Source organism: Triticum aestivum, chromosome 5B (genome assembly GCF_018294505.1).
Source record: "Triticum aestivum cultivar Chinese Spring chromosome 5B, IWGSC CS RefSeq v2.1, whole genome shotgun sequence".
NCBI lineage: Eukaryota > Viridiplantae > Streptophyta > Magnoliopsida > Poales > Poaceae > Triticum > Triticum aestivum.
The window spans coordinates 536,632,652-536,776,830 of NC_057807.1; the positions used below are offsets into that span (position 1 = coordinate 536,632,652).

At 44.6% G+C, this 144,179-nt stretch overlaps 5 protein-coding genes and 3 pseudogenes across 5 annotated transcripts in view; 1 reads left to right on the forward strand and 7 right to left on the reverse strand.

The window, feature by feature from the left end:
- Nucleotides 1-18,217: 18,217 nt before the first annotated feature.
- LOC123116813 (G-type lectin S-receptor-like serine/threonine-protein kinase At1g11300) lies at nucleotides 18,218-44,025 on the reverse strand (annotated as a pseudogene).
- A 1,859-nt stretch (nucleotides 44,026-45,884) lies between these two features.
- On the reverse strand, nucleotides 45,885-59,551 carry LOC123113019 (putative G-type lectin S-receptor-like serine/threonine-protein kinase At1g61610). Its single transcript, XM_044534122.1, has 8 exons — nucleotides 58,791-59,551; nucleotides 48,515-58,668; nucleotides 48,310-48,411; nucleotides 47,466-47,656; nucleotides 47,158-47,365; nucleotides 46,844-47,081; nucleotides 46,612-46,762; nucleotides 45,885-46,521 (listed from the first exon to the last, which is right to left on the reverse strand). The coding sequence occupies exons 2-8, from the start codon at nucleotides 49,845-49,847 to the stop codon at nucleotides 46,198-46,200; spliced, it is 2,547 nt and encodes an 848-aa protein (XP_044390057.1). The 5' UTR covers nucleotides 49,848-58,668; nucleotides 58,791-59,551; the 3' UTR covers nucleotides 45,885-46,197.
- Nucleotides 59,552-60,921: 1,370 nt separating this feature from the next.
- On the reverse strand, nucleotides 60,922-65,681 carry LOC123116814 (G-type lectin S-receptor-like serine/threonine-protein kinase B120). Its single transcript, XM_044537712.1, has 7 exons — nucleotides 63,530-65,681; nucleotides 63,121-63,222; nucleotides 62,307-62,500; nucleotides 62,007-62,214; nucleotides 61,694-61,931; nucleotides 61,457-61,607; nucleotides 60,922-61,334 (listed from the first exon to the last, which is right to left on the reverse strand). Exons 1-7 carry the CDS (start codon nucleotides 64,974-64,976, stop codon nucleotides 61,035-61,037), a joined length of 2,640 nt encoding a protein of 879 aa, XP_044393647.1. The 5' UTR covers nucleotides 64,977-65,681; the 3' UTR covers nucleotides 60,922-61,034.
- Nucleotides 65,682-67,681: 2,000 nt separating this feature from the next.
- Nucleotides 67,682-71,800, forward strand: LOC123114981 (receptor-like protein EIX1; annotated as a pseudogene).
- A 4,201-nt stretch (nucleotides 71,801-76,001) lies between these two features.
- On the reverse strand, nucleotides 76,002-79,809 carry LOC123116815 (receptor-like serine/threonine-protein kinase SD1-8). Its single transcript, XM_044537713.1, has 7 exons — nucleotides 78,422-79,809; nucleotides 78,183-78,284; nucleotides 77,351-77,544; nucleotides 77,052-77,259; nucleotides 76,738-76,975; nucleotides 76,506-76,656; nucleotides 76,002-76,389 (listed from the first exon to the last, which is right to left on the reverse strand). Exons 1-7 carry the CDS (start codon nucleotides 79,752-79,754, stop codon nucleotides 76,090-76,092), a joined length of 2,526 nt encoding a protein of 841 aa, XP_044393648.1. The 5' UTR covers nucleotides 79,755-79,809; the 3' UTR covers nucleotides 76,002-76,089.
- A 2,331-nt stretch (nucleotides 79,810-82,140) lies between these two features.
- On the reverse strand, nucleotides 82,141-93,693 carry LOC123116816 (G-type lectin S-receptor-like serine/threonine-protein kinase At1g11300; annotated as a pseudogene).
- Nucleotides 93,694-131,798: 38,105 nt separating this feature from the next.
- LOC123116817 (receptor-like serine/threonine-protein kinase SD1-7) lies at nucleotides 131,799-135,626 on the reverse strand. The gene is made up of 7 exons (XM_044537714.1): nucleotides 134,282-135,626; nucleotides 133,903-134,004; nucleotides 133,084-133,307; nucleotides 132,744-132,951; nucleotides 132,445-132,682; nucleotides 132,212-132,362; nucleotides 131,799-132,098 (listed from the first exon to the last, which is right to left on the reverse strand). Exons 1-7 carry the CDS (start codon nucleotides 135,624-135,626, stop codon nucleotides 131,799-131,801), a joined length of 2,568 nt encoding a protein of 855 aa, XP_044393649.1.
- Nucleotides 135,627-139,298: 3,672 nt separating this feature from the next.
- The window catches only part of LOC123116818 (receptor-like serine/threonine-protein kinase SD1-8), a 5,632-nt gene continuing 751 nt past the window's right edge, over nucleotides 139,299-144,179 (reverse strand). Inside the window, exons 1-7 of the mRNA XM_044537715.1 lie at nucleotides 141,765-144,179; nucleotides 141,352-141,453; nucleotides 140,617-140,810; nucleotides 140,306-140,513; nucleotides 139,994-140,231; nucleotides 139,756-139,906; nucleotides 139,299-139,657 (exon numbers count right to left, since the gene is read on the reverse strand). The exon at nucleotides 141,765-144,179 is cut by the window's right edge and continues 751 nt beyond it. Of these exons, the coding sequence (XP_044393650.1) occupies nucleotides 139,352-139,657; nucleotides 139,756-139,906; nucleotides 139,994-140,231; nucleotides 140,306-140,513; nucleotides 140,617-140,810; nucleotides 141,352-141,453; nucleotides 141,765-143,100 (2,535 nt within the window). The 5' untranslated portion in view covers nucleotides 143,101-144,179 and the 3' untranslated portion in view covers nucleotides 139,299-139,351. The remainder of the gene's footprint in view (nucleotides 139,658-139,755; nucleotides 139,907-139,993; nucleotides 140,232-140,305; nucleotides 140,514-140,616; nucleotides 140,811-141,351; nucleotides 141,454-141,764) is intronic.

Here is a 144,179-nt window from a genome sequence, read left to right on the forward strand (position 1 = left end):
TGGATGACGGGTGGCTGGGCGGGCTCATATTTAAGCAGTTTTCATTGCTGGCCACAAAAGCTTCATCTAGAGACTGAAATCATAAAAGTTATGTGCATAAAGACGAAGATAAAATCACTCTAAGCAAGATGAGAACGAAAAATTGAAAAGCTCACCGTACCTATTAAACTAAGGACAGGAATGGCCTTTATTGAACTAACATACTGTACCTAAGAGACTGAGAATCAGGGACAAACTTTATTAAACTAAATAATTGATAAAATTGGGCATTTAGAATTCCTCCTAGATATTTTGAGAAGCAGAGGTCAGATATGTTTCGAGCCCAGTAAAAATATGCATGCTTTCACATGTTTCAGACATATTTAATCTCTTCTATGTGTATGCATACACAGAAAGAAGAATGTCTAAAAATATAGGCATGCATGGAAAGACAAGGACCAGACTCTTGCCTGAATGTCTAAATGAACACACAAGAATGTTGCGATGGTCAGATCGCCCACCTCGTGTCATTGCTGCTGGCACCATCGGCGTTGATGTACATGTACTCCACGACTGCGCTGCTGCCTCTGGTAATCAGCACAAGAACCCGTCACAGTGGATGCTCACAGGAGCTATTGGCATCAAATTAGGAATCATTGTATATAGTTTTTCAAACTATAAGCTTATAAAAAAAGCAAATACATCAAGACCAACAAAACAGCCAACAGTTGCAACCATAGCCTAAGTTAGAGAAAGAACAACCTAGCCGGAGTATACCTGCAAGCCAATGGAAGCCATGATGAACAAGGGCTTACCACCCCATCTCCCCTGCAGTTCCACCCCAGTGTGATGGGAGCGCTGCCCCCGCTGCTTCTTGCCCCGGTCACCGGCCACGCTACTCCTTCGGCCCACCATTGGCCTCACCATCGGCCTCCCCTGCTCCTCCACCCCCACCGTCAAGACCCAGCTGCGATGCTACTCCTAAATTTTCCCGCGCCACCCCTCTTCTCCTGCGGATGTGACCCTTCTCTTCGAGGAGAAGCCGGCATGCGGGAGGATCCGGCAGGATCCGGTAGAAGGAGAGGAGGAGAGGCGACACTGGGCAGAGGAGAAGGAGGAGAAGGGGCGCGGCAGCGGTAGTCGTGAGCAGGAGAGGAGGAGAGACGAGGCATGGGGTCTGGAGATCGAGGATGGGAGGGGATTGGCAGCTAGGTTTTCACCCGATTCCACCACGCACAGAACATACGGGACCCTGAGGTTTCTTCTCAATGTAGCTGTAAAACGGGCTCGCGAGGAAATGAGCCCCACATGTCATTCACTCAAGCATGAAAGATCAATGTCCTAAAAAACTAACCGCGGGATTTTTGACAGCACTGTAAAATCGGGCCAGCGAGGCAGATCGTGCGGCCAAAACGCATGCGCGTCGTGAATGCCCCTGGAATGGCGGGTACTCTAGCAGCTTTTATATGTTAGACTAGATCGGGTTCGCGCCGTGGCGTGAGGGTGCCGGTCAGAACGTTTAGACAAAACATGTAACAATTTGTCGGTAAGAGCCCAGGAATAGCATGTTTAGACAACCAATTGTGTTAGAAGTAAAACATAATGGGACTGAAGATGAACATCAGGTTATAAGATAGAATCAAGCTCGGTTCTTTCATACGACTAGACGTAAAACACAGGACCATACATTACTTTTTACGACAGAGAGATAGGAATTAAAATCTGAAATATATACATGCCTTGTTCAGAACAAAGTGAAAATAGCAACATACCACCAAGTGGTACCTTTCACTACAAAGACAACAACGGGAATCTAAAGGCAGATATCGAGGTTGGAACAAGCAAACCATCAAACAATTGTAACGACAAATTAAAAGTAACCGTCACAGGAGACTTACTGCCCAGACATGTCTTGTGATGGTAAATTGTAGGGGCAGCTTTAGAGCTTGCAACATGACGGCAAAAAATGTGGGAATAGGGAATCACCATTAGATAGTCATCATCCTGTAGAGGAAAGTCAAGGATAAAATAATTGTTTTACAAAAGGATATGCAGACAAGAGTACTGCTGCTGTAAAACTACTTAAACTACTCCATAGAATTAACAGAATTAAGATGATCTCCTGGAGTAGTTCAAGCAATACTGGAGTAGTTCAAGATACTGAATCTTGGTGCAGCACTAAGCATGAGATACAATACTCCACAAAATTAACACAATCAAGAAAGTATAAAAGCAAGTTAACAATCTAACAAGGCAAGTTTCAGTACTGCACCAAGTCAAAATCTACTGCAATCTTTAAGCTACTGAATATTCCAAAACAGCGAAGTGAAGTTCCATTTTAAGCTACTGCAATCTTTCTCTTAAATCTACTCATGCATCTGTGGAACTTAGCAGTATTCGTTTAAGAATGGAGTAAATTAACTTGGCAGTATGCAAACTTTGAGTAAAGTTGACTTGGCATTATATTGAAATTCCACTACAGTCTTTAAACTACTGTAACCAGTCGGAAATCTACTGGAAACCCCCCAAAAAGTTCATCTTTTGTACTGAGTACCTTGCGGATGGCGTCGCAGCCGGCGAGGACCTCCTCGATCTGCGTGCACTTCCTCGCCGGCTTATTCTTGTCATCCTCGCTGGCTTCCTCGAGCTTGGTCTTGGCCTTGCCGGTGGCACCGGGCTTGGACTTGGGCTCCCACTTCCACTTGTGATCAAAGCTGACGTCGCTCGGGGGATACTTGAGAGCCCGGTCCCACCGTGCGGCTTCTCCTCAGCCGTCCACTTCACCTTGCAGCCCCCCGAGGAGGCGGTGGCATAGGTGTACTTGCGGCGAGCCGGCTGTGCGCCTTGGTGCGAAAGTGCCGGTCCAAACGTTGTAATTAAGCAGGTAATGGTGAAGTTAGTAGGAAGGTTTGAGAAACTATTTACATCTAAAAAATCAAAGTAACCATCCATGATAGATGAGTTTACCATATCACAAACAGCAAAAAAAAACCCAATGCAAGGTAAGCAAGGCATAGTCAATCACGAGATAATTGATTTGCATGGTCACGACAAAAGCAGTAAGAGAATTGGCAGTGAACTGGACACTAAAACTGAACATTTTTGTGATATTCTAAAAACCAATGGCTTCCTCTTCAGCCCCCTCTGGAACCTATAACAACACCAAAGCATAGCACTTTCTTTCAGACAGACGCCTTCGCCTACTTCAAAAGATAGCATAGAAAAACCATATAAATTAGGGATTGGTACATAGCAGGACACTTCTGCTATGCCATAAAGAAACATATAAATTAGTGATCCATATAAATTAGGTGGTAAATGAGTAAGAGTTGTATCCCTCTGTTCAAAAGATAGCATGATACACCAAAAGCAAATCATAGCAGTAGTCCAAGATAACTTATTCATATGGTTCTTCAATGGCATACAATGGTGCAAACCATATAAATTAGGCGTCAAATGAGTAAGAATAGTAGACCTTTGTTCAAATGCAAACGATTAAGAAGAAGGATTTAGCAAGTGGAGCAGGGCATAAAGTTCGGTACAAAGCAAAAGCATTTAGCCTGATTATTAAGAGCAACAGAGCATATAGTTCTGTGCTAAAGAGTTTCAGAAGCAAGCATAGTGGCAGTGAGGTCAATATCGAGTAAGCAAACCACATACATGGCCAACCCAAAATGGTCCAAGTACCCTATTTTCCATACATCTTAGATAGCAAACCACATAAAGCTTGATGCACTATTATCTTTGACTCAGTCAGACCCAAAATAAAGCATTGATTACATCTTAGATAGTAACTTGGGCATTGATCACATCTTAGATAATAGCTTTGGTAAACAGCCTGTTTTTTTAAAAGCAATAGTGTAGGCTGGTTTTTTAAATCTTCCGGCCATTGATTAGATGCAATAGTATAGACTGGTTTTCTAAATCACCTCTGTTCCATATTAAGTGTCGCTAATTTAGTACTAAATCAACACCACTTAAGATGGAATGGAGGGAGTAGCTTTTATCACATCTTCACCAATTTCCTGGTGCCATTCTTATTCTATAGCACCAAGTCAAATGTTGATCATTATTTGTATAATATGCCCATCCATATTAGAAGGGCTAAATTCTACTAATTCAGTTAGGCTCTAACCATCCAAATTTTACTAATCAGTGTTATTGACTTTCTTATGTCGTGTCCTGTGCTCCTAAAAGACGACATGCAATCAGAGATGAGGATTGTGCATGTCAGGGCAACAATTTCACCATACGGGGCTACATCCATGTGCCAACTAAGTTATGCACTTCTTCACTTTCACCTAGACTACAGAAAAAATGGGCAGATCCACCTGACACTATCGCTATTAGAATTAAAAGAACGTTTCTCTGGTACCGTTGTTCTGCATGCCAAGTTTAGCAAAACTTATTTGTCTAATGGATACATAATAACATGTCTGTTTATCTAAATAATGCCATATGAATAACCGACGGTTTTAAAATCGACTTTGTATTTTAATTCATACAACATACAGTCAATCAGGCAACATCCTAAATTTATTTTGCACATAGGAAGATAAGAAGAGGAAAGAGGGAACGGAGAAATCAAAATTCAAGGAACAAAGAACCAGAAAGCAGCCACAGTAGCCTAAGAAAAAAATCCTCCTTTCAGCAAGAAGAAACAGAAGAAGGAACATGAGATCCACTTCCCATAAATTTCCGGACCTCTTGGATTCTTTTTTTCTTGGCTTATTAAAATAGAGTATACTAATTCAGAAAGATCTGTATAACAGATAGTATTACACAATGCAACGGGCAAACCTTTCCTAAAAATTAGACATGCACAAACATGGGGCTCGAAAGAAACTGCAAGATTTGGGATTTGTGTGCAAACCCAAAAAAGGAAACTTGAGACCCACAACAAGATTTTCTTTTTATGTATATGCAAGGCTCGTCCTATCTATTAGTTTCTTCTTCTGAATCCCCAACTATCAAGTGCTTTCCCTGAATAAAAAACACTATAGTGTTCTATGAATCATATTGTGTGATACTAATCAATCAATTAGCTAGAATTAACAATATAAAGAGCCATTGCCCTTTTAGCAAGGTAAATACCATCCCTATGACTATGGAAAATAGCATGCACCAAAGTGAACATCCATGATGAGAATTGTACACGTACTCCCTTCGTTCCGATTTACTCGTCGTGGTTTTAGTTCAAATTTGAACTAAAACCACGACGAGTAAATCGGAAATGAGGGAGTACTAAAGAAGGCACTGACTTCCTAATAAAGAAAACAAATTGCTAATACATAAATCAAAAAACTAATCCGACCTCGATCACTAATTACAACTGCAGCACACATTTCTACCTAGAGATATCTTTGTTTTGCATATACTCCCTCTGTCCCAACATAAGTGACTCAACTTTGGGACGGAGGGAATATAAATCAATTCATAGCCTTTCTAGAACAACTTTAGAGTAATCAGCACCCTTGGTAATATATAAAACAGGTACTTCATCACTTGTGACTTATTACTCCACTCCACATTTATATGGCCCTGAAACATTCTAAGTAAAATGTCATGTTATAAGGTACTACCGATTTGTTGTTGAGATAATGGCCATTTTTATAAATTGTTCGACCATCATCACCACGTCGGTATAAGGCAAACCCATGTTCATCAATGATAGTTGAATCTCTTAACTATTTTGGAAAATATTTTGAGCAACAACATTTTTTCATGCAAATGCATTTATCATCCATCTCACTACACTGACCATGCATCATGAATTCAGAAACTGAAACATATCCTAGAGGATCACCTAGTGGATTAGGTATCTCAAAGGAAATAAATGACTCGATACTTTCAACCCTGACCTCACCTTTGTCTCATTTATGCCGGACGAGTATATGCCTGTGTGGCAAGCCTCATTTTTTGGAACTCAGCGGTATACAACACTACAGAAAACATGTTGAAGTTCAGTTAGCTAGAACACCAACCGAAAGAAACATAACAACATAGAATAAAAAGAAACTGTGCATTTGATTTAAACTAAACAGAACATAGTACCAGCCTTAATTGGGCCAAAAGCTCGCCCATACTTGATCTAATTTAAGCTTCATATGATATATCCCAACAACAATATCCACCCGATCAGAAGGCCTCTGCCCTGCCTCCAATGCATCCTTAATCTCATGCCATTTCGGGTCAAGTAAAAGTGGTAAATATTTCTAGTGCACCATGCACCCGTCACAAAACAAACCCATCCTGGAAGTAACGACAACCACCGTTGTGACATCCAACCATCAAAGTGGGATCATCACTTAATGCAAAACACATATTAGGGCTATGGGGATCAAAATCAACTCCATTGATTCATACTTAATCTCAAGTTGTTTCTGAAATAGAATAAACATGTTCTCCTGAACACCCTTGGTAATAAACACCTTGCAATTTGTGCGGCAGAGTGGAAAACACCCTTAAATCATAACATGCCTCTTATATCATTTTCGAGATCGATTCCCCCCCTAATATATCTGTGAAAGTGAGCATCATATGTGCAATGAGAAGAGCTGGAGTTGCAATTGAGGAAAATAAAACAATTTTTGTGGCACCATAAAAATGCAGTGACCTGACCTCTCCGACATCGAATGCGGGCGTGTGGCACTCATCAAATGTTTGATTTACTCCCTAAAGGCCCCTTGCCTCCTCCACGGTGCTCGGCGGAGCGAGCAAATATGGCACTGCAGATTTTCAAGTTACCATGGCCATGAGAAAGAGACATACATATGTGGTTGAATAATACAAAATAACAAACAGCATTGCCATTTGGACTGAGCCGACGTACTGCTGCTACTCCTCACCATGATATGCACAAGGCAGTCAGCCCTGGCATGCATGCTAATAAAAGGAAAAGAAACAGTAACATCATTGCCCCCCATTTATAAGTTGCTTCCTCTAAATTCCTATCTATCAGATGAAAATAACTTGAAAGAATACCAGGCACATGAACCTTACATGTAACACAAAACACGAGCATGCAACAATTTTTTAAGATAAAGGGTGAAAACAGATGTGCATCAATTAGCAGGTCATTTAAGTTAAAGTAACCATTAGCCAAACAATGAAGTTCGCTATATGGAAACCATTTAACTTTAGACATTGCTACCTTTCAACTGGAAAACACCACATCTGTGTATGCAGTTGCATGGCACTAACAAAACTTCCAGTACTATAAGAAAAGATCTGGCTATTTTAATTACCTCCATGGTTATTGAACAAGAGCAAGATTGACTTGATTTGCACACAAGCACTTATAGTTGCACAGGGGAATGAGAGGAGAGGAGAGGAGGGCACACCTCGGTCGAGTCCTTGTCAGGAGCGGTGGTCAAAGAAGCTGCAGGGGGCCGAGGCACCAGATCTACGACCAGCAGTCCGCCGGCCATGACGGTCCTCGTCGGCATCAGCGAGGGAGTAGGGGAGGAGGAGGCCGACCCCTCACGCCGCGTCCCATACGCCACCGCCTTTGCCTCGCCTCACCATTCCTCCTTCCATCCCGTGGGAGCCAGAGCCGGGGCCAGGTGTTAGGGTTTGGGAGGCGCCAGATCGGAGGGGTGGAAGGAGGAGACCGTGAGGGGAGGAAGTCGGGCGGTGGGGGGGAGAAGGAGAGGGAGGCGCTACTGGGGACAGAGTGGTGGTATGTTTTTTGCGCTTGTAACAGAGCGGTGGGCCTGTACAAGACCGTACAAGACAATTAAGAAGGAAATGAAGGCGGGGTGAAATAACTTGGCTAATATAGAACTTGTGGCAGAGGGTTACCATCAACATCATTGCTGGCATCAACTTGAGTTATATAGTTAGCATTAACATCAACACCAACATCTAATTCCTCTTGTTGAAGAAGGATTACTCCAGTAGACTCCAATCATCTTCACATGGTTGATGCTAATGAGTCCATCCCTGCTCTTATCACCTATATAAAACAAAGACCACCAGTTACAAAAATCACATTATACAATCCATGAAACATAGGAGGGATCTCAGGGGCAGGAGGAGAAGGGGGATCTCACCTTGGCTCCGAGACTGTTGGGTGCCATCATGGAGGTGCTCTGAACCAGGAAATACCAATGATAACCACAAAGGACTGGAAATAACCACTTCCATGTAACTGAGAACCGTAAAGAAAGATACAAAAAGGTAAGGTGGATTGAACATTTTCTCACAAAGCGTATAGAATTAATTCCCTGGACAAAACAATACCATCACACCAGATAAACCAACATAAGATCATTTTGACTAACGGAACCATAAACACATTAGGCATAGAACCGCAATTATCTTCCTAACCAACCATATGGGCTATCCAATCCCTACGATAAATAAATGAGCAAGGATCAATCAAAACAAACCAGCACCGCTCAGATTTGTAGCATTAGTTGAACCAGTGATTAAGGAGCGAGAATGTGTCCCTTATGAAAAAATAGCATTAGTTGAACCAGTGATTAAGGAGCGAGAATTTGTACTCATATTTAATATGTGTGGTATTCAAAACTACTAAACTCTAGTGTCAAAAGAGATGTGATGCTGATGCATATACCTTTTCAGGACCTTAACCTTGTTTGGATAAATGCTCAGGTTTAACATCATATTTCAGGATCCTGAAGCATTCCAATCACCCTCCCCCTGTTGTTGCGTCTTCATTCTTCAGCAGGCCCGAGCTGCTGCCAGGCCAATCACATCTGAACAATAGTAACTGAAACTGGAAATGGTACCAACGAATCTGAGACGCAACAAAAATGACCCAAAGCATGCCGAAATCTTAACCAGATTAAATCAAGGACCAACAAAAAACAATAAAAGATCAAGAACAATGCAATAAAGGTATGAGAGAGACGAAATCTTTACATAAGATGGCTATAAACACTGGAGCATAAATAAGCAACACCTTTAAACACAAATAAAAAAGGTTCAGGGTTCATTGCATGGTGGGCTCAGATTCACCTTTCCTCGATCATATAACCTACCCCCGTCATCTCTTTTCACCAGATCAATCTGTTTATACAGTGGAGCTGTCCTGGTTATCACTCAAAAAGAATGACCATCCAAGGACAGAACAATAAGTATCACATGATCAAAAAGGATTCTAGAGACAAGAGGGAGGATCCAACTTGATATCCACAGGTGCCTCGATTGCTCAAAAGCACACTTATTTTAGCCATGGTCAATCATCATCGCCCTAGCAAGAATGGCCTCGAACCAGAGGGTTGTCCGACCATGTGAAACAATGAAAATGCCCTCGGCCGCCACCCAGTTTTACACGCGGTGGCAAGCCTAGAGTGTAACTATTCATTGCCACACTCGTGCGCGCTCGATCCGACGGCCCAGCTCCTCCCACCGCTCGATCAAACGACCGGACTCGCCTCAAGCAAACCGATCCGACGGCCAAGAGTCACTGATCTCTGAGGAGGCTTGTAGGAGGTTTCATCTCTTATTTCTGGATGCTCTAGAAAGCTCCACAGGGCTAGCAGCTCCAGTGGCATCACCTATCAGCCCATTCAAGTGGTGGTAGATCAGCTATCCCAGACAACACCAAATTACACACTACAAATGCAGATGTGGCTATGAGCAAGAGATCATTTGGCAGTTTGCAAATAGGAAATCAGCACTGCCACTGATCAACTTAGCAAATCCATGAGCATAGCTATAGGATCAGGGCATCCACGTGTAAACCAGAGCATCACGGGAGCTCCTATGATAACAACTATAACATGAACAGCCTGCAAACCCTATGCATGAGTAGGGCATAGAGCATCAACCAACCAGCACCACATCAACACAGCCACAACCATGTCCCAACAGTAGCCAAAGCAGAGGAACGGGCGGAAGATGGAGTTCACCGAGGGAGGTTGTAGCCGAGGCAGTACTCATTGGGCACCGGGGTTCCGCCTGAACGTCGGCCAACCGGCGAGGAACCGCTTCCTACACCGTACACCCACGCCCCTGCGTCGGAGCTGCTACTTGCACCATCCACATCCTGAAGCCATAACGGGGCACCAGCATATAATGTAGGCCAATATGAAAAGAAGATTCATCTCATAATTAAATACAACAAGACACATGAAGTAAACCGAATTGTAAGAGCAAGCTGTGCACAATTGACAGATGGTTGTGCACAGCTTGCTCTTACAATTAGTTCCTCTGGCATGGTCCCTATAGAAACACAGAACTACTCTATTACTGAGGTAAATTTTGGCTCCAAAACTTTCAGTTTCAGCAATTACACAAACAGTAAGCTTCCCGGTTTACCTGTTCAGCAATTGCACAAGCTAATTAAGAATGAAAATCAGCAAATTATGATTAAATCAATTGTAGGCCAAAATTTGGAAGTTAAAAGAAATCAAGTTGGTGAAATACTGCCGGCACGCTAAAGGTGAAAAGAGTCCAAATCTGGCATAGAAAGAACTTGAATGATACTTTTCTAACTCGAGTGATTTTTGTGATCATATATGCACAGTAACCCAAGTGTAGCAATCACCACATCCCAAACAAAACTTCCTACTACATCAATCAAACGGGGCACACCAAAGCACCAAAGCATCACCAAGGGTACTCCTAATTAGCATATGACATCAAGACTAAACCTCTCCTTGACAACGAAGGCCTACTTTGAGAAAAAAATGTTTCTAGATGTAATGCTCCCCTGAACAGCAAACTAACAAAATAAGATAGCTCCAAAAAGCCCCTTCCTTGGAACCTAGCTAGAGTAGTAAACGAATAATAAGCCATAGCTCCTTTACAAAAACCTAGCCTTCCTGCATGCAAAAAGGAACAAACCCAGCAGGGTTCCTACCAACGTCCAGCCAAGAAATAAAAGGCATATGTCCACACCCCACTAAAAACATGCACAAATTCTTTTGGCCCCTACCAGAATCAAGACAAAAAAGAAAAGAGTACAACACCCTAAAGTGACACGGTGGTGGGCTCCTGAGAATTCATAATATATGGATAAAATGCAAGAAGAGATATGAGAATAATGTCTAGGCAATGGGGGCTCTGCAGGGTTGCACCTCTGCCCCTCGAGATCCAGTTCTCGAGCGGATGAACACACACACACACACAGAGTAAATGGGAGGAGGCTCGTCCCCGCTCCTCGCCTCTGCTGCTACAAAAGAAGAGAGTGATTAGAAAGAGGAGGAGGAGGAGGAGGAGGAAGGAGGGGCAAGGGATGAACTGACCATATGTAGAGAGGAGGTGCAGCCCCATGGCCACCGGTGACGAACACCCGAAACCCTAACCACGGGCAAGGTCGCATGTGAGTGATGGTGGCCGTGAGCGGCGAATCCGGCGGGAGGAGAGGACGCAACGGAGCTCGGCGAGCTCAGCGCTGTGCTGCGCGGTGGCGGAGATATCGGGGCTCGCTGCTGTTTGGCGCCTTGGCCTGCTACTGCTGCTCCCCCCGCCGCCGCCGTCATGCTCCTCGTCTTCCCTCCTCTGCTGCTCGTCGTTGTTGTGGGGGGGGGGGCTCTGCTACGGCGGATCTGGCCACCGACAGCGCCGTTTGAGGCGGTGGGTGGCGGCGGCGGTGGCGATGTGGGTGGCAGGAGAGGAGGCGCGGGGGAGGGGAGGGGAGGGGAGAGGAGGCGGGGAGGAGGCGACGGCAAGCCAGGAGCTGGGCGCGGGGGAGGCGCGGGGCGGAGGCGCGAGCGAGGGAGGGGGGAGGCGGCTGCAGGAGCGAGCGAGGGAGGAGGCGGCTAGGTCTCTGGACAAGAGCGCCCCCCTTTTATACCCCCAATACACGAAATGACCAAAATACCCCGGTGGGGGCACGGTATTTACATTTTGCTGCCATTACTATTCATTCCAGCAGTGTTCATCTCAGATCCAACGGCCCAGGTTCCTCCCGATCTTGATCCAACAGACGAAAAGACATCAAGGGAACCAATCCAACGGCTGAAAGTCACTGAGCTCTGAGGAGGCTGTGTGAGGCCTTCTTCTCTTATTTCTGGATATGTACCAAAAAAACATAGCACACAAGCTCTTGTTAGGCATATACTTCATATATCAAGAGTTTCCTCACCAAAACACCCAACAAGTCAAAGCAGGTTTCTATGTTGCAATTTGGCAAGTAGAATTACTTCATTACTAAATTCTATTGTGACTTGTTGAGATTCTGCACTTGGTCTCTTCACTGCAACTTCTTGACCACCTAGTATTCCGTATAAAAATATAATGGTAATCTCATATTTGAGTTTATTAAATGAACAAATTATTTCGCCTGATTTCAAGCCTACCCAATCATGTATGTTTCGGAGAAATAGCAGGTTGCAAAGGCAGTTTCTTCTAATATAACAACATGAATTGTTGACGATGGGATGGTTTTTATCCGACATACACATGTCATCCAATCTAATCTTTTTGTGCTCCCCATTTTATGTTCTTGCCTGCTCACTACTAGGAAAAGGGTTATAAATGATATGGCCACTAATAGCGCACCAGACCTGTGGTGCGCCATTACTATATTCTAATGGCGCACCTGGTGTGTGGTGCACCACTAGAAGTTTTGAAAAAAATAAAAATAAAAAAATTTGTTACTAATGGCGCACCGTGGGACAGTGCGCCATTACTAGTTGACAAAGTAATGGCGCACCACACCCACCGTGCGCCATTAGTAGTTTTGAAAAAAAAAGTAAAAAATAAATAAATAAAATTGTTAGTAATGGCGCACCTGTGGACAGTGCGCCATTACTAGTGCACTGTCCACTGGTGCGCCATTACTAAGTTTTTTAAAAAAATTCAAAAAAATTCATTTTAAAAAAAAAATCAAAACTAGTAATGGTGCATCGTGGGTGTGGTGCGCCATTACTAGTTTAACTAGTAATGGTGCACCACCCCACGGTGCGCAATTACTAACTTGGCCCAAAAATTCCACCGAATGCACCCCCCCCCCCCCCCCCGCCCCCCGTGGACCCCCTCCCCCCGCCCCCAGTGGACCGCCTTTTCAGTTTTAAAAAAAATAAAAGAAAATGATAAAAATGTCAAAAAAATAAAAAAAATAAGTTTCCCATGTGATATGTGGTCTAGTTATTGGGAAAATTTACAAATATGAATTTCGACTTTATTTGCAAAATATCTCTGGAAATTTGTAAAATGGGCATAACTTTTGCATACGAACTCGGATGAAAAAGTTTTTTATATGAAAAATCATCTACTCGAAAAGTTACATCTAAATTTAACTGGGGGAACCCCGTTAAACATTTTCAAAATCCCCAAAAACCTAACAGAAAAAAAGTTACGGGGCTTTCAAGATCTAGATGCAAAACAATTTTAAAAAAAAATCAAACTTACTAGTGGCGCATCTTGGATGTGGTGCGCCACTAGTAACAGAAAAAAAATTGGTTTTGAATGTTTTTTTTCTGAATTTTTTTCAAAAAATGATATGTAATATGACCGGAAAGTTTGAAATATTTTTCAAAATTTCATCATTGTCATGAACATGAACGAAGTCCTAGATATCAACAAGGTATAATAGGATTGATATGCTAGATATATCAACAAGTGCATGTGAAGTGAGCTGTTGCTGGGGTTGGATAGAACTCTGAAGTTAAGCGTGCTTGGGCTGGAGTAGTGTGAGGATGGGTGACCTTTTGGGAAGTTTGACCACGGAGTGTGATTTGACCTAAGATTAAGCATATTGACTCGAGATTAAGCCATAGTGACCTGAGATTAAGAAAACAACGAAAAAAAATTGAAAAAGAAAATTAAAAAACAATTTTTGAAAAAAAAATTGAAAAAAAATTGTTATTAATGGCGCACTTCTATGTGGTGCGCCATTAGTATCCCATTAGTATACCAGATACTAATGGCGCACCGTGGGCTATTCTAATGGTGCACCAGCGGTGCGCCATTAGTATCTGGTATACTAATGGCGCATCACAGGTGCATCATTAAAAAAAGTGACCTGAGATTAAGAAAAAAACGAAAAAAATTGAAAAAGAAAATGAAAAAACAATTTTTGAAAAAAAAATTGAAAAAAAATTGTTACTAATGGCGCACTTCTATGTGGTGCGACATTAGTATACCATATACTAATGGCGCACCGTGGGCTATTCTAATGGCGCACCAGCAGTGCGCCATTAGTATACCAGATACTAATGGCGCACCACAGGTGCGCACCACAGGTGCGCCATTAAAAAAAATTAATGGCGTGGTGCTAGTGGCGCACCTGTAGTGCGTCATTAGTAGCGAAAGCAGGTGTGCCAGTAGCAGCCCTTTTTGTAGTAGTGGCTCCAACATTGTTATAGTTATTTCCCCTCAAATTAGTATACAATAGACATTTTTTCATAAAGGGTGGATTTTAATGACACAAAATGAAGCATCAAGGGGATACAAACACAATAAGCGCACATCCAACGTTTTCATGATTAGGATGCTCACAATCAACACTAACATACACAAACAAAATCACGACGGAAAAGAGCAAAGTCATGAGGAAAAAGGAAAGGAAAAAAAACTCTGAAGAGGTCAAAACAACGATCGACGAATTAGAACAACAACCGTCCTTACCAACCATCTTTTGAAATCATAAAGACAACAAGAAATGTTCTCAAGTAACAACACCTCTAGAAAGAGAGTGACTATCAAGCATTATTGTCGCTGGATCCAACCACCAAAGGTAAAATCCTGGTTTTTCACCTTGAAGATAAGGTTCGAGCAAATCCGACCAATGCCTTCAACAAGGAAATGATGAAAAAACAACGTCATTGCCATGTATAACCAATTAGATTCAGACCTTGGGTTTTCACCCCGGTGCTCTAGATCGGTTACTCGAGAAGCACCACCAAAACCAAAGTCATCATGTGTTGTCGCCGCCCCTTTCTGCAATCCCAGCAGCTACATGTGTAGCATGGTCCTAATATGAGGTGCCACGCAAGTGACCATGCCCGTGTAAGAAGACAATCAAACTGTGTAAGTTCCAGTTTCCACCAAAGCTCTGAAACAACGAAGGTCGTCGTCGCACATGCGACAAACAATTGCAACGAAGGAAGGTCATTGGCACCACCAAAATTCCAATTGGAGACACTCGGACAGTCCCACATTGTCCTCATGCTCCACTGTCCCCATCTGTGGTGGAAAAATTGGTCGACAAGACATACTTTTCATTGCAGTCCGATCTGAAGGTCCAAGACTCCGCCTGATCGGAGGACCACCTAGGAAAACGACACCATCCTACGCCTAAGCGGAGGACCGTCTCATTGAGATGCAGAAGGTTGCCTCTGCCGCCCGCGTACCTACAAATGGGATTGCGGCCACTGGCGCCTCAACACTGAATATCGTCGGCTCGGTCAAAAACACCATGCTACTGCTGCACAGCCATACCCTCTACTTCAAGTCATCGCTTATAGATAGCATTCCGCTGCCAAAGGCTACCGGAGCAGAGATCTCTCCGCTGTCGCCTTCATCAACCAGTGCCGGGATTTAGCAGCGAGGGGAAGGGAGGACGGAGAGATAGAAGATTGTGGCTGTGGGGACGATAAGATAGAAAAAGTTCCATTTGAACCCTATAAATTGTTGCACGTCTGTCACCATGGCAATGATTGGCAATTGATTGAGGATGGGAAGTTGCAACTACTATGATTGTCAAGACGAAACATACCTTTGAATTCCAAGGAATATGCATATGAGTACCAGAACAATGCCTCCTAAAATTCGCAACCAATCCTCGTTGCATTGCCCTTTGTCCTTTTACCTTTTTTAATTGGGAGTACTTGCATCAAGCCTTGTGGTTTACATTCAAAAAATGTTTTGATGACTGAGACCTACTTGTTTTTGTAATAATGGCAAATTGCTTCAGAGTATAGTTGAGACTTGAGACAACATGGAGTGTATCGGAGTTGACATTGTGGCTGTCTACGTCTGAGTTGGGATGCCACAGTAACTATTGACTAGGCTGGCTAGTGACTGAAACGTTAAGCTATGCATGGAGTAGTCAGACCTAGATACAATTTATGAGTAAACGGCAATGTGTGCTTCCGCTGTAAATGTCGCTATGCGTAGTTTGGTACTCCCTCCATCCAAAAACAGTGTCGCTGATTTAGGACTAAAGTTGTATCAAATCAACACTTATTTTGGACGGAGGAGTATTTATCTTCCTCATCTAGTGACAGCTTGTACAAGGTTAACAGCAAGAGTAGTTACGAAAATAAAGTTGTCGGCTCAATTTGAGTAGTGATTGGATGGAAATCAAGCCCAAGTTGTCAGCCAGTGTGATTACTTCCGGTTTACACAAAAAAGCTGCCTAAGAAATCGTGTGATTCATATCAGTCAACGTGCTTGTCATGTTTACACATGATGATGCACCCTAATTCCTTCCGACGATCTCCCTCCCCTCCCGTGACGCTCCCGCGAGCGTCGGGGGGGGGGGGGGGGGGACCCTAGCTCCATCCCGCGGCCTTCCTCCTCGCGCCTCCCTCCCCTCGCCGCCGCCCCGAAGTGCTGGTGGGCTAAGCCCTGCCAGCGCGGGCGGCGGCGGGGTGTTCCTCCTTCCCCCGCCCGGGAGGACGGTCGCGGGTTGTTCCTCCTTCCCCCGCCCGGGAGGACGGTCGCGGGGTGTTCCTCGGGGCACGGCGGCGCGGCAGCAGCAGCAGGCGGCGGAGACGTGGGCTGTGGGTGGCGGCGTGAAGGGGCTGAGGCGTGGTGGGGCGCGGTGGGCTCCGGCGGTGTTGACCCTGTCGGTGTGCGGCCAGATCTGGGCCCAGGCGGCACGGACCGGGAGCAGCGTGGGCTGCGGGCGTCCGCCTTTGCCGTGGCCATGGCTGGTAGGGGCGGAGGCGCAGCGGCGGTGGCAGGTGGGCGGGCTGCTGGGTTTCCAGGTGTCCCGCCGGCTGGACGGCGACGGTGGCGCGGTTGGACTCCCCGGTGAGCTTCCTCGGGGGTGGGCGGCGGTCCTGGTGGGCACTCCTTGCCGGTGGTTGGGGTTGTGTTGGTGGCCTTGCATGGCTCTGCGCTGGTCGCCGAGGCGGGACGGCACTGGGGTGTGTCCAGGAGGAGGGATTGGGCTGGAGGGATGGGCGGCGCCAACGTGCTCGGGCCCCCATCACCGGCACAGGGGTGTGCCGGTCTGGATGCGTCTGCTCCCCCACCTCCCCCTTTCCCCAGCCGCGTGTGGGCGGCTGTAGCACCGGCGATCTTCAAGGCGGGATATATTATGCGACTCGTTGGTCTGGTGTGTCCCCTTGGTCCAAAGTTGATCCTTTTGGATGATCTTGGGGGTGTTTGAATGTTGGGCGGCGGCCATGGCGGCGGGAGGCGTGGCGTTCGTGGACGGAACCTACGTATCGGGTGTGGGCGGGCAACCATGGCCTCGCGGGGGGCTTGGTTGCGGCTGGTTGGCAGAGCGAGGGTATGTCGGAGGGGTGCGAGCGCCGGAGTTCATCACTTGCGCAGTCCTTGTACTGGCCGACGGCAGCGGCGGCCGTGGTGGTCGTATCCTTCATGAAGGCGTCGTGGCGGTGCTCCTACCCCTCGCATGTGACTCCGGGTGAAAACTTGATCTACGGATCGGACGGTGGCGGCTATCCGTGGGCGTCCCCTTCTAGGAGGCACTGTCTTGGAGTCCCTGCTCTGTCATGACCATATCCCCCCTCCTCGTTTCTTCATGGAGGTCTCTGTCCTCTTCAAGCGGTTATCCTTTGTCATTTTTAGTTAGCTTGGTTGGCCGTGGTATTGGGGGACGGTGCTCAACACCTTTGTATCATGTCTTGGGTGTGTGTGTTGTGCGCGGTGGTGGTGTGTGTTGTATCGGTCTGTCCGGATGTTGTGATGATGTTGGCTTTATAATATAAATGGGGGAAACCCTTTTTTTGTAATTCCTTCCGACCATCATGCCCTTTTCTTACAAGTAAACACAAAAGCATTGCAAGAAGAGCAGATAAGAACACCACCACCTAATCACTCGTATCCAATAAAGCCATAAAGGTCACCTTCATCGAAGTATTTTTCTTCAAAGTCCCTTCTCATTTAAGCAGTATCTTAATATATATATTTTGTAACAAAAGACTGTCATGCAGACTAAAAAGGGAAGACAGAACATAATAAAAGATAACGACTACTAGGGAACACATGAAACATCACTATTTTCTTTTCTTTTTTACAGAATGTCATCACTATTTTGTTGAGCCATACATTTTATAGTAGTGTTAAATTCACATATTTTTCCTTCGAGAGGAGTTCGATGAGTCTAAAAATAGGATTTATTTCATCGCCCCTCTATCTCAGTAAGAGTAAAACTGTTCACGGAACTTTGACTACCATTTCTGATTTGATCCATTTCAGCACTTCATCGCGCAAAGTAGGCGGAGAGATTGGGGGATGTAAGTGTGGTGCTTCCATTCTCTAGGCCAAACACCACAGATGACATGAGAGGCCTATCATCAGGGTTTTCCTGGACGCACAATAGCGCTACATGGACGCAAAGCAAAACTTCATCTGGTGAAGTATCTATGATGGATGAGCTAGGCAGCTCCTCAGTCTTTTCTTCCTTCCACATATTCCATGACTGAAATAATCAAGAACATCATATCAATATTAAATTTTTGCATCAAAAATGCTTCAGATATTTGATGCACTTCTGGAAATGAAAGTTAAAGGAAGTCGTGTGTACTCATGTAAACTGTCAGGCTAGGGAATCCCATGGTTTGACTAATGGAGTTTCTCCTTATACCAGTTATAACCTCTAGTAGTAACATGCCGAAACTGTACACGTCAGACTTGGTAGAGAAGACTCCTTCCATTGCATACTCAGGAGCCATGTAGCCACTATTTGATCATTTCAATTGTCAGAATGAATTTCTTGAAAAATTAATATGAGTCTTTTACTGGGTACTCACTATGTTCCAACAATGCGTTGGGTATTTGCATTTTCCTCGTTATCACCAAAGATCCTCACCATACCAAAATCAGCTATCTTGGGTTTCAAATTTGCATCGAGCAAAACATTTCCAGCTTTGAGATCTCTATGAATTACGGTGGACCTCGAGTCTTCATGAAGATATAGAAGTCCCCTTGCAATCCCTTTGATTATACGGAATCTTGTCGGCCAGTCCAACATCATTTTTCTTGACTCATCTAAGAGAAGAAACAAATGTAATAAAAATGTTTTGAGTTGAATTAGAAATGATGGTTTGTTATTAGAATATGTACCAAAAAGGGTAGCATCTAAGCTCTTATTTGGTAGATACTCGTATATCAAGAGTTTTTCATCTCCCTCGCTGCAACATCCAAGAAGTCGAACCAAGTTTCTATGTTGCAACTTGGCAATTAGAATTACTTCATTCCTAAATTCTTTTGTTCCTTGTCGAGAATCTCTACTTATCCTCTTGATTGCAACTTCTTGACCACCTAACATTCCCTAGAGAAATATAATGGGAAACTAAGATTTAAATTTGCTATATGAAAAAAATTAGCTCTCATGACTAGAATGAATATTAGGAAAGAGCATAGATTTACCTTGTATACTTTACCAAAACCTCCCTTTCCAGTCATGCAGGTTTCAGAGAAATCTTGGGTTGTGAGGGCAATTTCTTCTAGTTTTTACGAATGGAAATTCTTGATCATAGGGAGGGTTTTCTTCTTCACATTCATCAAACATAGCCATACCATCCAATCTTATCTTATTTTGACTTCTCCATTTTTTGTTCTTTCCTGCTCCCATAATGTTAAAAGTCACTTCCCCTCTAATTAGCACAAGACAATAATATAAGAAATAATATAGTTATATTTTACCTCCTATAACAATTGATGTATGCGGGTGACTAGTGGCCGCTCCGCTCCGCTCTCCTAGCCTCCGCTCCGCTTCGCTGCGCTCCCCCGCCAGTGGACACTCCGGCCCCGTCGGCCACTAAATTCTCCGTGTCGGGGATCACTCCGACCACGGCGGACACTTCCCGCCGGAGATCGCTTTGATCCCATCGGCCACATCTGCAAATGGCCCTCTCAGATCTCAACTTCTCTCTTGGGAAAGCTTTCGAGGAGTACATCAAGAAGCAATGCAATGCTGGCGTCAACACCCAAGTATTGCCAGGATCAACAAAGTTCTTCCTCCTGGTGGAATTCAAGCGCTCGTTGATCAAGCTAAATCCAGAATCGGTGGGCCTCATTATTCAAGCCTGTTTCGGTGGTTCTGCCAATCTTTTTAATGTATCTCATCTGCGCAATTGGTCATATAAGTTCTGTGTCTCTTCTCCGGAAGTGGGTTTAGAAATAATTCGAGGAGGCAACTTGTCCACCGATCTTTACTCTATGAATTTTCTTCTTTGGGGAGAGGGGGATGATGATCTCAAAGATCTTTACCGGCATTATCATGAGGCGGCATCTAAGGATTGGACCGTGGTGTCCAATACAAAATCTCGTCGATCATATGCTCAAGCTGTTCAACAGCCCCAATTCTTTTCTTCGCAAACCACGCCTAATTCGCATGATCAAGTCATGTAGCAATCAAGGGGCCCATTAACTTCAGTTTTAACTTCGCCCAATAACACTGCGCTGGGTAGGGCGGGATCGACGCGTTTTGAATCTTTGGGCCTTCTGACCAATAATGCAGTGGGCCTTTTCTGTGTTCGTTTCCTCATGACGGGTCACTCTAGGCCCAAATGCCAGAACAAAAATCCGATGTAAGGCCTGCAAGAGATGGGGGCATATCGCAGTCAACTATAGATTCCGGCCCGAAATCGCCGTTCCGCCTTCATCTTCTGACACGACGAATCCACCTATTCTGGTGAATAATCTGGAAATAGGTAACAGTGGTAGGTGGGACCCAGTGGTCAGTGACTCTATCGTTCCGTCTTCCCGTAATGCCGGCCCTGCTGAAAATTTACTACCCTCTGCTCGGGACTCTGTTGACGCTCATTTCCCAATTCTTTCTCTCCGCCCTCCTCAGTCTCATCAATCGCTCCATCCAACCAGGGTCTCCTCATTGCTACATCCCACCAGTTCTACTCCGGCGAGGTCTTCAGCAATGGAGAATTTTCCATTCGATCCGATGCCTTTCCTGCTCCCTGGCACTCAAGCAATTGAGGTGGAAGGGAGGCCAGCTCGCGCTCGGGTCATCCATGGCGACATGCAGCTGTCCAACGAGAACCTAGCCATCGCCACTCTGGTACCAATGCCCCAAGGTGAAGTAGCTTTTGTCAATGTTAGAGAGGTTCTCGGTGATTTCTTGGCTTTGCAAAGGGTCGTTTTCTCTTCTATCTCCAAATGTCATTTTGGTCAGGCGTTTGATAGATGCAACAGTAAAGCAGATAGGGATTCCTTGGTCAATAGGAGCCCGCATCCGTTTGATGACATCCACATCATTTTCCAAAAGCATGATCAAGGTATGAACTGGAGGAAGTTTAACCTGGCCAGAGACTGCTGGCTACTATTAGTTGGTTTCCCTACGGATCTGCGCTGTATGACTAAGCTCAATAACGCTGTCTCTAGTTTTGGGAAGTTGTTGTCTTGGGACAGAGTAAAAACCACTGATGCCGCCATGGCAGTTAAAGTCAGAATCGATGCTCTGTCTGATGTTCCTGTCAGTTTGGCGGTCACCGGGGACAGGCATTTCGAAGGTGAATCTTGGACTTGCCCAATCATTATTTTTCAGGAAGAGTTGTTGGGCGGTAGCTCCCCAGATGAGCAGCCCATTCCGATAGATTGCAACCCGCACCCAAGACCTCCTGAGCAGCACCACCATCCGAATCAGCACAACCTCTTCTTTGGACCTGTACCGCAGCATGAAAACAATGAGCAGCCTGGGAATGATCAAGATGTTCGGAATGGAGATGCACAGAATGCAGATGATCTGGATTGGGGCCACTGGGCAATGCCTCCTCTCCAAGATAATGTACCAGTGCAGAATCAACTCTTTGCTGCTGAGCAAGCTCTTGAGATGGATCACAGTGGCCTCACCCTCTCTCTGGGCATTGACTCCAACAGTGTTGAAACTGCAAATTCAGTTCAAGGTGCTGTCAATCTTTTGTTGTTTGGAAATCTCCTAGTTCCACATGATCCGCCAGTCTTGATGCTAGAGATTCAGCTTCCAGATCTCAATATGCCACTTGAGGTGGAATTGCAGCAACCTGAAATCCTTGTTGCAGTGCTGCAGGCTGACCTGGATGAGATGATGGTGCAGCAACTGCCAGACGCCCATGATGCTGCAGTGTTTGTACCACCGGATGTGCATGCTAATGATACCACTGCCTTACTGATATCGCAGGATCAGCCACCTCCAGGGATGCCAGAATTGCCAAACCAGGCCGATATGCTACCTAACAACACTCTGCTTCCACATCATATGTTGCCGGACCCTTTTGCTGCTCAAGAGGACAACTTTCAGCAACAGATAGTTGGTGCTGCTGCTGAGCCTGAGGAAGCTGCTCTGGATACAATTCAAGAGCCTGTTATTTCTGCCACAGTCAACCAAACTGTAAACACTGCAGCTTCAGAGCTACCCAGCCCAGATTCAGGTAGTTCTAATCCTCCTCCTGGCTTCCCTTTGCCCATTTTTAAAGATCAAATTCATGTGGGTGCTTGTCAACTTTTGCCTGATGCAGCAGACCCAGTCATGCAAAAGATGTTTCTGTCCCAAGCACAGGAAGAGCTGCACAATGCCTGCACTGGTCATGAAGAAGCAGAGCTTTGGAAGAAGCATTTTGCTCCTGAAGGGTAGCCTAAGGATGTGATTCAGGTACCTAATGAGTGGGCAAATTTTATTGCTCTTGCACTACTTACTCTAGATAAGTTTGAGTGGGTTAAACAGTTGCTTTCTTCTCAGTTATGGAAAATTATTTCAGAATATTCAGATAGCTCCAATCTGAAACCTTTTGTCATACCTGAGAAATGTGAATCTGTCCTGCAGAACATTAGCCAGAATCAGAATGATAAAGAGGTGCTCCCAACTATTGTGGCCACCACTCGACCTTCCAAGCCCTCATCAGTGGGAATGTCTTCCAGCACCACTGCCATCCAAGTGTACAAAAAGAGGAAGGAAAAAGCTCCTCTTATTGAAACCCAGGTGAGAAGAAGTTGTAGAATTCAGCAATTGAATCATGGTTACAGAAAGAAAACATGCATGGATAGAAACTGCTTGCCTTGCAATGTTAATCCTCCTTCATTACCCAGCAAAGTGGTTAAAAATCTCTCTGTTGCTTTCTGCAAGATTCCTGAGAAAGACTGCTCTGATGAGGCCCTGCACCAAGCCAAGAAGAAGAAAGGGAGCAAGGACAAAGCGGTGAAAGAGAAGAACAAGAAGAGCCCACGGAAGGGGGGACTGCCCAGCCCTGCCTAAGGATTTCTTAGGAGCTCTGTCTAGTTTCATTTTGAGCTATGGATGTATTGGTTATGTCATATCTAATGATCCTGTGTAAACCCATATTTTGGGGTAAGGTTGAGCTGGCACTTTTAGTTCTGTTGCAGACTGAGATCTCTAAGTTATGCAAAGCTATGCAAATTTGTCATATCCAGTTATTTCTGCATTTCTATCATGAATAAGCAGTGGAAAATCTTAAACTAGAATATTGGAGGCATCAATGATAAAGATAAGTGGTTGGCTATTCGAAACAAAATCGATGAGACAGACTGTGACTTGATTTGCATCCAAGAAACAAAGAGGGAAACATTTGACAGCAGATCTCTTAAGCAATTTTACCCAAAACGTTTGAACAAGTTTGATTACCAGCCATCTGTAGGTGCATCAGGAGGGTTACTAGTGGTCTGGAATGATACTCTTTTCACAGGAGAGACTATCTCCAAAAACTCCTTCTCTATTTCCATTCGGTTCAACTCTAAGCTCTCCTCTGATACCTGGACTTTATCAAATATCTATGGCCCTTGTCTTTCTTCTGACAGGGTTATTTTTATGGACTGGTTTTCTAATATTCACATTCTTGATGATTGTAATTGGTTGATGCTGGGGGACTTCAATTATATTAGGTATCCTTCAAACAGAAGTAGAGAAGGGGGTAATCTCAATGATATGCTCTTATTCAATGAAGCAATCAGCAAATTGGGCCTTCTAGAAATTCCTTTGAAAGGGAGAGAACCCCTTTACTTGAGAAACTTGATTGGGTTTTTTCTTCTGAAACTTGGACTTCAAACTTCCCTAACACCATGATGTTGCCCCTCTAAAAGCCTATTTCTGATCATGTCCCGTGCATCATTAATATTGGCACCAGGATTCCAAAGTCAAAGATTTTCAGGTTTGAAAATTATTGGATGCAGATTGATAGTTTCAAAGACACTGTAAAAAAATATTTGGCAACAAGATGTTAATGAACCTGATAGTGCAAAGAGAATCACTGCTAAGTTTAAGAGTATGAGAAAGGGACTAAAGATTTGGGCCAAAGAGCTCTCACAGTTGTCTAAACTTATTCAAGCTTGAAATGACCTCATTCTTCTTTATGACACTTTTGAAGATTTTAGATCTTTATCCACTATTGAATGGAATGGCAGAGAAATTGTCAAAAAGCATCTTCTTAACTTGTTGGAAATGCAAAGAGCATACTGGAAGCAAAGAGCAACAGTTAGATGGATCTTGCAAGGGGAGGCTAACACTAAATATCTGAAAGTAAAAGCTACCATTAATTATAGAAGAAACTACATTGCTAGTTTGCAGGATGAAGCTGGTAACATGCAAGATGATCATCAGACTAAAGCTGCAATTCTGTGGAAAGCTTTCAAGCAGAGGCTCAATGCTTCTGTGCCCACTTTTGATCTTCTGAACCTTGAGTCCCTTGTCCCAAAGATGCCTGAACTAATTGAGCTTGACAAGCCTTTCACAAAGGAGGAGACTGATGCAGTGGTTAAAGATCTCCCTTCTGATAAAGCACAAGGGCCAGATGGCTTCAATACTGATTTTATCAAGCATTGTTGGGACATCATTGCTCCATATTTCTACAAGCTGATTGAAGACTTTTACAATGGCAAATTAAACTTGCAGAGTATCAACTCTTCTTTCATTACTCTATTGCCAAAAAAAGATGCTCCTATCAATGCTAATGATTTCAGACCAATCTCTTTGCTTAACTGTTCCATAAAAATCATTACAAAACTTCTTGCCAACAGACTGTAGGCTGTCATCCTAACGCTGGTTCATCAAAATCAATATGGGTTCCTTAAGAAGAGATCAATACAAGATTGTCTGGCCTGGTCATATGAGTTCATTCACCAATGTCATCAATCTGGACAAGAATTGATTATCCTAAAATTAGATTTTGAAAAAGCTTTTGATATGATTGAGCATGAAGCTATCAGGAAAATTCTCATTTCTAGAGGCTTTGGACCTAAGTGGATTATGTGGATGGATATGATTTTCTCTTCTGGATTTTCTTCTGTGCTACTGGATGGGGTGCCTGGAAAGCAGTTTCTCTGTAAAAGAGGAGTTAGGCAAGGGGATCCTCTCTCACCTCTGCTATTTGTCATAGCTGCTGATCTGCTTCAAACAATCTTAAATGAAGCTATGAGGAATGGTCTGATCTCTGCTCCTATACACACTAATGCTGATCAGGATTTTACTGTAATCCAGTATGCAGATGATACATGCCTTGTCATGCAAGCCAATGCTGCTCAGCTGCATCATCTCAAAAACCTGCTCATGTATTTCAGTACCTTCACTGGCTTGAGAGTCAATTATGAAAAATCAGTGATTGTTTCTATTAACACTATAAATGATAAGATGTTGGAATTGGCTAATATTATGGGTTGCAAAGTTGGATCTCTTCCTTTCACATACTTGGGTTTACCTCTCTGTCTGTCCAAGCCAAAGATTGAGGATTTTATGCCCATCATGCAAAGAATTGAAAAAAGGCTGGCTGGTTGTTCCTCCCTGTTATCTTATGGAGATAAATTGGTTCTGGTAAAGTCTGTGTTCTACAGCCTTCCCATTTTCTTCATGTGTACACTTGCACTTCCAGTTGGTGTCATGGAGCAAATTAAGAAATATCTCAAACATTTCTTTTGGAGGAAATATGGAATGGAAGACAGGGGCACTGCCTTGATTTCCTGGGACAAAGTTTGCCAACAAAAAGAAAAAGGAGGACTTGGGGTATTGGATATTGCCAGTCACAACAAATCTTTACTTATGAAGCATGTCCACAAGTTCTTAAATCAACAGAATATTCCTTGGGTAAAATTGATTTGGGAGGCTTATTATCCTGACAGAATGCTTCACAAAAACCCACAAGGATCCTTTTGGTGGAAAAGTATTCTCAAGCTAGTGCCTGAGTTTAGACAAGCTGCTGTCCCCAAGCTAGGCTCTGGCAACACTATAATATTTTGGTTTGACAACTGGAATCTGGGCATCTTGAAAGACAGGTTCCCTCAGTTGTTCTCTTTCAGTAGGCAAGAGCAGATTTCTGTTAAGAAAATCAAAAGTTTGGAGGATGCATCTGAACACTTCTTTACTCCACTATCAACCCAGGCCCATCAACAATTCCAAGAGCTATCGGCCCTCATGCAGGCTACCCAATTGAATAATTCTCTGGACACCTGGTGCCTACCATGGAACAAGCATAAGAATGATTTTTCGGCTATCAAAATGTACTGTCACATACAAGGAGCAGAAGTAGCCTCTCCACTCTTAAAGAGGATCTGGAAAAGTGCTGCCATGCTAAGATATAAGATCTTTCTATGGTTACTGCTACATGATAGAGTAAATGTCAGAAATCTTCTTGCCAGGAAGCAATTTCATCTGCCAAACTACGACCGTGAACTATGTAACTGTTCTTGCGAAGAAACCAGCCTCCATCTCATCTGGGACTGTCATTTTGCTCTGCAATGTTGGGATTCAATTGTTCCTTCCAAATTCAGAGGTATTAATGCTTTCGATGAGATCAACTTGCTGTCAATCCATCAGCACAAGCAGTTTGCAATGAGCATCATCACCATGGGTTGCTGGCACATTTGGATGCAGAGAAACTCCAAAATTTTCAAAGCGCAAAACCCATCGGCTCAAGGATGGAGAAAGCTACTCAAAGACGATCTAAAGTTGATGATTCTGAGAACCAAAGAAAAACACAGGGAAGCTTTTAGTGGATGGATTGCAGATAATCTAAATTAATTGATCATGGACATTCCTAGAGCTGGTATTGGTTAGATGGCTCCTTTTGTTTTTTCTTTACTTGTTTGTAAATAACTTTGTTTTACTTTGAATGAAAATTACCGTAGAACAATTGTTCTACGGTCTTCGGTTAAAAAAAACAATTGACGTATGCATAGTTTTCCATAATTTGCAAACTCATGGAATTAGAGGAAAAATAATCCAAGAGGCGCATCTAAATAGTCCCCCCACCCACCCACTCTCTTTGAACAAAGACCAGACACAACCATAGAGTCAACAGCTGCGTCACTAGATGTTGCTCTTGTTTTTAAGCACTTTGACAAGCAATATCTCCCTTTATTAGAAAAAAGGAGGTTGAAACCCCCAGCCCGAATATGGAAAGCGGCAAGACAACAATGTGGTTTCTCTAACATGTGCAATCCATATTATCTAACACTAGATTACATCTTGTTTGTTAGATCAATACAAATAGTAGCTGGACCCACTAGTAGAAAAGGGGGCATTTGTCCCGGTTCCTAAGTGCCTTTAGTCCCGGTTCTTGAACCGGGACTAAAGGGTCGTTACTAATGCCTCCCCCCTTTAGTCCCAGTTCTAACAAAACCGGGACAGATGTGCCTCCACGTGGCCGGTGCGCTGAGCCCAGGCAGGAGGGCCTTTGGTCCCAGTTGGTGGCACCAACCGGGACCAAAAGGCATCCACGCGTCAGCATTTCAGTGGCCGTGGTTTTTGTTTTTTGTTTTTGAAGGGGGGGGGGGGTTGGGGGTTTTGGGGGGTTAATTTAGGTGTTTAATATATTGTGTTAGTTAGCTAATTAATAGAGATAAGTGTCCTCTCTTATGTCCGTGCTTGGTCGATGCTACGTACTGTACATAGAGAGGCCCTCGACACGCTAGCTAGTAAGAAAATGAAGGGAACCATTAAGTACAGAAGTTCGTCATGCATACCGAGAGAAGTGATCGATCGACCTCTCCTTCTCCGAGAGATTGGTCGAACAACAAGTTTTCGTATTATCTATCTGACGCTACTGGCTACATACATATACAATATGTAAAATCTCTTACAATCCTCTAGCATTTGAAATCAATTTCCACATGATATTCTTCGGCTTTATTGATGACGTGGTCAAGAAAGAATCCCGCCAATTCCTCTTGAATTGCTTTCATGTGATCTTGTTCTAGGAGTTCATCCCGCATCTACCACATCTAATTTGAAGAAGGGGGTTAATACATATATGAATGAAACTCAACAGAAATGATGATGTAATAAAATGAAATTGTGAATATTATTTCTTACGCACTTCATATTGTCTTTTAGAGTAGCCCCGCTTATTTTTCAAAGTCGCGTTGTAGATGAACTCGCACACGTAGTATCCACAGAAATCATTTCCTTGTTCTTGCCACAAGCACTTTACGAGAAATAGAAGTCAATCAAACTAATAATGAAGCATTATAAATGGCATTGATGAAAGTACAGCTATAGAATCAACGGGAGATGCACACAACTAGCTAGCTAGTAGTACTTACTTTCGGGTATGTATATCGCAGCTCCTTTGGCAGTCCCGGAACTTCTGCAGTGAACTGTTTCCAAACCCTGCAAGAAAAAGAAAATAATTATTATTACTTGAGATACTAGGAAATGAACAAAAAGTTGCCGATTTGGTGCGATAAATGATCGATTGAACTTACTTGTTGAGCATTTTAGTCTCCGCATAGGTTTGGGGATCTTTTCGTCTCGAATCTAAGACGTTTACTACTCCCCGCTCAAGCTTAATCTCCAGAAGAACATAGTGGAATCTGCGCACGCATGCATAACTCATCAATTACATTACTATAACGTCGCTCGAGTAATAAGGGAAACCGAATATGCACACAATAGTAACACTCACTTGAAGTTGTAAGAAAAGAGTATTAAATTTTTGTTTTGATTTTTGATCAACGATTGTAGCAAGTACCCCTCGGCCTCTTCGGCATCCTTTTCAACCAGAAATTCATCTATGATATTTGTGTTAATGAACCCAATATCATACATTTCTTGTTTTTTGCACTCAACGATCTTCAATCTGCATAATATAGTGAGGATAATTAATTATAAATACATGCAATGAAAGAGCCGAGCTATATATAGAGACTTAATGACAGAAATAGTACTTACAGACAGTAGCAAAAGACCGTTAGTTTATCGAGGGCCTTTTCATTGAAGAACGCGAAGAACTCATCAAATGGAACAGTCAACAGATCAGTTTCGATGAGGTCGTGCTCCTCTTTAATATGCAGATACAAAGCATTCGTCCCCTCAGACTCTCTGCAGGTTTTCATGTACCAATCATGGAATCTTCGCATCATAGTTGTTAGAGATTTTTCAAATTTGACGAGAGGCTTCCCGTACTCGTATCTGTGTTCGTCCACCTCCAAGAAATCTGGAAGTTGATCGTCAGGCACGTAATCTCCAAGATTGCCATAACCGGCCACCGTCCCCGGAGCATTAGCGACGATGTCGCCGCTAGACACATTGAGCGGGGGGCACGATTGATGTGCTTGTTCGCCGAGCTGGGCAATTTTTTCCCAGCTGCTCGTTCTTTTAACCTTTTATCACTGACAGTACTTCCCGACCGCTGGGTTTCGAGATATGTCTGTTCAGTAATGCGCTCATAGTTGGTTCTCGGTGGAGACTTTGGTGGTTTCCTCAAGGCATCGATAGTGCGCTTTGCTTTCACCGGATCTACCTTCTCCTCCGGAGGTGGATGTATCTTTGCTTTCACACCTTCAAACAAGTCCTTCACGTGGGCCCGCACGATCGTCGCGTTTTCCTCCTCAGTCCTCTCGTACGGTAACTTCTCTAGAGGCTTGAGAGGTGGACCGTATCTGTATTGCCTCCCGCCTCTGCTGGCTGTACTGCTAGACACCGGAGCAGACGGAGCGGCTGTGGCGCCTGTCTTCTTTCATGCTTGCTTACGAGGCGGAGGAGACGGACTACGACGTGCCGGAGCAGCCGGGGCGGCGGCGGGTCTCTTCCGCCCTTGCTGGCGACGCGAAGAAGGAGGAGGCTGCTGGCTACTCGGGCGCGCCAGTGCAGGCGGAGAAGGAGGCGGAGTGCCACCACGCGCCGGAGAAGGAGGAGGCTGCTGGCTGCTCGGGCACGCCGGCGCAGGCGGAGAAGGAGGAGGAGTGCCACCACGCGCCGGAGAAGGAGGAGGCTGCTGGCTGCTCGGGCGCGCCGGCGCAGGCCGAGAAGGAGGCGGAGTGCCGCCACGCGTCGGAGAAGGAGGCCTAGTGCCCTGATCGACACTCACCGGAGGAGGAGGCGGTGGAGGAGGCGGAGTTCCCTGACTCGCCGGAGGAGGAGGAGGAGGTGGAGTGCCCTGACTCGCCGGAGGAGGAGGAGGACGCGGAGGCGTCCAGTTCGGAAGGTTGATGAGCTCCTTCCGCCATAGGCATGGAGTCTTCAAAGCAGAACCCAGCCTAGTCTCCCCTTCACCGGTAGGGAAGTCAAGCTGGAGGTCCTCAAATCCCTCCATTATTTCATCCACCATCACCCTGGCATATCCTTCTGGAATCGGCCGGCAGTGAAAAGTTGCGCCGTGTTCAGTAGGATAAACAGAGCCAATAGCCGCCTTGACCTTCAAATTCATCCGTCGCGTCATAAAGTGGCAATTTTGAGCCCTCGTGATAGCATCCACGGGATAGCTGGCAGGAGCCGTCAAGACATGCTCCGGCTGAAGCAGCTCGATGGAAGCCACACTGCTTCTCCGCTGAGATGGCGGGGTAGCTTCGGGGGAAGCTTCGGCAGGTCGTTTGTTGCGATTTGCTTCTCGTTCCTCTAGCCCCATTACCCTTTCTTGCAGCGCCTGCAGTTGGCTCTGCTCCAGTTTCTTCCTCCTCTCGTGGGTTTTGTAACCCCCTGCATCCGGAAAACCAACCTTCCACGGAATGGAGCATGGCGTTCCTCGTGCCCGTCCAGGGTGCTCAGGGTTCCCGAGGGCCATTATGAGCTCGTCCTTCTCCCTGTCTGGAACGAACGTCCCTTGCTGTGCTGCATGGATATACTGCTGAAGCCTTGTGACTGGTGTTTTCAGTTGCTCGTCCGTCCAACGGCACTTCCCTGATACAGGGTCCAAGGTTCCGCCAGCCCCGAAGAACCAAGTCCAGCAAGGGTCTGGCCATCTCATTGTCTCCAGTTTGATCCCTTTATCAAGCAGATCATTCTCAGCCTTGGATCACTTAGGCCGGGCTTGCAGGTAGCCACCTGACCCGGTGCGATGGTGAAACTTCTTCTTCGCAGCATTTTGCTTGCTTGTCGCCGACATCTTCTTACTCTTTTCCGACGTCGTGTAGGCCACAAATGCAGACCAGTGATCTCTGATCTTCTCATATTTGCCGATGAATTCTGGTGTCTCTTCTTTGGCGACAAACTTTTTTAGCTCCTTCCTCCACCTCCTGAATAGGCCTGCCATCTTCTTAAGAGCACAAGACTTGATTAATTGCTCTTTAACTGGCTTCTTCGGATCCTCCTCTGGCGGTAGGGTGAAATTTGCCTTCAGCTCAGTCCAAAGATCATTTTTCTGCATATCATTGACATAAGACACCTGGGGGTCTTCCTTCTTAGGCTTATACCATTGGTGGATGCTGATCGGGATCTTGTCCCTAACAAGAACCCCGCACTGAGCAACAAATGTGTTCTTTGTCCGGATGGGTTCAATCGGTTCGCCGTCGCGCGTGATTGCTGTGATCTCAAACTTTTCATCCGAGCTCAAATTTTTCTTTGGGCCTCGTCTCCTTACCGAAGTTGTGCTTGATCCGGAGGGCTAGAAAAAGGAAGAAAGACGAGAGTTAATTAATATGTGTACATATACCAAAACAATGAATGCATCAATTAACTAGTCAGCACGGGCTTAACTAATATATATATATATATATATATACCTGGCCGGACTCGGTTCGGTCATCGGAGCAGTCAGCACGGTCTCCTTCTTGTACCTCCATTGGGTCATCACCGGAGCCATCATGAACATAGCCCTCTTCTTGTACCGGCATTAATGGGCCGGAGCCATCATGAACATAGCCCTCTTCTTCACCCAATCCTTCCTGACCAACGACGTCGTTGAAAAATGACGCAACGACATCAGTTCCTTCTGCGATTATCTCCCCCAACATCGCTTCTGTTGCTTCGTCTCGGTAGTGCTCCATAGTTTCTGCAAAAATTTACAACATGTCAATTATTATTCAAACATAGTAAAATGGATATATATTAGTGGCAAACATAGAACTAGCTAGCTAATCACAATAAGGAATCATGTTAGTGGCCTCGACACTGCTTCTCTAGGGTTTGGCGTGGCCTAGACAACGCTTCAATGGTTTGGGGTGGCCTCGACACAACGCTTCAAGGGTTTGGGGTGGCCTCGACGACAACGCTCTTTTAACTTGGAAAATTGGGTGGCCTCAAGAGAGTTTGTCGGGTAGGGGCGCAGCGGGAGGGGGTAGGAGACCAACATCGTTTTTTCTCTAGGGTTTGGGTGTCCTCGAGAGTTTTGGTCGACCGAGAGGGCCGAGGGGGGGTATATCAACGACGACAGAGGAGAAGATCAAAGAAAAAAAAGAAAAAAAGAGGAGAAGAAGAAAGGAATAGAGGAGAAGAAGAAAAAATAGAATATTCTATTTTTTCTTCTTCTCCTCTATTCCTTTCTTCTTCTCCTCTTCTTTTTCTTATTTTTTCCTCTTCTTATTTATTTCTCCTCTTCTTCCTCTCCTCTTCTTCTCCTTTCTTCCTCTTCTTATTTTCCTTTTTCCTCTCCTTCTTTTTCTTCTTCTTCTTCCTTCTTCCTTCTTCTTCTTTTCTTCCTTTTCCTTATTTTAGTTTTTCCTCTACACTAACCTAAAATGCACTAACCGAAAATCGATATCTACTAACAACCTAAATAAAAAATTAATACATATATTAAAAAACATATATAAACAAAAAAATGCTATGAACATTATATTCATACATAGATAGCCACATCCATTCATCATATAGCTACCACATGCATATATACATTATATATATGAAAAAAAATGCATATATACACATATACACACAAGAAAATACACATATATACACATACAAACACATATATACACATAAATACACATATACACAAAAAATGCATATATACACATATACACAAAAAAATGCAGGGCAGGGGCAGCGGCGCGGCGGCCGCGTAGGACAGGGCAGCACGAGGCGGCCGCGTAGGACAGGGCGGCACGCGGCGGCCGCGCAGGCAGGTGGCCGCGCAGGGCAGGGGCGGAGGCGCGGCGGCCGCGCAGGGGCGCGGGACGGGAGGGGCGCGGAGCATGTGCTCACAGGGGGCGGCGGCGAAGGCGAAGGCGAGAAGCCTGACGGCGTCGGTGGCGGCGGCGACGGCGAAGGCGAGCAGCCTGACGGCGTTGGTGGCGGCGGCGACAGCGAAGGCGAGTAGCCTGACGGCGTCGGTGGCGGTAGCGATGGCAAGGTGGAGCAGGGGCGGCGGGCGGCGACGGCGACGAGGAGGAGCAGGGGGCGTCGGGGGAGAAGTGGGGGATTTGGTCAAAAACTGCTAAGTGTTGTATATATATCAAGAGCATTGGTCCCGGTTCGTCGCACCAACCGGGACTAATACACCCTTTAGTCCCGGTTCGTGCCACCAACCGGGACCAAAGGCCTCTTTTCAGCAGCCCAAAAGGCGGGAAGCGGTAGCCTTTGGTCCCGTTTGGTGCCACGAACCGGGACTAAAGGGCGAGCATTGGTACCGGTTGGTGCCACGAACCGGGACCAATGCACCCCTTTAGTCCCGGTTGGTTCCACCAACCGGGACCAAAGGCCCCTGCGCTGCTCGCGTCGCGGCCAAAATTTAGTCCCACCTCGCTAGTTGAGAGGGGCTTGGAGTGGTTTATAAGCCCTGCTGCGGCTACCCTCTCGAGCTCCTCTCAAATGCAGGCTTACGGACCTAATCCCACACTATGCTGCTGTGGGCCTATTGGGCCTACTGCGGGCCTGAATCCTGGCCCAGGTTGGGTTTCTAGTCGTATTCAGGCCGTGGTGGCCCAATAGGTGGCATTTTTTTTATTTTTTTCCCAGTTTTTTTGTTTTGTTTTTTGCATTATTTATTTTCTTTTGTTTTTTGCTTTATTTTTTAATTCTTTTTACTTTTAGGTCAGAAAAATTATAAACTTTCTGTTAGTGCCATTAGTTTTAGAAAAATTATTTTGTTTTTTTGTTTTCTTTCTTGCTTTATTTATTTTATTTTGTTTCTACTTACAACAAAATACTTATTGTTGCTATTTTTATTTATTTTATTAAAGTTTATGTTGAATTATTTTTGTTTTAAGTCACAAAAATTATAAACTTTCTGTTAGTGCCATTAGTTTTCAAATTTGAATAGTTAAAATTTGAATTCTTTGAAATTTGTGTGAATCACAAGTTTGTGATTAACTTTACTAAAAAAATGAACATAGATGCGCCTATAGAGAAAAAAGGTCCAGATGAACCGGGACCAATGGCCCACGTGGCTGCCCTCTTGAGAGTGTTCTTGGTGAGAACATAGTTGACAAGGAGCGAACCGGGATTAATGGTATTACGAGGGCCGAACCATAAGACATTAAAGCATTTCAAATGAACTATGAAAAAGTTGAAAGTTGGCATGGTATCATAATTTCACGCACATAGCATGTGCATGTACAAAACGGACAATGGTATCATACTCGTCTGTTACAAAGTTAGCATGGTATCATCATAATAGTTGCGGGAGAAAGTCTTCACTTTTTCTTCGCTTGTGTCATTTTCTTATTGCGCCGTAACCATGGATAATCTTCATCGTTTATCAGGATGTTGGGGTCAGCCTTGACTTTGAAGGGAGGAATTTCATGAAACTTTTCATAATCTTCAGACATGTCTGTCTTGCCCTCCACTCCCACGATGTCCCTTTTTCCTGAAAGAACTATGTGGCGCTTTGGCTCATCGTATGATGTATTCGCTTCCTTATATTTTCTTTTTCTCGGTCTAGTAGACATGTCCTTCACATAGATAACCTGTGCCATATCATTGGCTAGGACGAACGGTTCGTCAGTGTACCCAAGATTTTTCAGATCCACTGTTGTCATTCCGTACTGTGGGTCTACCTGTACTCCGCCTCCTAACAGATTGACCCATTTGCACTTAAACAAAGGAACCTTAAAATCATGTCCGTAGTTAAGTTCCCATATTTCCACTATGTAACCATAATATGTGCCATTTCCCCTCTCGGTTGTTGCATCAAAGCGGACACTGCTGTTTTGGTTGGTGCTCTTTTTATCTTGGTCAATCCTGTAAAATGTATTCCCATTTATCTCGTATCCTTTCCAAATCGTAACAGTCGAAGATGGTCCTCTGGACAACAAGTACAACTCATCACAAACAGTGTTGCCACCTCTGAGACGTGTTTCCAACCAACTGCTGAAAGTCCTGATGTGCTCACATGTAATCCAGTCGTCGCACTGCTCCGAGTGTTTGGAGCGCAGATTGTTCTTGTGTTCATCGACATATGGGGTCACCAAGGTAGAGTTCTGTAGAACTGTGTAGCATGCTTGAGACCAAGAATATCCGTCCCTGCATATTATTGAGTCCCTTTCAAGTGTGCCTTTTCCAGTCAGTCTCCCCTCATACCGCGATTTAGGGAGACCTATCTTCTTCAGGCCATGAATGAAGTCAACACAAGACCCGATGACATCCTCTGTTTGATGGCCCGTGGAGATGCTTCCTTCTGGCCTAGCACGGTTACGGACATATTTCTTTAGGACTCCCATGAACCTCTCAAAGGGGTACATATTGTGTAGAAATACGGGGCCCAGAATGACAATCTCGTCGACTAGATGAACTAGGACATGCGTCATGATATTGAAGAAGGATCACCTTCTGAGAGATTGCATTCAGGAATGCACATAGCTTCACAATGGCTAATCGAACGTTTTCCGGTAGAAGCCCCCTCAATGCAACCGGAAGCAGTTGTGTCATAATCACGTGGCAGTCATGAGACTTTAGGTTTTGGAACTTTTTCTCTGGCATATTTATTATTCCCTTTATATTCGACGAGAAGCCAGTCGGGACCTTCATACTAAGCAGGCATTCAAAGAAGGTTTCCTTCTCTTCTTTGGTAAGAGCATAGCTGGCAGGACCTTCATACTGCTTTGGAGGCATGCCGTCTTTTTCGTGCAAACATTGCAGGTCCTCCCGTGCCTCAGCTGTATCTTTTGTCTTTCCATACACGCCCAAGAAGCCTAGCAGGTTCACGCAAAGGTTCTTCGTCACGTGCATCACGTCAATTGAAGAGCGGACATCTAGGTCTTTCCAGTAGGGTAGGTCCCAAAATATAGATATCTTCTTCCACATGGGTGCGTGTCCCCGAGCGTCATTCGGAACAGCTAGTGCGTCGGGACCCTTTCCAAAGGTTACGTGTAAATCATTAACCATAGCAAGTACGTGATCACCGGTACGCATGGAGGGCTTCTTCCGGTGATCTGCCTCGCCTTTGAAATGCTTTCCTTTCTTTCGACATTGATGGTTGGTCGGAAGAAATCGATGATGGCCTAGGTACACATTCTTCCTGCAGCTTCCCAGGTATATACTTTCGGTGTCAAGTAAACAGTGCGTGCATGTGTGGTATCCCTTGTTTGTCTGTCCTGAAAGGTTACTGAGAGCGGGCCAATCGTTGATGGTCACGAATAGCAACGCCTTTAGGTCAAATTCCTCCTGTTTGTGCTCATCCCACGTACGTACACCGTTTCCATTCCACAGCTGTAAAAATTCTTCAACTAATGGCCTTAGGTACTGATACGTCTCCAACGTATCTATAATTTTTTATTGCTCCATGCTACTTCATCTACTGTTTTAGGAAATATTGGGCTTTATTATCCACTTTTATATTATTTTTGGGACTAACCTATTAACCGGAGGCCCAGCCCAGATTTGTTGTTTTATGCCTATTTCAGTGTTTCAAGGAAAAGGAATATTAGACGGAGTCAAAACGGAACGAAATCAACTAGAGAAGTTATTTTTGGAAGGAAAGCCACCCAGGGAACTTGGAGTGCACGTCAGGGGAGATACGGGCTGCCCACGAGGGTGGGGGGCGCCCCCCCTGGGCGCGCCCCCCTGCCTCGTGGGACCCCCGTAGCTCCCCCGACGTACCCCTTGCACCCATATATACCTACGTATCGCAAAACTTCCAGAACAGAACCTAGATCGGGAGTTCCGCCGCCGCAAGCCTCTGTAGCCACCAAAAACCAATCGGGACCCTGTTCCGGCACCCTGCCGGAGAGGGATCCCATCACCGGAGGCCATCTTCATCATCCCGGCGCTATCCATGACAAGAAGGGCGTAGTTCACCCTCGGCGCTGAGGGTATGTACCAGTAGCTATGTGTTTGATCTCTCTCTCTCGTGTTCTCTCTCGTGTTCCTTCTATGGCACGATTTTGATGTATCCCGAGCTTTGCTATTGTAGTTGGATCTTATGATGTTTCTCCCCCTCTACTCTCTTGTGATGAATTGAGCTTCCCCTTTGAAGTTATCTTATCGGATTGAGTCTTTATGAGAACACTAGATGTATGTCTTGCCGTGATTATCTGTGGTGACAATGGAATATCATGTGCCACTTGATGTATGTTTTGGTGACCAACTTGCGGGTTCCACCCATGAACCTATGCATAGGGGTTGGCACACGTTCTTGACTCTCCGGTAGTAGCTTTGGGGCACTCTTTGAAGTACATTTATGTTGGTTGGATGAATCTGAGATTGTGTGATGCATATCGTATAATCATGCCCATGGATACTTGAGGTGACAATGGAGTATCTAGGTGACATTAGGGTTTTGGTTGATTTGTGTCTTAAGGTGTTATTCTAGTATGAACTCTATGATGGATTGAGCGGAAAGAATAGCTTTATGTTATTTTACTATGAACTCTTGAATAGATAGAACAGAAAGTATAACTTTGAGGTGGTTTCGTACCCTACCATAATCTCTACGTTTGTTCTCCACTATTATTGCCTTTGGAGTGACTCTTTGTTGCATGTTGAGGGCTTGTCATATGTTCTATCTATGTTATTATTGTTGAGAGAACTTGCACTAGTGAAAGTATGAACCCTAGGCCTTGTTTCCTATCATTGCAATACCGTTTACGCTCACTTTTATCGCTTGTTACCTTGTTGTTTTTATTATTTCAGATTGCAAAAACCTTTATCTACTATCTATTTTGCACTTGTATCTTCATCTCTTCGCCGAACTAGTGCACATATACAATTTACCATTGTATTGGATGTGTTGGGGACACAAGAGACTCTTTGTTATTTGGTTGCAGGGTTGTTTGAGAGAGACCATCTTCATCCTACGCCTCCTACGGATTGATAAACCTTAGGTCATCCACTTGAGGGAAATTTGCTACTGTCCTACAAACCTGTGCACTTGCAGGCCCAACAATGTCTACAAAAAGAAGGTTGTGTAGTAGACATCAGGTACACATCAATGTCATTGCTGGGTTGCTTAGGGCCTTGGATGAGAACTGGCATCATAATGAACTTCCGCTTCATGCACATCCAAGGAGGAAGGTTATACATACATAGAGTCATGGGCCAGGTGCTGTGATTGCTGCTCTGCTCCCCGAAAGGATTAATGCCATCCGCGCTTAAAGCAAACCATACGTTCCTTGGGTCACATGCAAACTCAGCCCAGTACTTTCTCTCGATTTTTCTCCACTGCGACCCGTCAGCGGGTGCTCTCAACTTCCCATCTTTCTTACGGTCCTCACTGTGCCATCGCATCAACTTGGCATGCTCTCCGTTTCTGAACAGACGTTTCAACCGTGGTATTATAGGAGCATACCACATCACCTTCGCGGGAACCCTCTTCCTGGGGGGGGTCGCCGTCAACATCACCAGGGTCATCTCATCTGATCTTATACCGTAATGCACCGCATACCGGGCATGCGTTCAGATCCTTGTACGCACCGCGGTAGAGGATGCAGTCATTAGGGCATGCATGTATCTTCTGCACCTCCAATCCTAGAGGGCATACGACCTTCTTTGATGCGTATGTACTGTCGGGCAATTCGTTATCCTTTGGAAGCTTCTTCTTCAATATTTTCAGTAGCTTCTCAAATCCTTTGTCTGGCACAGCATTCCCTGCCTTCCACTGCAGCAATTCCAGTACGGTACCGAGCTTTGTGTTGCCATCTTCGCAATTGGGGTACAACCCTTTTTTGTGATCCTCTAACATGGGATCGAACTTCAGCTTCTCCTTTTGACTTTCGCATTGTGTCCTTGCATCGACAATGACCCAGCGGAGATCATCATCATCGGGCACATCGTCTGGTTCCTCTTGATCTTCAGCAGCTTCGCCCGTTGCAGCATCATCGTGCACATCGTCTGGTTCCTCTTGATGTTTAGTAGCATCACCGTATTCAGGGGCACATAGTTGTCATCGTACTCTTCTTCTTCGCCGTCTTCCATCATAACCCCTATTTCTCCGTGCCTCGTCCAAACATTATAGTGTGGCATGAAACCCTTGTAAAGCAGGTGGGTGTGAAGGATTTTCCGGTCAGAGTAAGACTTCGTATTCCCACATATAGGGCATGGACAACATATAAAACCATTCTGCTTGTTTGCCTCAGCCACTTCGAGAAAATCATGCACGCCCTTAATGTACTCGGAGGTGTGTCTGTTACCGTACATCCATTGCCGGTTCATCTGCATGCATTATATATAATTAAGTGTGTCAAAAATCATTACAGAACATCATGAATAGATAACTAAGTGACCAAATTAATAGAAGTTCATCATCACATTAAAACCAAAGTACATACATAGTTCTCATCTTCAAGCGAAAATCATTACAGAACAACATAAAGCTCTGCAGAGCATCTAAATTAATTAAACCATACATTCAAACTATGTAAAACATTTCAATGCGAAAACAAATGCGATCATAATCGCAACCAAGGTAACAATTGATCCAACGGCATAATGATACCAAGCCTCGGTATGAATGGCATATTTTCTAATCTTTCTAAGCACATTGCATCCATCTTGATCTTGTGATCATCGACAACATCCGCAACATGCAACTCCAATATCATCTTCTCCTCCTCAATTTTTCTTATTTTTTCCTTCAAGAAATTGTTTTCTTCTTCAACTAAATTTAACCTCTCGACAATAGGGTCGGTTGAAATTTTCAGTTCAACAACCTCCTAGATAAGTAAAATCTATGTCACATTGGTCGGCATAATTTTCATAAATAATAAATGAACCAATAGTTATGAAAAGATAATATATACCACATCCGAATCATAGACAGGACGAGGGCCGACGGGGGCGGATACCAAAACCATCGCACTATATAAGATGCAATAATAAAAGTAAGAAAATACAAGTAAGAATATGTTTCCTTTCAGAAAGAAGGTAAGAACAAGAGGCTCACCACGGTGGTGTCGACGATGAGATCGGCGCGGGTGATCGACGGCGGTGAAGACGGGTACGGGGTGTGACGGACCGCTAAACCTAGACAAATATTGAGGAAAATGGAGTTTGGAGGTCGAGCTTGAAGAGGAGAAAGCTTAAGTAGTGTGGCTCGGGCATTCCATCGAACACCTTGTATGCATAGGAGGTGAGCTAGAGCACCACCAAGCCCTCTCCCCCTCGGCTGCCAGAAAAAACAGAGCAGTGTGTTCTGCTCTTACGCGAGGGGGTATATATAGGCACCTCATTGGTCCCGGTTGGTGCCTTGAACCGGGACTAAAGGGCAGCCTTTGGTCCCGGTTTGTGGCACCAACCGGGACCAATGGTGGTGGGCCAGGAGCGAGGCCCATTGGTCCCGGTTCGTCCCACCAACCGGGACCAAAAGGTCCAGACGAACCGGGACCAATGGTCCACGTGGTCCGGCCGGCCCCCGGGGCTCACGAACCGGGTCCAATGCCACCATTGGTCCCGGTTCTGGATTGAACCGGGACTAATGGGCTGACCCGGCCTGGACCAATGTCCCCTTTTCTACTAGTGACCATGCTCTAGACCATCTAAAAATTATTTGATCTCATTTTATATATTTGACTGATTTTGAATATTTTATAATCTAAGGATATATTGTGGTAGTAGATAACATAGTCCAAGTTCGGGTGGGAAAATGTACTCTCTCATAGTGTGGTCAAATATAACATTTTGCTAAGAAGAGTATACTAAACATACCTCTGAATTTTAACCATGCAAGGGAGATGCATACGAGAACCAGAACACTAGAGCCTAAAATTGGCAGCACAATCCTCACTGCATTGCTCTTTGTTCTTTTACCTGTGCAACAAATACATATACAAGAAAATGTGATTTAACTATTTCTCTGTTGACTGAGAAATAACTAGTTCTAAGTCATCGCTAACAACCATTGAATTTTAACATCATATGAAGTACGAAAGGGACAAGAAGATTTTTATCAGAATGCTATTAGTATGGACCAAGAAATGACTATTTCTAGTGGAAAAGCAACGGTCACAATGAATGATACAGCTAGAAGCTTGTTATTGAAAACTAAACAAGTTATAGAAAGAGAGAAATGAAAGAAACCAATAGTAATAAGAGGGACAAATTGAGAACTGGTACCAGTTGTTGCATCCATGCTTGCACGCCTAAGATAGAGAGTCTCACCGCCGATCTCCCCCACCTTTCCTGTGTCAACTAACTCCTCGTCCCACACCAAGCATCTTGTCACATCTCCTCCAGACCTGCTGCTACTCAGGTTGGCAAACGCGTATGCCACACAGGAGCAATTGCGGCTGCACGCCTCCACGCACTCCTCGAACTTAATCCTGCCCCCACCTATAAACAGAAACTTGTCAGGCGACTTCATCCCCGGCAAGGCCATGAAACCATCACCACAACCTCGCAATGCCTCCTTCCGTCGGCACCCTGACGAGAATTTTCCGCTTGTCCACTCCTCTGTGCTAGTCGGCTCAAAGCCATCAAGGCATTTGCATGTTGGCACAATGGGTGCCGCGGCCGTCTCGTCACAGTAGCCATATGGGCCGCAGTAACTGTAGCGGTTGCACTCAGCAGACGGAAACTTATAAAGGATAGCCCATGTTGACGACCTGCTGCTCCAGCTTTGGAGCTCATACTGACCATAGTAGGTTAGCACAAACCTGGTGTGCGGGGCACCTTCCGAGAGACTATAAGTGACATATGTTTCATCGTCATTGTCGACGAAGGCAAGGTAGATGATAAGATCGCTGACGTTCGTGACACCCCCTAGCTGTAGTTGGTGTAGGCTCGTCACTAGGTATCCTGTCCAGGGGGCGCTGCGAGCCACTAAGTGCTGCCCATCCCATAGGAATACTTGGAGGGATCTGTTCGGGTCGCTGCCATAGGAGAAGCGCCCCTCCGAGGGTTCACTAGGCGAATATGGCGAATCCTAACCGACTGCGCGTGCAACGTGAATCGTCGTCGTCGCTGAATCATGTGGATCAGCGCACCCAGGCCCAGCGGGTCCCAATCCATTTCTCGTTTCTCACGTCTCTTTGCTAGATTCCCTAGGCCTACTGTTGAAATGATGGATCAAATGCATGCCTGACGCTAATACAGCTAGCAGAAGCTGCATGTGCCTATGTTATCTGCTCTTCAAAGCAAAATTGCACTACAAACAAATATATCACAATATCTTTTAATTGCTTTGGTGAAAAATTAAATTTCTTTATTTATTTGACTTTTCTATGGTGAGCTCTTCGAAACGAGCCCAATATCAACATATTTAACTTTGGGGATGGAAATTACTATATATCAAACACATGACAGAGACAAAAAGTTTATTGAAAAACCACAAAGTTCTTCAGAATTTTCATACAAAGTGCTAGCTAGGCAAATGTAATATTTCATAAAAAAAACTCAATTCGCAAAAATGTCCAACCATAAATTTTATTAAATTATACAACAACGTTCTTTAGAATTTTCATACAAAGTGTGAGCTAGGTAAATGCAAAGTTCATTGTTTTTCCCATAAAGTTCGCTGATTATAACATTAAAGTTCATTGGATTTTTTCCATAAAGCTCGCGGATTATAACCATAAAGTTCATTGGATTTTTCCCGTAAACTTCGGTAAATCCATATGTTTTCTTTGGAACTATGAAGTAGTTAATTAACAACAGTATATTTCACATTATTATTTAAGAAGAATTGACCACAGTTCAGCCCATTTAATTAAACACGTTTAAAATCATCTATTAACCCTTTTTTAATGATGCATGATCAAGTACTGGTGCCTAGGAGAGAGATTCCTGTCCTAGATGGTGGTGGCAGTCTACAATCAATTCGTGCATGGCAGCATGCAGTGGATGTGACATGCATGGAAGATGAGTGGGGGAGATATGGGTTGTGCGCACAACCAGTTAGGATAAATCCACGTCCGCCTTTCCAGGACACCAGACGGCCGGCGGTGCCTCGTGTGCTATTCTTTATTTGTTGCTTCATGCCAAGGAGGAATGTGTCTGTGCCGTGGTCGAAGCTCTGCCACAGCATAGTGCCATTTGACGACCGAATGACGAGATTGCCAGTATTCAGAAGCACTGCCATCGAGGTAGAAGATCCCAAGCCAGTGGCCACGTTGGTCTTCCAAAGGACACGATGGACACCATTACCATCAGAGAGAACCAGATTAGAGGTGTTGGTGAGGGAGACCGTTGGTGGAGAGGATGAGGTGTTGGTGGCCGGGGTTTCTCGGTTGGCGACCCACACGGCGGTAAGCTCAGGGATGCCGTTGTACCATATGCCTAAGTACAGACTGGAGAGAGTTGAATTTGAGGGATTGAAGAAGCCAAAGGCAAATCCACCATCATTGGAGACGATGGTGGCTTCCGGGGAGAGCGGCTTGCCCGGGACAAGCCGGTCCCTGGGAAGCACTCAACAGCAGGAAGAGAAGGATCATGACCACGGTGCAGCTGGTGAGAGCCGGCCAATCCATGATCGGTCAGGCTAAAATCTTAGTGCTAACTTGCTAGGCCATGTGGGAATAAGTACATAATTGTACTAGTCCTTGATCTACAAGCAAGCGATACTTAATTTGACTAAGCAACATCCACGAGTGTTCGACTGCTGAAGCAGATGATTGAATAATGCAAAGTTCTTGTAATTCTGGTAGCTGAGAGTTGACATGTCAGCTGTCCACGTCGGGAGTTGGATGCCACCGTCACTGCTGACTGGTCAGACTAGTGACTGAAACATTAAGGGGTTGTTTGGTTCCCAGCCACAGTTTGCCAAGCATGTGTTTGGTTTTTGCCACACTTTGACTTGCCACATTTTATTGCCTCTATGGCCCACTTCTCAAAGAGACAATTTTTTTACCAACTTTTGCCAAAGTTTGGCGTCCAATTTCTTAGCCACACTTGTGTGGCTAGCCACACTTTGGCTTGGCCACACTAGTCTCCAATCAAACAGACCCTAAACTACACGAATAGCTTGTGTGTATCAACACTTCAACTGTCACCATCATTCGGGACTGTTCTTATGCAAAGTGATCTTTACGATATTTTTAAATTTTTATACAGGCAACGTGTCAGCCTATACTATCTCATGCACCTAATTATTTAACAATCTATTTAAAAAAAATACTCGCTGATGTTATCATGGTGAGATCAGCCGTGAAACATTACAAAAACAAATAGGCAGCTAATCTTAATGCTCTTCAGGTAAATAAAAAACATGCATCTTCCCGCACGGGTGAAATCCCCAAATCCCAGAGAAATCCTTCTCACTCCACGTTCATTCCTCTTCCATCTATCGCGCCGCGGCTACCTGGCTGGGTGGCTTGTTCACTTCTGCATATTCGATCTGTCCCACTGCCAAATAGGCTAGAAATGTGGGCTCCTTTTTGCCTAACTCTTACTTCGTCAAATCAGCCCAGAAGGTGCAGATTCACATCAGTAAAATGCTTGGCATACACTAAATGTCACGCTCTAACATTGTACAACCCCATCGTTCTAGCATGGTTACGTTTTTTTTTAACACCCGGCACAATATAGAGGCACACACTGAACCCAACCCCCGCACACGCACAGCGCTTACGGAAGATTAGAGTCGTGAAAAGTGAATGTTAACAAAATCACCAAAGACGTATTAGAGTCGTGAAAAGTGAATGTTAACAAAATCACCAAAGACGTATTAGGGTCGATGGAATGCCACCTCCCGATGAAACAATAATCTACAGTAAGAACACACATGGACCATCGGACCGGAGGTTCAGGGGTGGAGCCAGGATTTACACATTGGAGGGTGGGGCGGGGAGGGGGAGGGGCGAAGAGACAAGGAGAAAAAACAGAAAGAACAAATATACTGTTGTCCTAAACTTCTTTTTGGTGAGGACTGCTCATTTGATGAATTAGGATTGGTCCTATTTCGTCCATAGTTGTTCGTTGATTTAGCTTAACCAACTCTGTCGTAGAAAGTACAAACTATATTTTGGTTCATCACTACACAGACAAAATTTATAATAAAATAAATCTGAATTCAAGCACCAGTGCATCATGCTACATACAAATTTGCGAGGATTAAATAAAATTGTCACTCGCATGGTAATTCCATCTAAATCAAGTATGTAATATGTATTGTAGAAAAGAAATTTAGTAGTATATAAATCGACCTAAAAAATGCAGATCAATATTGTACAATAAACATCAGTGAAGGGAACAACCGCACAACCCCTTGCGCTGAAGCGCGTCGTCGCGCGTTGCAGCCTGAAAATGCCGACATTAATCAGTTTCGATTGCAATCTTGCTCCTTCACAAACTGCCCTAGCGCAGCGATGGTGCCGTTGTGCGGAAAAGATGGATAGAAGATTAGAAACCACATCCAACTTCCAGGATTTGACGAGCAACTCCTAGTGGGCCGAGTGAAAGCAACTCCCTACCTAATTAATCCATTGAGTCCTTTTGCTGCTATGTTGTCAGTTTGAAAGTTCATGATACTATCTCAGCATTTTTTTTCTTTCCATATGAAAAGGGCACCAAAATGAAATACAGTAAAAAAATTTGGAAGATGATGACTTCCAAACAGCTGAAGCTTGACCATTAGGAAAACAGTTGGAAGATGTTTCACTAGGAAAGGCGCTGCGACATGTCTAAATAAAATAATAGTTATTTCATCTCCTCTCAATCTCAGTGAGAGTAAAACTAGTCCCAGAGTTCAGGATATCATCTCTAATTTGCTCCATTTCTGCGCTTCGTCGTGTAAAGTAGGCGCTTCTTCGTGTAAAGTAGGCAGGACAAGTAGGGGGTGGAAGTGTGCTGCTTCCGTTCTCTAGGACGAACACAACGGACGACATGAGTGGCCTGTCATCTGGATTGTCCTGGACACACAGGAGTGCTACATGGATGCAAATCAAAACTTCATCCAGTGAACAAGTATCCATGATATATGTGTCCACCAAATCCTCTGTCTTTCCTTCCCTCCACATATTCCATGACTGAAACAAGAAAAAGTGTCAAAAAGAATCTTCAGAAACTTGATCTATTTCTAAATTTTGGAACTTCATAGAACTCTCGTGGGCACTTACATACACAATGAGGCTCGGGAAGCCCATGATGTGACTATTGGAGCTTCTTTTTATACCAGTCACAACCTCAAGTACTAGCACACCAAAGCTGTAGACATCGGACTTGGTGGAGAAGACGCCTTCCATTGCATATTCTGGGGCCATGTATCCACTGTGTGACCATTGCATCCACATTATTAGAACTTGATTGCAAGTTTAAATGGTCTATATATAAGATGTAAAGGTTACTCACTATGTTCCCACAACACGTTGGGTGCTCGCATTTTGTTGGTTATCGCCAAAGATCCTCGCCATACCAAAGTCTGCTATCTTGGGTTTCATCTCCACATCCAGCAAAACATTTCCAGCTTTGAGATCCCTGTGAATTATAGTTAGCCTTGAATCCTGGTGAAGATACAAAAGTCCCCTTGCAACCCCTTTGATAATATTAAACCGTGTTGTCCAATCCAACATCAATCTTCTTGAATCATCTGTACGACAAAAAAAATGTAACTAACTTGTTTTTGGTTGTTTCAGGAAATTCTAGGTTATTACTGGAATATGTACCAAAAAGGGTAGCATCTAAGCTTTTGTTCGGAAGATACTCATAGATCAACAACTTTTCATCTCCCTCTCCACAACATCCAAGAAGCCGAACCAAGTTTCTGTGTTGCAATTTAGCAATCAGAATTACTTCGTTCCTGAACTCCTTTACTCCTTGCTGAGAGTCACTACTTAGTCTCTTGACAGCAACTTCTTGTCCACCTAATAATCCCTAAAGGGTTCAAGGGGAAACTTAGACTCCGTTTATATGAACAATTCAATTCTACTGATTTTAAAATGAATGGTGGCAATTTACCAAATGATCAGGTTACCTTGTAGACCTTGCCAAATCCTCCCTGTCCAATCATACATGTCTTGGAGAAATTGTTCGTTGCTAGAGAAATTTCGTCAAAACTTACAAATGGAAATTCATGGGCATGTGGTGGGTTTCCTTCCCCAAGTTCATAAGAGGTACTCATACTATCAAATGTTGCCTTCTTGTGTTTTCTCCATTTTTTCTTGCCTGCTTGAAAGTGTAATAATTATTTCTCGTATGATGAGTGTATGATTGACATAAAATGGAAATGTTATATTGCACTGCTGGACTATTCATGTATGTCTACTATTATCTTCTATACTAACAAACCAAAGCAAATAACCCAATAGGCGCTTATGAAACAGTGCTCAGTGAAGCATGAAAGTGTTCATGGATCATGATATGTAATTTGAGGGAATAGCAGGTCTGTCCGGTCTGTTTGATAAAGACTAAATTCTAGTATCCGACCTTTGGGAGAGCTGCCACTAATAAGGAAAGCAGTATTTCATATCTTCAATGGTAAAGAAGAAAGCATATCATACAATAGAATACTCCCTCTGTTCCAAAATAATTGAAGTTCTATCATTGTTCTAAGTCAAACTTGTTTAAGTTTGGCCAGCTTTATAAGCAAATGTGTTAAGATCTACAATACCAAATACACATAGTATGAAAATACATTCTACAAAGAATCTCATGAGACTAATTTGGTGTTCTAGATGTTAATATATTCTCCTACAGACTTGGTCAGATTTTGACAAACCTAGGACTTGAATTGTTTTCGAGTGAATAGATCAATTATGTTTATACCGTGGAAGATGGTAGACCTGACAAAATGGTGGCCCCTAAGGTTTAAAATGTACCTTTGAATTTTAGCCATGCCACGAAAATGCATAGGAATACCACAGCTCCAGTTCCTAAAATTGCCAGCATAATTATAGTTGCAGTACTCTTTCTCCTTTTACCTGTGAATTGCATAGATGCCATTAAATAGGCAAACGACTGATGTAATCATGAATGTGTGTTAGTAAAGACAAGATAACAAGAAAGAGGGGGGAAATTTGGTACCAGCTGCTACATCTAAGCCTGCAAGGCGGAGATATAGCGTGGCGCTGCCAAGCCCTTCGGCGAACCTCCCGGTGTCAATCAACTCCCCCGCCCATACTAAGCACCTTGTCACGTCTCCTCCAGACCTGCCGCTGCTCAGGTTGGAGTATGCGTACGCCACACAGGAGCAGTTGTTCCTGCACTCCGCCGCACACTCCTCCATTGTGCTCATGTTTCCTCCAGCAAACATGAACTTGTCTGGCGCCTTCATCTCCATCAAGGCCAAGAAGTTGTCACTGCATCCGTGCAATGCCTCCTTTCGTCGGCACCCTGCCGAGAACCTACCAGCTGCCCATTCATCCGTGCTTGCTGGCTCGAAGCCGTCAAGGCACTTGCACATCGGCATGGGCATCGCTGTCTGGTCACAATAGCCATACGGACCACAGAAGCCATATCGGTTGCATTCAGGGGATGGCCAATTGGCGAGGATAACCCATGACGAGGAGCTGGTGCTCCAGCTCTGGAGCTGGTAATCTCCAGTGTAAGTCACCACATACCTTGTGTGTGGGGCACCGGCAGAGACAGTGTAAGTGGTGTAGATCTCCTCGTCATTGTCGACGATGGCCATGTAGATGATCACCGCTGTGCTGCCGTTAACCTTCCGGTATTGGTGCTCGCCTTTTACCAAGTATCCGGTCCAAGGGCTGGTGCGGCCCACCGGGCGCGTCCCATCCCAGAGGAATAACTGAAGGAGCGTGTCCGGGTCACCTCCGTAGGAGAAGCGCCCGAGCGATGGGTCCTCGGGCCCCTTCCAGGACACCAGACGGATGCCGATGCCACGGGTGGCATATCTGATCCGTATCTTCATTTCAGGGAGGAACGTGTCAGTGACGTGGTCAAAGCTCTGCCACAACGTGGTGCCATTCGACGACCGAACGACGAGATTGCCGGTGTTCTCAAGCACCGCCGCTGCTGCAATGGAGCTTGAGGCAGCGGCCACATCAGTCGTCCAAATGACACGGCCGCTGCTAGCATCAGAGAGAACAAGGTTGGAGTTGTTGGTGAGGGAGAGTGTCGGCGCAGAGGAAGTGTCGTTGATGACCGACGTCTCCCTGTTGGCGACCCACACGACGGTGAGCTCCGGTATGCCGTTGTACCATATGCCCAAGTACAGGCTGGCCGGAGTGGAGTTGGAGGGGCTGAAGAAGCCCAAGGCGAAGGCACCGTCATCGGAAACGATGGTGGTGCCAGGGAAGAGCCGCTCGCCGGGGACAAGCCGGTCATCGGATGCCCGCAACGGCAGGAAGAGGATGATCAGGGCCGCAGTGTAGCAGGTGAGAGCTGGCCAATCCATGGATCAATCAGGCCCAAGTCTTCTGCAGTAGGTATGTGCACTGGCAAGGACAATGTACTAATCGTACCTTGTTCAGTACTTCTGGTGCTGACGCTGACATGCTGTTAGTTAAAGTGCAAAGTCTGGATCGATGCTTGGTCTTTACAAGCAACAAAGGTTTAGTGTTAATTTCTTGACAAACGGGTGACCGGATCCAGCACTCACGTCAAGGATGATAACGACAACGGATGATTGAAAAATGCAAAGCTTTTGAATTCTGGTTCGAGTTGAGAGTGTCTTGGAGTTGACATTTCAGCTGTCCACGTCAGAGGGACTTAGAACGCCAACGATCGCCGGTGTGAACTCAGCTGGTCAAACCACGGCACATGGTATGAATCCAAACGTCATTTTATGGAAGGGTTTTACTATTTCCAAGGCGACTGAGCACTCAAAATGTTCGGTCGAAAATACGATTTGTGCAATTGGAAAAATTAAAGGAAATTTTTTATCCAAGGGCTATCAACAGTTGACTGAGAATGTTTCCAAGTCGACTTGGACACGTATAAAGGAAATAAGTTTTACCGCCATGTGCTTCAAAAGACCATGGCGAAGGCACCAACTATCATCTGACAAAATCGTTGGTGGTTGGTCGTCGGGCACACACAATGACAACACGAGTAGGAGGATGAGGAACAAGATGATAGCGGCAAGGATGACATGACAACTTCATGGGGCCATTTTAGACATGGTCAGTGTTAACATTACACCTGAGGGTTTCCCGCATTATTTGTAGGATAATATTGTTATTGGTGATACACACATGAAATGTGGTTGATAAATTATTGTTAGAGACGGTAGAGTGGTGTTGAAGAGCATATAGATAGATTTAATGTTAGAAATGTATGACACAACTTGTGGAAGCACATGAATGTTTGAGAGTATGTAGAAAAAAATTGCATCCATCTACAGAATAATTCGTGCCAGTCATGTGTATTGCAATGTCTTGTTCTAGTCCATGTAATATTTATAAATATCTTAACTGAGTGTTCTAGCATGCACATTAACCAAATATCAGGACATCCTAGAAATTACTTCCCCTAAGAAGTCTACATAACCACTTTGTACCATCACGGTTGGGTACAAGCCCAATCATTATGCCAGTGCAGTCATTTGGCCTAAGAGCATCTGTTTGAAGGAGATCACCAATTAATCACGAGAACATGGCCTAAAACTGACCTTAAATGCGAGAACATGATCCACATGATGTGATGGTTCCAAAGTGCAAGTTTGTTCCATCCGAGACAACAGTTGCAAGGTTGGCACCCAAAGACAACCAACTGCCATGTCTTAGCGTAATATATAAACCTGGCCTGGACGTGGAGTAACTGAGCGCGAGCTCACATGAGCTCGTTATCTAGGTCGTTGGTTGGCGCTTCTCGATCTGTGCCATAGTTCTGTACGCGCGCATGCGGTCCGCCAGAAAATCGATCACTGTTGAGAAATACGTTCACGACAGCGTTGGGTGGTGGGCCTTCGCGCGGGGAAGAGTCGACGGATCTGACGATAGTTTGGACGGCCGTCGGTCTCCGGCGAGATTGGCCGTGGAACAGAATCGGTGTTCCCCGTCTGATCCGTGGACCAGGACAATCGCTGAGGACTATGGGTACGGTGTGAGCCGTTTGGAGGAAGCTGAGGACTGCGGCACAGAGGCGATGAGCGCCGGCGGCGAGACAACATGGAGTTCTGATGCAGCCTATCAGCAGGTAAGTCGATCTTTGCTTTTCCGGCGATGACGCCTCTCTTTTGAGCCCTCTGTTTTAGCTGATCCAGAGGATGGCTTTCTCCCAAGTTTCAGATCCAGTCTGCTGGAGGAGGTAGGGGAGAGCTTTGTGCCGGCTGCTGGTTGTCATTGTCTTTGGTGTGGGGGATTTGTAGGCGGTACCGCAGGCTGGGGGCGACGCGGCACACCAGCGGACAGCGGATAGCGGTGGTGAGCAAAAGGGAGAGCTCGCCGCCGACGTCGGAGCTGTCAATGGGGAAGATGAATCCCCGAGCACCGGGGTGGAACAAGAGGTCAGTGAATAACAACTTTGCCTTACAGCACGTATTGAGTGATTTAGGAATAAAACGAATGAGTGAGTAAATCATGCAGTTAGAGAGAGTGCTGATTGTTCTACTGCATTCAGGAAATTTATGTTGTGTGTCGCGTGTGTGAAGGCTGATTTGTTCTCCGCATTCACAAAATTCAGGCTATGTGCGCCTCTGTTTGCAGGCCGATTGCTGTCATCATTAAGAAAAAATATTGATTTATGTACTGGTGTTTGCAGTCTGTTTTGCTCCCTGCATTCAGAATATTCATCCTATATGCGCCTGTGTTTGTAGGCTGATTGCTCTCTGCAATTAGGAAGTTCATGCTATATGAGGTTGTGTTTGCAAGTTGTTTGCTATCCTATCTGCAATTAGAAAACTCATGTTGTATGTGCCTGTGTTTGCAAGCTAAGGATTGGCATTGCCTCCCCGAGCAAAACACCGCGCCTAAACCGAGTAAGTATGTTCGAAAAGGCAGTCAAGTGTTTTGCGGAGAACCCAACTGAAAATGTGATGACACTAGTTCTTGGCGCTACTTTCAACTCTGTGGCTGAGGCATACGATTTCTACAATTTGTATTCATGGGAAAAGGGGTTTGCCATTCGATACGGCAAGAGCCGGCTAAATGTTGAGAGGACGAAGTGCATGCAGGAGATAGTTTGTGGGTGCTTGGTTAGTGACTAATTTGCTTTTGCTGGTTTGTGATAGGTAAGTTGATTCGGTTTGTGGATTTTTTTTGTAGGGTAAGGCTGGGAACGAGATCCTCTAACATCATGAAGAGATGTTAGAGAAGCTACAGTATCCTAACATCCCTTCTTCACATCCATATGATTAAGCCTAAAATGACTTAAATTAATTTACAAATTACAAATCTACTGTATACATTTACAAAAATTACATACAAACAAAATTATGGTGCAATAAAATTAATTTCGGATTTTATTTTCTATGAACAGTAATTATGCACAGTGTCCGTGACATCCCTTCTTTGTTTTGCACTGAGATTGCACTGTAGCTTCCTGACATCCCTTCACGATGTTAGAGGATCCGTTCCCGTAAGGCTGGGGTTGAGAACACAAGGTCTTGTCGTGGCCCATAACGTTACATTCTGTCTGGCTGCGGGGACAGGAACTTCACTTTTCCATTCGACAGAAGGTTGCAATTATCCAGTTCTTCCTAGACAGAAGAGAAGCTGGGGCGGCGGCGTGCTTGCGTAGGAGGGCGACGCCATTGAAGACATGGAATTCTTTCTACGACCGGTTAACAGGTGATGTATCCCTGGACTCGTTTAATTTTGTAAGGTGGTATAGCTGGAGCTGCAATTTCTTAGAGATTTCCCTCCCAACATGTCATGATTCCAATCCTTGAGGGGATGGATGGCACCGATCGACTGCTGGATATGGGGAAGTACACCTACAGGCCATTGGAGCTCCACTGCTGGCAGCCATGAGTCATAAGCAGTGGAAGTGATGAGTGGGGGGTGTAGCTCCTAGATTAGATGTCGGACCAGCTAAGGGGAAGCGCAGCTCTCTGACTATATCTCAGCAATCGATGGGGAAGGTCAATCCAGAGACTCCTGGATGGACAAAAAGGTTAGTCTGTAGTATCATTATCCTCATCAGATTACCAATTAAGGATTATAGCTACGTGTAATTAGTTAATTAAATGCTAGGAACATGCCGTTGACTTGTAGTTGACATTATAGCTTATTTCATAGTAATAAGTTTGTTGTAGGGTGCTTCATAGGATATGTTCTGTAGTTCTCCAACAATTTATGGAATATACCACACTCGTGATATAACTAATGTTGAGTAATCAATTTTAGGACACCAGAAATTTGCAAATGTGATCAACTAAGTCATGTAGGGTGCGGTTTTCCACAACTTGTATTTTTGTGCTAACAGGGTCAGTATTAAATGTCGAGAGGACGAAATGCATGTAGGAAATTATTTGAGGTTGCGTGCTAAGTCTTGACGATGCAAAAACCAGCAAAAAAGGTGAACTAGTTTGTGAAGGAAATGATTTTAAATTTCTATATTGTTGATATACAGGGGAAGCAGGGTTAGAGAATACACAGTCATGCCGTTGTGAATGCCCTGCACTGACCCAGTTGCTTAGGTCAGAGGACAATGGTTTGTAAATGTCTAAGCACAAGGAGAAATACAATCATTCACTCTCTCCAAATTGGCGGGTAACCGTTCACTGGCCGTCCCAAACACATAGATGTTTACAACATAATTAGGAGATTTTTTGGTTAAATAGAAAAGTCCCCTTCACTAAGCGATCACTGAGAGCATTGTGCAGGAACTTGGGTTGTGACCAAGCGGATGATGATGTGAGGAAAACGATGGAATTATTTAAGGAGTTGGGTGCCAACAATCCGTGGTTCACATATCGAGTTCAAGCAGATTTGGAGGGCCGAATAAAATGTTTGATGTGGATGAATGGTAGCAGCCATTTGCGACTACAGGCGTCTGAGTGGTTTACAGGCGAGATGAACCCTAGAGCTCTTGGCTGGACACAACAGTATGTGCATTCAGTGCTACAAATTCCGAAAAAAGTGGGTCAAGCCTGAAGTGATGGGTGTATATGCATATTTTTATTGCTGTGAGGGTGCTCAAATAAATTAATCATGACAGTGATGAAGAGCATTTTAACAAGCAATGTATCTCGATAATTAGCAGTTATTTTGGACAGTAATTTTTCATTGGCATATGTACACAGTGCTGGTACATTTTGAAAATTATTTGACATCTTTAAAAGTGGATGATTTCTGTAGAAGCCTGAAGATTGTTGTTCGTAGCAAAGTGGTACTGCAAAGTCAATGTGTACTTCTGATAACTGAAACAATATTTATCTAGGTGATGGCACAGCTAGGTGGCAGTCTGATTACTTATTGTGCCTTCACATTGAGCTGTGATATGCACACGCATATCAAAAGTTTTGACTTGACTATCATGTGTTCGACGTAAGCATCTGCTGATTTAAACATTTCTGGAATGCATGCAGGGTAACAATTGGTGTGGCTGCATAAAGGAGGACACCTTGTCCTAATCGCCCAAGTTCGTTGGAGAAAGCAATTCGTGGGTTCGCTGAGAATCCAGGGGAGAATGTGATTGTACTGAAACTGGGTATATGATTTGATCTTTAGGTGAAGAATACGACTTCTACAACTTGTACTCCTGCGGGAAGGGGTTTGGTATTACATATTGGAAAAGCAGACTAAATGTTTAGAGGACAAAATACAGGCAGGAAATCATTTGCAGCTGTGCGGTGAGTACTTCATTTTGGAATTCACCATGTTGCACTGCTGGTTTGTTGTGATGTCAATGGCCAAAACTAAAGTTCTGAATGTTGTTTGTGCTATGCAAGGAAGGCTGGTGTTGAGAACAGTCGGTCATGCCATTGTGAGTGTTGGGCTCTTATACGATTGTTTTTTTTTTTGAACGGTTTTTTTTTTTTGAACGGTGCTCTTATACGATTGTTGTGATCAGAAGGCAATTGTCGGTGCATATCAGAGCATCGGGAGCAACACATCCAATCTTTGTCTCCTAATTGCGGAGAGACAATACACTGCCTTCACACAAACACATCAACGTTTACAACCGAGACTTGGTGAAGCAGCTACGCAAAATAACGTCAATCTAGCCAAGGTATACAACATCATAGAGAGTTTTTTCACCAAGCGAGCTCTTCATAATTTGTGTGGGAAAATAAACCATGAGCAGGCATAGGACGATGTGAGAAAAACTATGTAGGTTTTCACTGAACTGGGTGCAAAGGATCTACATTTCACGTATCTTGTACAGGCTGATAAGGAAGGGTGAATCAGTACAATTTGGGTGAATGGGAGCAGTAGATTGCAGTAAAATTTTGAGGATAACACAAAAAATTCAAAATTTTAACACCAAGGGCGGGAGGTTTGCCCAAGCTGTGTAGTGTATAAGTAGGGGGGTGAGGGGTAGTTGAGGGGCAGACTCTGGTTTCAGTCATCCACGTGAAGCTGTAGTTGGAATAAGATCAAGTTTCAGTGGGAGGTGAAATAGAGTGAATGGCTCTGACCGACTTAGCTAGCGCCTCCTCTGTGGCTACGGGTTTCAAAATATACTGAACTGATTATAGATGATTCTGATTAACAGCTGTAAGTTCAGAGCATTAGCTCAGTTCTTGTGTATTGTATTGATATTTTGTAACCTGAAAGTGACGTGACGATGTTGGAAGCGGATGTGTCAGAATCATTTGTGAATCGGCGTGGCAGTCAGTGCAGTTTCAGGTGTCTCCGATGGGTCATTGCAGGTACTATGCCTGGCTTAGGTGCAACTGTGTATAATAATGTACAATAATATATTATAATGTAATAAATGGTCATGTGTGAACGGGCGCCTTTGGAACAGAATCTTAGCTGTAACAGCCCACATCGTGAGCGAAAGTCGGAGCCGGCCTATCCCATAGATAACGGCGTCGACTTTAATAGTTGTCAATGTGGGCCATCGACTCTTAAAAAAGTCGGTATACAATAGTTATACCTGGGCCTATACATGTCGGGTTGGCAATCTCGAAGGGGCTGAACGGGAGCGATAACGAGAGCATGTGTGCGCGAGCGCAGAAGAGGACTTTCGACCTGGCCTACACTTTCCTTTTAAAGAAGAAGGGGACCAGCGAACGAGGAAGGTACTGCCACACGTGACAACACCAATCCGGACCTTTATGGTGGGGATGAATGTGTCGGTCAGGTGGTTAAAGTTTTTCCACAACATGGTGTCATTTAGCGACAAGGCAGCAAGGTTCTCTGTGTCTGTGAGGACAGTCGCCGCACCAGTGACCATGCCCAACGAGTGAGCAATCTCTCCATGAGTCCATGACAGACTATTCCAGATATTCGGGGAGACGAAGTAGGATGGGAATCTGGTCCAACTACCCATTTACCCATGTGTGTGTGGGTGCCATCTTATGCCTGGGTAAATGGGCATGGGGGACTGAGCTCCTCTAAATTGGCACGGCCATTTGCTCCGCAGGAACACTTTCCGTTCCTAAATATAAGCCTTTTAAGAGATTCCAATATGGACTATATACGGAGCAAAATGAGTGAATCTACACTTTAAAATGTCTATATACATCCGTATGTAGATTATATTGAAATCTTTAAAAAGACATATTTAGAAACGGGGGGAGTATTTGTTTAGCATGATATATTTATACTTCTATGTCAGTTTATATCTTTAGAATTTGACAATGTGGCTATTCTTGATTAATGCAAGGATTTCTTTTCTCTTTTTGCTTGATTGGAATGGAAATTACAGTTGTTCCATTGTTACTAAGCTGTCGTGCAAAGTGTTACGATGCTTGTGTTGTGGGCATGCCCACTAGCAACGGGTATGGGTGACATTTTTGTGCCTGTCATGGGCCAAGGCCAGGGCCATGGGCATGTCTTATCTGTGCGAGCACAAGCATAAGACCCGATGCATTATTGCTGATCCACGCGTAAACAGTGGCTGATAATTGTTTTTAGAGAGTTGAAAGAGACTGAAAGGGTTAAGACGCTAGAAATATAGCTTGTTCCAACTGCATATCAAGAGTGTTAGCGAAAGTAGATGAAAAATTAAGACAAGATGGAGATTGCCGGGTGAATGGAAAAAAACGAAGGGAGAATTCATCGAAAGTAATAAAATACGTACATTTGTGTAAAAAAAAGTCAGAAACTGCAGTGGCACTAAACTAGGTTCAAGTAAAATTGACTCTATGATTTACTTTTTTTTACCGGGAAACTGTTTAAGAAATAATGTTAATTCTAGCTCTAGCTGTTCTATTTTATAGCTGTGAGACAAGAAACAATTCTGGAGTACACAAACTTGAGAACCCCTGCATAGTATTCAAATTTCCCCATCCCCATACTAGAAAGCCATAACTGATTAATCAGAACAAGAATAATACGAAACACCATGCTGACAAGAAAAATCGAGTCACTGTACAGATGCATGTGAAAGTATATATAATTATGCAACTAAGTATAAGCTTCTCATGTTCAACCGATCATGCTATAAGGGAAAATGCAGGACTGAGAAAACAAATTATGGAACTAAACAAGCAAGAATGAAATTACCCTACAATACATGAAAAGGAAACAAATATAATTCATCAAACGTTGCCATGAAAATAGAAGTAAGAAACTTAGTACTCTCAAATGATTTGGAGTGTGGTGCAGGAGCATCACAGTAGGATGAGCATGGCCGTGTCATCATGTACCAGCCACAAAGACAAAACAGTGTTTGTCCAGCCCCTCTCCTCCAAATTACTGAGGCATTTATCTTGCATTCTCTGGCACTAGAACATATAGAGTATGCCGAGTTCACCAAATCAAAAGTATATGGATAGGGGCGGAAGAGGTGGGATTAACCGTTCTAGGTTGTCACTAAACATTATAGGGACAAGATGGCATATAGAGAATCTGCTAGAGTGAGTTTTCCTCCCAATTTAACGGCTTTTAGGGATAGATGTCCATATAGAGATTATGCTAGAGATGTTCTGATCCTCATAATTAATTTGTAAGTATAGTCAGTACTCCCATCGAGTGACCGTTTGCCGGGTAGGTACATGTATAATCCCTCCCTCCACACAATTACACATGTTGGAAACGTTACCAGTTTTTGAGAACTCACCTGCCATCTAAAGCTTAGTTTGTACCACGAATCTGAGGAAAAAACAGACCAATATTTATCCAGCTTCAGACGTAAGTGAGACGACCCTTCCCCTGGAACTGTAAAATGCAAGAAAAAGAGTGTGAGATGGGGGGGAACAATGGCATACCTTCATGTAAGAAAAGGACGGGAGTGGTCCTCCTTTTCTTAAAAAAAATGTAAGGAAGGCTTGTAAATTTACTTGTATCGACAGCTGACATGGATTGAACATGAATGGTTCCACTGAAAATCACAATAGAAAATCTGAATCTGGGAAAAGCAAAGCCTTTCTCGGTCATTACAAGGCAGAGCAGCCCAAGTGGGTGGGTGACCACTAAAGATGAGCTGGCCACAGAGCCTGCATTCCTTCATAAGACGGAAAGTTTGCGAAACAACGAGAGATCCATTTGTAAGCATAGTGATGTATTCTTGGTCAGGTCAAGTTATCGTTCCGCACACCACGGAACCGCAGAACCACTGAACCGTCGGTGCTATAGTAGCTCTGCCACGAAGCCTCGGCATTTTGTCAAACAGCTTCTGGGCAATACCACAAGCCTGCCGCTGCTGCTGGTCAGAACTGATACGAGGCTGCTCCTCACTCAAGGATAGTGACATATTCTCAGTTGGATCAAGTTATCCTTCCGCAGACTACCAAACCGCAGAACTCTCGGTGCTATAGAAAACTCTGCCACGAGGCCTCGGCATTTCGTCGAACAGCTGGCGGGCAATACCACCAGCCCGCCGCTGCGGGCCAGAGCTAACACGAGGCTGCTCCTCCCACAGTCTCCGTGCCGCTGGACAACCCGCGAGGGCTGCCGCATCATTTGCTGATGCCCGGAGGAAGCACGGGAGGGAGTGGAGTGGAGGTAGGGGGCGACGGAGCAGGCGAGGAACGGCTGCGAAGCCGTCGGAGGAGAGCGTGGGTTCATGAGCCACGGGCCGGCATGAACTGTTACGTGGGAAGATTCTTTCCGGCCATTCGATCTGCTTGTCCATTTCAGCCATTTATGGGCCGCTTCGTCTCTCGTCCTCGAACCGCTTCGTTCCCAGCCCATCACAAAAGCAAAGCAAGTGACCAGGCCAGCGGTGATTCCTACTGCCGGCGGCCCGGCACCCCCTCTCTTCTCACCCTGGAGTAATAAAAGCTAGAAAAAAAATGGAGTACAAGCTTTTAAATAGCGACCACTCCCACGACCTCCCATATGGAAAAGCTGATCTAGGATTAAGCTTTTAAATAGCGGCCGCTCTCCATATTGTGGCCACCATAGCAGTTATCATGATGCGGGCATAATATCAGGTGGCAGACCGCTATATCATCCTATATCTGCAATATTGCCTGCTATATAAATGCTATTATTGTTTTGTGTAATATATTTGTGTAAATGTGCCTTGCTTATATGTTTCAAGCACCAAATACTGTTTCAGTTAGTAGTTTATATTCTTATATAAATGATGATTGCTCAAAGTAAATGTCTTATTTTTGTCAACGGTCTAGAAATATACACAATAATCTCTAATTTACTAGTGTTTATATATGCGGACATAGCGCCACAATCCGCATTCACTACGCCGTACCCCAATCTGCAACCAATCCACTATTTAAAATTTTATGTCCATGACAATGAAACTCATGAACTCCCAACAATGAAATGCATGAAGTTGTAATACTTTGACACATTTTTTTTTTGCTTCTTATGCTTGGTGCTACTTTGAAGCACTTTCATGAATTTTTCTATTATGAACACTTAGTGCTACTTTCAAGCACTTCACATGTGTACTCTAATATAAAAAGATTAATGATCGAACTCTAGTGTACATCAAGTCTGCCTATGCGAAGGTAATATTAGTTACCTTGTGTCGTAATTCTAGAAATATATTTACAACATGGATAGGCTGAGGGGGGGGGGGGGGGGGGGGCTTAGCAATATGGATCACTAAGGCCGTCGCCGAGGCAACGAAGTTCAGGGCATTCAGGTTTCACCGATAGTTCAAACTCTATATAAGCTAAAATTATACGCAGCAGAGTCGAAACAAAAGGGACTTCCTACCAGGCCTAGATGTGCCACGTGAAGTCAGTTCATGTTTATAACCGTTATGGAAATGAAAAGGCCATTGAGTTTAAAAGATGTTTCCTTGAGATATAAATTGGTTGTTGTCAAATTGGTCGTCCTAATTTGGTATGAAAGCGTGGATTCTGGACCGTGCACCTTTTTTACAAGTAAACACAAAAACATTGCAAGAAGCATAGACAAGAACACCACTACCTAATCACTTGTATCCAATGTAAGGATCACCTTAATGACTCCTGGGCAACAGGTGATACATCACTTATTTTTAGAATATTACATCACTATTTTGCTGAGCCATAAATTACCAAAGTGTTTGATTCATCAACTTGTTTTTCCTTCAAGACCATTTTATACATCTAAACCTGAAAATTATTACTTCATCGCCCCTCTATCTCGGTAAGAGTAAAACTGTTCACGGAAGTCCGAATGTCATTTTTTATATTACCAATTTCAGCACTTTGTTGTGCGAAGTAGGCGGGGCGACTTGGGGCTGTAAGTGTGGTGATTCTATTCTCTAGGATGAACACAACAGATGACATAAGCGGCCTATCATCTGGGTTCTCCTGGACACACAAGAGTGCCACATGGACGCAAAGCAAAACTTCGACCGGTGAAGTATTTACGATACATGAGTCTAGCAGTTCCTCAGTCTTCGATTCCTTCCACATATTCCATGACTGAAAAAACAAGAACATCATATTAGTATTCCTATTCATATTGTGTTTAAAACTCAAAACGCTTTGGAAATTTAATCCATGTTTAGAAGTAAAACTTGACTTTAAGTCTTGTATGTACTCACATAAACTGTGAGGCTAGGGAATCCCATGGTTTGACTAATGGAGTTTCTTCTTATGCCAGTTACAACCTCCAGTAGTAACACGCCAAAACTATAGACATCAGACTTGGTAGAGAAGACGCCTTCCATTGCATACTCAGGAGCCATGTAGCCACTATTTGAGCAATTCAATTGTAAGCGATATCCAATAAAAGTTCAATCTAAAAGATCAATATGATTTTTCTTCCAATGGATACTCACTATGTTCCAACAACACGTTGGGTATTTGCATTTTGCTGGTTATCACCAAAGATTCTAGCCATACCAAAATCTGCTATCTTGGGTTTCAAATCGGCATCTAGCAAAATATTTCCAACTTTGAGATCTCTATGAATTATGGTGAACCTTGAATCTTCGTGAAGATACATTAGTCCCCTTGCAACCCCTTTGATTATACTAAATCGTGTCTCCCAGTCCAACAACAATTTTCTTGAGTCATCTAAGAGAACAAATGTAAGCAAATAAGTGTTTTGACTTGTCTTAGGAAATCATAGTTTGTTATTAGAATACGTACCAAAAAGGGTAGCATCTAAGCTCTTATTAGGCAGATACTCATATATTAGGAGCTTTTCATCTTCCTCACTGCAACATCCAAGAAGCCGAACCAAGTTTTTGTGTTGCAATTTGGCAATCAGAACTACTTCGTTTCTAAATTCATTTGTTCCTTGTTGAGAATCTCTACTTAGCCTCTTGATTGCAACTTCTTGACCACCTACCATTCCCTAGAGAATAATGTGAATATTAGACTGCAATGTGAAATAGGTAGCTCTTCTTATTAGAATGAATATTAGGAAAAAACTATTCAATGAGTTACCTTGTATACTTTACCAAAGCCTCCTCGTCCAATCATGCATGTTTCAGAGAAATTGTGGGTTGTCAGCACAATTTCTTCTAATCTTACAAATGGAAATTCCCAATCATGGGGAGGGTTTCCTTCTCCAAATTCATTAGAGGTATTCGTACCGACCAAACTTATCTTATTTTGATTTCTCCATTTTTTGTTCTTGCCTGCTCCCACAATGTTAATAGTCACTTCCCTTCTAATAAGCACATCACACACATAACAAAGAAAAAAGTTATATTTGAAACCTAACTATTGATATTGGTATAATATTCCCCAATTAATGAACTCATGGAAGCAAATTAAATAACCCATGAGGTGTCTCTACCACCATGTGGCAGAGTGTACATTCAGCTAAGCTAACCCCTTCAACACCTAGTATCTCCGAGCAGCAATTGTAATGATATGGAAAGCAGCAAGACAACAACCCCTATGATCGACGTGACCCATTCTGTGTGTATGCGGACTACACAGCTGTTTGTGCAAGGGTTCTGACGGACATAGTGTACGAACGAATGATTGAAATGGGGAGAGATAAATATGTGGTTTCACTAACATGTGGACTCCATCTTATTTGGTAGTACAAGATTGTATGTAAGCACCGGATCACTCCCAAGGGTAGTTAAACTGTGCCATAAACCATCTAAAATGTTACTTGATCTCGGTTTATGCTCAGTGGGTTTATAAGATTATGTAGTCTAAGGGTATATTATGGTAAAATATAACGTTTTACTTTGCCCGCAAAAATATATATAACGTTTTACTTAGCAGGGCCAAGGAAACGTACCTTTGAATTTTAACCATGCAAGAAAGATGCAGATGAGTACCAAAACACTAGAGCTTAAAACTGACAACACAATCCTCATTGTTTTTCTCTTTGTTCTTCTACCTATGCAAGAAATACATACACAGTAAAAAAACTTTTTTGTTGCTTTATGTATAAAGCAGAACAAAAGCCTATTTTGAGAGCAATAAGTATTTCTAAGTCATGTAACAACCATCCAACTTAAAGATAAGATTATGGAACTACAAAAGGGACGAGAAGATCATGATCATACAACTACTAATATATTGACTGTCACAAAAATGGATGATGAAACTAGAAGCACGAAAGCTATTAAAAGAAAGAAAGTTGTAGAACGATAGACAAATAACAAAGCTAGCCAGACAATGATGGGGAAGTTGAGATCTGATACCAGTTGTTGCATCCATGCGTGCATGCCGGAGATAAAGTGTCTCACCGCCAAGCTCCCCTATCTTTCCTATGTCAACCAACTCCCCATTCCACACCAAGCATCGTGTCACATCTCCTCCAGACCTGCCAGTGCTCAGGTTGCTGAACGTGTATGCCACGCACGAGCAATTGCGGCTGCACTCTGCTGTGCACTCCTCGAACGTACTCCTGTCCCCGCCCACGGAAGAAAACATGTCAGGTGACTTCATCCCCGGCAATGCTAAGAAGCCGTCACTGCATCGCGGCGCCTTCTTCCTTCGGCACCCCGCCGAGAATCTGCCTACAGTCCACTCCTCCGTGTTAGTCGGCTCAAAGCCGTCGAGACACTTGCATGCTAGCACGGCAGGCATGGTGGATGTCTCATCGCAGTATCCATTTGGGCCACAGTAATTGTAGCGGTTGCATTCAGCTGACGGCCACTTCCAAAGGACAGCCCACGCTGACGACTTGTTGCTCCAACTCTGGAGCTGATACTCACCATAGTAGGTTAGCACTAACCTGGTGCGTGGGGCGCCGTCCGAGAGGCTATAGGTGATGTACATCTCATCGTCCTTGTCGACAAAGGCCACATAAATGATAAAATCACTGACGTTAGTTGCCCTTGTCCCCCCAAGTTGTTGTTGGCTTTGGCTCATCACTAGGTACCCTGTCCATGGGGCGCTGCGAGACACCGAGTGCTCCCCATCCCATAGGAATACTTGGAGGGATCTGTTCGGGTCGCTGCCATAGGAGAAGCGCCCCAACGAAGGGTCGTTAGGGCCTTTCCAGGATACTAGATGCTCGGCGGTGCCCTGTGTGCTATTCTTTATCCGTAGCTTCATGCCAGGGAGGAATGTGTCAGTGCAGTGGTCGAAGCTCTGCCACAACATGGTGCCATTTGACAACCGAATAACGAGGTTGCCAGTGTTCAGAAGCACTACCGTTGAGGTAGATGAGCCCACGGCGGTGGCCACATTGGTCGTTGTCCAAAGGACACGGCGGCCACCATTACCATCGGAGAGAACCAGATTAGAGGTGTTGGTGAGCGAGACCGTTGGTGGAGAGGAAGTGGTGTTGGTGGCCGGGGTTTCTCGATTGGCGACCCACACGACAGTGAGCACGGGGATGCCGGTGTACCATATGCCTAGGTACAGGCTGGTCGGAGTGGAGTTGGAGGGGCTGAAGAAGCCCAAGGCGAATCCACCATCATCGGAGAGAAGGAAGTTACCTGGGGACAGCGCCTTGCCAGGGACAAGCCGATCGTCGGAAGCGCTCAACGGTAGGAAGATAAGGATTGTGACCGCCGTGAAGCTGGTGAGAGCCGGCCAATCCATTGATCGATCAGGCAAGATCTTAGTACTAATGAAGGTGGCTAACTGGGAGTAAGTAGATAGTTGTACCAGTCCTTGGTCTACAAGCAAGCGATGCATCAACGAATGTTTGATCGCGGAAGCAGATGATTGTATAATGCAGTGTTCTTGGAATTCAGGTAGATTGAGTTCCAACTTTCCAAGTGGTCAAGATTTGACATATCAGCTGCCCACCTCTGAGTTGGGATGCGACCTTGACTGCTGACTGGTCAGAAACTCAGAATAGTGACTGAAACATTAAGCTATGAACGAACGGATAGCTATTGTGTATCAACACTTCAACAGTCACCTTCACTCCTGACTGTTCATTACAATTGTAGCAGTGACAGTATACATATACAAAGTGATCTTTGCGATATTTTATACAGGTAACGTGTCAGCCTATACTGCGTCATGCCCCTAATTGTATAGTAATCTCTTTTGAAAAATCCACAAGTGATCTGCGTCGGAAGTTTGGGCCGGTCGCGCCCTAGCCGCATGATGCCACTTGTTCTGGCCGTTTGATCTAGCGAAAAAAAAAAAATGATTCGTCCCAGATCTTCTTCCTCCTCGCGCAGCTCGCTGCATCTTCGCCGTCTCGCGCAACTCCCCGCATCTTCGCCATCTCGCGCAGCTCCCTTCCGGTGGCCTTCCTCGTCACCGGTCCCCACCCTTACCGGCCGTCCTCGTCGTTGGTCCCCACCCTCGCCGGTCGTCCTTGTCGCTGCCTCGACCCATGCAACAGTTGCACCTGCGGTTGCAGCTCTCAGCGGCTCCAGTTGTAGCTCCGCGCCATCCCTCGCTGTTCATGCTCGCTAAACGGAATTGCGTCAACGACTCCCACCAGCGAATCACGCCATTGAATGGATGTAGCAAAAAACTTCGCCGGTCGTAGCAGAACCCGACTCCGTTTGCAGCAAATCGCCATCGCCGCCGTCGCAAGTTCGCAGCTCCACCTTGATGGATGTAGCAAAAAAAAAATCGCCGGTAGTAGCAACAACCAATTACGGTTGCAGCAAAATCGCCATCACCACCGTCGCGAGGTCGCAGCTTCTGCTTGATGGATGTAGCAAAACATTTCACCGGTAGTAGCAAAAAACAACTACGATTGCAGCTAATCCGTAAATGGTTGTAGCAAAAAAATTCGCCGGTAGTAGCAAAAAACAACTACGGTTGCAGCAGATCGGCGTCGCCGCTGACCCGGGTCGCAGCTAATCCGTGAATGGTTGTAGCAAAAAAATTCGCCGGTGGTAGCTCCGCCATAGCCAGTTGTAGCACCCCATAGTATTGGTTCCAGCAAAAAGTTGCCGGTGGTAGCTCTGCCATAGCCTTCGTCATACCTTCTCCACCATAGCCGTATTTTTCTGCCTAATGCTTGCTTCATCGAATCAGCCCAGAAGCTACAGCTTCACATCAGTAATATGCTAGTCTTGCACTAAATGACATCCTCTAATTTTGTCCAACCCCATCATTCTAGCATCCTTATGTATTTTTTTCGCGGCCGGGGGGGTTCATACCTGCTTGGCTCGATGTCTCCCATCGATGTGCTTTCGGCTGGGGACGATTCAAATCTGGGTAAGGCAAAGCCTTGCCGGTCATCACAAGGCAGAGCAGCCCAGAAGTCATGGTTGCTGATGGTTCCGGCAAACAGACAGCAAACATTTCTCCTCTTGTTGATTGATCACTGAAACTGATTGATAACTGCAGGCACTACCATTTCTGAATGTGCGTTCTGCAGATTCCTTCTTTTCTCTACAAGCGCTCCACTACTTCAAACTGGCATGACAAGTGACCCTGCTAAACGCCTGGGCTCCTGGAGAGGCCATGACTGCTGCCAGTGGAGCGGTGCTACGTGTGACAACTAGACATGCCACGTAGTCAAGCTCAATCTCCGCAATGCCTTCATCAAAGACGATGAGAATTTTATTTGTTTTTTTAGGGATATGAGAATTTTATTTGGTGCGTTTCTCTTGGGGAATCCGCACTATTTGATTATTGAATAAAGGGGTACATCCACTCAAAAAAAAATAAAAGGCCCGTCTTCAGTAAAAAAAAAAGTTGCTACCGTGAAAACATTCAGTCTGATTTTCGATCCTCTCTTGAGTCTTGAGAAGGACACTGTAGCAAACGATTTTTTGGTTTTCAGCCAGGTTTTTTAAATAATTAAAAAAATTATAAATTTTAAGATGCGAATAATTTTCTACAGTTTTGAATTTTTTATGAAAAACCTGAACATTTTTTGAAATTCTGAACATTTTTAAAATTTTGAACATTCTTAGCAAATAATCAAACAAAATTTAAAATTTTCAAACATTTTTAAAAAAAGAAAACAAGGAAAAACGTAAAAGGCCAGACAGGAACCTTCCGGAAGATTCCCAAAACCAGGATTGCTGCTATAGCAGGCAGCTAGCTAATGGGCCAGCCCAACTCACCTTGGCTGTTGGCTCGATGCCTCCTTCCGTGAATCGCGAGCAATTTGATATACTGGGCGTCAAATAGGGTTCGCCCTTCCCTCCCTCCACACAATCAAGAGAAACACGATTACACATGTTGGAAACTTGAGCAGATTTTGAGAACTCACTTAGCATTAAAGCTTTAGTTTATACTGTACTTTATAGCACCGATCTGAGGGAAAACAGGACATTTGTCCAGCTTCAAACGTACGTGAGATGACCCTTCCTCTGCGACTGTAAAATGCAAGAAAAAATGAGTGTGATAGAGGGAAAATAATGGCATGCCTTCATGTAAGAAAAGGCTAGTAAATGCACTTATATCCACACCTGATGTTGATTGGACATGAATGGTTCAACTGAAAATGAAGATAGAAGATTCAACAAGGCAGCGCAGCCCAAGTCCTGATTGCTGATGGTTCCAACAATACACAACACACATTTCGTCCTCTTGTTCATTGATCACTGAAACTGATTGATACCTACAGGCACTACTATTTCTGAATGTCCGTTGTGCAGATTCCTTCTTTCCTTTTCGCGACATAATCGTCCCCTTCGTGTTAGTACTCTTACTTACTGTGAGGACGCATTCACTGCGATCCGACTGAAGGAGAGGAATTTTCAACCTCTCGCGTCAAGCAATTCACCGTATACATTCCCTGGGCTTCCTTTCTAGCCTTGCACAGAAATAACACAATGGCCACAGCAACACGATCTGCCTCGGGTGCAGCCAGCTGTATTTTCATCATCCTAGCAGCAACCACCATGTCCATGGCCACCTCCTCTTCCTATGCCGGAGAAACATCCAGCAGGAGCTGCATCGCGGCTGAGAGGGCGGCGCTGCTCTCCTTCAAAACCGGCATGACAAGTGACCCTGAAAAACGACTGGACTCCTGGAGAGGCCATGACTGCTGCCAGTGGAGCGGTGTCACTTGCGACAACCGGACAGGCCACGTCGTCAAGCTCAGCCTCCGCAATGCCTTCATCGAAGATGATGAGAATTTTGTTTGGTGCATGCCTCGTGCTCATGGGGAATCCGGCGGATTGCAAGGGAAGATAAGTTCGTCTTTGCTTGCTTTACAGTACTTGAACCATCTTGATCTAAGTGGAAACAGCCTTGGTGGAGTAGGTGTGCCCATACCAAAATTCTTAGGCTCCATCAAGAGCTTGACATATCTGAACCTTGCTTGCATGAATTTCGATGGGGGAGTGCCACCTCAACTTGGTAACCTCTCTAGGTTGCTCCACCTTAACCTTGAGGCCACTATTTTCTCTGATACTCTTTTGCATTCTGATGACATATCATGGTTATGTCGCCTTGGTTTACTAAGATCCCTTGACATGAGTGGAGTGAACCTCAGCACTATTCCTGATTGGGTTGGGGTGGTCACCCTTATTCCTTCTCTGGAAGTCCTTCAACTCAGTCAATGTGGACTTAGTTTACAACATGAACCCATAGTGCATTCAAATCTTAGTTCACTTCAGGTGCTTCATCTATCTAGCAACGGAATTGACACGTTGAATCCAACCTACTGGTTCTGGGATGTTCTCATCATCAAGGAACTTGACCTTTCAAGGAACAAAATAGTTGGCCAACTTCCAGATGCAATCGGAAACATGACATCTCTTCAGACACTGAGGCTAGGTGGCAATTACCTCTCAGGTGTAAAATCTGAACTGTTCAAAAACTTGTGCAACCTCAGCTGGCTGGAGCTATGGTCAAATGAGATCGACCAGGATATGTCAGATTTTATGGAGGGGTTTCCGGCGTGTACAAAGAGTAAATTGAGGTCCTTAGATCTGTCTGCTACCAACCTTACTGGCAGGATTCCAAGCAGTATTAAGCAGTGGAAAAATTTAAGTGATCTTCAACTTTCTGATAATAGGCTTGTGGGGTCAATACCTTTGGGACTTGGCAAGATGACTAATCTACGGTCATTGATTCTAAACAACAACCAGTTGAATGGTTCTGTATCAGAGGAACATTTTGCAAGTCTAGTGTACTTGATGGAACTGAGTTTATCTCACAACCCTGTACACATCACTATCAGCTCAAACTGGATCCCCGCATTTAATCTGGAAGTGGCTCATTTTGCAAGTACCAAAATGGGACCTCATTTTCCATTGTGGCTTAAAGGACAGAAGGATATTTGGGACCTTGACATTTCGGATACAGGCATAGTTGATCCTGTCCCTGTTTGGTTTTGGACTGTATTCTCCAATGTCAGCTATGTAAATATCTCTTGTAATCAAATAAGTGGTCGGTTGCCAGCAACACTGGAATTTATGACTTCTGCACAAATGCTTGACCTCAAATCAAATGACTTCACAGGTTTGCTGCCACTGCTACCAGAATCGTTATTGTTCTTAGATATCTCCAGGAATTCTTTATCAGGATCACTTCCCCAGGACTTTGGAGCTCCAATGCTTAGAGAGCTTGTATTGTTCGCAAACCATATCAATGGAACAATTCCAATATATATATGTCAACTGCAGTATATGGAAGTGTTGGATCTTTCAGAAAACCTTCTAGTAGGACAACTTCCCCAATGTTCAAAAGGCAGAGATGATAAGGAAGAACTGAACACGACAGTAGATCCCGGAAACAGGCTATTGTCGGCTCTGATCTTGCACAACAACAACCTGTCTGGCAAATTCCCTGAATTCTTGCAATACAGTCCACTTTTGACACTACTTGATCTTTCCCACAACAAGTTCGAAGGAGAGCTACCAACGTGGACATCAGGGAAACTGCCATATTTGTCTTTTCTGTTGTTACGGCATAATATGTTCTCTGGTTCTATTCCAATTGAGCTAACAGAGCAAGTACATCTCCAGTTCTTGGACCTTGCAAATAATAGAATATCAGGAGCTATACCTCGTGGTTTGGCTAACTTAAAAGCAATGGCTCAATATAGCAAAATAAGATCTGATAACCCCTTGGAGAGCAAGTTCGGAAGTATAGGAGTAGACAACCACATTGAAGCAATAAAATATGATGACAGCCAACAAATAGTAATGAAAGGTCAACAACTTTATTACACCAGTGCAATTGTATATATGGTTGGCCTTGATTTCTCCTGCAATAATCTACTTGGAGAGATTCCAGAAGAAATAGCATCCCTTTTTGCGCTGAAGCTTCTGAATGTTTCCCATAATCAGTTGACTGGAAAGATTCCAGACAAGATTGGCCTGCTGCAAGGATTGGAATCTCTTGATCTCTCATTCAACGAGCTTTACGGTGAAGTTCCGTGGAGTCTGACAGAGATAACAACACTAAGCCACTTAAATCTGTCCTATAATAATCTTTCTGGAAGAATACCCTCGGGAAGTCAGCTACAGACACTTTCTGATTCAGAATCCATGTATATCGGCAACAACTATCTATGTGGGCCTCCTCTATCCATGAGCTGCTCACGACCCGGGGTGACAGAAGATCACCATGAAGTTAACAATACAAATAACAGAGATTTGTATCTCGGGCTGGCTGCACGAAAAAGGCTTTTACCTTCGCGTTTGATACGCAGCGCGTATCTCCACCACTCATGCCTTGCCCATGATCGAACATGCACGTGAGAAAACTGGCAAAGGCCCCGCTAGGAGCCAGGGTATTCATGCCAGGTAGTAGGTGCACTGTTGCTAGATTCTTTGCATGTGAACGTTTTATCTCTCCAGCAGAAGTACTAATCCCGGTGATTATCTCTCCAGCCGCCGTTGCTAGAAGTAATTCAAACCCATAAAATTAAAATATGCAGTTGTTTAGATTGTCTGAAAGAACGTTTTTTAAATAGTTTCAAAGAGAATCAAACTTTGTTAGCTTGGTGTATGAACCTTGCCATAAAAAACAGAAGAACTTCTGAAAAACTCTGGCATAGCTCATAAAATAGTTAGAGAACTTTATGGACTCTTCTTTTGAACTTTATCTTCAAAACTCAAAGAACTTTTATTTTTTATTGTTATTTTCAAAAGTTCTTCTGATTTTATTCCAAAGTTCAAACACATCCTTCATAGAGTTCTGTTGATATTTATACTTGTGATTAGTGGCAAGTTATGCATACCAGATAAAATTGTTATGGATACGATAAAATTAGCAAGTAGACTATTAATTTGTTCACCTAGTTGTAATTAGCAACGTGAGTTACGCACATCAAATAAAATTAATGAGCTGGCCTGCCACCTAAACACATGCATGTGAGGGAAATGGGTATATGACATGCGTGCAGGCCCTAGTGAGAAAAGGAATCTAGCATGTGGCCTCACTCTGAGTGGACCCACGATGTCCTGGGCCTGCATGCAGCGCTGATCCAAGTGCAGGGAAGAACGGCATGGATTCCCGCTGCGAATGGAACGCGAATGAGAAAAACCGCATCCCTGGCTGCAGGGTTTGTCACGGGACTTTGGATGGTCTTTGTCATCTTCTTATTCGTGAAGACCTAGAGGGTTGCCTACTTCTAACTTCTAAGTGTTAGATAATCTCTATAGGGCAAGATTCAAATGTCTGTGGCCAAAATATCCACAAACTGCTGGTGCTTCACTGAAGACTGGGGACTAAAGAGAGACTAGCTTGGGCTTTCTGATTCTCCCCCTATCTTCTGCTCCTGATCCATGCTTGTATTTCGTGAGTTTTCCCGCATTTCGCTTGTACTCCAAGATCAAGTGTTCTCATCGACCTTGTATTTGATGGACTGTTGCTGCTTGCTGCTTGTCGTCATAAAGCAAGACAAAATATGATGAACCGAGACAAGATCCAGAGTATGGATATCAAACGACTTGCCTTTGTAACAGAACGAACTTGCGTTCATGTAAGAGAGCAAGTCTGCCAAATTGTGAGCGATCCATTGGTATGGTATAAGCATAGCGATGCATTGTTGGTTGATTTGATCAGTTATCCTTCCGCACACGACCGAATCGCAGAACCCTCGGTGCCATAGATAGATAGTTCTGCTTCTGCACGAAGCCTGGGCACTTTGTCGAACAGCTGTGGGGCATATATACCAGTACCACCAGCCGACCGCTGCTGGTCAGAGCTGACAACCTCCCCCAATCTCTGTCTGTGTCGCTGGAGGCCGCGCCAGGACTAGTGCAGCGTCCGGAGGAAGCACGGGAGGGGAAGTGGAGGTAGGGGGGCGACGGTGCGGAGTGCGGAGCCGCCGGAGGAGGGGATGTCGGCGAGGAGCGAGGCCTCCCTGCGTTTCCTGAGCCGGCCATTGCGATGTGATAACGAAGCGACCCATGAAGGGTTTACATGGGCCCGCTAGAAGGAAGCCTCGCTGAAGAGGCGCACGGAAACAATAGCCACGTTTTTTTTTCTTTTTTCACGTTTTTTGTTTTCTTTACTTTTTTACTTTTGTTATATATACTTCTAAATATTCTAAATAAATATATTACAAAAATGACTCTACAGGTAACATATTCAAAATATTGACCAAGCATTTGAAAAATGTTAAATGTGTATAGAGAAAATATTTATCATCTATATGAAAAATGTATACAAAAAAATAAAATGAGTATGAAAAATTGTGGGGGAATATAGGATATTTACTCCATAATCACATGATTACAATCGAAAGCAACAAGTTCCGCCCCACAGGTAGGGCGATGGTTAAGCCAGCACGTAGTGCTATCCCCGCTACGCCCAAAGTTCGCTAAACAATCTGCAACCCTAATTTATTCACGAGTAATCTTAACAAGGAGTAAACACCCTATCTTCTATCGGGAGATTGATCTCAGAAATCAAATGGCCATGCGCAGACTTGTCCAAAGATCCGTCCATAATCGCTGATAAAGCGTTGGAGCAGTCAGACTGGATTAAAACTGGCATGTGAGTCTGATGTATCGCCAAGTAAATGCCTTCCTTGGTTGCATGTAACTCAGATTCCGGAGCATCGTTACAGTAGAAGAGACATATGTATGCCGCAAAGATAACAAAGCCCTTATCATCTCCCATAATCATGCCAGAGCCCGCCGAACCGTCCTCTTGACAAGAGGAGCCGTCCACTGACATAGTGTCGTCCAGTCGGGCGGTGGGAGCGAAACAAATTGAGCATGTATTTTTTTTAAAGTTAATCAAGCATTTGAAAAAATGTTAAACAAGTGTTTCAAAAATGTTAAGCAAACACTTAAAAAATGTTAAACGTGTATACAAAAGTGTGGACCATGTATTAAAAAATGATGAAACAAATGTGATCATGTATATAAAAATGTTAATCAAACATTTGAGAAAAAATGTTGAAAAGGTATTTCAGAAATGTTAAAGTGCATAGAAAAAATGTTGACCATGTATTAAAAAATGATGGAAATATTTGATCATGTATATAAAACTGTTAATCAAGCATTTCAAAAAACGTTGAACAATTATTTGAAAAATGTTAAATGTGTTTAAGAAAAATGTTGACCATGTGTTAAAAAATGTTAATATTACACTTAAAAAAGTTAATCAAACATTTGAATTTTTTTTAATGTAAGACATGTTTTTAACTGCCGTTTGAACCACAGGCTCTCACCGGCGCTGCAAGTGCCTAGGCAGCTATGGACTCCGCGGAAAGCAAGAAGAGTTGGGGGAGGTTGTATCTCCGGAGCTTAGGTGGCATGTTCTTGGATGGTCTCCTACCCTGGTGGACTGGTGGTCGTACAAATCTGTATCTCCCTGTCATTAGGCATGTCGAGCTTTATTTTTTCTTTGAATATCGGGTCTATCGAGCTTGATGAGGACAAGCTACAAGCACTCCGTCTGGTTCGTGTACACCTCTTTCTGTCTATTCCGTTCTACTCAGGAAGTTGTTTGCTGGCCTTAAGTATTTTCTGAATACCAACTAAATATTGCTCCCTCCATTCAAAAATAAGTGTCATGGTTTTGGTATTGTTGAACTAAAAGCACTACACTTATTGTGAAACAGAGGCAGTATGGGAGTGACACTGAAACATACACCCATCTACTAAATGCAAAATAGATGAACCCTAATGTTGATTAGTGCAGAAAGTTTCTTTTTACATACACATAAGCCTTCCAGTAGCACTGAAATTGGAACATCAGTCGTTGTTCATTATATGTAAATGGAACGGAGTTCAGAAGAAGTTATTCATTGTCATCTTCTCATATTTTCTACAAAGCAGAAAGCGCTAAAAAAGCAATCTCGTCAGACAGAAAAACTGCACATGTTTTCTGCTGTTATGTTTTTATGTTTATGCAGAATTGGACACATAAATATCCGTCACTCTAGGCAAAGTTTGGTTGCAATGGCAGCATTTGGTACTAATGTTTGCTCTATCAAAGCATATCTTCTCTATGACATTTATTTAATTTTGATCAATCCGAGCTTATACATTAACTAGATTTTTATATATGTAACTATAGAATTTAATCTTTCCGATGCCCATTGAACTGGAATTGAGGACAACCAATCCGAGGTTTTATCTAGAAATACAGTAGGCAACTTGCCTTAGGTTTCATTTACAGCCCACCACGCAAACTCCAGTTACCTACATGCTTCACCAACCTGTTGACAATTTTTTCATAATCCCTCCACTCTGTGGGCATTCTTGCTATGAGAAATATTATGTTGCCAATGCATTTGTTCTAGGATTGATTCCTCTTAAGCTATGGCATCGACTCTTACATTCCAATATTACACTGACGGTCCGATGGATGAATCTTGCATGCCATAAATCTAATTATTTAGACGATCCTTGAAGTTGCTTGCTAATAATTTGATTGCAAAATATTCATGAATTTTGCTTCAGTTCTACACCTTTAGTGTTTCTCTAAGGATTGTATTATGTGATGAATCTTCAATAAAGAGAAAGATTGGTATTCATCAATCCTTCTATCTATCAGCAATAATAATATATTGAGCTCCATATAAGACATAATAGTGAGAACAATCTTTTAGTATGTTTTATGGACCTTGATAATGTGAGTACAGGATACAAGTCGGTGCATGAAGGTGCTCACGAAAACGGCGTGCTATATTGTAATGATTAAGCACATCACCTTGAGATTGATCACATTCTTCATGAATATTGGGGCAACATGACCACCATTGGCGATCGTGGTGAAGAGAAGTGGCAACAATGATGATTATTGGGATGTGTTTTTGTCCCGCTGCGGCGCACGGCATTTTTACTAATACAAACAAAAAAAAAACGAACTGTCTGCAGCCAAGCAGGTAAAGGGGACTTCCTATAGTGCCAGGTTATCTGGAAATACAGTAGGCAACTTGCCTTAGGTTACAAATTTCAGAAATAATACTGTGAGAAATAAATTGATTATTGTCAAATTCGCCATTCTATTTTTTCATTTTTGTGAGAAAAATCCAATCTATTCATCTTCAATGAGTGTGTACACGGATGGTGCAGTGTATCCTATTTTTCTCCGGCCATACAAGTACACACACAGAATGAATGTAAGAACGGCATACAAGACCAACACAAAACCTAAAGTTCTTCAAAAAAAACACCACAACCTAATCACTTGTGTCCAGGTCACCTTCGTAGATTTTTTCCCACCTACTTTTGTGCATGTAACTTAGTATTGTTTGTTCTATAAGAAAAAACTTATTTTTCTTAAATGAGACTGTTATATTGAGGCCAGAAACGAAATACAAAACACATTCAAAAGAAAATTATGACCTCTAAATTACACATGTTACGTCACTATTTGATCCTTTTAAGAAAATGGCATCACTATTTTGTGAGCCACACAGTTAACAATATTGTTCGATACAAAAGAGTAAATAGCTATAATTTCATCGCCCCTCTATCTGAGAAAGACTAAAACTGTTGACGGAAGTCTCGATATTATTTCTGATTTGATCGATTTCAGCACCTCGTCGTGCAAAGTAGGCTGGGCGGCTAGGCGCTGCAAGTGTGGTGCTTCCATTCTCTAGGACGAACACAACAGATGACATGAGCGGTCTATCATCTGGGTTCTCCTGGATACACAAGAGTCCTATCTTGACACAAAGCAGAACTTCTTCTGTCGAAATCTCTATGATAGATGAGTCTGGTAGTTCCTCAGTCTTCTCTTCCTTCCACATATTCCATGCCTAAAAAGCCAAGAACATCATACCAGTATTAAATTTTAACTCTGAATAAAAATTTGCTTCAAAGTTTTGATTCGATTCTAGAAATGAAACTCTAGAGAAGTCGTGTGTGTACTCACATAGACTGTGAGGCTAGGGAAACCCATGGTTTCACTATTAGAATTCATCCTTATACCAGTTACAACCTCTAGTAGCAACACTCCAAAGCTATAGACGTCAGACTTGGTAGAGAAGATGCCTTCCATTGCATACTCAGGAGCCATGTAACCACTGCTTGACCATTGCATTTCAAATTATTTATTGTGAATTGAAATTATTAAAACATTAATATGTTTTCCCGTGGATACTCACTATGTTCCAACTACGCGTTGCGTATTTGCATTTTGCTGGTGATCACCAAAGATCCTCGCCATACCAAAATCTGCTATCTTGGGTTTCATATCTGCATCCAGCAAAATATTTCCAGGTTTGAGGTCCCTATGTATTATGGTGAACCTTGAGTCTTCGTGAAGATATAGAAGCCCCCTTGCAACCCCTTTGATTATACTAAATCGTGTCACCCAATTCAACGAGAGCTTTCTTGAGTCGTCTAAAAAGAAAGAAATGTAAGCAAAAAATATTTTTAGTTGCCTTAGGAAATCATGGTTTGTTCTTAGTATATGTACCAAAAAGGATAGCATCTAAGCTCTTGTTAGGGAGATACTCATATATCAAGAGCTTTTCATCTCCGTCACCACAACATCCAAGAAGTCGAACCAAGTTTCTATGTTGCAATTTTGCAATTAGAATTACTTCATTCCTGAATTCTTTTGTTCCCTGTTGAGAATCTCTACTTAGCCTTTTGATTGCAACTTCTTTTCCACCTAACAGTCCCTAGAGAAATATAGATGTGAGATTTACATATTAGCAAAGCAATTCTCCTAATTTAGTAGGCATAACAGGAACTACATATTGAACAAACTACCTTGTAAACTTTTCCAAAGCCTCCTTGTCCAATCATGTATGCTTCAGAGAAATTGTGGGTTGCGAGGGAAATTTCTTCTAATCTTATAAATGTAAATTCCTGATCACGAGGAGGGTTTTCTTCTCCAAGCTCAGCGGAGGTATGCATACCATCTAATCTTATATTCTTGTGCTTTCTCCATTTTCTGCTCTTGCCTGCTCGCACAATGGTATATTCATTTCCCCTCTAATAAGCATACAATAGGAATATAAAATATAAATATTTAATTTGCTCCCTTGATTTGTTGCTGTTGAATGTTATTCAATTTATTAACCCACAAATCAAGGGGAAATAATCCACGAGGCAAGTTACCACCATGTCAAGATCATAGACCGGACAATCAGAACACAGTCATCAATTGAATAATCCATGAGGCTACCACTTGACATAGAAAACACGGTCCACATTTTTTCAAAGCACACTCTGCATCCCCTCTAATTGAACACATGCACAACCCTCAAGTCCATAACACCATGACCTCACCTCGCTTTGTTATTCAAAACCCCATCGACACAAAGAAAATCGAAGGCAATGATTGCTTGACTATGCAACCGCTATGATGAACATGTAGAGACTCTAGCATGTGGACTCCATCTTAGTTGCTAGTAGGCTGCCCGTTACAATTACATCAATCCCACAATGGCTAAACCGCACACAGAAATTACCTAAAACAATTATTTGCTCTAGTTTTACATGTTGGGCTTAGAGGATGTAGAATTTTGTATAGTCAAACTAGCATTCTCATAAGGTCGTCAAATATAACTTTTCTACAATGAGATTCAACTAAACGTACCTTTGCATTTTAACCATGCAAGAGAGATGCATATAAGTACTAGAGCACCACCGCCTAAAATTGGTAGCACAATCTTGCCTGCATTAATCTTTCTCCTTTTACCTACGCATTAAATATGGCATAAAAAGGAACATGAATTATAGAACTAGAAGTATGTTAGCAAAGACAAAAACAACAATAGAACGGACGAAACTACTATATCGTAGAAAGAAGGGGCAAAGGTGGAAATTTGTTACCACCTCCTCCTGCATCCAAGCCTGCAAGTCGGAGATAGAGTGTCTCGCCGCCAAGCTCTACCCCTACCTTCCCGGTGTCAATCAATTCCCCAGACCACACCAAGCACATCATCACATCTCCATCACTGCTCACATTACGATACACGTAACCCTTACAAGAGCAGTTGCGGTTGCACTCCGCGGCGCACTCCTCAAACGTACTTCTGCCCCGTTCAACGAGCTCAATTTTGTCAGGCGACTTCATCCCTGGCAAGGCCAAGAAGCTATCACCGCAACTATGCAGCTGCTCCTTCCTCTGACACCCCGCCAAGAACCTGCCACTAGTCCACTCCTCCATGTTTCTTGGCTCGAAGCCATCTAGGCACTTACAGGATGGGATTGGCGCCGATGTCTCATCGCAATAGCCATATGGACCGCAGTAACCATAGCGGTTACATTCAGCAGATGGCCACTTCCAAAGGACATCCCACATTGATGACCTGCTGCTCCAGCTCTGGAGCTGGTACTCGCCAGAGTAGGTAATCACTGACCTTGTGAGTGGAGCGCCGTCCGAGAGGCTATATGTGGCATAAATCTCATCGCCATTTTCCACAAAGGCTAGGTACATGATAAGATCACTGATGTTAGTCCCTGCTTCATGTCGTTGGATTGCGCTCTTCACTTGGTACCCTGTCCATGGGGTGTCGCGGAACACCAAGCTCTGTCCATCCCACATGAATGTTTGGAGAGGTGTGTCTGGGTCGCTGCCGTAGGAGAAGCGCCCTGGCGAGGGATCGCTAGGGCCCTTCCAGGATACTAGACGCTCGGCAGTGTGGCGCGTCCTATATTTGATCCGGAGCTTCATCCCAGGAAGGAGTGTGTCGGTGCGGTGGTCGAAGCTTTGCCACAACATGGTGCCATTTGACGACCGGATGACGAGGTTTCCAGTGTTCAGAAGCACCGCCGTCTGGGTAGACGTGCCCAGGGCAGTGGTCACGTTGGTTGTTGTCCAAAGGACACGGCCGCTGCTATTACCGTAGGAGAGAACGAGATTGGAGGTGTTGGTGAGGGATAGCATCGGCGCAGAGGAGGTGTTGTTGGTGATTGGGGTTTCACGGTTGGCAACCCACACAACTGTGAGCTCGGGGATATCATTGTACCATATGCCAAGGTACAACTTGGTTGGTGTGGAGTTGGAGGGGTTGAAGAAGCCCAAGGCGAATACGCCGCCGTCGGAGACGATGGTGTTGCCAGGAGACAGCGGCTTGCCAGGGACAAGCCGGTCGACGGAAGCATTAAAAGGCAGGAATAGAATGATTAGGGACGCGGTGCAGCAGGCGAGAGCCAGCGAATCCATCAATTGCTCGAGCCAAATCTTAGTACTAAGTTTGTACCAGCTTTCTTTACGGGAGTTCTAAGGAGCTATAGGCTCTACTTTGATGGTGCTGAACGGGATGAAGTACTTGCATCTAACCTGGTCTACAAGGAGAAACAACGTCCACGAGTACGTATACATGAGTGTTCAATCACGGAACCAGATGATTGAATAATGTAAAATCTCGGACTTCTAGAAGTGTTTAGCCCCGGGGTCACGGGTGTTGGAGTTAACATTTGAGCTGTCCATGTCGGAGTTGGGATGCCACTATCATTGCTGACTAGATAGCTAAAAGAAAATTCTTTGAAAAGTACAAGTTCAATAGACATAAACATATAGGCACACACAACACGCGCATATTAATAACTGGAGAATATATAGCTATTTATTCTTAAGATTACCAAAGTCACCTCCCAAGAAAAAAAATCCACATTTGTCTCAAAAAAAAATCCACATTTGCAAGACACAAATCGAGCGTCAAACCTATCTACTCCCTCTATTCCTAAATATAAGTCTTTTTAGAGATTCCAATATGGACTACATACGAAGCAAAATTCTTGAATCTACACTATAAACTATGTCTATATACATCCGTGTCTAGTTCATATTGAAATATGCACTATAAAAATATTATCATACGCTAATATCGTATGCTTAATACTAGTAATATGATACTTCCGCCACGAGCAGCAAGTACGTAATTGTGCACGAGTGCTTGGTCCCGAAGCAAGTGATGCTTTGACGAAACGCAGCATTCAGGGATGTTCGACGGCAGAAGCGGATGGAATTCTGGTGGTTGGGAGTTGACAAATCAGCTGTCCACGTCGGAGTTGGGATGTCACCGTCACTGCTAACTGGTCAGACTAGTGACTGAAATATTAAGCACACGGATAGCTTTTGAGTATCAACACTTGAACAGCCACCTTCATTCCTGACTGTTTTTATACAAAGCGATCTTTGCGATATTTTATACAGGTAACGTGTCGAGTAGGGCCTTTTGGTGACCGAGCTCCATGGAGCCTTTTATTTTTTGAAAAAGTCGAAATTCAAACTTTTTGGTTTCAAACAAATCTGATAAAACAAAGTGCAAGTATAGCAGGATGATATGTATATAAAGGACAGGCCCAGTGCCTAGAAGCTCCCACGCAAGGTGGGGGTCTGGGGAGGGATTTTAGGAACTAAAAAAAATAGTATGAAATATCTTGAAATGCAGCATGTACAAAAAAGATAAATTTTTGGACTTTGAGGATGAATAGTATCATGTGTTAAAAAGCCCCATATTTATTTATTTATTGCACAACTCTTATTTGAACGTATTTTGTTCTGAAAATTTACACACATGCACATTATGCCTTCATGTATATCTGCATTTTTTCCAGAAATTTTTGAAATGTAAAAATACAAATTCTAATGAAGTTTGAATTTTGCAAAAAGAGGCCTCTATGGAGCTCAGCCTCCAAAAGCAATTTTCGTAATGTGTCAGCCTATACTGTGTCATGCACCCAATTGTATAGCAATCTCTTCTAAAAATATCCTCGCAGATGTTATCACGCTGAGATCAGGGGTGAAACACTACAACAACAAAAATAAACGCTGTGGAATGTCTGATTTACAAACAAATTGGCGGCTAATCTTCAGGTAAATAAAAACGTGCATCTCCACAGCACGCGGATGAAATCCCCAAATCCCAAAGAAATCCTTGTCCCTCCTCCGTGTTCAAATCAGTCAACGTGCTTGTCTTGCTTACACAGGATGATACACCTTGAGTCTGTCCGTCCATGGTGCCCTTTTTCTTACAAGTGCCTTTCTCTTACAAGTAAACACAAAACCATTGCTAGAAGAGCAGACAAGAACACTACCACCTGATTACTTTTATCCAATGTAAAGGTCCCTTCATCTTAGTGTTTTTCTTTCAGAGTCCTTCCTTTTTCAAGTACTCCCTCCGTCCCATAATATAAGAGCGCTTTTGACGGTATACCAATCACAGAAACACTCTTATGTTATGGGACAGAGTGAGGGAGCAGTATATTATACAGACAAAAAAAATGAATAGAGAACATACTCAAAGATAATGACTACTCCCTCCGTTCCTAAATATTTGTTTTTTTAGAGATTTCAAAGGACTACCACATATGGATGTATATAGACATATTTTAGAATGTAGATTCACTCATGTTGCTCCGTATGCAGTCACTTGTTGAAATCCCTAAAAAGACAAATATTTAGGAACGGAGGGAGTACTAGGCAAGGCAACACACGGTACATCCTTATTTTCTTTCTTAAAGAATATCATCTCTAACTTTTTGAGCCATACATTTTACAATAGTGTTCGATTCATCTAATGTATTGTTTCCTTCAAGAGCATATATTTCGATACAGCTAAAGCTAAAGATTGATTTCATCGTCCCTCTATCTCAGTAAGAGTAAAACTGTTCACGGATGCCTGGATATCAGTTCTAATTTGATTCATTGCAGCACTCCGTCTCGCGAAGTAGGCGGGGAGATTGGGGGATGTAAGTGGCGTGTTCTCATTCTCTAGGACAAACACAACAGATGACATGAGCGGCCTATCATCGGGGTTCTCCTGGACACACAAGAGTGCTACATGGATGCAAAGCAGAATTTCATCTGGTGAAGTATCTAGGATAGATGAGTCCGGCAGCTCATTGGTCCTATCTTCCTTCCACATATTCCATGACTGAAACAACCAAAAACATCATATCAGTATTAATTTTCAGTATCCAACAAAAAATGCTTGTATTTGATCCACTTTTGGTAACGGAATTTGACTGAATTCATGTGTACTTACATATACTGTGAGGCTAGGGAACCCCATGGTTTCACTAATGGAGTTTCTCCTTATACCAGTTACAACCTCCAGTAGTAACATGCCGAAACTGTAGACGTCAGACTTGGTAGAGAAGACACCTTCCATTGCATACTCAGGAGCCATGTAGCCACTGTTTGATCATTTTAATTACAAGAGGTGTCTAATGGGAGATAAATTTACTGAAAAAACAATATGGGTTTTTAAATGGATACTCACTATGTTCCAACAACGTGTTGGGTATTCGCATTTTCCAAGTTATCACCAAAGATCCTCGCCATACCAAAATCTGCTATCTTGGGTTTAAAATCTGCATCTAACAAAACATTTGCAGCTTTGAGGCCTCTATGAATTATGGTGAGCCTTGAGTCTTCGTGAAGATACCGAAGTCCCTTTGCAATCCCTTTGATTATACGAAACTGTGTCGCCCAATCCAACAGCAATTTTCTCGACTCACCTAAAAACATAAACAAATGTAAGAAACTAATTCAAGTTGTCATAGAAATCATGGTTTGTTATTAGAATACACACCAAAAATGGTAGCATCTAAGCTCTTATTTGGCAGATACTCGTATATCATGAGCTTTTCATCTCCCTCGCTGCAGCATCCAAGAAGTCGAACCAAGTTTCTATGTTGCAATTTGGCAATTAGAACTACTTCATTCCTAAATTCTTTTGTTCCTTGTTGAGAATCTCTACTTAGCCTCTTGATTGCAACTTCTTGACCACCTAACATTCCCTACAGAAATATAATGAAAATTTAGATTTGAGTATTTGACTCTGCAATATGAAAAAATTAGCCCTCTTTGTTAGAATTAATACTAGGAAATAACATATTTAATGAATTACCTTGTATACTTTACCAAAGCCTCCCCGTCCAATCAGGCACGTTTCAGAGAAATTGTGGGTTGTAAGGACAATTTCTTCTAATCTTACAAATGGAAATTCTTGGTGATGGGGAAGGTTTTCTTTTTCAAATTCATCGGAGATACTTATATCCTCCAATCTTATCTTCTTTCGCTTCGTCCCTTTCTTGTTCTTGCCTGCTCCCATAATGTTAAACGTCACTTGCTGTGACGCCCCCGATTTAATCGTACACTAATCATGCACGCAAATGTGTACGATCAAGATCAGGGACTCACGGGAAGATATCACAACACAACTCTACAAATAAAATAAGTCATACAAGCATCATAACACAAGCCAGGGGCCTCGAGGGCTCGAATACAAGTGCTCGATCATAGACGAGTCAGCGGAAGCAACAATATCTGAGTACAGACATAAGTTAAACAAGTTTGCCTTAAGAAGGCTAGCACAAACTGGGATACAGATCGAAAGAGGCGCAGGCCTCCTGCCTGGGATCCTCCTAAACTACTCCAGGTCGTCGTCAGCGGGCTGCACGTAGTAGTAGGCACCTCCGGTGTAGTAGGGGTCGTCGTCGACGGTGGCGTCTGGCTTCTGGACTCCAGCATCTGGTTGCGGCAACCAGAAGGAAAGGAAAGGGGAAAAAGGGGGAAGAAAGCAACCGTGAGTACTCATCCAAAGTACTCGCAAGCAAGGAACTACACTACATATGCATGGGTATATGTGTAAGGAGGCCAAATCAGTGGACTGAACTGCAGAATGCCAGAATAAGAGGGGGATAACTAATCCTGTCGAAGACTACGCTTCTGGTCACCTTCGTCTTGCATCAAGTAAAAGAGAGTAGATTGAAGTCCTCCAAGTAGCATCTCCAAGTAACATCGCATAGCATAATCCTACCCGGCGATCCTCTCCTCGTCGCCCTGCGGAAAAGCGATCACCGGGTTGTCTGTGGAACTTGGAAGGGTGTGTTTTATTAAGTATCCGGTTCTAGTTGTCATAAGGTCAAGGTATAACTCCAAGTCGTCCTGTTACCGAAGATCACGGCTATTCGAATAGATTAACTTCCCTGCAGGGGTGCACCACATAGCCCAACACGCTCGATCCCATTTGGCCGGACACACTTTCCTGGGTCATGCCCGGCCTCGGAAGATCAACACGTCGCAGCCCCACCTAGGCAAAACAGAGAGGCCAGCACGCCGGTCTAAACCTAAGCGCACCGGGGTCTGGGCCCATCGCCCATAGCACACCTGCACGTTGCGAGGGCGGCCGGAAGCAGAACTAGCCCCCTTAATACAAGAGCAGGCTTACGTTCCAATCCGGCGCGCGCCGCTCCGTCGCTGACGTCTGAAGTGCTTCGGCTGATACCACGACGTCGGGATACCCATAACTACTCCCACGTAGATGGTTAGTGCGTATAGGCTCGTAGCCAGACTCAGATCAAATACCAAGATCTCGTTAAGCGTGTTAAGTATCCGCGAACGCCGAACAGGGCCAGGCCCACCTGTCTCCTAGGTGGTCTCAACCTGCCCTGTCGCTCCGCCACAAAGTAACAGTCGAGGGCCGTCGGGAACTCAGGCCCACCTCTACCTGGATGGAGCCACCTGTCCTTTCAGCCCCCTCGTCAAAATCACTTGCGGGTACTCAATGAGCTGACCCGACTTTAGTCACCATCTGTATAGTATGTATGTAAGTATAGTATATACCCGTGATCACCTCCCAAGTGATCACGGCCCGATAGTATAGCAAGGCAGACTGACAAGAATGTAGGGCCAATGATGATAAACTAGCATCCTATACTAAGCATTTAGGATTGCAGGTAAGGTATCAACAGGTGTAGCAACAATGTCAGGCTATGCATCAGAATAGGATCAACAGAAAGCAGTAACATGCTACACTACTCTAATGCAAGCAGTATAGAGAAGAATAGGCGATATCTGGTGATCAAGGGGGGGCTTGCCTGGTTGCTCTGGCAAGAGAGAGGGGTCGTCAACTCCGTAGTCGAACTCGGTGGCATCAGCGTCGGTCTCGTAGTCTACCGGAGAGAAGAGGGGGAAGAAATAATGAATACAGAGCAAACAAAGCATCACAAAATATAACAAGTCAATACGCGGTGTTCGGTGTGCCCAAACGCGGTAGTAGGTGATACCGGTGAAGGGGGAAAACATCCGGGAAAGTATTCCCGGCGTTTAGGGTTTTCGGGCAGAGGAGCCGGAGGGGAAAAGTTGCAGGTTCAATAGGTTAGGGGTGTGTGGCTGACAAACGGACTGCGTATCCGGATTCGTCTCGTCGTTCTGAGCAACTTTCATGTTGAAAATATTTTAATCCGGATTATGGATTAAAAGATATGATTTTTAAAAGATTTTATTAATTTCTGGAATTTAATTAATTATTTAATTAATTCGAAAATGCATTTATGACATCAGCATGATGTCATACTGACATCAGCAGTCAACAGGGTTGACTGAGTCAAACCTGACAGGTGGGTCCCGCATGTCATTCTCTAATATCTAATTAACCTAATCAGAGTTAATTAACATTAGTTAATTAGGTTAATTAGTGATTAGTGCTAATTAATCAGAATTAATTAATTAATTAATTAATTAATTAATTAATTAATTAATTAATTAGTTAATTAGTTTTATTTAATTTTTCATTTTCTTTTTATTTTTAAACCGTTCTGTGGGGGTGGGGCCCCCATGTCATCGGCCCAGAGGGCCAAACGGGCATGCGGGCGTGGGGGGGTTTGCGGGGCGGTGCCCGTTTCGGGCGCAACCCCGAAGGACGCGGCGCGGGCGCCCGCGCCCGAAGCCAACGGGGGTCGGGGCGGCCGAGGCCACGACGGTGGCCGGAGGGGCCGCAGCCACGGCGAGGGTGGCCGGGCGGCAAGCGGCGCCGGCGAGGGGGAGGCCGGGGTGGATCCGCGGCGTCGAGCGCCCGCGCGTGGGGCGAGGAGGGGAGGAGGGGACCCCGGGCGGTGGAGAGTATGAGGAGGGGGGGTCCGGGCGGCGGGTGGGGCGGCGGGGGCCGCCGGCGAGGTGGGGCGCGGCGGGGGTCCTCGCCCCGATCTGGATCGGGCGAGGGAGAGGGAAAAGGGGATCGGGGGAAGGGGGCGCGTGGGAGGGGTGAGTGGGGGGGGGCAGCTAGGGTTCGGCCGCGGGGGGGGGGGAGGGGGTAAGTGGGGGCGCCGGTTGGGCCGGCCCAGGGGGGGAGTTGGGCCAGGCCAGGGGCCAGGTGGGGTGGGGCTTCGAGGGGCTGGCTGGGCCGGGGGAAGGGCTGGCCCAGATGGGCCAGGGGAGGTTCCCTCCCTCTTTTCTTCTTCCTTTCTTTTCTTTTATTATTTTTCTTTTTCTGCTTTCTGTTTTAGTTTAATTAAAATGCCAAAACATTTTACAAAAATTTGTGCACCCCCCCATAATTAGGTTTGCTATTTTAGACAACCCCCGAACAATTTAGTTTTCGTTTCTGAAAACTTTTATTGTTTGTTTTCGTTTTAAATTTGAAATTCGAACTAGGTTCCGAACTAACGCGAGTTTATCCACAGTAACCGAGGTGACGTGGCACCATTAGCGGGGAATCACTGTAGCTTAATTATCCGGGCGTCACACTTGCCCTCTAAGAGCACATCAAAAAAATAAGAAATAATAAAGTTATATGTTACCCCTACAACTATTGATGTCTGTACACTATCCCTAATTTATGAACTCATGGAACTAGAGGAATAACCCACGAGGCACATCTATCCCTTGGGATATATAACAAAGTTCACATGTTAGAAAAAACACGCATAGTCTCCCCAATCCCCCCCCAACCACCCCACCAACTCACACACACAACCACCCACCCACTCCCCTGGAAAAACAGACACAACCCTTGAGTCCATAGCAGCGCGACTAATGTTGCTCTGTTTTCTGACACCCACGATAACCAGTATCTCTATTGTTGTGATTGCATGAATATGGAAAGTGGCACAAAGGAAATGTGGTTTCCCTAACATGCAGGTTCCATCTTATCCACTACCGGATTACATGTTATCGTTACATCACCACAAATGGTAGCTAACCCGTGCTCTAAATTGTATAAAAAATTATTTGACCTAGTTTATCCATTCAGGTAATTTAGACGATTTTGTGATCTAACGGTATATTGCGGTAGTAGATGATGTAGTCTGTGAAATATACTCCCTCATAATGTGGTCAATATAGTCTTCTACCACTAGTGCAGAACCGGGCGATATCACCGGTTCGTAAGGCCCTTTAGTGCCGGTTCCATAACCGGCACTAAAGTGTGGGCACTAAAGCTCCCCCCCTTTAGTACCGGTTCAGCACGAACCGATGCTAAAGGGAAACCACGTGGCACGAGCCAGCTCCAGGGGCCTGGAGCCCTTTAGTACCGGTTGGTAAGACCAACCGGTACTATAAGGTTTGGGGGGTTTTTAGTTTTATAATTTCTTTTTCATTTAATTTTGTGTTTCCATTTTAATTCTTTTTCGTTTGCTGGTATTTTACGATACTACACATTATACACGTTATGCATATATATATATATATATATATATAAAATTTCTAGTAAAACTAATCATCGAGTTCAACATGATTGTCATGATATTATAAGCGTTCATATATAACATCACAAAAGCAAATCACTTAAGTTCAGAACGAAGAACACGGACATGAAATGACAAGTACTAATTAAGAGCAGCATGAAGAACTAGCTAAATCACTCCTGCTAGCTACTCTCTCTCGTAAAATAGCATAAAACATGTATAGCTCTCCTGATTGATCATACTGGAGCATGCCGATGAACCTGTCTCCTAATTGTGGGTTGCGCTTCTCATTGCTGCCCCTTAGTACTTCTCTGCGATCATTAACAATTTTCCTTCAATCTTTCACTATTAAGCATTCATCGCTTTTAGAAATCTTGAATGCATTAATGTGCAATGCAGGATATCTTGGTCGTAAGCTAACAATTGACATCTGACCTTTAGTCTCGATCCCCTGAGGCACAACTGTCATCGAGAGTCCCTGTTGAAGAACATCGTATAGTACTTAATTAATATACTTAGCAATGAAAAGTTTAGCAAAAAAATATGTATGCAAAATATGCACTGAGGACAAATAGTAAATATCTTACCATCATTCCTAAATAGATGTGACCGTAGTTCAATACCATCACTATTGGTCGCACGTTTTGAGTACTAACATTTCTAAGTGCAGGAAGAAAATTTGTCTTCACAGTATGAAGATCCTCAAGCCATGAAACATAATGACTTATCTCCTCGCAGTTTAGTTCAGCGCCGGGACAGTAGTAGGTCCTGTCTACCAAGCGCCGGATATGTTTGGTTGAATGGAGATAAGCTATCAATAGAAATTAGTTGTCAGTTATTTTTGAATAAGCAATATCAAAGACAAAAATATAGTTGAGAAGAACTCACATAATGGTAGAACTGGAGGCATCTGCACATCGACCCATATGTCTCTATTACCTTCAATATCATCTTCCGGACGAATATCAAAGGTGATAATCATACCAGGCTCAAATGCATAAGTCTTGCATAGTGTTTGCCAAGTTTTGCATTCAAAATAGGTGTACGTGTATGCATTGTATACTTTGACGTTGAAAGTATAACCATCATGCTCAGTTTTCAGGTAAGCTCTCTTTACCTCCATAGTTTCCATATCTTTGAAATCTATCTTATCCAAGACAAAAATTCTTGCATGGTAGGGGATGCGCTAGTAGAATAGTGAAAATTAAAAATTATAAGTCAGGCAAATGAAGCATATATAAGTCATGCTTAATTACGAAAACAGACTTGTCGTTGTGATTTACTGTATCGAATTCGAAAGTCTCATCCAGCTAGATGCTGAATCGCCTACCATCAACAAAGAAATTTCTGTCGCATTGGCCGCGCTGGTCTTCACAGTATTCGCACATAATGAAATTTTTTCCGTCGTCAGACGACATTTCCTATGTTCATATTAGGCGAAACATTAAACACTTACTAATTCAATTAATTCAACTACTTCTATTAATTCAACTAAGCATTTACTAAAAATAAACTAGTTATATTAATTCAATTAGTTCAACTAAGCATTTACTAAAAATAAACTAGTTCTATATATTAATTCAACTAGTTCAACTAAACATTTACTAAAAATAAACTAGTTATATTAATTCAACTAGTTCAAAGTAAGCATTTACTAAAAATAAACTAGTTCTATATATTAATTCAACTAGTTCAACTAAGCATTTATTAAAAATAAACTAGTTATATTAATTCAACTAGTTCAACTAAGCATTTACTAAAAATAAACTAGTTCTATATATTAATTCAACTAGTTCAACTAAACATTTACTAAAAATAAACTAACTAGTTTTATATATTAATTTAACTAGTTCAACTAAGCATTATATTTACTAAAAATAAACTAGTTATATATATTAATTCAACTAGTTCAACTAAGCATTTACTAAAAATAAACTAGTTATATTGATTCAATTAGTTCAACTAATTAAACATTTACTAAAAATAAACTAGTTCGTTCTATATATTAATTGAACTAGTTCAACTAAACATTAACATATTTCTAATTCATCGATGATAACATTTCTAACATTCTAAAAATAAACTAGATAGTTCTAATTCATCTAAACATTATAGAAAACAGAAAATAAGTAAAAATGTGTGTGTGTGTGTGTAGTACGTGTGTGTGTGTGTGTTTGTGTGTGTCTGTGTGTGTGTGTAGTGTGTGTGTGTGTGTGTGTGTGTGTGTGTGTGTGTGTGTGTGTGTGTGTATGCGTGTGTATGGAGTGGGCCGGGCGCGTACGGGTGGCGGGGGCAGCGACGACGGGCGGCGGGGGCCGGGGACGGCGACGAGACGGGCCGGCGGCGGCCGGGGATGGCGACGAGACGGGCGCGGCGGGGGCGGCGACGACGATGGGCGGCTGGGGCGGCGACGACTACGGGCGGCGGGGGCGCGCGGCGACGACGATGACGGGCGGCGGGGGCGGCGAGGGCGACGGCACGGCGGCGCGTCGTCGTCGACGTCGTCGTCGAGATCGAGACTCTCTGCGCGAGAAGTGGAACGAAGCGACGACGAGATAACTGATTTTTCGTAAGTGTCATATATATAGGGGGAGCCTTTAGTACCGGTTGGAGCCACCAACCGGTACTAAAGGCCAATTTTGGCCAGCCCAAGCGGCGGGAAACTGGGCCTTTAGTACCGGTTGGTGGCTCCAACCGGTACTAAAGAGAAACACATTAGTACCGGTTGGAGCCACCAACCGGTACTAATGGTGGCTTTTTTGCTTTTTTTTCTGTTCAGTTATAGTTTTTCTTCTTTTCTGCTATTTTTCTTATTTCTTATTTCTTCTTCCTCTTCTTCTCCTTCTTCTTCCTCTTCTTCTTCTTCCTCTTCTTCTTCTTCTTCTTCTTCTTCTTCTTCTTCTTCTTCCTCTTCTCCTTCTTCTTCCTCTTCTTCTTCTTCCTCCTTCTTCTTCCTCTTCTTCTTCTTCTTCTTCTTCTTCTTCTTCTTATGTCTGCGTAGTTTTTTGTATAGTTTTTTCTTTTTTGTTATATTTATTTTCTTCTATTTATTTGTGAGTAGTTTTTCATCTAGTTTGCTAAAATTCAACATTTTCAGAGTTTATTTTGTAGTGATTTTCAATTTCATGGTCATTTTGTAAACGATTGAAAAATAGCAAATATAATTTTTTTTCTTTTCTGCTTTATTTTTTCTTCTATTTATTTCTGAGTAGTTTTTTATTTTCTGCTATATTTATTTTCTTCTATTTATTTCTGAGTAGTTTTTTATTTTATTTTTTTCTTTTCAGCTATAGTTTTTCTTCTTTTCTGCTATTTTTTCTTTTCTGCTATTTTTTCTTTTCTGCAAAACTTGATGGTCAAATTCTGGAGTTATAACTTAAAAAAAGAAATGTCGACGTGCAATTAGTTTTAGCCATAACAGAAGAAGTCCGGAGTTGTAATAAGTTATTAAAAATAAAAAAGAGGTGCAATGCTCGTTAATTTGCTTCAAGCCTTTCGCAATAGTGTAAACTGCACTGCGCATAGCTCCATGCAGTCTACCGTATTCCTAAAGGCTTGAAGTTAAGCAACGTGAGCATTGAGCCTCTTCTTCATCGTCTCTGCACTCAGGACTTATAAACTGCTCTTAGTCCCTCTCACTTCGCGAGGTGGGACTAAAAAACAGCTTGCCATAACCTCATTAGTACCGGTTCGTGGTATGAACCGGCACTAAATGGTGATGGTGGGGCCATAGCCTGACCGCAGGCTGACACAGCCTCTTTAGTACCGGTTCGTGGCATGAACCGGTACTAAAGGTTCGCCACGAACCGGTGCTATTGATCGCCGCCACGAACCGGCACTAGTGTACATATTAGTGCTGGCTGAAATTCCAATCGGCACTATTGTGCTTCACATTTGACCCTTTTTCTACTAGTGTACTAACTAGAGTTAACTAAACGTACCTTTGAATTTTAACCATGCAAGGGAGATGCATATGAGTATCAGAACACCAGAGCCTACGACTGGCAGCACAATCCTCACTGTGTTGCCCTTTGTTCTTTTACCTGTGCAACAAATAGATATACAAGAAAAAGTGGTTTTATTATTTCTCAGTTGAATAAGAAATTAAATATTTCTAAATAATCACTAACAACGATGAAGCTAACATCATATTTGTGCAACTAAAAGGGGGACGAGAAAATCTTGATCCAGCAGCTATTATATATATTGACCGAGAAATAACTATTTCTAGCGAGCGATGCTCACAAATGAATGATAGAACTAGAAACATGTTATGAAAAACAAAACAAGTTGTAAAAAGAGAGAAATGACAGACCAATATGATGAAGAGGAAGAAATTGAGATCTAATACCTTTTGTTGCATCCATGCCTGCACGTCGAAGATAGAGTGTCGCGCCACTGAGCTCCCCCACCTTTCCCGTGTCTATTAACTCCCCAGACCACACAAAGCACCTCGTCACGTGTCCTCCAAACCTGCTGCTGCTCAGGTTGGCGAACGCGTATGCCACACAGGAGCAATTGCGGTTACACTCAGCCGCGCACTCCTCATACTTACTCCTACCTCCACCTAGAAACAAAAACCTGTCAGGCAACTTCATATCCGGCAAGGCCACGAAGCCGTCACTGCACCCTTGTGGTGTCTCCTTCCTTCGGCACCCCGCCGAGAATCTGCCGCTGGTCCACTCCTCCGTGCTACTCGGCTCAAAGCCATCTACGCACTTGCATGTTGGCATGGTGGGTATCGTGACCGTCTCGTCGCAGTATCCATAGGGGCCACAGTAACTGTAACGGTTGCATTCAACGGTTGGAAACTTCCAGACGACAACCCATACTGATGACCTACTGCTCCAGCTTTGGATCTGAAACTCACCATAGTAGGTTAGCACAAACCTGGTGCGCGGGGCGCCGTCCGAGAGGCTATAAGTAACGTATCCCTCATCGTCATTGTCGACATAGGCTAGGTAGATGATATGATCGCTGATATTTGTGTCCCCAATTAGTTGTTGTTTGCCTAGATATCCTGTCCAAGGAGCGGCACGAGATACCGAGTGCTCGCCGTCCCACAGGAATACTTGGAGCGACATGTTCGTGCCGCTGCCATAGGAGAAGCGCCCCTGCGAGGGGAAGCAGGGGCCTTTCCATGATACCAGGCGCTTGGTGGTGGTACGCGTCCTCTAGTTTATGCCGAGTTTCATGCTGGGAAGGAAGGTGTCTGTGCGGTGGTCGAAGCTCTGCCACAGCATGGTGCCGTTTGACGATCGGATGATGAGGTTACCTGTGTTTAGAAGCACCGCCGTCGGGGTAGACCAGACCAAACCAGTGGTCACGTTTGCAGTTGTCCAAACGACACGGCTTCCGCCACCACCATCAGAGAGAACCAGATTAGAGCTGTTGGTGAGGGAGAGCTTCGGTGTTGAGGAAGTTGTATTGGTGGCCGGGGTATTTCGGTTGGCGACCCACACAACGGTGAGCTCAGGGATGTTGTTGTACCATACGCCTAGGTACAGGCTGGCCGGAGAAGAATTGGAGGGGTTGAAGAAGCCCAAGGCAAATCCACCATCATCGGAGACGATGGTGTCACCAGGGGACAGCGCCCTGCCAGGGACAAGCCGGTCTTGGGAAGCACTCAATGGTAGGAAGAGAAGGACCATGACCATGGTGCAGCCGGTGAGAGCCGGCCAATCCATCGACTGATCAGGCTTAGATCTTAGTACTAGTTAAGGTCCAACTAACTAGTTACGATAACTGGGAGTAATTAAGTACTTCCCGTAAAAGAAACCAAAAACTAGGAGTAAGTACATAATTGTACTGATCCTTGGTCCAGAAGCAAGCGATGCTTTGACGAATGCAGCATCCACGAATGTTCGACCGCGGAAGCAGATGATTGTATACTGCAATGTTGTTGGAATTCTAGTAGCTGAGACTTGACAAATGAGCTGTCCACGTTGGAGTTGGGATGCCACCGTCATTGCTTACTTGTCAGACTAGTGACTGAAACATTAAGCTATATAGAGTGATAGCTTTTGTGTATCAACACTTTATTCTGGTCGGACTGCTTCTTATGCAAATGCAGCACTGACTGCTTCTTATGCAAACATTAAGGCGAAGTGTCAGCCTTACTCTGTCAAGCGCCTAATTATATAGCAATCTCTTTTCAAAAATCCGTGCAAGTTCACCCTTCTTTTTTTTGAACAAGACACCAAGATCAACTGTCAATCTGTTTGTTAATCAGACATGCCAGTGTCCATTTGTTGACATGTGGAATCCATCTTATCCACTACTAGAACGGCATTAATTTCTTGACAAATTGCTGACCGGATCCAGCACGCACGTCAGGTTGATAATGAAAGCGGATGACTGGAAAATGCAAAGCTCTGAATTCTGAAAGAGTCTTGGAGTTGACATTTCAGCTGTCCACGTACGGTACTTAACAGCTTACAATGGCAATGTCGCTGGTGTAAACTCAGCTGGGCCCTGGTGTAAACTCAGCTGGTGGCTCCAAACGTACGGTGCTTAACAGCTTACACATGGCATGGATCCAAACAGTGTCTTTTGAAACAATTTTTACTAATTCTTTTCCTTTTTGAACCATGCACGAGAACTGCATGTGATCAATAAGGAGAACTTGAACGCACTTCGTGAGCCGCAATATTATTTTCAACTGTACTTGAAAGTATAGTGTACTTGAAGGAACTGAGTCTAGCTGCCAACCCTGTACACATCACTATCAGCTCAAATTGGATCCCCACATTTAACTTGTATGAGGCTCATTTTGCAAGTACCAAGATGGGGCCTCATTTTCCATTGTGGCTCAAAGGACAGAAGGATATTAGTGAACTTGACATTTCAGATGCAGGCATAGTTGATGTTCTCCCTGATTGGTTTTGGACTGTATTCTCCAATGCTACATATGTAAATATCTCTTGTAATCAAATAAGTGGCCGGCTGCGAGCAACACTGTTATTTATGACTTCTGCGAAACTTGACCTCAACTTAAATGGCTTCACAGGTTTGCTGCTACTGCTACCAGAATCGCTAGTGTTCTTAGATATCTCCAAGACTTCTCTATCAAGACCACTCCCCCAAGACTTTGGAGCTCCAATGCTGAGAGAGCTTGTATTCTTCGCAAATCATATGAATGGAACAATTCCAGTATATGTATGTCAGCTGCAGTATATGAGAGTATCAGATCTTTCAGAAAACCTTCTAGTAGGTCAACTTCCCCGATCTTTCAGAAAATCATATCAATGGAAGCAGGCTGTTGTCGGCTCTGATCTTGCACGACAACAACCTTTCTGGCAAATTCCCTGAATTATTGCAATACAGTCCAATTTTCAAATGTCTCTGGCCAAAATATCCACAAGATGCTGGTGCTTCACTGAAGACTGAAGACTGAAGACTGAAGACTAGCTTGTGCTTTCTCATTTTCCGTTTATCTTTTGCCCTGGATCCATGCTTGTATTTCGCGTTTTCCCGCAGTTCACTTTGTACTCCGGGATTAAGTGCTCTCCTTGACCTTGTATTTGCTGGACTGTTGCTGAAAAGCCGTAGCCGCGTTTCGTCATGAATATATAGCAACATAAAATCCGCAGGGCGGCCTAATAAGATGAACCGGACTACAAACCTGCATTCCTTTACAAGACGGAAAGTTTGCCAAATTGTGAGAGCCATTGGTACGGTAAGCATAGAGATGCATTCTCGCTCAGATCAAGTTATCCTTCCGCAAAGTGTCGAGCCCTCGGTATGCTACAGAAAGCTCTGGCACGAGCCCTCGGCATTACGTCGAACAGCTGCTGAGCAATACCACAAGGCCGGCGCTGCTGGTCACCCATGCGCGAGGCTGATCTCTGTGTCGCTGGATGCTCCGCAAGGACTCCCGCGTCCTCTGGTGATGCCCGGAGGAAGTGGAGGCAGGGGGCGACGGTGCGAGGCGAGGAAGCACGAGTGGAACGGCTACGGAGCTGCCGGAGGAGACAGAGGGCGTGGGTGAGGAGCGAGGCGCTTTTTTTTGTCTCTCCTCCGTTTCTCGAGTCACGGGCCCATTGCAAGTACCAAGATTGGCCCATGAAGCAGATTCCTTCCGGATTCAAGAACGCTCTCGGCCGCTTGATTCAAAAATCGTCCACGGAGTCAAAAACATGTTCACCGGATTCAAGAAAGGTTCTTGAGCTCAAAATGTTCGTGATTTCAAAATAACGTACAATTTTATATCTTGACGAAAAAAATTATGAGTTTTTTTAATAATGATCAACATTTTTTGTATTTGATGAACACATTTTGACTTTGATGAACATTTTTTGAACTTGATGAACAAAATTTGTATTCAAGATACTTTTGAAAAATGGATGAACAAATTTTTAATTTGATGAACATTTCTTTAAATCAATTAATACTTTTTATGAATATTTTTAAAATTTGATGAACAATTTTTGAACTTTTGATGAACATTTTTTAAATCCTGTGAAAAAAATTGAATTCGATGAAGTTTTTTCTACATTGATGAAAATAAATTAAATCGATGAACAAATAAATGTTCGTGAATTTGAAAAAAAAATCACAAAAAAGTGAAAAGGAAAAAACTGGAGAATGGGCGGGCCCATACGAACGCCCGGCGCCAGGTCCCGGCGCACCGTATAGGACCCCCCCCCCCCACCCCCACCCCAACTGCAGGTGCACCTTCACGGTGATTCCCACCTAGCGATGCACCTAGATGAGCCGGCCTGACCAAAGTGCTCTGCTTTACTATTTTACATACTGGCATTTTTGCTGTGTTTTTTTCGGGTTTTTTGTGCCTTTTCTTTTCCCTTTTAACTTTTTCTTACATTTCATTTTCCCTTTATTCTTCTTTATTCTGAAATCACATATACTTTTACGGAATCATGAATATTTTACAGAATCTGAGAACATTTTTCACATTTGTGAACAATTTCCCAAATCCAAGAAAAAATTTCAAATTCAAAAATATATTTTGAACTCCGAAAATAATTTTTAAATTTTTCAAACATGTTCTGAAATTGGATAATAATTTATAAATCATTAATACTTTTCAAAATCAGAGAGAAATTTTAAATATGTGAACATTTATTGTATCTAAAGAACATTTTTATATTGGTGAATATTTTGACAAAAAATTAAAATTCGTAGAAATTTTTTGGTATCCAAGAACTATTTTCAAATTAATGAACATTTTGTTCGAAATATGTGACAATATTCAAATGCAAGAACTTTTTTATTGTAGGAACATTTATTAAAATTCATGAATATTTTTTGTAGTTCTTAAAAAAATATTAAATATGCGACCATATTTTGAAATCTAGGAACAGTTTTTAAATTAGTGGAATTATTTTGAAAAAACTTGGAATTTTCTTCAAAATCGCCAACATTTTTGGAAATTCTAGAAAAAAATAAATTTTTAAAATGCCAAAAAAATCAAACCCGTGAACCTTTTTTGGAATTCGAGGACACTTTCCAGATTCATAATATTCTTAAAGTTTTGGATCTCCTTTCAAAGTTCACAATTCATTTTGAAATTAACTATTTTGAAATGTCGAAAACAAATAAAGAAGAAAGTGCAATAATAGAACAAACAAAGACAAAAAAAATGAAATTATAAAACACTTCCTGCCTCGCATATGGGCCGACTCAAAAGCGCGCGGGGGAGCTGGGGTGTTGTTTCCTTGCTATTCAGAGCGTAGGTCATTGAATAGGAGCTCTCATCTGGCATCCCTCGGCCTTTTTTTAACTGATCTGTCGCCTCTTCTCATGACATAAGAGTTGTAACTCAAACGGGGAAAAGAAATGAACTGGGAACTCTCACTATTTTTGTTCCTTATGTCGTATCCATCTCACGCCAATTTTCCCTTAATGATATTAGGGCATCTATAGTTGGTCCCCTCAAACTTGGCTCCTCAAACGTCCGAGGATGGGTTCACGGTTAGTGCCCGCACATGTTGTTTTAAGTCCTCATTTGTGCATGCATATGATTGGTTGGTATGGAGATAGAGAGAGGAAAAGAAATAATAAAGTGTCACATCCCTAGCTTCTGGTGTTGTCTAGTGTTGCATCTTGCTTGCATCATGTTTAAAATTCTGAAATTTGAACTGAGGGAAATTGGAAGCCTCAAAACTTAAATAAAAGAGGGGCAAAGAACCCTGGAAAATGCATTCAATGTTCCAAAATGGCCTTAAATAATGTTGGTTATATTTTGGCAAGGGTTTTGCACCAAACCAAAAATAATGAACATTTTGAGGAATATTTTGAGCACTGAATTTAAATCATTATTGTATTTGAATTTGGAATTATATTCATAATATATGGGATATATTTTCAAATAACTCTGAAATGCTTTATGTGCTGTCGGAAAAGTCCATCTAGCAAATAAAAATATTCAGAGGAGTTTTTGGCATTGTTTGAATTTGTTTAAATTCAAAACAATGCCAAAACAAATTTAAAAAAAATAGAAAACAGAAATATAAAAAAAAAGAGAGAGAGAGCCCACCTGGACTTACCTGGTGCTCACCTCTCAGCCAACCGGCCCAGCTCCTGTGCTGGCAGCCCACCGGTGCGGCCCAGCCCACCAGGCCCCCCCCCCTGTCGTCTTCCCCGCGCCAGTAGGCAGCGCGCGTGGCCGACGGGCACCGACGCTGCCTCGGCCACCTCCTGCTTCCCCGGCCACCTCCTGCTTCCACCGCGACGCCACGGCCCTTCTAGCATCGCCACGCAGCCCCTGGCTCCCTCTCTGTCACCCTCCTCGCTCCTCCCCCCCCTCCTCTGTTTCTTGCACGCAGCCACTGAGCGGAGCTCGTCGCCGCCGTCCACTGCCACCATGGCCACCGGGCCTCCCTCGCTTCCCCGACTAGCCCACAAGCTCCGCCACTCCGTACTCGACCCACCTCACCGAGCCACGCCCCTCCAGGAGCCCCCGAAGCGCCGCCCCGACGTTTTTCCCCTCCTCGGACCCGCCGGTCGCCGTCGCCCGATTCGTCGGCTCCGGACCGTCCCCGGCCTCGTCCCCGCCTCGAATGGATCCGCTGTGAGCCTCCGCTGCTTCTCCTGTGCTCGCCCCCTCCGTTCTCGCCCCCTAGCCCCATCTCCCACCGCGGCCGAGAGCTTCTCGCCGCCGGCCATGGCGCGACCATGGCCACAGCCACCGCAGCTCGTTCCCGAGCCCACCATCGTGATCAGCACGATCGCATGAACCCGTAGACACCCACAACGCCTCCTCCCGTGCTCTGTAACGCCACCCCGAGATTGCCGAGCTCCGGCAGCCGCAAAAGAGCTCGCCGCCGGCAGCTCCGGCCACCCCAGCCTCCGCCACCGCCACCGTTGGATGCGCCACTCCACCCTCTCCCCGTAGCTGCTCCCTGCGCGCCAAAAGAGCCCCTGTAGTTGGTTCCCGACGCGCACCACCGCGTCTGGCCTCGCCGGCGTTATGTCGCCGGTGGGTTTGACCCCGTTGACTACTGACCATGTGGGCCCAGTTTGACCTCCCCTGGCTCAATGACAAGTGGGGCCCGTCCCTGCTAATTCGGGTTAGGATTAGTTTAACTTAATCAACCTCTGTTAGTTAACCCCCTGACACTGACCAGTGGGCCCCAGCGCCACTAATTCTTAATTAGAATTAAAACTAACCCCTGTTAAACCCTCCTGTCACTGACGTGTGGACCCCACACGTCAGGTTTGACCTGGACCCGCCCTGTTGACCTGATGACGTCAGGGTGAGATCATGCTGACGCCATATTCCTTTTCTGGAATTTAGTTTATTTTATAATAATCAGGAAATTCCAGAAAATGCCTAAAACTTCTAAAATTCATAGAAAATTAACCGTAACTCCAAATTAAATAATTTATATATGAAAAATTATCAGAAAAATTCAAGGAATCCATCTGTACCATTTTCATGCATGTTAGAACAACTTATAGCTGCTGTTTAGCACAAATCAATTAAATGGCATTTAAATAATCACATATGGAGTTTGAATTTGAATCTTGGATTCAAACCAACTTCATTTAATCTGGTTTTAGTTGCATTAGCTCAAAACACATTCATTTTGCCATGTCATGATCATGCATCATATTGTGCATTGCATTGAATGTGTTCCCTTCTGTGTTGCCGGTATTTGTCCCCTCTCGATAGACGTGATATCGATGATGTGATCGTTGACACTGATGAAGACTCACTGTTATCTTCAGAAGTGCCAGGCAAGCAAAACCCCCTTGTTCATTCCGATACAATCCTACTCTCTCGCTCCTGCTCTCTTTTACTGCATTAGGACAACACCGATTCATCTGTTACTTGCTGCGGTAGCTGAACCCCTTTATCCTTTGCATGACCTGTCATTCCACAGTAAATAGATGAAACCCACTAGTATGAGTAGGAGTTGTTTGAGCCCTGTTGTGCCTACTCATTCATGCTTGTTTGTCATGCCTGCTACTGCTTAGAGTTGAGTCAGGTCTGATTCATCGGGGATGAATCAGAGGCGTGTGAACATGTCCTACTGTGTGTGAGCTAAGTGTGTGAACACGATTTGGTAAAGGTATCGGTGAGAGGCCATGTAGGAGTACATGGTGGGTTGTCTCATTGCAGCCGTCCTCAGGAACTGAGTTCTGTGTTTGTGATCCATGATTCAGCTACTACCATACATTGGGCCCTGAAATATGACCCCGCTCGACTTCTTATTCACCCTTGTCCTCTGTCCAGGAGTTGCAAGTAGTTTCTGGTGTTTGTAGTATGCTGGAGGCCGTGGACAGCGCTGACCGTAGGGGTGGGCTGTGATGCGGTAGGCACGTGGCCGGGTATACCGGGCGCCCGTTTGGTGTCACGGAACCCTGTTCACATCGTTTGGGGCTGTGAGCGAAACTCCGGCCGGATCTCCTCATGGATGGAACCCGAATAGGCGATAAACCTGGACTAGAGACTTGAGTGTTTAGGTAGGTCGTGGTCTACACCCACGTCGGCTTTCGCTTGAAGTCTGCCGAGCACATGTCGTGTGCAGACGCTAAGTGGTGGAAACATGTATGAAGAAGTACACCCCTGCAGGGTTAATATCATCTATTCGAATAGCCGTGTCCGCGGAAAAGGACTTCTGGGTTGCTTATATCAGTTCATAGACAAGTGAAAGTGGATACTTTAAAATGCGCAAGATAAGCGTGAGTGCTATGGATGGCGTTCTCGTAGGGAGACGGGAGCGGATCCATAGTGGTGTATTGATATGGTGAATATGTGGACTCGTGTGCGCCACCTCAAAAGAGTCGCTTGCAGTCGTAGTTTAGGATAGCCACCGAGTCAAAGCTGGCTTGCTGCAGTTAAACCCCACCATCCCTTTGTTGATAATGATGCATATGTAGTTAGTTCTGATGTAAGTCTTGCTGGGTACATTTGTACTCACGTTTGCCTATTTTATGTTTTTGCAGAGAGACTTCAGTCTCATTAGTAGTTCCGCTTGGACTTCGACGTTTAGCTTGTTACCTCAGCTACGATCTTGTGCCCCGACAGGATCTGGTAGATAGTCAGACTTCTCAGCCTTTTTCATTTCTAGATGTCTGTACTCAGACATGATAGCTTCCGCTTGTGCTTTGACTTGTATGCTCTGAATGTTGGGTCGTGAGACCCCTGTTTGTAATATCTTGCTCCTCGGAGCCTATTGATTAAAATACTTGAGTTGTAGAGTCATGTTGTGATGCCATGTTGTATTTGCACATATCGAGCATATTGTGTGTATGTTATTGAAATGCTTGGTATGTGTGGGATCTGACAACCTAGTTGTTTATCCTTGGTAGCCTCTCTTACCGGGAAATGTCTCCTAGTGTTTCCACCGAGCCATGGTAGCTTGCTACTGCTCCGGGACACTTAGGCTGGCCGGCATGTGTCCTTCTTCGTTCCTGTGTCTGTCCCTTCGGGGAAATGTCACGCGATGAATACCAGAGTCCTGTTAGCCCGCTACAGCCCGGTTCACCGGAGTCCTGCTAGCCCAGTGCTACAGCCTGGATTCACTCGCTGATGACCGACACGTTCGATGTTGGGTCATGGATGCCTGTCCCTGTAAGTCTGTGCCACTTTGGATTTACGACTAGCCATGTCAGCCCGGGCTCCTTATCATATGGGTGCTAGCGACACTATCATATACGTGTGCCAAAAGGCGCAAACGGTCCCGGGCAAAGGTAAGGCGACACCCGTGGGAATACCGTGCGTGAGGCCGCAAAGTGATATGAGGTGTTACATGCTAGACCTATGTGGCATTGAGTCGGGGTCCTGACAGCGTTGGTATCAGAGCTTGACTGCCTGTAGGATTACCAAGCCAAACTGGTCGAAGTTGAGTCTAGAAATTCTTTAGTTATATAAGGGAATTGATTGTGGGATGGAACGTAAGGCTCTTTTTACTCCTTGTACCTTATGCCTTCTGATCTGAGTCATCTTATCTTTCCTGCGGGGATTAAGAGCTAGGCTATCTCTTCTTTCTATCAGGATCACGTGTTACTAATCAGTAGACTTATAAGATTGTTGGATTTAAGTCTCAGTTCAGTTCCTACTACTTCCGTATGTGAATTGTTGATCTCGGAACCTTGATATTGTGCTTCTGAGTGGTTATGCCACCATTTTTGTGAATGTCTCAAATCTTTTCTGAGCATTTACAGCCGTTATGCTGTCCGAGTCATCCCAGGTTTCTAAGTAGTCTGATGCAATTGCAAATCCTTTCTTCCCGTTTCAATGTTCCCATGGGCCAGATTAACCACACTAATCAGTGAGTTGAGGTACTTCGTTACCTTGACATATATGTTGGAGATATTATTGTGGCCCTAGGTGTTTAGGGAGTCACCTAGTAATCTAGCAATGTTTTGTGATCCCAGTGTGATGATTCTGGCTTTTATTCTCGGAAGCATCCCGTGATGCTACTTAGTAATAGGTATTCTATTCCTGGGTTCTTAAACCCGATATTCACCCTACTTACATCATGTTGATAGTGTTGCTAGTTCCTTTAGTATATTAGTAACCTTTGCGATAGTCCTCGAGGTCCGTGGTATATCGTTCTTCCAAATACCATGAACCATTATGGCAGAAGTTTGTTGGATCAAAAGATCACAACAGGCCCTCTATGAGTTCTCCATGCTATATTGTGACTCTGCCAGTTCTACCTTTCTGCATGGGTTATCCGGAAGAAATATGTGGAATTCATTCGACATGCTAAACCATGCATCCACAACTCAGAAAATTATATGTTCTTTGAGTTGTCCCTTTAGTTGTCTTCTGACCCTCGTCTATCAATTGATAGTCAAGATTATGTGTGCATTCGTTCATCGATGCCTATTACTCTTGTGGTCTGTCAAGCCATTCTATTCCGGAATGACTAGGAGAAACAAACTCCAGTACCTCATCCATATTTAGGATTGGGTCAAAGTAGTTGTGTTCCGCAGATCAAGTTACAATCCAGCTTCTGGTCTGCTCTACCCTGAAGTATTACCTTCCTTATGACAGGAATTTCATGAGAATTGCACTACCCTTTGTGAATTCTTGACATAGTGATATCTCTCGCCATCCTTTTTCATTCCTCGGTTCCGTGTTGTTGCAGCCGGAGTGCCGACAAGTGAATCATGATGTGTGAAACCAATACTCCTAGCAACCTTGTTGCTTGGTAGTTAAAGGACAATAATTTCTTTCTTAGTGTGTTGGTTATTAAATCATCATCCTAAGATTGATTGTGCTACCTAGTCCCTATTTCTGGTGCACTCCTCGACTGATGAGTTAGGATCTTGTCAAGTCCTCACTCATTTGATCATATCATCTTGCCCTGAAAAGCGAGATTGTTCTCGATCTTAGTAACATATCGGTGGTTCGTGATTTTCCGAATATCTTCTCGGAAGTATCACCAGGTTGTCACCTGACTGTTATGTTGAGCTCGTGATCAAGTTGGTTTTCCTTGTAAACCACCCTTTCTCCAAGAATCCGTGTTGGATATCCCTGAGCTAGTTGGTTAAGCTAGCATCAACTTGGAGGGTTGGAAGATAAAAGCTTGCCTGACTTAGTTCGTTCCAAAGAGATATTCTTGTGTAGTGTGTGTTGAAGAAAGATGATATCTTCACCGATTGGTCCCTGTGATCAGTTGTTGGACCTATTGTCTTATCAATCCTTTGATTTGAGTGTGGGCCATCGTCAAGTCAAATCAGTACCAACGATGCTCGTAATGTTGTCTTATTCGTGGTTGATCCCTCGAGCATACACCATTACATCTTTGGCCTGACCAATGCTATCACCGTGTTCACTTAACTATGGAATTCCTTTTAAAAGGAAACCCGGATGAATTGTTGTTGAGCCCATTGACAACATCCTTATCTCCTCCATGATTTTGTTGGACAATAAGTTAGTGTTGGAAACTTTTGAAGCATTTGTTCATGCTAGCTCATGAAGCATATGTTCGGATGTAAGAAGTGACTTCCTCTAGTTCATATGCATTTGATGCAAGTTGCCGCCGTGGACTCGAGAAAGTCAATGTTGCTTCCTCTGGAATCATCGCAAGTCAGTCATGCACACGTGCGAAGTATTCTGTGGTCTGGAGACTTGCAACCTTCATTCCATATGTGTATCCTAGCACACCAAGCCACTGACTGATTTGTTCAAGGAGAAGGAGTATCTTCATAAGAGCTAATCCGGACTTATGAAAGAACTTCGATATCCTCGCTGATGGTTCCCAACCAGAACTCGGTAGTGTTTTATTGTAAGACTACCATGTGGGCATGCTTGTCTGGGACAACGTGTTCACATGTTTGTAGCAGAACCAGCTCATGTTTTGGAGCTTGCTATCGTAGTTCATTCCCCGAGAATCTCGCAATGTCATCTCGTCGATTCGTGTTGCAAACTTCCGTTTTTCTTCCTGGACTCGATGAGTCTGGAATATCCTGACACCAACCAGATCTGAATCTCAGGCAGATATGATGGTTGGAATATTTCCCAAGAATTATAATATTGGTCCCTCGAAAACCGGTAAAGTGGATGTCGTGGCCAACACACCTAGCCGGAAGACCTGTTATTATAATATCTTGATTGAGGAAGTTGGCCACCTCCCCATAGGGATTTCGTAGGATTTACTCCCTAGTTGCCCCTATGGATTTTGAGATCCCGAAGTCCGACCTTTTTACTTGATGTTCTAGATATCAAACCATATCTATGAATGGGTTACGCTAGCACATCAAGGAGAACATTAGAAGCGGAGTGCTAAATGTCTCTCGGTTGATCGTCCAGATTTTGTTCCTTGGCTCGCTAAGGTGAAATCTGAGAAAGTGTTATCCTCCTTTGCATCTGCATCGTCCATCGCTATTCATCATGGTAGTAAGTTGTGTTGCCAGAATCCTTGACACGGATGCTGGTAAAACCCTGATGAATATGGAAATGCTCAAGTTCTTGAGAGCACGCACAAGCGCTAGGTGTTATCATCGGCACTAACTGGGTTGCTCTCAGTTTCCTCGGCAATGCTATGATCCTTTCAAACAGTGAATTCACTCCCTATTGTTGGGTTCTTCCCCAGTTACCAGAATCATTCCCAGCATTTGCATTTTGTTCCCAGCTTGCACCGTCAATGTGTCATTCTACCATGGGTCTCTTCCATTTCCGGTGATAAGCAAATTCATCCATTACGTTGTCTTCAACAAGGTAATCCACATCATTCAAGTCCGAGTATGCCATTCTACCGACCCCGCCAATCAATTGCTGTGATTTGCCTTAGGCTGATATAGAGAGTCTCAATGATCTCTATATCAAAGGTAATTCTTTTTGCCACTTAAGGGGATAATCTACGAATCAACTTCCCCTCCTCCAGGATGTTTCGTCGTGGTATCATGGAAACTCAACTCCTTGCTACGTTGACAACCGTTCACCACCTTCTTAAGCGTGAAATTGTGGTCTACCTAGTGAACCTTCGTCATCTGCTTCACTCCATTCCTATGGATGTGTGCTTCGCCTCTCAGCTCGAGAGATGTTGCTATGTCTCATTCCGTGAGTTAATCCTGAGTTGTTCGACCTTCGAGAAGATCGATTCTTCCGGAGTTGTCCTTTTCCTCTTGCTGTCATGCTAGCTGGAGTTCTCAGAGCAAGACGACGGGACAAAGATGGTGATCGAATCAACGTTCCTATGAAGTGCAACCTGGATCGTGAAGATTGTGCTAGTTTGCGTTCCCCATCGTCTTACCCTACCCTTGAATCTCGGGACGAGATTTTTGTTTAGTGGGGGTGAGCTGTCACATCCCTAGCTTCTGGTGCTGTCTAGTGTTGCATCTTGCTTGCATCATGTTTAAAATTCTGAAATTTGAACTGAGGGAAATTGGAAGCCTCAAAACTTAAATAAAAGAGGGGCAAAGAACCCTGGAAAATGCATTCAATGTTCCAAAATGGCCTTAAATAATGTTGGTTATATTTTGGCAAGGGTTTTGCACCAAACCAAAAATAATGAACATTTTGAGGAATATTTTGAGCACTGAATTTAAATCATTATTGTATTTGAATTTGGAATTATATTCATAATATATGGGATATATTTTCAAATAACTCTGAAATGCTTTATGTGCTGTTGGAAAAGTCCATCTAGCAAATAAAAATATTCAGAGGAGTTTTTGGCATTGTTTGAATTTGTTTAAATTCAAAACAATGCCAAAACAAATTTAAAAAAAATAGAAAACAGAAATATAAAAAAAAGAGAGAGAGAGCCCACCTGGACTTACCTGGTGCTCACCTCTCAGCCAACCGGCCCAGCTCCTGTGCTGGCAGCCCACCGGTGCGGCCCAGCCCACCAGGCGTCCCCCCCTGTCGTCTTCCCCGCGCCAGTAGGCAGCGCGCGTGGCCGACGGGCACCGACGCTGCCTCGGCCACCTCCTGCTTCCCCGGCCACCTCCTGCTTCCACCGCGACGCCACGGCCCTTCTAGCATCGCCACGCAGCCCCTGGCTCCCTCTCTGTCACCCTCCTCGCTCCTCCCCCCCTCCTCTGTTTCTTGCACGCAGCCACTGAGCGGAGCTCGTCGCCGCCGTCCACTGCCACCATGGCCACCGGGCCTCCCTCGCTTCCCCGACTAGCCCACAAGCTCCGCCACTCCGTACTCGACCCACCTCACCGAGCCACGCCCCTCCAGGAGCCCCCGAAGCGCCGCCCCGACGTTTTTCCCCTCCTCGGACCCGCCGGTCGCCGTCGCCCGATTCGTCGGCTCCGGACCGTCCCCGGCCTCGTCCCCGCCTCGAATGGATCCGCTGTGAGCCTCCGCTGCTTCTCCTGTGCTCGCCCCCTCCGTTCTCGCCCCCTAGCCCCATCTCCCACCGCGGCCGAGAGCTTCTCGCCGCCGGCCATGGCGCGACCGTGGCCACAGCCACCGCAGCTCGTTCCCGAGCCCACCATCGTGATCAGCACGATCGCATGAACCCGTAGACACCCACAACGCCTCCTCCCGTGCTCTGTAACGCCACCCCGAGATTGCCGGAGCTCCGGCAGCCGCAAAAGAGCTCGCCGCCGGCAGCTCCGGCCACCCCAGCCTCCGCCACCACCACCGTTGGATGCGCCACTCCACCCTCTCCCCGTAGCTGCTCCCTGCGCGCCAAAAGAGCCCCTGTAGTTGGTTCCCGACGCGCACCACCGCGTCTGGCCTCGCCGGCGTTATGTCGCCGGTGGGTTTGACCCCGTTGACTACTGACCATGTGGGCCCAGTTTGACCTCCCCTGGCTCAATGACAAGTGGGGCCCGTCCCTGCTAATTCGGGTTAGGATTAGTTTAACTTAATCAACCTCTGTTAGTTAACCCCCTGACACTGACCAGTGGGCCCCAGCGCCACTAATTCTTAATTAGAATTAAAACTAACCCCTGTTAAGCCCTCCTGTCACTGACGTGTGGACCCCACACGTCAGGTTTGACCTGGACCCGCCCTGTTGACCTGATGACGTCAGGGTGAGATCATGCTGACGCCATATTCCTTTTCTGGAATTTAGTTTATTTTATAATAATCAGGAAATTCCAGAAAATGCCTAAAACTTCTAAAATTCATAGAAAATTAACCGTAACTCCAAATTAAATAATTTATATATGAAAAATTATCAGAAAAATTCAAGGAATCCATCTGTACCATTTTCATGCATGTTAGAACAACTTATAGCTGCTGTTTAGCACAAATCAATTAAATGGCATTTAAATAATCACATATGGAGTTTGAATTTGAATCTTGGATTCAAACCAACTTCATTTAATCTGGTTTTAGTTGCATTAGCTCAAAACACATTCATTTTTCCATGTCATGATCATGCATCATATTGTGCATTGCATTGAATGTGTTCCCTTCTGTGTTGCCGGTATTTGTCCCCTCTCGATAGACGTGATATCGATGATGTGATCGTTGACACTGATGAAGACTCACTGTTATCTTCAGAAGTGCCAGGCAAGCAAAACCCCCTTGTTCATTCCGATACAATCCTACTCTCTCGCTCCTGCTCTCTTTTACTGCATTAGGACAACACCGATTCATCTGTTACTTGCTGCGGTAGCTAAACCCCTTTATCCTTTGCATGACCTGTCATTCCACAGTAAATAGATGAAACCCACTAGTATGAGTAGGAGTTGTTTGAGCCCTGTTGTGCCTACTCATTCATGCTTGTTTGTCATGCCTGCTACTGCTTAGAGTTGAGTCAGGTCTGATTCATCGGGGATGAATCAGAGGCGTGTGAACATGTCCTACTGTGTGTGAGCTAAGTGTGTGAACACGATTTGGTAAAGGTATCGGTGGGAGGCCATGTAGGAGTACATGGTGGGTTGTCTCATTGCAGCCGTCCTCAGGAACTGAGTTCTGTGTTTGTGATCCATGATTCAGCTACTACCATACATTGGGCCCTGAAATATGACCCCGCTCGACTTCTTATTCACCCTTGTCCTCTGTCCAGGAGTTGCAAGTAGTTTCTGGTGTTTGTAGTATGCTGGAGGCCGTGGACAGCGCTGACCGTAGGGGTGGGCTGTGATGCGGTAGGCACGTGGCCGGGTATACCGGGCGCCCGTTTGGTGTCACGGAACCCTGTTCACATCGTTTGGGGCTGTGAGCGAAACTCCGGCCGGATCTCCTCATGGATGGAACCCGAATAGGCGATAAACCTGGACTAGAGACTTGAGTGTTTAGGTAGGTCGTGGTCTACACCCACGTCGGCTTTCGCTTGAAGTCTGCCGAGCACATGTCGTGTGCAGACGCTAAGTGGTGGAAACATGTATGAAGAAGTACACCCCTGCAGGGTTAATATCATCTATTCGAATAGCCGTGTCCGCGGAAAAGGACTTCTGGGTTGCTTATATCAGTTCATAGACAAGTGAAAGTGGATACTTTAAAATGCGCAAGATAAGCGTGAGTGCTATGGATGGCGTTCTCGTAGGGAGACGGGAGCGGATCCATAGTGGTGTATTGATATGGTGAATATGTGGACTCGTGTGCGCCACCTCAAAAGAGTCGCTTGCAGTCGTAGTTTAGGATAGCCACCGAGTCAAAGCTGGCTTGCTGCAGTTAAACCCCACCATCCCTTTGTTGATAATGATGCATATGTAGTTAGTTCTGATGTAAGTCTTGCTGGGTACATTTGTACTCACGTTTGCCTATTTTATGTTTTTGCAGAGAGACTTCAGTCTCATTAGTAGTTCCGCTTGGACTTCGACGTTTAGCTTGTTACCTCAGCTACGATCTTGTGCCCCGACAGGATCTGGTAGATAGTCAGACTTCTCAGCCTTTTTCATTTCTAGATGTCTGTACTCAGACATGATAGCTTCCGCTTGTGCTTTGACTTGTATGCTCTGAATGTTGGGTCGTGAGACCCCTGTTTGTAATATCTTGCTCCTCGGAGCCTATTGATTAAAATACTTGAGTTGTAGAGTCATGTTGTGATGCCATGTTGTATTTGCACATATCGAGCATATTGTGTGTATGTTATTGAAATGCTTGGTATGTGTGGGATCTGACAACCTAGTTGTTTATCCTTGGTAGCCTCTCTTACCGGGAAATGTCTCCTAGTGTTTCCACCGAGCCATGGTAGCTTGCTACTGCTCCGGGACACTTAGGCTGGCCGGCATGTGTCCTTCTTCGTTCCTGTGTCTGTCCCTTCGGGGAAATGTCACGCGATGAATACCAGAGTCCTGTTAGCCCGCTACAGCCCGGTTCACCGGAGTCCTGCTAGCCCAGTGCTACAGCCTGGATTCACTCGCTGATGACCGACACGTTCGATGTTGGGTCATGGATGCCTGTCCCTGTAAGTCTGTGCCACTTTGGATTTACGACTAGCCATGTCAGCCCGGGCTCCTTATCATATGGGTGCTAGCGACACTATCATATACGTGTGCCAAAAGGCGCAAACGGTCCCGGGCAAAGGTAAGACGACACCCGTGGGAATACCGTGCGTGAGGCCGCAAAGTGATATGAGGTGTTACATGCTAGACCTATGTGGCATTGAGTCGGGGTCCTGACATAAAGAAAGAGAAAAGACGGTTCGGGTGGGTCGCGTCCTACGTGGCAGACTGTTCGGACGTGTCCTACGTGAAAGACTGATCCGGCCATCATACCCTCCCCATATATACGTTTAATATGAGGACTTGCGGGCAGCTCAGACATACGAGGACAAAATGGAAGGTCCAATTGAGTCACATTTTCCTTATCTCTTGTCAGGCAGTGACCGAACTGTCCGTTCGGACGTATAGGGAGGATATGAGGGGTCCGGTTGTAGATACTCTTACACCTTATATCGGAAGTTTGGATAAATTGATCGTGAATTGTCCGACCCTTGGTCATAAAATCCCGGTAGAATTTAGAGAAACTAACTTATCAATTCGTCGCTTTCTCCTCGAACTCATGTAATTCCAGACACGATTGGTAGGATTTCACAAGGGCGTGTTTGGTTGCCCGCGTCGATTTTGGATGCATTACATGTGATTCTTAGATGGGCCTGGCTAAGCAAAAATAGCATATAAACCACCATCTGGACATAGTTTGGTTGCCCACATATAGGTTAGCTGCATGAGGGAACTAAATTTGACCTGCTGTTTGGTTCACTACATTGCATTAGGTGCACATATTATTACTCATTGTTTGGTTGCAACCTTGCATAAGGTACTCTCGCCACTTCTCAGTGGTGGTAACCTTACCACACACGGCCTGAACAGTTTCACTCCTACATACGGAACAAATTACGGTTCATCCTAACTACTATCAAATGGCAGTACAGATTATTAAGAGCCATATGGCTAAATAGGGGAAAGTTCATCGTCGATGCTAACTGGATGCAAGTCCATCTTCCTCTTCTACTGCTGCAACTAGCCGTTCTTCCTCTTCCTCTTCCTCTTTTGTTGTTGTTGCTGCTGCTTCCTCTTCCGCTGATGCTGCTCTTGCTCTTCCTCTTCAGATCCTTGTATGACCTCCGTTATCCCACATTGCATGTGCCCACTCCACCATTTTGTTCTTCCAGGATTCATTGTCGAATGCCTCCATGATACATCTCCAACGTATCTATAATTTATGAAGTATTCATGTTATATTTACATGAGTTCTATATGGTTTTCATGCACTTTCATATATTTTTTATGGACTAACTTATTGATCCAGTGTCTACTGCCAATTCCTGTTCCCCCTCCCCTTGGCCGCCACAAGGGAGGGACTTCCCCCCTTGTATGGCGCCCCCTCCTCCCCTCCCAACCTATATATACTAGAGGATTTCCACCCTTTTGTGACACAAGTTTTGGAGCCTACTCTAGTTGATCTAGTTCTATTTTTTGTTGGTCCTAGTTGAATAATTAGAGCTAGCCCTAGCCACCTATAATCCTCATAATTAGAAGCCCCGTGTGGTTCTAATCTCCTTCCTCTAATTCTTCGGTGATGATTAGCTTTGGACGGCGAAACGCTGCCGGATTGTGAAGACCGTACGCTTGCAACCAATTAGAGAGGTCGTGCTTTCGTTCTTCCGTTTGAGGGATCATTCGTGGGCGATTTGCGGGATCAACATCAACGTTTGAGGGACTTCAAGTACGATCTACACCGACTCGTCTACTTCTGCTGCACTCCCGGAGTTGGTAACGATCGTTGATCACAACCCTTTATGCATCTTCATATTGTTCCTCGATGATCGTAGGGCGAATTGTTTTTGTTTTCTACTATGTTTCCCAACATATATGAATGGTTATGATTTAATATGAAACTATTTGTAAGATTCATGATCATTACTATTGCCATGCTCCCCGTCCCAGAGGAAATCTGGAGCAGTGTGTCTGGATCGCCACCATAGGAGAAGCGCCCTGGCGAGGGATCGGTGGGACCCGTTCAGGACACTAGGTGCTCGTCGTGCACTACCCGACTAACAGGCTATGCCGCCGACCGCCGGCCATCGGCTTAGGCCCTTAGCCATCGGCCTACCTCTATGCCGACGGCCACCGTCGGCATATCCCCGTCGGCGTAGATAACGTCAGCGTTGTTGTGTCAGACCGTCGGCATAGAAAAGCCGTCGGCATAGGCATATAAGCCGACGGAGTCTGTACGACCGTCGACATGGAAACACAGTCGGCGCAGATTTTCACCAGACGGCAACGGACATCGCCATCAAAGACGCTAGCCAACCACGGGCTACCGCGTGGCAGAGATATGCCGGCGGCCTGGCCGTTGGCATATATCTGCCATGTGGCAGCCGCTGGGCGCTCCTGGCAGCAGAGATATACCGACGGCCTGGCCATCGGCATCGGTTTTCATCTATGCCGATGGCCTGGCCGTCGGCATATCTCTGCTAGGTGGCGTCCGCCGGGCGCTCCTGGGCATGTCTGCTGTCAGCATAGATCTGTTCTGTTTTTTTTATTTTCTCTGTTTTCTCTCTTTTCATCCATTTGACAGCATTCAAAAGCACAAAATATGATAGTATGCATATATACACAGAAATATGACAGATCATAATCAAGTTCATCATCTAAAGATACTCAAGATCATCATAATCAGCTAAAGATACTCAAGTTCATCATCTAAAGATCATCATCGTCGAAACTTCAAGAACATAAGTATTGCAAGACATGGAACATCATCATCGTCATCTAAAGAAACTAAGATGTAGGAACATGAGAAGTATGGCACGACGGCCACATGCACGGGTATCATATTCGACCTCAGGCAAGACCACCACCGCCAAGACCGCCACCGCTAAAACCACCATCGCCAAGACCGCCACCGCCAAGACCAGCACCACTTTGCCAGATCGGAGTGACTGGGGTCGACGAAGTAGGAGTCGAGCCACCGGTCCCCTACATGTTTGAGAAGAGATTCTAAGGGTAAATATGATATGATAATATTGAATGAACGAGAACTAGTTTGTCAGTAGTTAGGCAAATTTAATAACCGGAGTGTCGCTGCCTAGTGCCACCCATTCATCGAATGTGGGCACGTGTGGGGGGTTCTCCAGCAGGTGGTGGTAGGGGTCTCATTTGTGGTGGATCTGTGCAGTTAGTCCAAGACGCCAACATAGCCTGCATGTTAGTTAAAGAAGCAAACTAGAAGGTCAGAATGAATGAAAGTGCAAATTTTATCTTGGTTTTAAGAGGGCAAAACTAACCGTCATCATTTGATGGTTGTAATCAACGTTTGCCCTCACTCGTTGCAAGTACTCCCGCACCTCAAGATTCCTATGCTCGACAAAGGCCTTATATGCCTACAAAATTTAGGTTGTTTCTAAGTGGGCACTGCTGAAAATAAACTGAGAAAGTTAGAGAGAAAGAAGATTAGGGGAAAGTAATTACAACATGCTGGCGGGCTAAGGGAGATTACGAACGGCCCGTACTCTCTAACGGGCTTGGGTTGGTAGCCTGAAGTCGTGTGTACGAGACCGAAGGAGTGATCAAGCCATCGAAACACGGGTAGCGGCCATGGGACTTCGGCTGGATGGCCACCACCGTCGTCTCGTCGATCCGAGACTGGACGGCGCCAAAAACATCCGGACCAGGCGGATGCAACCTCTCAAACTGCTGAATGTAAGACTGCAGGTGCTCCTCGGTCTTGCCGTAGTACTCGCTCTCGCCATCATTGCGATCACTCCGCTCATGGGCCATCTTCCACGACTCCATGTCTGAGAGTGGCCTCTTCAACTTGTCCTCCTGCAACGTCAAACAGAAGTTAGCCATACATAAGAACATAACGGTAAAAAGAAGAAAAAAAATGCATCATGCATATACATATACCTTCATGGCCTTGAATCCCAAGTGGTTCCTATTTCCTTGGCCGTGTGTCCCATCTTTTCCACGGTTAGCCCGGGCCTTGTTACTCTTGGCAGCAAACTCTACATCTTCACCGAGCCAACTATCCACCAAACTCGCCCATCCGTCATTCTTTCCATAGCACCAAGGAGGAATAACCTAAAAAGTGGAAGCATGACATGTGAGCACGAAAAAATTAAATTGACTGCTTATATGTTGGAATGAAAAGTCAGTAATAGTTACCCTCATGAACTGCTCCCTGTTCAAGGTAAGTCATTGCTTCCGCGCTTCACTTTTGCTCATCTTTTGATGAAGGTAGGTGTAGTAGTAGTGTGAGACGGCAACCCAACGCACCTTGTACTGCAACTGATGAGATTTCTTCTACGCAGCCGCCAGCAAGACCACGTCGGCTCTGGCCTTGTGCTCGTCAAGAACTCTATACAGTTCCTGCAATCATGCATAAAACCAGAAGCAAACAAGGCATGAGTTGAGTGATTCAATGATAAACTATGAACGAAACTAAAGACAAGTGATTCAGACGAGAACTTACCCAAAATTTGGTGATCACGGCCTTAGCAGTCGTCCCGTACTCCGCGTGGCTAGAAGCCTCATAGTGGGCCTAGCTTGTGGCCAAAACCCGCAGATCCGGGTCCTTGTCTGGCCGCGGGCAGAATAGGCCCGGCCAATACTCCTTCAACAGGGTAGTGATAAGGCGTTCGGTTTACGACCCTTTCTATGAAGGATCCAGTTCCTGCAAAAGAATCAAAGATTTGGCATGTGTACAATAATAAAATGTGGTGTTGAAAATATTGTGAGGCATTTGCTCTGTTCCTGCAGGTTCAATGAGACACTTGTGTGCGTCGATAGAAGGTGGTGTAGGTACTCCAGCAATACCATGTAGCCACCCCTTCGGAGCACCCGACGACAAGTCACCCCACAACTTGGGGTCAACCTCCACTCCACCACCCTCCTCGCCCTCCTCCTCCTCACCCTCATCCTCGCACTTCTCCTCCTCGGTCTCCTCCTCCTCGCCCTCCTCCTCACCATCAAGAACATACTCCTCCTCCTCAGACTCAGAAGGTGGCTCAGTATAGGAGGTCATCGAAGATGACCCCCCCTATTTCGGACACGGCCCGGAGTTTTTTGATCCGGGTGCCTCTCCCCCCACCTCCTCCTCCTCTAGGGGCTCTCCCCCACCCCCTCCTCCTCTAGGGTCTCCTACCCCGACCCCTCGACCTCCCCATGAGGTGTCATCATCGCGTAGTCTATGGAGACCTTGTGGGCTCGTCCACTCCGAGTAAGTGACTTGAATTTGTTGAGGAAACTGGCGCCGCTAGACTTGCCCATGATTAGCAAACTTGCATTGAGAAGAGAATAAACAATTAGTAAGGATATCAAATAAACAAGCATACAAAAAAACATTAATAACAGAAGAGCACATTAAGCATACAGAAAAGAACATTAATAACAGAAGAGCACATTAAGCATACTATTGTAATCTACCTCAATCATCATTAAAAGAACATACATTTTCTAGAACCCATATGAATCATCACTATTGTAATCTATTTGTCGACCGGTCATGGAATTGTTGCTCACCCTCCGATGTAGAGGATGTAGTCGATCAAAGGAGGGACAATCATGGACCAACACTTCCAACGTCGACGATCACTCCACGAAGATGGAACACCACAAATCCTGTTAAGTCCACCGAGTGAAAAAAATTATGTCATCACCTCACATTAAGCATTGACAGTTTTAACTATGAAAAAAAATCATGTTTCATCAAGTTCAACTTTTGTCCTTCGTTTTTTTAGCAAGATCATCATCATTAAATAACCTCTCATCATATCCCAATTTTGGAGCACATCTCACATAGCTACTTAACATTAAGCATTGACACTTAAAACTATGAAGAAAAAAAACATATTTCGTCAAGTGTCAAATTTTGTCCAGTTCAATTTTTTTGACAAGATCACCATGATAAAAATAACCACTCATCTTATATCAATTTTGGAGCACATCTCAAGTGACAAGATCATCATGATAAAAATAATGCAACCTAACAACCTAACATCCTAACATCCAACATTCACCCATCTATCAACCTAACAACCTAACATCCGGGCCAAACCGGTTTTGACCAGTGGACCTCTCCACACAGTTGTGTTAGGTCAGCCCATAGGAACACTTGGGAGGAACGTCCGGGCCAAACCCAAAGCAAGAACCCCTCCATGTACACCTGACGTGGACATTTCCCTCCTCCAGATGCCGACGACGGCGCCGTCCATGTGGGGGGCCACACCCTGGAGACACGTGCCGCCTCTTCGGACATGACACCACACCGTACAACATGTATGAGGGCCCGATGCAACGCTCGGGTGGCATTGCTATTCCCACAGGGCCCCCGCCCGCCTAACCCTGTAGCGTTTGACCACGAGATCTAGCACTTTGACTTGCCACGGACGGGCTTTGACCAGTGGACCTCTCCACCCGGCTGTGGTACGTCAGCCCATAGGAACACTTGGGAGCAACATCCACGACAAAACCACAGCAAGAACCCCTCCATGTAGACCCAACGCGGCCGTATTCCCCCTCCAGGTGCCAGCGGCGGCGCCGTTCGTGTGTGTGTGGGGGGGGGGGGGCGAACCCCGAAGACGTGTACCGCCTCTTCGGACATGCCACCATACCGTACGGCATGTATGAGGGCCCGGTCGCTCCGGTGGCATTGCTACCCCCACAGGGCCCCCGCCCCGCCTAACTCTGTAGTGTTTGACCATGAGATCTAGCCCTTTGACTTCCACGGACGGTCTTTGACCAGTGGACCTCTCCACCCCGCTATGGTAGGTCAACCCAGAGGAACACTTGGGAGCAACATCCATGGCAAACCCACAGCAAGAACCCCTCTGCGTAGACCCGACACGACCATTTTCCCCCTCCAGGTGTTGGCGGCAGCGCCGTCCGTGTGGGGGCCCACACCCCAGAGACACGTGCCGCCTCTTCAGACATGCCACCACACCATACGGCAAGTATGAGGGCCCGGTGCGACGCTCCGGTGGCATTGCTACCCCCACAGCGCCCCCGCCCCACCTAACCCTGTAACGTTTGACCATGAGATCTAGCCCTTTGATTTTCGCCGGACGGGCTTTGACCGGTGGACCTCTCCACCCGGCTGTGGTAGGTCAGCCCATAGGAACACTTGGGAGCAACGACCAGGCCAAACCCATAGCAAGATCCCCTCCGTGTAGACCCGGCGTGACCATTTTCCCCCTCCAGGTGCCGGTAGCGGCGCCGTCCGTGTGGTGGGCCACACCCCAGAGACGCGTGCCATCTCTTTAGACATGCCACCACACAGTGCGACATGTATGACGGCCCGGTGTGACGCTCCGGTGGCATTGGTACCCCCATAGGGCCCCTGCCCCACCTAACCCTGTAGCGTTTGACCACGAGATCTAGCCCTTTGACTTGCCACGGACGGGCTTTGACCAGTGGACCTCTCCACCCTGCTGTGGTAGGTCAGCCCATAGGAACACTTGGGAGCAACATCCACGGCAAACCCACAGGAAGAACCCCTCCATGTAGACCCTACGCAATCGTTTTCCCCCTCCACCTTCCGGTGGCGGCGCCGTTCGTGTGGGTGGCCACACCCAGGAGACGCGTGCCGCCTCTTTGGACATGCCACCACACCGTATGACATGTATGAGGGCTCGGTGCGACGCTCCGGTGGCATTGCTACCCCCACAGGGCCCCCGCCCCGCCTAACCCTATAGTGTTTGACCACGAGATCTAGCCCTTTGACTTTCGCTGGACTGGCTTTGACAAGTGGACCTCTCCACCCGGTTGTGGTAGGTCAGCCCATAGGAACACTTGGGAGCAATGACCGGGCCAAACCCACAACAAGATCCCCTCTGTGTAGACCCCACACGACCGTTTTCCCCCTCCAGGTGTCGCCGGCGGCACCGTCCTTGTGGGAGGCCACACCTCGAAGACACGTGCCGCCTCTTCGGACATGCCACACTACAAGAAATATGTCAACTTGTGACCTTCTGTCAGTGACCCTGTACGAATTGGTCATAAATCTATGACCATTTGAGACCAATTGGTCAAAAGTTGTTCGGGGGGCTCCAAACCCTAAACCATAATGACCATTTCGGTCAGAAAGGTTATAATTTCCTTGCACGAAATGGTCGTAAAGCAAACAACACTGGTCCGCTGCCTTATTTATAGTTGATAATGACCAATATAGATGGTCATGGTGATATGACTGGGCGTCATGTCATCAATTTTGCCTATGTGGCATGTGTATGTGTCAATTTTTACCTATGTGTCATATACATGTGTCAATTTCATCTTACGTGTAGGTTTGAACCATACAGTTGACCTATGGGACCTCGCGTAATGACTTGTGGGACACGCCATGTCGTACTGACTAGTAGGACCCGCCTTGGTTGACCTGTTGGACCTACCCTACTGACTAGTGGGACCCGCCTGTCGGACCAGCCCTAGTGAATAGTAGGACCCACCCACTAGTGCTGACGGGTCAGACCCACAACCATCCATCCATTTTGTGGCTCTTGCCAATAATGCGCAAAAAATGGGAGACTGGGGTTTGAACCCGAGACCTCTCGGTCCTTCGCGTGGAAGCAAACCACCATGCCACGCCGCACTTGGTGCTAACACTACAAACCAAGGCTTATTGAACATTGTCTTTCATTTCTGGGCCTTCCACCCCTTTTCCTGAACAATTTTTACGCAATGCCGAGTGGGCCGACAACCCATAGGCCCTATGAACATGCACATCGGTGGGAACTAGGAGCCTCGCTCAAGTTTGAGTCCACAACAACTTTACCGAGTTCAATTTTTCACCATGAATTAAAAAATGTTAAACGAATATAGAAAAAATTATTGATCATGTATTAAAAAATGATAAATAAATATATGAAAAATGTTAAATGTGTACAAAAAAGGTTAACCATGTATTAAAAAATGATAATTAAATATTTTAAAAAATGTTAAAAGGGTTAAAAAAATGTTTGTCGTGTATCAAAAAATTATGAGAATATATAAAATGTTAGTCATGTATAAAAAATATATAATGTGTATGAAAAAAGTTGATCATATATTTAAAAAAATTAATCCAACCATTTTAAAAATATGTTAATTTTTTTAATTAAATTTGACCATGTTTTCAAAAAATTAAATGCAAAGGTTTTCCAATTTTTTGATTTTTTTTTTGAATTTTTCATACCGGTTTCAAAATGCGGTCAAAACGGCGGGCATGACCGTTCATAGCTAGTGGTTGAATCTTTGAAAACTTTTGTTGTTTCTCTGATTAAATAGATACTTTTGTACTTACAAATGATTTTTGGGAAAAATAAAGAGCAAACTATGAGGCAGCTGCAGTTCAAATTTGACCCACTTTCATCTGAATCGGCAAAAATTTATCTTTTTCACGAGAGGTGGATCAGATGACACCCAACCATTTTGTCAATTGTGCATTAAATATGTCCTAATATTTTAGAAAATTCATTTGGTACAATTTTACAACAAATATATGGTAGGTTCTTCACAAAAAAACCTCATTTTGGGCACTCTAAAAATGGAAAATGATTTTTTCGTACAAAGAAAATGAAAAGTTCCTTAGGAAACATTGTTTTTCGTTCCAATATGCACCCTTGTGCACAATATGAGATCATTTGAACAAACTATGCCATGAATGTGGCCATAAGATTGATAATTTGGCTTGAAAGCCCTTGATCTCCACACATGATAGCTCGTTTCTGAGAACACTTTTTTAAAATAATTATAATATTACAAGTTTATTATATTTCCTGGCAACTTGGCCACATATAATGATACAATGCAAAGGTTTTCTAACTTTTTGATTTTTTTTTGATTTTTTCATGTCCGTTTCAAAATGCGGTCAAAACGGCGGGCATGACCGTTCATAGCTAGTGGTTGAATCTTAGAATTTTTTTGGTGTTTGTCTGATTAAATAGATACTTTTGTACCTACAAATGATTTTTGGGAAAATTGAGAGCAAACTATGAGGCCGCTGCAGTTCAAATTTGACCCGCTTCCAACTAAATCGGCAGAAATTTGTCTTTTTCACGAGAGGTGGATCAAAAAAATTTACACCCAACCATTTGGTAAATTATGCATTAAATATGTCCTAGTATTTTAGAAAATTCATTTGGTCTAATTTTTCAACAAATATATGGTAGGTCCTTCACAAAAAAACCTCATTTTGGGCACTCGAAAAATGGAAAATGATTTTTTCGTCCAAAGAAAATGAAAACTTCCTTAGGCAACATTGTTTGTCGTTCCAATATGCACCCTTGTGCACAATATGAGATCATTTGAACAAACTATGCCATGAATGTGGCCATAAGATTGATCATTTGCCTTGAAAGCCATTGATCTCCACACATGATAGCTCGTTCCTGAGAACACTTTTTTAAAATAATTACCGTATTAATAGCTTATTATTTTTCCTGGTAACTTGGCCACATATAATGACACAATGCGGGTTTTCTAAGTTTTTGATTTTTTTGAATTTTTCATGCCCGTTTCAAAATGCGGTCAAAACGGCGGGCATGACCGTTCATAGCTAGTGGTTGAATCTTGGAAAACTTTTGGTGTTTCTCTGATGAAATAGATACTTTTGTAACTACAAATGATTTTTGGGAAAAATAAAGAGCAAACTATGAGGCAGCTGCAGTTCAAATTTGACCCGCTTCCAAGTAAATCGGCAGAAATTTGTCTTTTTCATGAGAGGTGGATCAAAGATTTTGACACCCAACCGTTTGGTCAATTGTGCATTAAATATGTCCTAGTATTTTAAAAAATTCATTTGGTCCAATTTTTCAACAAATATATGGTAGGCCCTTCACAAAAAAAACCTCATTTTGGGCACTCGAAAAATGGAAAAAGATTTTTTTCGTCCAAAGAAAATGAAAACTTCTTTAGGCAACATTGTTTTCCATTCCAATATCCACCCTTGTGCACAATATGAGATCATTTGAACAAACTATGCCATGAATGTGGTCATAAGATTGATCATTTAGCCTGAAAGCCATTGATCTCCCACATGATAGCTCATTTCTGAGAATACTTTTTAAAAATAATTATCGTATTACAAGTTTATTATTTTTCCTGGTAACTTGGCCACATATAATGACACAATGCAATGATTTTCTAATTTTTTTGATTTTTTTTGAATTTTTCATGTCCGTTTCAAAATGCGGTCAAAACGACAGGCATGACCGTTCATAGCTAGTGGTTGAATCTTGGAAAACTTTTGGTGTTTCTCTGATGAAATAGATACTTCTGTACCTACAAATGATTTTTGGGAAAAATAAAGAGCAAACTATGAGGCAGCTGCAGTTCAAATTTGACCCGCTTCCAACTAAATCGGCAAAAATTTGTCTTTTTCACGAGAGGTGGATCAAAGCTTTTGACACCCAACCATTTGGTCAATTGTGCATTAAATATGTCCAGTATTTTAGAAAATTTATTTGGTCCATTTTTGCAACAACTATTTGCTGGTCCTTCACATAAAACCTGATTATTGGCACTCCGAAAGTTGAAAAATGATTTTTTGTGCAAAGAAATAAAAACCCCATCCCAATATACACACATGTACACAATATTGGATCATTTTCACAAAATATGATCCAATTTTCCATCAAAGATTTCATATGTTCTTAAAAAACATTTTTACACTTAGAAAATAAAATTAAATTCTCATTGGTGGAAAGGTGTGTGCCACGGATTGATGACATGGCACACATCCATTCATCCATCCGCCCGTCCATCCGTCCCACACCATGGTGACCTCCTCCCTCCGCTTCTTCCTCCCAAACCCTAACTCCAACTCCACCTATTCAGATCGAATCGATGGCGACGCCGCATTCCCTTCTAAAGCCGCCGCCACTCCGCTCTTGATCCAGATCCCCCTTGCAACCGAACCTCTCCCTCTCTGCCACACCTCTCCCCTCGCTGTTGCCTCCCTCTCCATCACCCACCTCTCCCCTAGCCGCCGGTCTGCCACATCCGGCAACGTCGAGGCCAGTGGGTGTTGGATCCGGCACCGGCGTGGCCCCTCCATAAGCAACTCGAACAGGGGGGCGGCGGCGCCATGGCTTCCCCCAACCCCACGGCATGGGCCTGAGCCACCCGCTGGCCTCGGCTGGGTCCTACACAAGCAGCCGCGCGGGATGATGCTGATGGCGCTGCATCCGCGGCCCCCGACCATCCCGCCGGCGCTGCGGCCCGCGGAGGCGGCTGCCCGCGAGGTGCTGCTGCGACTACACCCAATGGAGGAGGCAGAGCGGCGCCAGCACAGGGTCCAGATTGAGGCGGGGTCTAGATCGAGGCAGGGTCCTTCTTCCTCTGTCTGCTTCTGCTCGGACGCCATGGGAGTGCTAGAGACGCCACAACGCAGCTGCTCCCACGTCAAGGTAGCCACTATCTCGCCCATCTTCTCCCCATCCCTTCCATTTGCTTCGCTGATGCGTTTCATTTCCAAGGGATTAGCTCGTGCGCTAGGACATGTGTTTGTCGTTGCCGTGGGCATGCTCCCGCTGCTGCTGGATTTGGGGGGTGGGGAGAGAGTAGAGTGGGAGAGGCTACCTTCGCCGCACTCACGGGCCTCGTCTTCAAGGAAGGTACTTCAATAGATGTCTCTACTTATGACTGAACTGTACAGTTGAGAGTGGTTCATTTTAGATTGACTATACTAAATGTGTGAGATGATTTCATTGATAGTAGAGATCTTGGTAGTGTTCACTGGATGCACTCTGATTGATTAGTTCATAGGCTGAATGCTTGCACTAAATGACTGAAAATAGTTCAATTTTGTACAAATGCACTCCCACAGGTCTCTGCTACATATGGATTAGATTTCTGAGATTTAGCACTACAATGTGTTAATGTTGATCTCAGATATGCTCATCTTGATCCCTATTAAGGGGGGGGGGAGGGAACACCAGTTGCATCCATCTTTTCATACACTTGTTTTCTGCACATGTATGCAGTCTGGTTTGATGGACGACGGTACAAAAATGAGCCTCTTAGGAGTGTGGAGGAACAACAGTTGCATCCCGGTCACTTGTTCTTGCTAGCATCCCAGACGTTAAATGATGGCTTGTTAAGCATGAAACTGGGATTTCTAATAAAGTTTGCCATGAACATATATGGTTGTGTTATATGAATTGATTGCATGCCCTCTTGGATTCTGTTTTTTGCTGATGCATGTGTGCTGATGAATGCTTCAGTTAACCATTCACTAGTATATATATGTACATAAATATGTGTGTGAACCTTGTAATCAATGAGAACAAGTGCAGCTATGTACTGACTATGCCTACTGAAATAGTATATTGACTATGCATGTTGTCTATTAGTGCATCATCTGTGTTGTTTGATTTCTACAAACCTGATGATCTTGCTCACCCTGTGCCTACCTACCTGCAGATCAATGGGTCTCTAGCTCGCAGGGGCCATCAAGGACCTGATGGAGAGGGGGCTCATCAGGATGGTGTCATCATTTTGGGCTGCCTTCAGGTTTCGATGCATTTGCCTCTGGTTACTAGGCATTGATGGGTAACATGAGGTAGGAGAAACGCTTGTAGTCGTAATAGCTGAACATGATGTGCCTGTATATATGTCGGTAGCAGAATGTATGTATGTATCTGGTCTTGGTGCTGCATCGGCCTCTGGTACGCAGTAGGAATGGATGTCCTTAGTTGGATCAATTTACAGTTTGTTTGTTACAGTTATCTATATCAAGTGTTGCTTTGTGAATACTGGAAACTTGGTTTTGATGTCCTTAGTTGGATCAATTTACAGTCTGCTTCAAGAGCCTCTTGTATATGATGCATACATGTACACTGGTGGTGTTTTTTTGGAAGTTGAATCATACACACATGTAGTCGCTTCATTTGTTTGACCTGGAAGATGTTTCTCTTTCTCAGGTTCCTATTGGGAGGGCCACCCTTGGACGTATCATTAACGTTATTGGTGAGCCTTCATTGTCCCCGAAGAGGGGGATGGCGAGGACGCCATTGGAGCCTAGCACGACAGCATCACCAGTACCTTGCTGCTTTTGGGAACGGAAGCGAGTTGTTCCATGCACCGAATCTGGGGAGAAAATCACCTTCGGCATGTACGCCATCACCTTGGGCGTGATCGTGGCGCTGCTGCTTGGCCTCAACATGTCCTAGAGCTCCATTACCGCCGCCCTCACGCTCATCTTCCTCGACTTCAAGGACGCCCGCCCCTGCCTTGAGAAGGTAATTGTCTGTCCGTCCGTCCGTTCGTATGCAGTTAACTAAGTTGTGCCCCATTGATGTCCTACTACTGTTAATTGTTACTACCATGGTGCTGATGCTGTTCAGAATATGATATGTGCCTTAATTATAAGTTCTGGTCTCTCTTAAGAGACACTTTTAGCTTTTCCGACTCAAAGTTGTTAACTTGGTACTGCATGAGTTTTACTACTACTAACACAGAGAGTATTTACTACTGCTAACACAGAGATTTTGTAGGCACTGCTACCTGATGAGTGCTTTCTTAGTAATATTTCACCTTCGTATGCATAGGTTTATTCGGTGAAAGGCTTCCGCATCTCTGTCTACCACATCCGTGAAAGTGTGAATCATATCTGTGAAAGGTGGAAGCATGTTCTTTCTGGCAAATGTTCTATGCGTTGCCACACTTATATTTGAATTTTCTGTTATTTTTATTGCTACTACGTTGGTACTCCCATTGGGAAATTTGGCTAGCTGCCCATATCAGTTGATGAACTATACTATTATCCACTGCTTTTAATCAGCTGATGATGCATATTCAGTTTGGCTGGTTTTGTTACATACATGGCTTTGTTTTGGTCTGGCAACTCAACTGTGATGCCATTGCTGCTGCTCTGTATAACTTCTGTATGTTTAGAGCATGCATCCAAATTGTCAATCTCATGTCTGCACTTCTATATGTTTTTGATGTCAAACACTTATGCATGACTAATTGTTAAGTTGATACAATTTCTTTGGTAGGAAAGCATGGAAACTTAGACTATAGACTGTTAAACTGCCACTGATTTAGACTACATACTTTTTAATCTTATGCTAAACTGCCCCTGATTTGGTCTGCAGCTTGCACATACAACATTTAGTCATGGTGAGGCCTCCTCCCCTCCTCCAACCCCCTGACATGGTGAGCTCCGCCCCTCCTTCTACCCCTTGTAGATCTGATATGAAGTGGGCATCAGTTGCAATTGTTATGGACACACCATAGCAGCATTGTATTGGTTCAATTTTTATGCATAATTCGATTGTGACTGTGTTGTTTGATGTTGCTTGCCTCATCTATTTTTCATGTCCTGTGTGAAATTTGTACCCTACTAGAAGATGCCACCATCAAGTTAATAATAACACTAACGATCATTTGATTCTAGTCTAGAGATACAAATAACATTAGTTAGGTCCATGGATGGATGGATGAACACACACAGCTAGTAGCCTAGCAGTGTTAGCAAAGGATGTGAGTATAATATTTATTGCATTCATTTATTGGAGCAAATAGTAACTAACTGTCATGGGCTTATTATTGTGAAGCTCCATGAACTTTTTTGGTCGATTAGCTGTCCAAGTTGCTGAAGAACAAATCATACAACCATTATCTTGTTGATTGATGCAGTTTCTCACCTTTTGGTGCTGATGTTTAGTTCCTTGCTTAATTCTGGATACTGTTAAGTTGAAATAAAGTTGTATGCGAAAATGATCACTAAACTAAGCAGGCTTAACCTGATAATAACTTCTTTTATGTTAATAGCCTACAATGTTGTCTCAGAGCTTATTGTCCAAAATAATACCTCTACTTTTTGTGTCCTTCAGGAATGTGTATCCTTCAGGACAACTCAAGTAGGTATATAGCTCGCCGCAAATCGCTCGTCCCTCCTCCTTTCCCGGACATGAATGTGAGATGTTGCACATGCAAGATCTGAGCCATATGGCATATTGTAATATTTTTATTGTCGGTTTTTATGTACGATGTCATGAAGATGTATGTTTGAAATGTTGCTTTGATAGCAAAATTGTATTCATGTGTACATGCTGCTTTGACAGCAAAATTATGAAAAATTCTCAACAATATATATGGGTTAAATATCCGTTTTCCAATTTTCTATGCTTAAAGTTGTACTGCGCCTCAAAAGGCTACAACAAACTAATGATGTTGCTGTGGAATTGTTTATTTTATTTTAAATAGCGAAAATAATAATTCTGCCAAAAAGTTATAAAAAGAAAAATGAAAAGGCCAGCAAAAACAAAATGAAAAGGCCAAAAAAAAGTGCAAGGAAAAGTAAAGGGCCCAAAAAAGAAAAGGCCTGAAAAAATTGGGCTTGGCCCATTTAGTTGACTATAAAAAAACATAGAATTGTTGGAATTAGTGTGCTCGGCCCATATGAAAGACAGAATTGGACCGGGCTGAATCTTATCAATGACCTTTTCAACTGGTCGCAATTTTGCCACGTCAGATTGCCACATCGGATCCGACGTGGCCTGCGCAGATAGCCAGTGACCAAAACAAAAGTTCATTGGTTCAACAACCTTTTGTTTTGGTCGTAAACGTTTACGACCTTATCCAGAAGAAGGTCGTTAATTTCAGCTTACCACGGCCATCTTTTGACCTTCTGTTTTTGGTCACAAAAAGGTCGCAAATGGAAAACAATGACCATTTAGTGACCAATAGTGATGGTCGCAAGTTAACGTATTTCTTGTAGTGCCACCACACCGTATCGCATGTATAAGGGCCCCGTGCGACGCTCCGGTGGCATTGCTACCCCCACAGTGCCCCCGCCCTGCCTAACCCTGTAGCGTTTGACCATGAGATCTAGCCCTTTGACTTTCGCCGGACGGGCTTTGACAAGTGGAGCTCTCCACCCGGTTGTGTTAGCTCAGCCCATAGGAACACTTGGGAGAAACGACCGGGCCAAACCCACGCAAGATCCCCTCCGTGTAGACCCGACGCACCGTTTGCCCCCTCCAGGTGCCGGCGGCCGCGCCGTCCGTGAGGGGGGCCGGCCACACCCCGGAGACGCGTGCCGCCTCTTCAGACATGCAACCACACCGTATGACATGTATGAGGGCCTGATGCGACGTTCGGGTGGCATTGCTACCCCCCAGGGCCCCCGTCCAGCCTAACCCTGTAGCGTTTGACCACGAGCTCTAGCCCTTTGACTTCCCACAGACGGGCTTTGACCAATAGACCTCTCCACCCGGTTGTGTTAGGTCAGCCCATACGAACACTTGGGAGCAACGTCCGGGCCAAACCCACAGCTAGATCCCCTCCGTGTAGAACCAACACGTCCGTTTCCCCCGTCTAGGTGCCGGCGGCGCCGCTGTCGGTGAGGGGGGGCACACCCCGAAGACGCGTGCCGCCTCTTCGGACATTCCACCACATCGTACAACATGTATGAGGGTCTGGTGCGATGTTCTGGTGGCATTGCTACCACCAGGGCCCCAGCCCCGTCTAACCATGTAGCGTTTGACCACGAGATCTAGCCCTTTGACTTTTCACAGACGGGCTTTAACCAGTGGAGCTCTCCACCCGGCTAAGGTAGGTTAGCCTAGGAACACTTGAGAGCAACGTCCACGGCAAACCCATAGCTAGAACCCCTCCTTGTAGCCCCGACGCGGCCGTTTCCCCCTCCAGGTGCTGGCGGCGGCGCCGTCCGGGAGGGGGGCCACACCCCGGAGACGCGTGCCGCCTCTTCAGACATCCCACCACACCGTACGACATGTATAAGGGCCCGGTGTAACGCTCCAGTGGCATTGCTACCTCCGCCAGGGCCCCCGTTAGGCCTTACCCTGCAGCGTTTGACCACGAGATCTAGCCCTTTGACTTCCGACGGACGGGCTTTGACCAGTAGACCTCTCCACCCGGTTATGTTAGGTCAGCCCATACGAACATTTGGGAGCAACATCCGGGCCAAACCCACAGCAAGATGCCCTCCGTGTAGACCCGACGCGGCCGTTTCCCCCCTCCAGGTGACGGCGGCAGTGCCGTCCGTGAGGAGGCCACACCCCGGAGACGCGTGCCGCCTCTTCAGACATGCCATCACACCACCCGGTTATGGTAGGTCAGTCCCATAGAAACAACTGGGAGCAACGTCCCCTCCGTATAGACCCGATGCGGCTGTTTCCCCCCTCCAGGTGCCGGCAGCGACGCCTTCCATGAGGAGGGCCACACCCCGGAGACACGTGCCGCCTCTTCAGACATGTCACCACACCACCCGGTTGTGGTAGGTCAGCCCATAGAAACAACTGGGAGCAACGTCCCCTCCGAATAGACCCGATGCGGCTGTTTCCCCCCTCCACATGCCGGCGGCGGTGCCATCCGTGAGAGGGGCAATACCTCGGACGTGAGGGGATCACACTCCGGAGACGCGTGCGGGGCGTTTGCAACCGCCACAACACTTCTGTCGGCACATATCTATTTTTTGATTTAAATAAAATATAATGACCTATATTCAAAAGAACATGACGACACATTATTAACGTACTCGAAAAAAATACAAACTACATATATATATATATATATATATATATATATATATATATATATATATATATTCATAATCTATGGAAATTTTTTCACCAAATCGATAATTAATGTATGTATGTTTATATTTACACCTGGTACATGTAAGTTAATCAAATAATAATACATATAAGTAGTGGCAGGGGCATATATATATTGCCACAGAACTAGTTAAGGCTTGCTAAATATTTAATGGTTTAAAAGTAAGTAAAAAATATGAAATAAATAGGGAAGCCTCACTCCAATATAATAAGATGATCCAATATATATGCAGATGGCACCGCCGTCGGCATAGCTGCGGCAGGGGTAGCTGGCCGACGCGCCGAGGATCGATGACGTGGCGTCTATGCCGAGGGCGGCCGTCGGCATTGATATTGGTCGGTGCACCCCGGATCGATGACGTGGCGTGCAAATCTATGCCGACGGCCGCTTGTCTCAGCCGTCGTCATAGTTTGAACGGCGTTAGTCGTCCGTCTCTGGAGGGATCACCGGGCCGCGGCTATGCCGACGGCCCATTTATGCCGACGATTGCTGTAGGCATACGTGCAGCTAGGCCGAAAAAATCCATTTTCGGCCGAATTTCGTCAATCTCGCCTGGGCCCGGTAATTGTGTGTGTCGGCCGAAAATTTCGGCCCAGTTTGAACTTTGTCTTGGCCCAATCTAACTTCTGGGGCCTCCCGACAATTTTCCTATCGAATGAAGCCTGAACCCTAAACAAATCACAATACCCGCTCCTCCTGTGCGTGCGTGCGGCGGCGGCGCTGCGCCCAGATTCGGCTCCTCCACTCGCCGCCGCCTGCCTCCCGGCTCGAGCCTGCCGGTCCTACCCCGTCCGCGCCTTCCTGACGGCCCGGCCCCTGCTACTGACCTCTGCCGGATGCGGGCTGCAGCTGAATCTGGAACTCCTGAACTCTGCAGCTCATCTCCTTATTCAATCTTTTATTTTGGAGCTGATGGCGATGTTGGACTGATGCAAAGTTTGGTAAACATTTACGTATATACGTACTCCTTAGTGTTGTTCAACTGCTACACTTTTGCTCTGCTTGTTTTCAATTTTTTCGTTCGAATTTCGTCCAGATTTCGGTCAAATTTTGTTTAAAATTCAAATTTTGGTTCTGTAATTTCGTCCGAGATTTGACCGAAAGATTTGAAATACCCGAATTTCGTCCATCTCGCCCAGTGCCGAAAAAAAGGGCAAACCGAAAACCAAAACGCAGGGGTGGCGAGCCTGGGTCGGTAGCCACATTGGTCGTCATCCAGAGGACACGGCTGCCACGATCACCATCAGACAGAACAAGATTGGAAGTGTTGGTGAGGCAAAGCATTGGTGTAGAGGAAGTGGTGTTCCTTTTTGAGACCGGAGTTTCCCGGTTGGCGACCCACATGACGGTGAGCTCAGGTATGTCGTTGTACCATATGCCGACGTACAGCTTGGCCAGAGCAGTGGAGTTGGAGGGGTTGAAGAAGCCCAAGGCCAAGGAACCATCGTCCGGGATGATGGTTGCGCCAGGCGAGAGCGGCTTGCTGGGGACAAAGCCGGTCGTCACACGCACACAACGGCAGGAAGCTCAGAAGGATCAGCGCTCCCGCGCGGCGGTGCAGCTGGTGAAAGCAGCTGGCCAATCCATAGGTCGGTGGTCAGCCAAATGTTAGTGCTATACTTCCGACGGATGCTTATAATTGGGAGCACTTGCATCAAGCCTCGGTGGCTTATATTCAAAAAAATGTTTTGACGAATGAGACCTACTCGTTTTTGGAATAATGGCAAATTGCTTCAGAGTATAATTGAGACTTGAGACAACTTGAGAGTGTATGGGGAGTTGACAATTTGGCTGTCCGCGTCGGAGTTGGGATGCCACAGTCACTGCTGACTAGGCTGACTAGTGACTGAAAATTAACCTATACATGGAGTAGTTAGTCAGACCAGGTACAAATGTAGGAGCAAAGGGCGTGTGCTACCGTTGTAAATGCGTAGTTTGGTGTTTATCTACCTGACGACCTCATCTTGTCACACCTTACAAGGTTAATAGCAAAGCAACGTGGTCATGATCTCAGAAGTTCAGGGTCTTCATTCAGAGATGCTTTTACTCTATCCTGTATCATATTCAGAGTTCTTTTTAGACAAGTATCATATTCAGATATGTGTGCAAGTACTATAGTCACGGGCCACAGGCAGGGCCATGGGCATGCTTAACGGGCGCGGGCACTAGCATAACTGTGACTCGTGAATTTCTGTGGAGAGTTGAAAAAGACTGCAGAAATATAACTTTTTCCAACTGCAAACCGTTAGCAAAAGTAGATGAAAAATTAAGACGGCTTCTGCTATCTGGAAAAAAAGGCAGAAATGTTAGCAGGAGAGAGCTCACCCAATCGACAACAGGGTTGCTGTCCTTTGTTTTTTCAAGGAGGGTTGCTGTCCTTTGTTTTTTCAAGTAGTATATCTTAACATATACTCCCTCCGTCCGAAAATACTTGTCATCAAAATAGATAGAAAGAGATGTATCTAGAGCTAAAATACATCTAGGTCCATCCCCTTTTATCCATTTTGATGACAAATATTTCCGGACGAAGGGAGTCCTCTGCATCAAAAGGGAGTATAAAAAAAGTCTTATATTTTGATACAGAGGGAGTAGTTTTTTTGTAACTGAGACTATATGTCCTGCAAATAAAAAATTGAATGGAGAACATACTAAAAGATAGTAATGACTACTCCCTCCATCCGGAAATACTTGTCATCAAAATGGATAAAAGGGGGTGTATCTAGACGTATTTTAGTTCTAGATACATATCTTTTTTATCAATTTTGATGACAAGTATTTTCGGACGGAAGGAGTACTAAGCAACACATGATACATCCCTATTTTCCATATTTTGGAAAATGGCATCGCTGCCTATTGAGCCATAGTACATTTTACAGTAGTGTTCAATTCATCAAATGTATTGTTTCCTTCCAGAGATTTTCAATACAGCTAAAACTACAGATTTGTTTCATCGTCCCTCTATCTCAGTAAGAGTAAAACTGTTCACGGATGTCTGGACATCAGTTCTGATTTGATTCATTGCAGCAGTTTGTCTCGCAAAGTAGGCCGGGCGATTGGGGGATGTAAGTGTGCTGCTTCCGTTCTCTAGGACAAACACAACAGATGACATGAGTGGCCTATCATCGGGGTTCTCCTGGACACACAAGAGTGCAACATGGACGCAAAGTAGAACTTCATCTGGTGAAGTATCTAAGATAGACGAGTCCGGCAGCTCATTGGTCCTAGCTTCCTTCCACATATTCCATGACTGAAACAACCAGAAACATCATATCAGTATTAATTTTATGTATCCAACAAAAAATGCTTCAGTATTTGATCCACTTTTCGAAACAGAACTTGACAGAAGTCATGTGTACTCACATAAACTGTGAGGCTAGGGAATCCCATGGTTTGACTAATGGAGTTTGTTCTTATACCAGTTACAACCTCTAGTACTAAAACGCCGAAGCTGTAGACGTCAGACTTGGTAGAGAAGGCACCTTCCATTGCATACTCAGGAGCCATGTAACCACTGTTGATCATTCTAATTATAAGAGGTATCTAATGGGAGTTGAATTTATTGAAAAAATGTGTTTAAAAAAATAAAAACTCACTATGTTCCAACAACATGTTGGGTATTCGCATGTTCCAAGTTATCGCCAAATATCCTCGCCATACCAAAATCCGCTATCTTGGGTTTAAAATCTGCATCTAACAAAACATTTCCAGCTTTGAGATCTCTATGAATTATGGTGAACCTTGAGTCTTCATGAAGATATCGAAGTCCTTTTGCAACCCCTTTGATTATATGAAACCGTGTCGCCCAATCCAAGAGCAATTTTCTTGACTCATCTAAAAAAGAAACAAAGTTCAAGTTGTCTTAGAAATCATGGTTTGTTATTAGAATATGCACCAAAAAGGGTAGCATCTAAGCTCTTATTTTGCAGATACTCGTATATCAGCAGCTTTTCATCTCCCTCATTGCAGCATCCAAGAAGTCGAACCAAGTTTCTATGTTGCAATTTGGCAATTAGAATCACTTCATTCCTAAATTCTCGTGTTCCTTGCTGAGAATCTCTACTTAGCCTCTTGATTGCAACTTCTTGACCACCTAACATTCCCTACAGAAATATAATGAAAATCTAATATATGACTTTGCAGTATGAAAAAAATTATCTCTTTATTAGAACTAATACTAGGACACCCGCAAAATAAAGAATTAATACTAGGAAAGAACATATTTAATGAGTTACCTTGTATACTTTACCAAAGCCTCCGCGTCCAATCATGCATAGTTCAGAGAAATTGTGGGTTGTGAGGGCAATTTCTTCTAATCTTACGAATGGAAATTCTTGATCATGAGGAGGGTTTTCATTTTCAAATTCATCAGATATACTCATACCCTCAAATCTTATCTTCTTTCGCTTTGTCCCTTTCTTGTTCTTGCCTGCTCCCATAATGTTAAAAGTGACTTTCTCTCTAATGAGCACATCACAATAATAAGAAATAATAAAGTTATATTTGACCCCTACAACTATTGATGTTTGTATACTATTTCCAAATGTATGAACTCATGGAACTAGAGGAAATAACCCATGAGGCACATCTACCACCATAGTAGACTTGAGAGTACTGCTATCCCTTGAGATATAATAAAAAAGTTCAAATGTTCTAAAACACACTCATAGTCTCCCCAACCATCCACCCAGGCACCCACGCCCCTCAAAAAACATAGATACAACCTCGAGCCCATAGCAGCGCGAGCAGACGTTGCTCTGTTTCTGACCCCCACGACAACCAGTATCTCTATAGTTGCGATTGCGTTGATATGGAAATCGGCACGAAGGGAATGTGGTTTATCTAACACGTGGAATCCATCTTATCCACCAGTAGATCTAAATTGTCTAAAAAGTTATTTGATCTAGTTTGTACATTCAGGTGATTTAGAGGATTTTGTAATCTAAGGGTATATTGCGGTAATAGATGATGTAATCCAAGTTTAGGCGATGAAATGTACTCTATCATTATGTGGTCGATATAACCTTCTACTAAACAGAGTTAACTGAGCGTACCTCTGAGTATTAACCATGCAAAGGAGATGCATACGAGTACCAGAATACCAGAGCCTACAATTGGCAGTCCAATCCTCACTGCATTGCTCTTTGTTCTTTTACCTGTGCAACAAATACATATACAAGAAAACTGGTTTTATTATTTCTCAGTTGAATGAGAAATACCTCTTTCTAAGTCATCGCTAACAACCACAAACTTTAACATCGTACTTGTGCAACTACAAGATGCATGAGAAGACCCAGAAATTACTACTTTCTAGCGACTAAGTCACAAATGAATGTAGAGCTAGAAAATGTTAATAAAAACAAAACAAGTGGTAGAATGAAGGAGAAATGACCAAACCAATATGATAGAGAGGGAGAAATTGAGATCTAATACCTTTTGTTTCACTTTCACCCATGCCTGCACGTTGAAGATAGAGTGTCTCGCCGTTGAGCTCCCCTACCTTTCCCGTGTCCATTAACTCCCCAGACCACACCGAGCACCTCGTCACATGTCCTCCCAACCGAGCACCGCTGCTCAGGTTGGCGAACGCGTATGCCACACAGGAGCAATTGCGGCTGCACTCCGCCGCACACTCCTCATACTTACTCCTACCTCCACCTAAAAGTAAAAACCTGTCAGGTGACTTCATTCCCGGCAAGGCAACGAAGCCGTCACTGCATCCTCGCAGTGCTTCCTTCCGTCGGCACCCCGCCGAGAATTTGCCGCTGGTCCACTCCTCCGTGCTACTCGGTTCAAAGCCATCAAGGCACTTGCATGTTGCCAACGTGGGTGCTGTGGCCGTCTCGTCACAGTAACCATATGGGCCGCAGTAATTGTAACGGCTGCACTCAACTGTTGAAAATTTCCAAAGGACAACCCATGCGGATGACCTACTGCTCCAGCTTTGAGCCTGAAACTCGCCATAGTAGGTTAGCACAATCCTGGTGCGTGGGGCGCCCTCGGAGAGGCTATAAGAGATGTATGCCTCATCGTCATTGTCAACATAGGCTAGGTAGATGATAAGATCGCTGATATTTGTGGCTGCAAGTAGTTGTTGTTTGCCTAGATACCCTGTCCATGGGGGCGCACGAGATACCGGGTGCTCGACGTCCCACAGGAATAATTGGACCGACTTATTTGTGTCGCTACCATAGGAGAAGCGCCCCCGCGAGGGGTTGCTGGTGTCTTTCCAGGATACCATGCGCCCGGTGGTGGTAAGTGTCATGTAGTTTATGCCAAGCTTCATGCTGGGAAGGAACGTGTCTGTGGGGTGGTCGAAGCTCTGCCATAGCGTGGTGCCGTTTGACGATCGGATGACGAGGTTACCGGTGTTTAGAAGCACCGCCGTCGGGGTAGACGAGACCATAGCAGTAGCCATGTTGGCTGTCATCCAAATGACACGGCTGCCACCATCACTGTCGGAGAGAACCAGATTAGAGTTGTTGGTGAGGGAGAGCTTCGGTGCTGAGGAAGTTGTGTTGGTGGCCGGAGTATCTCGGTTGGCGACCCACACAACGGTGAGCTCGGGGATGTCGTTGTACCATACGCCTAGGTACAGCCTAGCCGGAGTGGAATTGGAGGGGTTGAAGAAGCCCAAGGCAAATCCACCATCATCAGAAACGATGGTGTTGCCCGGGGAGAGCGCCCTGCCGGGCACAAGCCGGTCGTCGGATGCGCCCAACGGCAGGAAAAGAAGGATTATTACCGCGGCGCAGCTGGTAAGAGCCGACCCATCCATCGATGAAATCAGGCTAAGATCTAACGATGGTAATTAAGGTTCAACTATCTTGTTGGGCTATAACTGGGAGTCAGTACATATAATTGTGTACGTGTACTTGGTCCAGAAGCAAGCGATGCTTTGGCGGAGGCAGCATCCACGAACGTTCGACCGCGGAAGCAGATGGTTGTATAATGCAGTGTTCTTGGAATTCTGGTAGCTGAGACTTGACAAATCAGCTGTCTACGTTGGAGTTGGGATGCCACAGTCACTGCTGACTGGTTAGACCAGTGACTGAAAAATTAACCTTCAACAGTCACCTTCATTCGGGACTGTTACGCAAATGGAATATATATATATATATATATATATATATATATATATATATATATATATATATATATAGACACACACACAAAGTGATCTCTGGTAATGGAAGTACTCACAATTGGAAGCACGAATAGGCTTTGCTAGTTACTACTTTCTGAAAAGAACTGCGTCAAACCCTTCCCCGGCGTCGCTCCCGCGGGCGGCTCGGGGGCAAACCCTAGCCCCCTCCAGCAGCCACAACCACCACCCCTCCCTTCCCTCGCCGCCGCCGGCAGCGGTCGCCGGGCAAAGCCCGGGCGGCGGCGGGGCCCTTTCGTCCTTCCGTCTGGAGGTGCTGGCGCGGGCCGGAGATCTGCGGCGGGAGCTCGAGCAACTGCGCGCGCTCGGGGCGGCATAGCTGGCTGACGAGGCAGCGCACGGAGGCGCGGATGGGCGGCCTCGCGGGCGCGCAGAGCGCGGATCTGGCGCGGGAGCGCGGCCTCGCAGGTCGTCAGGCGCGGATCTGGCGCGGGAGCGCGGCATCGCGGGTCGTCAGGCGCGGAGCTGGCGCGGACGGCATGACGGGGTTGGCGGCGGTGGACGGTGCGCGGCGAGCGGCGTGCGGCGAAGGTTCGGGTCCGCACATCGCGAGGTGTGCGCGATGCGCGGCTCGGCGCGCGGATATGGCGTGCGGGGGCAGCGCCGGTGCTTCCTGTCCTGGATCTCGAGAGGCGGTGGCAGCGCGGATCTAGTCTCCAGCGAGATGTGCAGCCGGGAGGGGCCCCGAGGCTGCGTGGAAGGACGGCTACGTGTGGCGCTAGGCGGTGCTGGAGCAGAGAGGCTCCGACCGTGGTCGGATGCGAGGTGCAGGACCTGATCTGGTCTCTGCAGGGCCGCCGTCGGGGAGGATTGGTGGTGGCCCTGCACAGCGGTGGCGCACTCGCTGTGTGGGGGGTGTGCGGTTCAATGGAGGCATGGGTCGTCCTCGGCCTGCTGCGTGGGAGTGGCTGCCCCGGGTGAAAGCCTGGTCGGTGCTGGCCGGTCGGCGGCGACGGCGCCTGTGGGCGTCGCTATTCTCCTTGGAGGCGCCGTTGGGAATATCACAGCCAGATCTCCCGGATCAAGTCCTTCGGGTGAAAACCCATATCCTGCTGCAGGGTCGGGCGATGGTGTCGTCTTCAACGCCGTTCCCCTCTTTAGGGACCATCTTGAAGACTTTGATCCCTATGGTGCTTCCTACCACTGGACGTGCATGGTGGTTTCTGTGGCAATGATGACGGTGATGAGCAATGTCGGAAGTGTGGCCTTGGTCGTGGTAGTCGGCTCTTCTTCTCCGGCGAGTCCGTGGGTGTGCCTGACTGCCGCGGTGGGGGGGCGGTGGTATATGATGACGCATGATAGATAGCTCGTTCGGTGATCCTCCGTGACGTCACCCCTGCCTAGTCTTTTTAGTAGTTCACCGTTGGAGTCGGAGCTGCGCTGCCTTAGTATGGATTGTATGGAGTGTTCGGCTGCAGCTTTTAGGGCTGTTGTTTTTCTTTTCTCTTTCTTTGATCTTCGGATCTGGTCCTAGGACCTTCACCACCTTGTTGTTTTTTCCGCTGCTTCCCGCTATTATCAATGAAATGCCAGCGATGCTGGATCTTTCAAAAAAAAGTTACTACTTTCTCCGTCTCATAATACTAGTGTCAAAAACGCTTTTATATTATGAGATGGATAGAGTAGCATATAACAATCTCTTTTGAAAGATTCTCGCAGACGTTATCACGGTGAGATCAGTCGTGAAACATCGTCCAAGAAGCCCAAGGCGAAGGAACCATCGTCCGGGATGATGGTTGCGCCAGGCGAGAGCGGCTTGCCGGGGACAAGCCGGTCGTCACACGCGCACAACCGCAGGAAGCTCAGAAGGATCAGCGCTCCCGCGCCGGTGCAGCTGGTGAAAGCAGCTGGCCAATCCATAGGTCGGTGGTCAGCCAAATGTTAGTGCTAAACTTCTGACGGATGCTTATAATTGGGAGCACTTGCCATCAAGCTTTGGTGGTTTACATCCAAAAAATGCTGTGATGAATCAGACCTACTCGTTTTTGGAATAATGGCAAATTGCTTCAGAGTAGTTGAGACTAACTGAGACAACTTGGGAACACTTGCATCAAGCCTCGGTGGTTTACACATCCAAAAAATGCTTTGACGAATGGGACCTACTAGTTTCTGAAATAATGGCAAATTGCTTCAGAGTAGTTGAGACTAACTGAGACAACTTGGAGTGTATCGGGAGTTGACATTTTGGCTGTCCGCGTCGGAGTTGGGATGCCACAGTCATATGCTGCTGACTAGGCTGACTAGTGACTGAAACATTAAGACAGACCAGTGTACAAATGTAGGAGTAAAGGGTAACGTGTGCTACCGTTGTACTCCCTTCATTCCTAAATATTTGTCTTTCTAGATATTTCAACAAGTGACTACATACGGAGCAAAATGAGTGAATTTATACTTTAAAATATGTCTACATACATCCGTATATGGTACTCCATTTGAAATCTCTAAAAAGACAAATATTTAGGAACGGAGGGAGTAAATGCCACTATGCCTAGTTTGGTGTTTATCTTACCCCATGACCTCATCTTGACACAGCTTAATTTTACAAGGTTAACAGCAAAGCAAGATGATCATGATCAGAAGTTCAGAACAGCTGGGATGCAGGCAGTGGCATGATCATGATCATGTTCTTCATTCAGAGATGCTTTTACTCTATCCTGTATTCCTGTATCATATTCAAAGTTTTTTTTAGACAAGTGTCATATTAAGAGATGTGTGCAAGTACTACAGTCACGGGCCACAGGCAGGGCGCTGGCACTAGCATAACTGTGACTGATGAATTTCTGTGGAGAATTGAAAAAGGCTGCAGAAATGTAACTTTTTCCAACTGCAAACCGTTAGCAAAAGTAGATGAAAAATTAAGACTTCTGCTATCTACAAAAAAGGCAGAAATGTTAGCAGGAGAAAGCTCACCCAAACGACAGGTGGGTTGCTGTCCTTTGTTTTTTCAGGTACTATATCTTAACATATACTCCTCTGTATATCAAAAGGGAGTATAAAAAAAGTCTTATATTTTGATACAGAGGGAGTAGTTTTTCTGTAACTGAGACTATATGTCATGCAAATGAAAAATTGAATGGAGAGCATACTAAAAGATAGTAATGACTACTCCCTCCGTTTCATATTACTCGTCGCTGATTTAGTACAACTTTGTACTAAATCAGCGACGAGTAATACGGAACGGAGGGAGTACTAAGCAACACATGATACATCCCTATTTTCCTTTTTTAGAAAATGACATCGTTAACTATTGAGCCATACATTCTACAATAGTGTTTGATTCATCTAATGTATTGTTTCCTTCGAGAGCATTTCAGTACAGCTAAAACAAAATATTTATTTCATCGTCCCTCTATCTCAGTAAGAGTAAAGCTGTTCACGGATGTCGGAATGTCAGTTCTAATCTGATTCGTTGCAGCACTTTGTCTCGCAAAGTAGGCGGGGAGATTGGGGGATGTAAGTGGGGTGCTCCCCGTCCCGTTCTCTAGGACAAACACAACAGATGACATGAGCGGCCTATCATCGGGGTTCTCCTGAACACACAAGAGTGCTACATGGATGCAAAGCAGAATTTCATCTGGTGAAGTATCTAAGATAGATGAGTCCGGCAGCTCATTGGTCCTATCTTCCTTCCACATATTCCATGACTGAAACAACCAAAACATCATATCAGTATTATTTTCAATATCCAACAAAAATGCTTACACTTTCCTAACGAAATTTGACAAAATTCATGTGTACTCACATATACTGTGAGGCTAGGGAATCCCATGGTTTCACTAATGGAGTTTCTCCTTATACCAGTTACAACCTCCAGTAGTAACACGCCAAAACTGTAGACGTCAGACTTGGTAGAGAAGACACCTTCCATTGCATACTCAGGAGCCATGTAACCACTGTTTGATCATTTTAATTACAAGATGTGTCTAATGGGAGTTAAATTTACTGAAAAAACAATATGGGTTTTTTAAATGGATACTCACTATGTTCCAACAACGTGTTGGGTATTCGCATTTTCCAAGTTATTGCCAAAGATCCTCGCCATACCAAAATCCGCTATCTTGGGTTTAAAATCCGCATCCAACAAAACATTTGCAGCTTTGAGGTCTCTATGAATTATGGTGAACCTTGAGTCTTCGTGAAGATACCGAAGTCCCTTTGCAACCCCTTTGATTATACGAAAGCGTGTCGCCCAATCCAACAGCAATTTTCTCGACTCATCTAAAAACAGAAACAAATGTGAGAAACAAATTCAAGTTGTCATAGAAATCATGGTTTGTTATTAGAATACACACCAAAAAGGGTAGCATCTAAGCTCTTATTTGGCAGATACTCGTATATCAGGAGCTTTTCATCTCCCTCACTGCAGCATCCAAGAAGTCGAACCAAGTTTCTATGTTGCAATTTGGCAATTAGAATTACTTCATTCCTAAATTCTTTTGTTCCTTGTTGAGAATCTCTACTTAGCCTCTTGATTGCAACTTCTTGACCACCTAACATTCCCTACAGAAATATAGTGATAATCTTATACTTGACTTTGTAGTATGAAAAAAGTAGCTCTCTTTACTAGAATTAATCCTAGGAAAGAACATATTTAATGAGTTACCTTGTATACTTTACCAAAGCCTCCCCGTCCAACCATGCATGTTTCAGAGAAATTGTGGGTTGTGAAGGCAATTTCTTCTAATCTTACAAATGGAAATTCTTGATCATGGGGAGAGTTTTCTTCTTCAAACTCATCGGAGATACTCATACCCTCCAACCTTATATTCTTTTGCATTGTCCCTTTCTTGTTCTTGCCTGCTCCCATAATGTTAAAAGTGACTACATCTCTAATGAGAACATCACAAAAATAAGAAATAATAAAGTTATATTTGACCCCTAGAACTATTGATGTTTGTATACTATTCCCTAATTTATGAACTCATGGAACTAGAGGAAATAACCCACGAGGCACATCTACCACCCAGCCACCCACTCGCCTAGAAAAACACAGACAACCCTCAGTCCACAGATGTTGATCTGTTTCTCATCCCCACGATAACCAGTATCGCTATTGTTGCGATTGCATGAATATGAAAAGCGCACGAAGCAAATGTGGTCTGTATAACATGTGGAATCCACATTTTCCATCACTACATCACCACAAATAGTAGCTAAATCATGCTCTAAACCGTCTACAAAATTATTTGATCTAGTTTCCATTCATGTGTTAGAGGATTTTGTAATCTAAGGGTATATTGCGGTAGTAGACGATGTAGTTCAAGTTTAGGCGGTGGAATATACTCTCTCATAATGTGGTCAATATAACCTTCTACTAAACAGAGTTAACTAAACGTACCTTTGAATTTTAACCATGCAAGGGAGATGCATATGAGTACTAGAACACCAGAGCCTACAACTGGAAGCACAATCCTCACTGCATTGCTCTTTATTCTTTTACCTGTGCAACAAATTCATATACAAGAAAAAATGGTTTTATTATTTCTCGTTGAATGAGAAATAACCCTTTCTCAGTCATGGCGAACAACCATCAAACTTTAACATGATATTTGTGCAACTACCAGAGGGATGAAAAAATCCTGATCCAATGGCTGTTGTATTGACCAAGAAATAACTATTTCTAGTCACTAAGCGATGGTCCCAAACGAGTGATAGAACTAGAAACATGTTATTGAAAACAAAACAACTGGTAGAAAGAGGAATAAATGACAAAACCAATATGATAAAGAGGGAGAAACTGAGATCTAGTACCTTTGGTTGCAGCCATGCCTGCACGTCGAAGATAGAGTGTCTCGCCGGTGAGCTCCCCAACCTTTCCCGTATCTATTAACTCCCCAGACCACACCAAGCACCTCGTCACGTGTCCTTCGAACCTGCTGCTGCTCAGGTTGGCGAACGCATATGCCACACAGGAGCAATTGCGGCTACACTCCGCGGCACAGTCCTCATACTTACTCCTCCCTCCAGCAATAAACAAAAACCCATCAGGCGACTTCATCCCCGGCAAGGCCACGAAGCCGTCACTGCACCCTCGCAGTGCCTCCTTCCGTCGGCACCCTGCCGAGTATCTGCCACTGGTCCACTCTTCCATGCTACTCGGCTCAAAGCCATCGAGGCACCTGCATGTTGGCACGGTGGGGGCCTCGACCGTCTCGTCACAGTAGCCATACGGGCCACAGTAACTGTAATGGTTGCATTCAGCGGATGGAAACTTCCAGAGGACAACCCATGTTGATGACTTACTGCTCCAGCTTTGGATCTGAAACTCGCCATAGTAGGTTAGAACAATCCTTGTGCGTGGGGCGCCGTCGGAGAGGCTATAAGTGACGTATGCCTCATCGTCATTGTTGACATAGGCTACATAGATGATAAGATCACTGATATTTGTGGCCCCAAGTAGTTGTTGTTGCCGTAGGCTCATCACTAGATACCCTGTCCAGGGGGTGGCACGAGATACCGGGTGCTCGCCGTCCCACAAGAATGTTTGGAACGACCTGTTCGTGTCGCAGCCATAGGAGAAGCGCCCCCACGAAGGGTCGCTGGGACCTCTCCATGATACCAGGCGCTTGGTGGTGGTACGCGTCCTGTAGTTTATGCCGATCTTCATGCTGGGAAGGAATGTGTCTGTGCGTTGGTCGAAGCTCTGCCACAGGATGGTGCCGTTTGACGATCGGATGACGAAGTTACCGGTGTTTAGAAGCACTGCCGTCGGGGTAGACGAGACCGGACCATTGGTCAAGTTGGCTGTTGTCCAAACGACACGGCTTCCGCCACCACCATCAGAGAGAACCAGATTAGAGCTATTGGTGAGGGAGAGCTTCGGTGTTGAGGAAGTTGTGTTGGTGGCTGGGGTATTTCGGTTGGCGACCCACACAACGGTGAGCTCGGGGATGTCATTGTACCATACGCCTAGGTACAGGCTGGCCGGAGAAGAATTGGAGGGGTTGAAGAAGCCCAAGGCGAATCCACCATCATCGGAGACGATGGTGTTACCAGGGGACAGCGCCCTGCCAGGGACAAGCCGGTCTTGGGAAGTGCTCAACGGTAGGAAGAGAAGGATCATGACCGTGGGAGCCGACCAATCCATCGACCGATCAGGCCTAGATCTAAGTGTACTAGTTAAGGTCCAACTAACTATTTATGATAACTGGGAGCAATTAAGTACTTCCCGCAAAACAAAACAATAACTAGGAGTAAGTACATATTTGTACCGGTCCTGGTCAAGAAGCAAGTGATGCTTTGACGAATGCAGCATCCACGAATGTTCGACCGACGGAAGCAGATGATTGTATAATGCAATGTTCTTGGAATTCTAGTAGCTAAGACTTGAAAAATCAGCAGTCCACGCTGGAGTTGGGATGCCACCGTCATTGCTTACTTGTCGGATTAGTGACTGAAACATTAAGCTATATAGACGGATAGCTTTTGTGTATCAACACTTCTGGTCAGACTGCTTCTTGTGCAAATGCAACAGTGACTGTATGTATATACAAAGTGATCTTCGCGATATTTTTATTAACATGAAGTGTCAGCCTTACTCTGTCAAGTGCCTAATTATATAGAATCTCTTTTCAAAAATCCGTGCAAGTTCACCCTTCTTTTTTTGAACAAGACACCAAGATCAACTGTCAATTTGTTTGTTAATCAGCCATTGCAGTGTCCATTTGTTGACATCTGGAATCCATCTTATCCACTACTAGAACAGCGTTAATTTCTTGCCAAATTGCTGACCGGATCCAGCACTCGCGTCAGGTTGATAATGAAAGCGGATGACTAGAAAATGCAAAGCTTTGAATTCTGGTTCGAGTTGAGAGAGTCTTGGAGTTGACATTTCAGCTGTCCACGTACGGTACTTAACAGCTTACAATGGCAATGTCGCTGGTGTGAACTCAGCTGGTGGAACCGCGACACATGGCATGGATCCAAATCAGTGTCTCTTGAAACAAGCTTTACTGATTCTTTTCTTTATAAACCATGCACGAGAACTGCATGTGATCAATAAGGAGAACTTGGACGCACTTCGTGAGCCGCAATAGTATTTTGAACTGTACTTGAAAAGTTGAAAGTCTAGTGTACTTGAAGGAACTGAATCTAGCTGCCAACCCTGTACATATCACTATCAGCTCAAACTGGATCCCCACATTTAACTTGTATGAGGCTCATTTT

Excerpts from the sequence above, each read along its gene's own strand:
- LOC123113019 (XM_044534122.1), bottom strand. The coding sequence starts at position 49,847 with ATGGATTGGCCAGCTCTCACCTGCTACACTGCGGCCCTGATCATCCTC. Across the intron at positions 47,082-47,157 it reads CTTAGATGCTACCCTTTTTG|ATGATTCAAGAAGATTGATG; the intron begins GTACATATTCCA and ends TTTGTCGTACAG. Across the intron at positions 46,763-46,843 it reads CAACGTGTTGTGGGAACATA|TGGATACATGGCCCCAGAAT; the intron begins GTGAGTAACCTT and ends ATGGTCACACAG.
- LOC123116814 (XM_044537712.1), bottom strand. The coding sequence starts at position 64,976 with ATGCATCGCTTGCTTGTAGACCAAGGACTGGTACAACTATCTACTTAC. Across the intron at positions 62,501-63,120 it reads TGCATGGTTAAAATTCAAAG|GCAAGAACAAAAAATGGAGA; the intron begins GTACGTTTCCTT and ends TTGTGGGAGCAG. Across the intron at positions 61,608-61,693 it reads CAACGTGTTGTTGGAACATA|TGGCTACATGGCTCCTGAGT; the intron begins GTGAGTATCCAT and ends TTGCTCAAATAG.
- LOC123116815 (XM_044537713.1), bottom strand. The coding sequence starts at position 79,754 with ATGGATTCGCTGGCTCTCGCCTGCTGCACCGCGTCCCTAATCATTCTA. Across the intron at positions 77,260-77,350 it reads GCTTTGGAAAAGTTTACAAG|GGACTGTTAGGTGGAAAAGA; the intron begins GTAGTTTGTTCA and ends ATATTTCTCTAG. Across the intron at positions 76,390-76,505 it reads TCCCTAGCCTCACAGTCTAT|GCATGGAATATGTGGAAGGA; the intron begins GTGAGTACACAC and ends TTGGCTTTTTAG.
- LOC123116817 (XM_044537714.1), bottom strand. The coding sequence starts at position 135,626 with ATGGATGGGTCGGCTCTTACCAGCTGCGCCGCGGTAATAATCCTTCTT. Across the intron at positions 134,005-134,281 it reads GGGTGAAAGTGAAACAAAAG|GTAAAAGAACAAAGAGCAAT; the intron begins GTATTAGATCTC and ends TTTGTTGCACAG. Across the intron at positions 132,683-132,743 it reads CTTAGATGCTACCCTTTTTG|ATGAGTCAAGAAAATTGCTC; the intron begins GTGCATATTCTA and ends TTTCTTTTTTAG.